This window comes from Rhinoraja longicauda, chromosome 7, assembly GCF_053455715.1.
Source record: "Rhinoraja longicauda isolate Sanriku21f chromosome 7, sRhiLon1.1, whole genome shotgun sequence".
Classification (NCBI taxonomy): Eukaryota; Metazoa; Chordata; class Chondrichthyes; order Rajiformes; family Arhynchobatidae; genus Rhinoraja; species Rhinoraja longicauda.
The window spans coordinates 71,798,956-71,943,134 of record NC_135959.1 but is presented as its reverse complement, the minus strand read 5'-3'; the positions used below and the strand labels follow the sequence as shown (position 1 = coordinate 71,943,134).

At 46.0% G+C, this 144,179-nt stretch overlaps 1 protein-coding gene across 7 annotated transcripts; it reads left to right on the top strand.

Annotated features, from left to right (window-relative positions):
• The first annotated feature begins 23,294 nt into the window (after nt 1-23,294).
• On the top strand, nt 23,295-106,990 carry LOC144595601 (periostin-like). Of its 7 annotated transcripts, XM_078403175.1 has the most exons (22): nt 23,295-23,438; nt 23,981-24,079; nt 45,894-45,958; nt 47,622-47,779; nt 50,103-50,267; nt 51,892-52,038; nt 57,754-57,895; nt 59,325-59,537; nt 63,529-63,660; nt 66,709-66,857; nt 72,117-72,253; nt 74,614-74,744; nt 78,288-78,418; nt 79,582-79,684; nt 81,737-81,804; nt 83,229-83,274; nt 90,035-90,112; nt 94,850-94,930; nt 97,060-97,113; nt 100,292-100,378; nt 102,074-102,115; nt 106,024-106,990. In XM_078403175.1, exons 1-22 carry the CDS (start codon nt 23,317-23,319, stop codon nt 106,089-106,091), a joined length of 2,418 nt encoding a protein of 805 aa, XP_078259301.1. In that variant the 5' UTR covers nt 23,295-23,316; the 3' UTR covers nt 106,092-106,990. The 7 variants fall into 7 exon arrangements, with proteins under 7 accessions (XP_078259301.1, XP_078259294.1, XP_078259295.1 ...); XM_078403168.1 differs by lacking the exon at nt 90,035-90,112; XM_078403169.1 differs by lacking the exons at nt 90,035-90,112; nt 97,060-97,113.
• Nucleotides 106,991-144,179: the final 37,189 nt, after the last annotated feature.

The window sequence follows — 144,179 nt, the reverse complement described above, 5'->3', positions numbered from 1 at the left end:
GCTTTTGGCCCATATCTCTTTCTTATTCATGTACCGAATACAGTACATGGATATAGTTGATCTATATCTTGTTGTAAAGTTAGACAACCTTCTTCACTGTCTAGTATACCACCAATTAGTTATAGAGTCATACGATGTGGAAGCAGGCCCTTCGGCCCAACGCCCATGCTGACCAACCTGCCCCATCTACGCCAGTCCCATATTCCTCTAAACCTATCCTATCCATGCACCTCTCCAAATGTCTCTTAAACATTGCAATAGTACCTGCCTCAACTGCTTCCTCCAGCCACTTGTTCCATACCCACCAACCTTTGTGTAAAAAAAGTACTATTGCAACGTTTAAGAATCATTTAGATTTAGACAGGTACATGGGTAGGATGCATTTAGAGGGATATGGGCCCAACACAGGCAGGTGGGACTAGTGTAGATGGGACATTGGTTGGCGTGGGAAAGTTGGACCGAAGGGCCTGTTTCCATGCTGTATGAGAGGGGTGAAGAGGATACGACTGAGGTAGGAATGGTGCTTGATTATGTTGGCTGCTTTCATGAGGCAGTGTGAAGTGTAACTGGTGTTGGTGAAAATGAAAAGTGAAAAGCTCAATGAAAATTTCACTTTTTTTTAGATGGGACTAGTGTTGATGGGACATCTTGGACAAGTTGGGCTGAAGGGCCTGTTACTGTGCGTATAACTATGACACAAGGAAGCTGAAAAAAATGTAAAAGAAACGTATTAAAACAGAATAGAAACAAACAACTACAGGTGCTAGTTAATACACAAAAGAAACACAAAGTGCTGGAGTAATTCAGCGAGTCAGTCAGCATCTCTGTAGTACACGGATGGGTGACGTTTTGGGTTGGAATCCTTTGTCAGACATTTTAAAACTTATTGGGTACGTGTTGAGACAATGAAAGGGATGTTGAGATCAGCTGCTGGCTCTCATTTCGTGTGCTCATCCCAGAACAGAAGTTCTAAGTTTTGGGAATAGTTCTATCCAAGACTGCAAGAACTTACAGAGAACTGTGGATGCCACCCAGACCATCACGCAAACCAACCTCCCTTTCATTGACTCCATCTACACTTCACGCTGCCTCGGCATAATCAATGACGGGCCTCACCCTGGTCACTCCCTCATCTCCCTTCTCCCATCAGGCAAGTGGTACAGAAGTGTGAGAAAGCATACCTTCAGATTCAGGGACTGTTTCTTCACAGCTGTTATCAGGCAACTGAACAATCCTACCACTACCTTGAGAGCAGTCCTTACCTCCCATCTATCTCATTGGAGACCTTTGGACTATCTTTAATTGGACTTTATCTTGCACTAAACGTTATTCCCTTTATCCTGTATCTGTGGACAGCTAGATTGTAATCATGTATAGTCTTTCCACTGACTGGACAGCACACAACAAAAGGCTTTGCACTGCACAATAAACTAAACTAAACCACATGTGCACAAATTAATGATGAAATCCCCTGATCGATTCATGGCAAGTGGAGTCAGCCTTGGCTTTGTTCCACTAAAAGCAGGAGTAACAGAAAAAGCTGCAGAGGGCAACTCCAGGCATTACAGCATTTTCCAAGGAATTTCTCATCCAATTCCCCAAACCATATGTTTTTGCAACATGCACTGTAATTATAGCAGAACTGGGGAACTTTTCAGCCTTCTAAGAACTCAAAAAATCTCAGCAGCCCATATGGGCCAGCACCAAAAGATGTCAAGGACTGGGAAAGTTCAATTCATAAGTTGATAAGTTACAGGAGCAGAACTAGGAGCAGAATTAAGTCATCAGAGCAGAATGACCCCATTGAGTCTACTCCGCCACTCGACCATGGTTGATCTATCTTTCCCTCTCAACCCCATTCTCCTGTCTTCTCCCCATAACATATTGACAACCTTACTAATCAAGAACCTGCCAATCTCCACCTTAAAATTCCCATTGACGACCTCCACAGCCGTCTGTGGCAATAAATTCCACCGATTCACCAACCTCTGGCTAAAGAAATTACTCCTCTTTATTTTAAAAGTATATCCTTTTATACTGAGATTGTGCGCTCTGGTCCAAGACTCTCCCACAAATGGAAATATCCTCTCCATATCCACTCTATCCAGGCCTTTCATTAATTGGTAAGATACAATCAATTTCTACTTGGCAACTGTTCAATATCTGAAGAAGAAGATGCAAATTAATAATCTAAACTTGAAAGAGGTGGTGGGTGAGTGGGGCTCGATAGGAACAATGGTTGGCATGGATATCATGAACCGTGAACTGTGCGACTCTATGGCTCTAAAACTCTGAGCGGCTCCATTTATTGATCTCTGGGAAAGAATGCAAATCATTCAAACAGTTGGAAATCTTAATCTATCGTTGCTCTTTAGTGCCCTCTCCGAGAGTCTCCAGTGAGGTAGATAGTAGCTCAGGACGCCCTCTAGTTGTTGATAGGATTGTTCAGTCCCGGGATAACAGCTGGGAGGAAACTGTTCCTGAATCTGGAAGTGTGCATTTTCACACTTCTTTACCTCTTGCCTGATGGCAGAGGGGAGAAGAGGGAGTGGCCAGGGTGTGACTCGTCTTTGATTATGCTGGGGGCCTTGCCGAGGCAGCGTGAGGTGCAAATGTAGCCAATGGAAGGGAGGTTGGTTTGTGTGATGGTCTGGGCTGCGTCCACAATTATCTGCAATTTCTTGTAGTTTTGGATGGAGTAGTTCCCAAACCATGCTGTGATGCACCTCGATAAAATGCTTTCCGTGGCACATCTGTGGAAGTTGGTGAGAGTGGTTATGGATATGCCAAACGTCATAAGCCTTCTCAGGATGTAGAGGCGTTGGTGTGCTTTCTTGACCTTTGCTATGATCTGAGTGCTGTAGGCCAAGTTGCTGCTGATATTCACTCAACGGCACTTGAAGCTTTCAACCATCTCTACTTCTATGATATTGGGGTACGTATATTGCTTTGCTTCCTGAAGTCGATCCCTATCTCTTTTGTCTTGCTGACAATGGGAGAAAGGTTGTTGTCTCAACACCAGTTCACGAGCTTCTCTTGTTCCTGTACTCCGTGTCGTCATTATAGAAACACAGAAAGATAGGTGCAGGAGTAGGCCATTCGGCCCTTCGAATCAGCACCGCTGTTCAACATGATCATGGGTGATCATCTAAAATCAGTACCCCATTCCTGCTTTATCCCCATATCCCTTGATTCTTTTATCGTGAAGAGCTAAATCTAACTCCCTCTTGAAAACATCCAGTGAATTGGCCTTCACTGCCTCTGTGGCAGAGAATTCCACAGATTCGTAACTCTGGGTCAAAAAACCTTTCCTCATCTCAGTCCTAAATGGCCTACCACTTATCCTTAAACTGTGATCCCTGGTTCTGGACATTTTCCATACATCTAGCCTGTCCAATCCTTTAAGAATGTTTCTGTAAGATTTCCTCTCATCCTTCTAAATTCCAGTGAATACAGGCCCAGTCGACCTATTCTTTCATCATATGTCAGTCCCGCCATCCCGATAATCAACCTGGTGAATCTGCGCTACACTCCCTCAATAGCAATAATGTTCTTCCTCAAATTAGGAGACCAAAATTGCCCACAATACTTCAAGTGTGGTCTCACCAGGGCCTTGTACAACTGCAGTAGGACCTCCATGCTCCTAAACTCAAATCCTCTCGCAATGAAGGCCAACATGCCATTGGCTTTCTTCACTGCTAGCTGTAACTGCATGCTTAAGGGCCTGTCCCACTTAGGCGATTTTTTAGGCGATTACAGGCACTCCCTGTACACCCACGACCGTGCGGACCAACATGACACTAACACCATTGTCAAGTTTGCGGACGACATTACACTCGTGGGTCTGATCACCAACGGGGACGAGTCGGCCTACAGAGAGGGGGTAGTGGCCCTGACACGGTGGTGCCAGGCCAACAACCTTTCTCTCAATGTCGACAAGACCAAGGAGGTGATCGTTGACCACAGTAGGAGGGGGGGGAGGGGCGCACCCCCATCAACATCAACAGTGTGGCGGTGGAGAGGGTGGAGAGCTTCAAGTTCCTCGGTGTCCACGTCACAGAGGACCTGACCTGGACCACCCACATTTCCACCATCACAAAAAAGGCGCAACAGCGCCTCCACAACCTCAGGCGACTGAAGAAATTCGGCCTGAACCCCCGGGTCCTCAGGTATTTCTACAGAGGCACCGTGGTGAACATCCTGCAGGCTGTGTCTCTAACTGGCACGGCAGCTGCACCAGCCACGGCCGAAGGGCCCTGCAGAGAGTGGTGCGGTCGGCCCAGCACATCACCGGGTGCGAGCTGCCCTCCCCCCAGGACATCTACTCCAGGCGGTGTGTTGGAAAACCCCTGAGGATCATCAAAGACCCCAGCCACCTGGTGCAGAAGGTATCGGAGCATCAGCTCCCTTACCACTAGACATTTGAACAGCTTTCCCCCCAGGCAATCAGGCTGTTGAACCAACCAGCCCTGAAGCTCACCTGAACTGAACTCTGTCTATAATTTAATGTTCACTTTATAATTTAATGCATGCTCTTTATAATTTAACGTTAAAAATTTACTGTACGGAATCCTCCAGCACAAGATTTTCACACAGGATTGTATCATGTATGGAACTGGCGTGACGATAAACATCTTGAATCTTGAATCTTGACCCTCTGAGAGAAATAAAATACTTCTCATCTCCCTCAGTGAGTGAGCCTTTATTCTGATAGTGGCTCCCCCAGTTATAGTTAACTCCATTGAGGGAAGCAATTACTCAACATCAGTCCTGTCAATCCCCTCTCAGTATTATAAAGGCCCTTCAACCTACCAATTCCACGCCGACCATTGATCACCTGTTCACACTAGTTCAGCGTTATCCCACTTTCTCGTGTCTCATTAAAAGTCCTTCTCGCTAACATGTCTTACTCCAAGGGCGAAGACATTATCTGAGATTACCATCTAAAGTCTTTTTTTCAGTTTATGAATCAGTACTCCATGTTGAATGTCATTTGGAAGACATAGAGAAGGAAACACGAACATACTCTGGTGGCCTTTGATGTCCATCACCAAATGTGCTTCAGTAAGGCTAAAGTGAACCGAGCTGACGAAGTCATGAAATGCATCGGATAGTGAAACAAACCTGGCTGATCTTGCCTTGACCAAGCTATCTAAAACAGCAGTGTGCTTGCAATGCAATTATTATGAAAAAGTAATTGATAAAAATCATAGATTAGACTTCAGAGATCCAGAACAGAAATAGGCCCTTTGGCCCACCGAGTCCACGCCAACCAGCAAAAGGTATAGAAGTGTGAAAACGCACACCTCCAGATTCAGGGACAGTTTCTTCCCAGCAGTTATCAGTCAACTGAATCATCCTACCACACCAGAGAGCAGTGCTGAACTACTGTCAACCTCTTTGGTGTGCCTTGGACGATCCTTGATTGGACTTTGAAGGCTTTACCTTTCACTAAACGTTATTCCCTTATCATGTATCTTTACACTGTAAATGGTTCAATTGTAATCACGTATTGCCTTTCCGCTCACTGGATAGTAGGCAACAAAAGCTTTTCATTGTACCTCAGTATATGTGACAATAGAGTAAACTAAAACTTAAACTAAGCACCAGCACTATCCTACATACTAGGAACAATTTACAATTCTACTGAAGACAATTAACCTGCAAACCTGTTTGCCTTTGGAAAGTAGGAAACCTGAGCACCCAGAGAAAGTCTACGTGATCACAGGGAGAACGTACAAACTCCTTACAGACAGCACCTGTAGCCAGGACCGAACCTGAGTCTCTGGCGCTGTAAGGCAACAACTCTACCGCTGTGCTACTCATCAAAATAATTAGGAAACCCAATGCCAATCTAAAATACTTTCATAGGTAAATTTTAGGCTGATCCAATCCACCCAATTCTTCTTCTTCAGTCTGCTCTCAAATATCAGCAATTACAAAACATTTTAAAGTCATTTGGATGCATACATGCGTAGGAAAGATTTGGATGGATATGGACCAAATGCAGGCAGGTGGGACCTGCATCTTGGTCGGCACTGGCAAGTTGGGCCAAAGGGCCTGTTTCTGTTCTGTATGATTCTATTGGAAATGCAGTCAGAGTGGTGGGTATCTTGAATGAGCTGCCAGGGGAAGTTGCAGGTACGAGGACAACATTTAAAAGACACTTGGACATGCACATGGATAGGAAAGATTTAAAGGGATAAGGGCCAAATGTGGGCAACTGGGGCTAGCTTATGTGAAAGTGCAATGGATACAAACATACACAGGATGGCAGTAGTGAAACATTACTATGTAAACTCCATGAAAAATGCAAATTTAGTAAGGATATATGCTGTCTTTAGTGACCCAGTTTGTGCAGCCTCTGGAAGTTGCACAGGGAAATAAAATCCTGCCTTGAAATCTTAGATCTTTGCCTTATTTAATGAATGAGAAACACCAAGGTAGTCTGCAACTGGTTACTCTTTTAGTTTAGTATTATTATTGTCATGTGTACCAATATGCTTGTTCATCATGCCATCCAGTCGCATGAGTACAATAGACCTTCTTCACAGCGTGCCTGGATCAGAGGGTTTTATGGCGAGTCGTAGGCGAGGTACGTTTAAGTAGCCGGTTTATTATAACATTAACAACCATGACAATCAACGCACCAAACGACAGACAACCATAAATCTTACTGTCTCCGCTGGAGGACTAAACGAGACTGCCTCGTTCCCTCTACCTGCGTACCACCTCACCCGGTCTACCAATCAGAGGGTTCGATGGCCTGGACCAATCCCTGTGTCCCTACATGACCCCCCCCCGACCCCTCGGTGCGGTACCGGGCAGGTGTCCGGACCACCCGACCGGAGCGGGTGTGGAGAGGAGAGGGGGGGCCTGCCGGGGGTGGGGACGGGGAAACCGGCACGGCGGGAGAAGGGGAAACTGCCGGAGCCGGAGGGGGCAGTGGCAAGGAGACCGGGGAAAGCGGGGTCCCGAACGGGGGCAGCGAGGGGGAAAACTGCTGTACAGGAGCCGCGGCCGGAGGGCGGCCTCTGCGAGGAGGTTGAGCCGCTGCGACGGGCTGGTCTGGGTCTAAATAGGCAGGCTTGAGGCGGGACACCGAGACGACCTCTTGTCTTGTACCCACTTCTAACGTGAAGGTGACTGTGCCTCTCTTCACCACCCTGAACGGACCCTGGTAAACTGGTCGGTGGGCATCGATGCGCCGGGAAACGAACTCGCAGTCGCCCAAAGCCGGCGGGACGTGTGAAGGGGGATCCCCGTGACGAGAAGCAGGGACCGGGGCTAGGGACCCCACCCGCGCTCGGAGTGCAGCTAAGAGTGCTGGCATGGAGGGAGGGGGGGGTGGAACATTGGGGAAGAACGTCGCCTGGTACCCGCAGGGGCGAGCCATAGACCAGGTCTGCCGAGGAAGCTCCGAGATCGTGCTTCGGAGCCGTGCGGATACCCAGGAGAACACATGGGAGCTGGTCGGCCCAGTCGGGGCCGGACAGGCGGGCCGTGAGTGAGGCTTTAAGCTGCCTGTGGAACCGTTACACCATCCCGTTGGCCTGGGGGTGATAGGCGGTGGTTTGTTGTAACCGGGACCCGCACAGCTGAGTCAGAGCCACCCACAGGGATGAGGTGAATTGGGCGCCCCGGTCGGTAGTGATGACGTCCGGAACGCCGAAACGGGCAATCCAATGTAGCGCCAGAGCCCGCGCGCAGGAGGCTGCTGAGATGTCGGACAACGGGAGCGCCTCTGGCCACCGGGTGAATCGCTCGACTACCGTGAGGAGGTGGGTGTAGCCCCTGGAGTGGGGTAACGGGCCGACGAGATCCACATGGATGTGGAGGAATCGGACTGCGGGGACCGTGAACTGCTGGACGGGAGGCCGAGTGTGTCGGTGGACCTTGGAGGTTTGGCACGGAATGCAGGAGCGGGCCCAGGAGGCCACCTGCTTCCGCTGCCCGTGCCAGACAAATCGAGCCGCAATGAGAGCCGAAGTGGCCCGGATGGACGGATGTGCCAGGCCGTGAATAGTGTCGAAAACCTGGCGCCGCATGGAAGTGGGTACTACCGGGCGGGTGCGCGGCAGGGAAACGTCGCACCAGAGTTTAGTATACGTGGGACCACAGGCTACCTGTGCTAACTGCAACCCCGAGGTGGTGTGGGGGTACAGGGAGGGGGTGTCTTCCAGGCGCTGAGCCTCCGCGAGCTCCTGGAAATCCACCCCGGAACTTACCTCGGCAACCGGGGAAACCGCCGGTCTGGACAGGGCATCTGCGACGGCGTTTAGTTTTCCCGCAATGTGCCGAACGTCGGTGGTAAATTCCGAAACGTAAGTGAGGTGTCGCTGCTGGAGGAGCCAGCGCTGCCGTTGCAGCTGCGGCTTGCCTGCAGTCCGTCTGTCTTTTGTGTTTTTTGTTGTTTTTGTCTGAATTGTAGTTTTAATATGATGTAGTGTTGTATGATATGTTTGGGGGGGGGGGGGGGGGGTGGGAGGGAACGGGAACTGTAACATTCTCTCTCCCGAACGGAGACGCGGCCTTTGTTCTGTGTCGTGTCTCCGTTCCCGTTGCGGCCTACCACCGGCCATGCACCTGGGACCACCTGGGGCTCTGGTTCGCAGAGCCCGCGGCCCGGACTCACCACCTGCGGCGATGGCTGCCTGCGGATGCTGCGAGAACGGCTGCGATTCGTCTCCGGAGGCTCCGGCGCAGGTGGACGTCGGAAGCCCGCAGGCCCCTGGATGGGGGCCAACATCGGGAGCTCCGGCAGCGGCAGAGGCAGCGTGTTCGCCCGCCCCGAATCGCGGGGCTTGAGTCGGCCGGCCGCGGAAATAGGCCGCGCGATTTTTCACCGCCCAGCGGGGGCTTCAATATCGGGAGCCCCGACCGCCCCGACGTGGCAACTCCAACAGCCTGACCGCGGGACAAGACGGCAGGGAAGAGAAAAAGACATTCTGGCCTTCCATCACAGTGAGGAGGGACTGAAGGAAACTCACTGTGATGGATGTTTCTTTTTGTTTGGTGTTAGTTGTGATTGTGTGTGTTATTGCATTTTTATTGATTAATCTTATTGGTCTTATTGTTCAACTGCGGGTAATGTTTCATTTCACTACACATTTATGTGTATGTAACAAATAAACGACTATTGACTATTGACTATTGACCACGGATCGGAAACCTTCGAAAAAGCAAACGTCAGTGGCTTGTGGTCAGTGAAAGCCATGAAAAAGCGACCCTCTAAAAAATAGCGAAAATGACGGATCGCCAGGTAGAGGGCCAGGAGCTCCCGATCAAAGGCACTGTAAGCTATCTCGGGGCGAGTAAGCTGGCGGCTGAAAAAGGCCAAAGGGTGCCAGAGGCCGCTAACCTGCTGTTCTAAGACGCCCCCCCACCGCCACGCCGGAGGCATCGACGGTGAGGGCGGTGGGGGCAGAGGAGCGCGGGTGGACGAGCATGGTGGCGTTCGCGAGGGCCAGCTTGGCTGCTGTGAAAGCCGCGTCGGCAGCAGGGGACCACACGAGCTCGGTGGGGCTACCCGCGAGGCATTGGAAAAGGGGGCGCATGATCCGGGCTGCCGCTGGGACGAAGCGGTGGTAAAAGTTTACCATCCCTACAAACTCTTGTAACCCTTTGATAGTGTCAGGGCGGGGGAAGGAGCGGATTGCAGCCACCTTCTCGGGCAAGGGAACAGCACCTGCCTGTGTGATCCGATGGCCCAGGAAATCTACTGAGGATAGTCCGAATTGGCATTTGGACGGGTGTAGGATCAGACCGTGGTCCTGCAACCTTTGGAATATGGAGCGCAGGTGGGACCGGTGTTCGTGAGCCGACCGACTTGCCGCAAGAATATCGTCCAGATATATGAATACAAAAGGCATACCCCGACCCACATGGTCCATGAGACGTTGGAACAAGCGCCTGGGCGGCATTTTTGAGGCCGAAAGGCATCCGCAGCCACTCAAAAAGCCCGAACGGGGTGATCGTGGCGGTCTTAGGGATGTCTGCAGGGCGAACCGGGATCTGGTGATACCCTTGGATTAAGTCCAGTTTTGAGAAAACCGTGGCACCCTCTAGGTTGGCAGAAAAATCCTGAATATGCGGGATCGGGTATCGGTCAGCCGTGGTGATGGCGTTCAGACGTCGGTAATCGCCACATGGTCTCCACCCCCCAGATGCTTTTGGGACCATGTGTAACGGTGAGGCCCACGGGCTGTCTGACGGGCGTATGATCCCCAGTCGTTCCAAAGTGAGGAACTCTTCGCGAGCGACTGCCAGCTTATCGGGGGGTAGGCGTCGGGCTCAGGCGAAAACAGGCGGTCCCTCCGTGGGGATGAAGTGTACGACTCCGTGCTTGGCGGCAGGTGTGTCGAATCGCTGGACTATGAGCTCCGGGAATTCAGCGAGTATCGCAGCAAACGGGTTGGAGGTCGTGGTGACAGCCTGGACGGTCGGGCTGGATGACACGGAAACCGAAGGAGCGGGGGGGTCAACGCTACTGGACGATGGCTGCAGGGTCTTCCAGCGGACGTCAGGGATTAATGAGAAAGCCCAAAGGAAATCCGCGCCCAGGATTGCCTGGCCTACATCTGCGATGATGTGGCAGCACGGGCGGCACGGTGGCGCAGCGGTAGAGTTGCTGCTTTACAGCGAATGCAGCGCCGGAGACTCAGGTTCGATCCTGACTACGGGTGCTGCACTGTAAGGAGTTTGTACGTTCTCCCCGTGACCTGCGTGGGTTTACTCCGAGATCTTTGGTTTCCTCCCACACTCCAAAGACGTACAGGTATGTAGGTTAATTGGCTGGGTAAATGTAAAAAATTGTCCCTAGTGGGTGTAGGATAGTGTTAATGTGCGGGGATCACTGGGCGGCACGGACTTGGAGGGCCGAAAAGGCCTGTTTCCGGCTGTATGTATATGATATGATATGATATGATGAAAGTCCAGTTGTAGGTCCTGGAACCAAAGGACAGGGACATGTCCCGTGTTCTGTAGGTACGGACAGGGCTGCCGTTGACCGCAATGAGTGGGGTGCCGGTCTTACCTGATCGCGCTTCTTGGCAGGATGGGGGCACAATGCTGACGATCGCCCCGGTGTCCACGAGGAAAACGGTACCCGTATGTTGCTACGCCAGGTAGAGGCGATGGTTCTGGCCGATCGAGATTGCCTCTACATTTGATCGGCCGAGGCATTTCCCGAGAATGTGCAGGGGCTTCTACAGTTGCGTGCCGCTGCTCCCCATCTTCTATGAAAGAAACACCAGCCGCGCTGGTGTGTTTCTGTGTCGCGGGCCTGTTTCAAAATGGCTGCCGTCGACGTAGCAGCTTGGCGGGCTTTTTGAAAAGTGGCGGGCGAATGGGCGCCATCTTGGCCGCGCGTCCGGTCGCTCACCTGTGTTGAAACCCGATTCACTGACCCGGGGCGCCTCGCCTTTGCCGCGACCAGTGCGTCCGCCTTTTCTGCGAAATCAATCGGGTCCCCGAAAGTAACGTCTGCAAGGACTACGCGGACATCCTCTGGCATCTTTTCGCGGAATGCCACCTCGAACATGAGGCATTTGGTGTGTTCCCCGAGTCCCCGAGCTCAGGTAAGTGCAGGAGTGTGCTGGCCCGCTGTTGTTGGCTGCGGCCGAAGGTTTTCAGCAGCAGCGACTTGAGGCCCGCATACTTATCGGTTTCTGGCGGGTCGGTGACGTACTGTGCGACCCGTGCGGACGTTTCCGACGGCAGGACGCTCAGTAGGTGGTAGAACCGGGTCGCGTCCTCCTGTATTCCCCGGAGGTGGAACTGTGCCTCCGCTTGTGCGAACCACAGGCGTGGTTGGTGGGCCCAGAACGGGGGCAGATGAACGCCGACTGCGTTTGGCGTCGATGCCTCCTGATGGGACATCTTGGTGATCTGTGATCACGTCGGGGTCACCACTATGGCGAGTCGCAGGCGAAGTACGTTGAGGTAGACGTTTATTATAACATTAACAACCGTGACAATCAACGCACCAAATGACAGACAACCATAAATCTTACTGTCTCCGCTGGAGGACTAAACGAGACTGCCCCGTTCCCTTTACCTGCGTACCACCTCACCCGATCTACCAATCAGAGGGTTCGATGGCCTGGACCAATCCCTGTGTCCCTACAGTTTCATCTATAGGAAAAGGTTGGATAGACTTGGATTGTTTTCTCTGGAATGTCAGACATTGAGGGGAGACTTGATAGAAATATTTTAAATTATAGGAGGCATAGATGGAGTACACAGTCTGAACCTTTTGTCTAATTGGGAGAGGAAAGAAGAGTGGAATTGTCCAACACTAGGTGAGGTGAGAGGTGGGACAAGGTGAAGGGGATATTTTAATGGAGATGTACGGGTTTTTATAAAAATAGAGTTTTTTTACACAGAGTGGTGGGGGCCTGGAACGCATTGCCAGGGGTGGTGGTGGACGCAGATAAGATTGTGGCGTTTAAGAGGCTTTAAGATAGACAATTGTAATTACAGCAATTATAGACATAGAGCAAAGAAACAGGCCAATTTGGCCCAATTTGACCATGCTGAGCAAAATGCCCCATCTATGCTAGTTCCATTTGTCTGCTTTTGGCCCATATCTCTTTCTTATTCATGTACCGAATACAGTACATGGATATAGTCGATCTATATCTTGTTGTAAAGTTAGACAACCTTCTTCACTGTCTAGTATACCACCAATTAGTTATAGAGTCATACGATGTGGAAGCAGGCCCTTCGGCCCAACGCCCATGCTGACCAACCTGCCCCATCTACGCCAGTCCCATATTCCTCTAAACCTATCCTATCCATGCACCTCTCCAAATGTCTCTTAAACATTGCAATAGTACCTGCCTCAACTGCTTCCTCCAGCCACTTGTTCCATACCCACCAACCTTTGTGTAAAAAAAGTACTATTGCAACGTTTAAGAATCATTTAGATTTAGACAGGTACATGGGTAGGATGCATTTAGAGGGATATGGGCCCAACACAGGCAGGTGGGACTAGTGTAGATGGGACATTGGTTGGCGTGGGAAAGTTGGGCCGAAGGGCCTGTTTCCATGCTGTATGAGAGGGGTGAAGAGGATACGACTGAGGTAGGAATGGTGCTTGATTATGTTGGCTGCTTTCTTGAGGCAGCGTGAAGTGTAACTGGTGTTGGTGAAAATGAAAAGTGAAAAGCTCAATGAAAATGTCACTTTTTTTTAGATGGGACTAGTGTTGATGGGACATCTTGGACAAGTTGGGCTGAAGGGCCTGTTACTGTGCGTATAACTATGACACAAGGAAGCTGAAAAAAATGTAAAAGAAACGTATTAAAACAGAATAGAAACAAACAACTACAGGTGCTAGTTAATACACAAAAGAAACACAAAGTGCTGGAGTAATTCAGCGAGTCAGTCAGCATCTCTGTAGTACACGGATGGGTGACGTTTTGGGTTGGAATCCTTTGTCAGACATTTTAAAACTTATTGGGTACGTGTTGAGACAATGAAAGGGATGTTGAGATCAGCTGCTGGCTCTCATTTCGTGTGCTCATCCCAGAACAGAAGTTCTAAGTTTTGGGAATAGTTCTATCCAAGACTGCAAGAACTTACAGAGAACTGTGGATGCCACCCAGACCATCACGCAAACCAACCTCCCTTTCATTGACTCCATCTACACTTCACGCTGCCTCGGCATAATCAATGACGGGCCTCACCCTGGTCACTCCCTCATCTCCCTTCTCCCATCAGGCAAGTGGTACAGAAGTGTGAGAAAGCATACCTTCAGATTCAGGGACTGTTTCTTCACAGCTGTTATCAGGCAACTGAACAATCCTACCACTACCTTGAGAGCAGTCCTTACCTCCCATCTATCTCATTGGAGACCTTTGGACTATCTTTAATTGGACTTTATCTTGCACTAAACGTTATTCCCTTTATCCTGTATCTGTGGACAGCTAGATTGTAATCATGTATAGTCTTTCCACTGACTGGACAGCACACAACAAAAGGCTTTGCACTGCACAATAAACTAAACTAAACCACATGTGCACAAATTAATGATGAAACCCCCTGATCCATTCACGGCAAGTGGAGTCAGCCTTGGCTTTGTTCCACTAAAAGCAGGAGTAACAGAAAAAGCTGCAGAGGGCAACTCCAGGCATTACAGCATTTTCCAAGGAATTTCTCATCCAATTCCCCAAACCATATGTTCTTGCAACATGCACTGTAATTATAGCAGAACTGGGGAACTTTTCAGCCTTCTAAGAACTCAAAAAATCTCAGCAGCCCATATGGGCCAGCACCAAAAGATGTCAAGGACTGGGAAAGTTCAATTCATAAGTTGATAAGTTACAGGAGCAGAACTAGGAGCAGAATTAAGTCATCAGAGCAGAATGACCCCATTGAGTCTACTCCGCCACTCGACCATGGTTGATCTATCTTTCCCTCTCAACCCCATTCTCCTGTCTTCTCCCCATAACATATTGACAACCTTACTAATCAAGAACCTGCCAATCTCCACCTTAAAAATTCCCATTGACGACCTCCACAGCCGTCTGTGGCAATAAATTCCACCGATTCACCAACCTCTGGCTAAAGAAATTACTCCTCTTTATTTTAAAAGTATATCCTTTTATACTGAGATTGTGCGCTCTGGTCCAAGACTCTCCCACAAATGGAAATATCCTCTCCATATCCACTCTATCCAGGCCTTTCATTAATTGGTAAGATACAATCAATTTCTACTTGGCAACTGTTCAATATCTGAAGAAGAAGATGCAAATTAATAATCTAAACTTGAAAGAGGTGGTGGGTGAGTGGGGCTCGATAGGAACAATGGTTGGCATGGATATCATGAACCGTGAACTGTGCGACTCTATGGCTCTAAAACTCTGAGCGGCTCCATTTATTGATCTCTGGGAAAGAATGCAAATCATTCAAACAGTTGGAAATCTTAATCTATCGTTGCTCTTTAGTGCCCTCTCCGAGAGTCTCCAGTGAGGTAGATAGTAGCTCAGGACGCTCTCTAGTTGTTGATAGGATTGTTCAGTCCCGGGATAACAGCTGGGAGGAAACTGTTCCTGAATCTGGAAGTGTGCATTTTCACACTTCTGTACCTCTTGCCTGATGGGAGAGGGGAGAAGAGGGAGTGGCCGGGGTGTGACTCGTCTTTGACTATGCTGGGGGCCTTGCCGAGGCAGCGTGAGGTGCAAATGTAGCCAATGGAAGGGAGGCTGGTTTGTGTGATGGTCTGGGCTGCGTCCACAATTATCTGTAATTTCTTGCAGTTTTGGATGGAGTAGTTCCCAAACCATGCTGTGATGCACCTCGATAAAATGCTTTCCGTGGCACATCTGTGGAAGTTGGTGAGAGTGGTTAGGGATATGCCAAACGTCATAAGCCTTCTCAGGAAGTAGAGGCGTTGGTGTGCTTTCTTGACCTTTGCTATGATGTGAATGCTGTAGGCCAAGTTGCTGCTGATATTCACTCAACGGCACTTGAAGCTTTCAACCATCTCTACTTCTATGATATTGGGGTACGTATAATGCTTTGCTTCCTGAAGTCGATCCCTATCTCTTTTGTCTTGCTGACAATGGGAGAAAGGTTGTTGTCTCAACACCAGTTCACGAGCTTCTCTTGTTCCTGTACTCCGTGTCGTCATTATAGAAACACAGAAAGATAGGTGCAGGAGTAGGCCATTCGGCCCTTCGAATCAGCACCGCTGTTCAACATGATCATGGGTGATCATCTAAAATCAGTACCCCATTCCTGCTTTATCCCCATATCCCTTGATTCTTTTATCGTGAAGAGCTAAATCTAACTCCCTCTTGAAAACATCCAGTGAATTGGCCTTCACTGCCTCTGTGGCAGAGAATTCCACAGATTCGTAACTCTGGGTCAAAAAACCTTTCCTCATCTCAGTCCTAAATGGCCTACCCCTTATTCTTAAACTGTGACCCCTGGTTCTGGACATTTTCCATACATCTAGCCTGTCCAATCCTTTAAGAATGTTTCTGTAAGATTTCCTCTCATCCTTCTAAATTCCAGTGAATACAGGCCCAGTCGACCTATTCTTTCATCATATGTCAGTCCCGCCATCCCGATAATCAACCTGGTGAATCTACGCTACACTCCCTCAATAGCAATAATGTTCTTCCTCAAATTAGGAGACCAAAATTGCACACAATACTTCAAGTGCGGTCTCACCAGGACCTTTGACAACTGCAGTAGGACCTCCTTGCTCCTAAACTCAAATCCTCTTGCAATAAAGACCAACGTGTCATTGGCTTTCTTCACTGCTTGCTGTAACTGCATGCTTAAGGGCCTGTCCCACTTAGGCAATTTTGTAGGCGACCTCAGGCGACTAGGCTGTCGCCAAACGGTCGCCGGGGTGTCGCTTGTGTGGTCGTGAGTGGTCTCCAAAGAGTCGTGGTGTTTTTCTGGTCACCGCTTGAATTTCAGAATGTTGAAAAATTTTCGGCGACTGTTGGTGTGACGCCAATGATCGTAGCTTGACGATTCCTGACGTAGGTGCTGTCGTAGGTTGTCGCCGGGTTGTAGCCAAGTGACGTAGGTTGTCACCGTTGCTGTCTTCAGTGAATTCCATTGGCGGCTACATACGTCAACCTATGTCAACCGGCGTCAAAGCCGGAGGCAAAAATGACGTGAATTATCTTCAATTGTCGCCGACAGGGTCGTAGCTTGTCGCCTGTGTGGTCGCAGGTGGACGTCCTACTCATGACGATTGGGTCGCCGGTTGTCAGTAGCTTGCCCTCGCTTGACGTCGATTAGGTGGTAGGTTGTTGTAGCTTGTCGTAGGGGGGGTCCAGTCGCCGGTTTTTCGGCGACCTGCTACGACTATGACAGTCATCGGCAGTCACCTAAAAAATTGCCTAAGTGGGACAGGCCCTTTAGTACAAGAACACCCTGGTCTCGTTGCATCTCCCCTTTTCCTAATCTGACACCATTCAGATAATAATCTGCCTTCCTGTTCTTGCCACCAAAGTGGATGACCTCATATTCATTCACATTATACTGCATCTGCCATGCATCTGCCCACTCACCCAAGTCACACATTGCATCCTCCTCGTAGCTTACACTGGCACCCAGCTTTGTGAGCTTCGAGTCATCCACAAACTTGGAGATGTCACTTTTAATTCCCTCGTCTAAATCGTTAATATATAACTGGGGTCCCAGCACCAAGCCTTGCGGCACCCCACAAGTCACTGCCTGCCATTCTGAAAAGGACCCGCTAATTCCTACTCTTTGTTTCCTGTCTGCCAACCAGTTCTCTATCCATGTCAATACCCTACCCCCAATACCATGTGCTCTAATTTTGCACACTAATCTCTTGTGTGGGACCTTGTCAAAGGCATTTTGAAAGTCCAGATGCTCCACATGCTCCACTGCTTTCCAAATGCGCTGCTATAACATTGTTAATAATCGACTCAAGCATCTTCCCCACTACCGATGGAAGGCCTAACTGGTCTATATTTCCTCATTTTCTATCTCCCACCTTTCTTAAAAAGTGGAATTACATTGGCTACCCTCCAAGCCAACTGGAACCGATCCAGAGTCGAGAGAACATTGGAAAATGATCACCAATGCATCCACGATTTCTAGGGCCACCTCCTTGAGTACTGCGATGCAGACCATCAGGCCCTGGGGATTTATCTGCCTTCAGTTCCAACAGTTTACCTAACACCATTTCCTGACAAATGCGGATTCCCTTCAGTTCCTCCCTCCCACTGGATCCTCGGTCCCCTAGTATTTCCGGGAAATTGTTTGTGTCTTCCTTAGTGAAGACAGAACCAAAGTACTTGTTTAACTGTTCTTCCATTTCCTTGTTTCCCATTATAAATTCACCTGTCTCTGATTGTAAGGCACCTGCATTTGTCTTCACTATTCTTTTCCTTTTTACATATCCAAAGAAGCTTTTAGAATCAGTTTTTATATTTCCCGCAAGCTTTCTTTCATGCTCTTTTCCCCCCCTCTTAATTAACCCCTTTGTCTTCTTCTGTAGAGTTCTAAATTTCTCCCAGTCCTCTGGTTTGCCCGCTTCTTCTTGCCAATTTATATGCCTCTTCCTTGGCTTTAACACTATCCTTGACTTCCCTCGTCAGCCACGGTTGAACCTCCTTCCCCATTTTATTTTTTCGCCAGACAGGGATGAACAATTTCTGGAGTTAGAAACATAGAAACATAGAAAATAGGTGCAGGAGTAGGCCATTCGGCCCTTCGAGCCTGCACTGCAATTCAATATGATCATCCAGCTCAGTAACCTGTACCTGCCTTCTCTCCATACCCCCTGATCCCTTTAGCCACAAGGGCCACATCTAACTCCCTCTTAAATATAGCCAATGAACTGGCCTCAACTACCTTCTGTGGCAGAGAATTCCACAGACTCACCACTCTCTGTGTGAAGAAATGTTTTCTCATCTCGGTCCTAAAAGACTTCCCCCTTATCCTTAAGCTGTGACCCCTGGTTCTGGACTTCCCCAACATCGGGAACAATCTTCCCGCATCTAGCCTCTCCAACCCCTTAAGAATTTTATATGTTTCTATAAGATCCCCCCTCAGTCTTCTAAATTCCAGCGAGTATAAACCTAGTCTATCCAGGCTTTCTTCATATGAAAGTCCTGCCATCCCAGGGATTAATCTGGTGAACCTTCTCTGTACTCCCTCAAAGGCTAGAATGTCTTTCCTCAGATTAGGAGACCAAAACTGTACACAATACTCCAGGTGCGGTCTCACCAAGGCCCTGTACAACTGCAGCAGAACCTCCCTGCTCCTATACTCAAATCCTCTTGCTATGAATGCTAACATACCATTCACTTTCTTCACTGCCTGCTGCACCTGCACGCTTGCTTTCAATGACTGGTGCACCATGACACCCAGGTCACGTTGCATCTCCCCTTTTCCTAATTGGCCACCATTCAGGTAATACTCTGCTTTCCTGTTCTTGCCGCCAAAGTGGATAACCTCACATCCATGCGGTCTTAAAATCTTCGCCATTGCATCTCCACCGTCAACCCTTTAAGTATAATTTGTCAGTCTACCGTAGCCCATTCCCGTCTCATACCTTCAAAGTCTCCTTTCATTACGTTCAGGACCCTAGTCTCTGAATTAGCCGTGTCACTCTCCATCCTCATGCAGAATTCCACCATATTACGGTCACTGTTGCCCAAGGGTCTTTGCACAACAAGATCGCTAACTAATCCTTCCTCATTACACAATACCGAGTTGAGGATGGCCTGCCCTCCAGTCGATTTGGTTTATTTGATATCTGGCCCACAACAGTGGTGCTGTCCGTAAATTTGTAGATTAAGCTGGATTAATACTTGGCTGGACAGTCGTGGGTGTTCAAGGAGCAAAGAAGGGGGCTGAGAATGCATCCTTATGGAGCCCCAGAATTGAGGATTATCATAGAGGATGATTTGTCCCCTCTCCTCACAGATTGTGCTTTGTTGGTCAGGAAGTTGAGGATCCAGTTGCAGAGATGTGTGCTAACACCAAGTTCCATGAGCTTGGATAGGATAATGGTGTTAAAACCGGAGCTGTAGTCTATGTATACAAGGCCTTCTACGCCCGCACCTCCAGACTCAGGAACAGCTTCATCCCCAGGGCCATAGTTGCTATGAACCGGTCCTGCTGAGCCGGATGGTCACAACGCATAGATCAACTTGCACTTTACCCTGTCTAAAACTGTTACATTTGTTTCGTTGGGTTGCTGTTGTCTAAATTACTTAAATTATTGCATCGTATGGGAGGCGCATTCCCAATCTCGTTGTACCCCTGGGTACAATGACAATAAAGATATATTGTATTGTATTGTATTGTATTGTATTGTATTGTCTGATGTAGATGTCTCGCTTATCCAGATGTTCCAGGGATGAGTTTAGGGCCAGGAGATGGCATCGCCCATGGACCTGTTGTGGTGGAAGGTGAACTGCAGTGGGTCAAGGCTGCTTGGTAGACTATAGTTACTACGTTCCCCAATTAGCCCCGCAAAGCATTTCATGATGTTGGATATCAAGGCCACAGGACAGTAGTCGTTAAGGCATAGGATCTTGCTATAGCAACATTTAATATACTTATAATAACTTTATACTTACCATAATAACATTTAAAAGACACAACAGGTACATGTATAGGAAAGGTTTAGAGGGGTATAGGCCAAATGTGGGCAGATGGGACTAGTGTAGATGGGGTATCTTGCTTGGCATGGGCAAGTTGGGCCGAAGGGCCTGTTGCCATGCTGTACGACTCTATGATTCTAAATGGAATTAATGTTTAAGAATGACAACCTTCCATCGGAATTTAAATATACATAAACTTTTAAGTGATGTTTGCTGGAAGCATTACTGACCATAAAATCCTTTCCCTAGAAAACTCCACCCAGTAAAAATAATGCTGAACCAAGAAAGAAAGTTCAGACAACAAAAGAACATCCTCTTCTCGACCTCCTCACCTGCATACACCTATCACTTTCCATTTATTCACAAAATGCTGGAGTAACTCAGCAGGTCAGGCAGCATCTCAGGAGAGAAGGAATGGGTGACGTTTCGGGTCGAGACCTATCTTCAGACTACCTATCACTTTCCAAGTCATTTGTCTCCCCCCCTTCCCCTCCCCCCCCCCCCTCTTTCCCCTTCCCCCTTCCCCTTCCACCTATATCCATCCCTCCAGCTTTGCAATTCTCTTCTCTCCTTATCTGACACCCTTTTGTCTCCATTTCACCTCCAGCCAGTTATGTATTGCCCAGGCCAATAACAACAACTAAGGAGGTGATTAAACAGTAATTAACTTTGAACATGGTACATCAACCTAACGTACCTAAAATGGCTGCCGCCTGACAAACGTAGCGCCGGCCGAGTCCCGCGTCACCGTCCTCTGATAGGACGGCGTTCCCAATCTACCGCGCACGCACACACCCGTGACGTTCCTGCGCATGTGGGTAAGTTAACCGTTCAGGACAGTCCCACAGCCACTCACTTACTCCACCCATCTGACAATCACTCCCCTGTATCCACCTATCATTTCCCATCCCCACCTCTCATTTCCAGCTTTCTCCCCCCATACTCCATCTCTCTGAAGAATAGTCCCAACCCAAAATGTCGTCTGTTCATTCCCTCCACAGATGCTGCCTGACCTGCTGAGCTCCTCCAGCACTTTGTGTTTTACTCGATGTTCAGCACCTGCAGTTTCTTGCGCCTCCTTCTTAATGATATCTATAACCTTTTTCTCAGACTTTACTTTCTTTTAACAAATACCAATGCAGTCAAGAAATTCCTAAGTTTACAAACCGACCCCATCCCTGGCCTGCTATATTAGAAGTATGTCGTCTGGGACATAATCATATAATTGAACATTAAAGGAAACAGTAATAGCCGCCTTGGTTACATAAAAGAGCTTTATGAAAAGTTTATTAATTTTTGCACTAAAAATAAAAAGCATGTTCCCACATTCTTTGGAAAATATTTCTTGTGGTGACTACATGTGTTTTTAATAGTAGATTGGGAGTTTGTACTCCTTGAGATATCCTCCTGTGTTGAGTAGACCAGGTATTGTCCATTCCCTGTCCACATACATCCGGGGCTCCTCACACGCTCTCTGACATTTCAAGGACTTCCCCTTCCTCGACTCCCATCTTCACCATGGACGTCCAGTCCTTCGACATCTCCATCCTGCACCAAGAAATTCTCAAGGCCCTCAGTTACTTCATAGAACAGAGACCCAACCATTTTACGTCTACTAACACTCTCCTCCACCTGGTGGAACTCGTCCTCACCCTCAACAACTTCTCTTGACTCCTCTCACTTTCTCCAAGTCAAAGGTGTGGCCATGGGCATTCGCATGACCCCAGCTATGCCCGCCTTTGTGTCAGTCTGAAGAAGGGTCTCGACCCGAAACGTCACCCATTCCTTCTCTCCTGAGATGCTGCCTGACCTGCTGAGTTATTCCAGCATTTGATGAATAAATACCTTCGATTTGTACCAGCGTCTGCAGTTATTTTCTTACACTATCTATTCTGAGAAATCCCTTTTTGTTATTATGATTGAGAGCAGACATCAATTTTACCTTAAATTTTAATTGGAGACAGAAATGAAAATTTGGCAAACTCTTTTTAAGAGGAAGGCTTGAAATGTAACTTTTGCCCTATGTGCCTTTAGCCAGCAGAGGGAGGTAGTTTCAAGTTGTTGAAAGATCCCACAGCGAAAGAGTTTCGACCGAAAAAAGGAAACAAACTGCAAATGTAACCCACAATCGTTGCAAATGTTTTACAGTGTGTATTTTTAACAGTTGCAAGCTCCCGTGTTGTTTCGCAGATGCGAAACTTTGAACAATGCAAAATAAAAATCCAAGACTTACTGTAAATAGTTTTACAATCAACAAAGAGTCACAATCCAAACATTCTTCCCGCGCTATGTTACACTTATACTTTTGCAACAATGCTGGCTGAGTAAAAAGAAATTAGAGTCAGTTTAAAAGACACAAAGTGCTGGAGGCAGCATCTGTAGAGGGAATTGGCAGACAATGTTTCGGGTCGGGACCCTTTTGTGGATATTTTGCATAATATTCTTTGCAGAATAATGTTTAACCATTTATTTTCACCATTTGTTTTAGACTGTTTTATTTTGGTTTTAGACATGAATCCCATAATAAAGGTAGAGATAAGGAAGTGCAGGTGCTGGTTTACACAAAAGGACACAAAGTGCTGGAGTAACTCAGCGGGTCAGGCAGCATCTCTGAAGCACGTTTGGAGTTGGGACCCTTCTTCAATCTCCATAATAAAGTATGGAGTACCTGAAATGAAGCAACTTCACAAGGGACTGTTCACACAGCTCGGATACAAGTCTGGGGAAATGCACCTGGTTCAAATCTAATCCTTGTCAGAGTTAAGTCTGATGCAGGATCTTAATCAGCAGCTAACCCTTCGGCGAAATGAATCCGGTGAGTTCACAACTAGCGCATTTTCCAAGCAGATTCTGGTTTGTAAGTGAATCGGTGCCCGTGCTCCTGAACTATTAGTTACCTTGGTCGTGTCACCTTGAGCACAGCACACAAGGCGAGGTGTTGGGGGAGTTCCCAGCACCTCGCCTTGTCTTTCAACAGTGGGAGGGAATGGGGAAGCTGCTGGTACATTAGACGGCGGAGGTTCAGTGGTAACTAACTGTGTCTGGTCTCCGTCATCTCCCCGCTCGTTGACTGGGCGCTGTGTTGCGTCGGTCAAAGGCGATCCCCCTCCCAGATCAACCCTCCCCATAAAAGCCTCTGCTTCATCTGGGACAGCCCCACTTTCAGAGCAGCGAGGCTCACTCACTCACACAGCGGTCAGAGATGAAGAAGCTCCTCTTTGTAGCCATCTGCAGCCTCTTTGTTTTCGCATCCTTGGACCAAGCAGAATCATCTCACTATGACAAAATAGTCATCCACAGCCGCATCAGAGGGAAAGACAAGGGGTAAGGAAGAACCTGGAAAGTAGAGGACGCACTGAGAGCTCTCCGCCGCTTGCATTAAACAACTTACAAACATTGACATTAACTTTGGGGAAACACCAAGTGCTGGAGGAACTCGGCGGGTCAGGCAGCATCTGTGATGGGAATGGGAATGGGAATGGGAATGGGAATGAGATGATGTTTAGCGTCGGGACCCTTCTTCGGGTTGATCTTGAAGTGTCCCAGTCTGAAGAAAGGGTCCCGACCCCTAAACATCGTCTGTCCGTTCCCTCCACAGATGCTGCCTGACCCGCTGAGTTCCTCCAGCACTTTGTCTTATGCTCAAGATTCCAGCATCTGCAGTTCCTGTGTTCAAATATCAAAGGTACTGTAAGGACAGGCGCTGGTTTACAACATCATTCTGTCTTCAAATTAACTTTCGGGGCTGTTTGTTTAAAGTTTTTTGAGATCGATCCTGGTTGTGGTTTGTCCGGTCCGTTCATCTCTCGTTACCAGTTACTCCCTGATTCATATTTTCGTTTTTTCTTTGTCCTTTCTATTTGCAGACCTAACGTGTGCGCCCTTCAACAAGTGATGGGAACCAAAAAGAAATATTTCAGCACATGTAGAAACTGGCATCAGAAGTCCATCTGCAGGAAAAAAGCGTGAGTTTGTTGCTAACATTACAGCAAATACATTCTCAACAGGAAGGGTAACGAACGGCTTCCATTGCCCAGAGCACAACTTTCTCACCCACAGACTGGGTGGTTGGTGGGTGGAACGAGCTGCCGGTGGAGGTGTAAGAAAATAACTGCAGATGCTGGTACAAATCGAAGGTATTTATTCACAAAATGCTGGAGTAACTCAGCAGGTCAGGCAGCATTTCAGGAGAGAAAGAATGGGTGACATTTCGGGTCGAGACCCTTCTTTAGACCTTTTCCGGAGGTGGTAGTCGATGCAGGTACGATAAGGCATTGAGTAAGGGAGTCGAGAACCAGAGAATATACGTCTAAGGTGAGGGGGGTAAGATTTAATAAGAACCCGAAGGGTAACTTTGTTACACAAAGGATGGTGGGTGTATGGAATGGGGTGCCAGAGGAGGTAGTTGAGGCAGGGACTATCGCAACGTGTAAGCAGCGTTTAGACAGGTACCTGGTGTAGGACAGGTTTGGAGGGATATGGGGCAAACGCAGACAGGTGGAACTAGTGCAGATGGGGCATTTTTGTTGGTGTGGGCAAGTTGGTTGGTGTGGGCAATGGTCCGTTTCCACCCTGTGTGACTCTTTTTAAAAAACCTGCTGGAGATACAGAATTGATCGCTCCGGTTCTAAAACAAGCAGGGGGCACTGAAGTGTGAAAACGCACACCTCCAGATTCAGGGACAGGTTCTTCCCAGCTGTTATCCGGCAATCGAGCCAGACTCGCACCAACTAGAGAGCGGTCCTGACCTCCCATCTCAGTGGAAACCCTCGAATTATCGGACTTTACCAGACTTTGTCTTGCACAAAACCTTAAACCCTTTACACTGTGATTGTAATCACTGGAATTTAGAAGGATGAGAGGAGATCTTATCGAAACATATAAGATTATTAAGGGGTTGGACACGTTAGAGGCAGGAAACATGTTCCCAATGTTGGGGGAGTCCAGAACAAGGGGCCACAGTTTAAGAATAAGGGGTAGGCCATTTAGAACTGAGATGAGGAAAAACCTTTTCAGTCAGAGAGTTGTGAATCTGTGGAACTCTCTGCCTCAGAAGGCAGTGGAGGCCAATTCTCTGAATGCATTCAAGAGAGAACTGGATAGAGCTCTTAAGGATAGCGGAGTCAGGGGGTATGGGGAGAAGGCAGGAACGGGGAACTGATTGAGAATGATCAGCCATGATCACATTGAATGGCGGTGCTGGCTCGAAGGGCCGAATGGCCTCCTTCTGCACCTACAGAATACAGATTGTCTATTGTCTATAATGATGTATAATCTTTCCGCTGACTGGATAGCAGGACACACCAAAAGCGTTTCACTCAACCTCGGTACAGGTGACAATAAACTAAACTAAAGCAAGACAGGTTCTTCATATATATTAACCCATTCAGTCCATTTAAAATAAAAATCAAAAATAAACTCTGGCAGTGGAGGAGGCCCAAGACAGAAAGGTCAGATTGGGAATGGGAAGAGGGGTTAAAATGGTTAGGACCGGGAAATCCAGCAGGGGTCTTGGCAAACACATATATTACATAATGTTATTTGAACAGCAATCAACCCATGATTTTATCGTCTATCTTAGACTCACTTTGTCACACATCGAGATAAGCAATCAAATTCAAAGGAAAAGAAACAAGTGTAGACAGAGTAATAGTCAATTGCTGGTCCCTTGGTAGAGGCACAGATCCTAAGTCAGTACCACTGCACAGGGCCAAACCATAAAGAGATTGTAGTTGTGACAGTAACCTTGTGGAATCCAGGGTCAATATCAATCACCTGTTGTGCAAACAAGGAACTGCAGATGCTGGTTTACACAGAAGGATACAAAGTGCTGGAGTAACAACGGGTCAGAAAGCATCTCTGGAGAACATGGATAGGTGGTGTTTTGGGTCAACATTTCCTCAGACTCACAGGTGACGTTACGGGTCGAGACCCATCTTCGGACCTGAAACACCACCTGTCCATGTTCACCAGGGGTGCTGCCTGACCTGCTGAGTTACCCCAGCAATTTGTGTCCTTTTGTTAATCAAAATGGAACATGTTGGTTGGTGTGGGCAACTTAGGCAGAAGGGCCTCTTTCCACGCTGTGACTATGATTATGACTGTTGATGGGCGTGATATGCAAAAATAAATAAAAATGATGGACACACAGGATTTCTTCTGTGGCTTTTTAAATGAATTCATATGTTTTGTAATCATGTGATCAAAACTCAAGGATGGAAAAGGTTTAGAGGGATATGTGCCGAACATGGGCAGTGGGACCAGTATAGATGGGGCATAGAAACATAGAAATAGTGCAGGAGGAGGCCATTTGGCCCTTCAAGCCAGCATCGCCAATCGTTGTGATCATGGCTGATCATCCACAATCAGTAACCTGTGCCTGCCTTCTCCCCATATCCCTTGATTCCACTACCCCCCCCCCCCCCCCCCCCCCCCGAGCTCTATCTAACTCTCTTTTAAATTCATCCAGTAAATTGGCATCCACTGTCTTCTGTGGCAGAGAATTCCACAAATTCACAACTCCCCTGGGTGAAAAAGTTTCTTCTCACCTCAGTTTTAAATGGCCTCCCCTTTATCCTTAGACTGTGGCCCTTGGTTCTGGACTCCCCCAACATTGGGAACATTTTTCCTGCATCTAGCTTTTCCAGTCCTTTTATAATTCTATACGTCTCTATAAGATCCCCTCTCATCCTTCTAAACTCCAGTGAATACAAGCCCAGCCTTTCCAATCTTTCCTCATTTGCCAGTCCTTCCATCCCAGGGATTAACCTCGTGAGCCTCTGCTGCACTGGCTCAATAGCAAGGATGTCCTTCCTCAAATTAGGAGACCAAAGCTGCACACAATACTCCAGATGTGGTTTCACCAGGGCCCTATACAACTGCAGAAGGACCTCTGTACTCAAATCCTCTCGTTATGAAACCCAACATGCCATTAGCTTTCTTCATTGCCTGCTGTACCTGCAAGCTTACTTTCAGTGACTGGTGTACAAGGACATCTTAGTCAGTATGGCTGAGTTGGGCTCAAAAGCTTGTTTCCACGCTATATGACTATTATCCCAAGGAAAGACTTTATTTTAGAGATACAGCGCGGAAACTGGCCCTTCAGCCCAATGAGTCCGCGCCGACCAGCCTACACACTAGGGACAAGTTACAATTTTAACAAAGCTAATTAAACTGCAAACCTGTATGTCTTTGGAGTGTGGGAGGAAACTGGAGGGGCTGGAGAAATCCCACACGGTCACAGGGAGAACATACAAACTCCGTACAAACATACAGACAGCACCTGTAGTCAGGATTGAACCCTTGTCTCTGGCGCTGTGAGGCAGCAACTCTACCGCTGCGCCACTGTGCCGTTCTGAACCGTTGGGGTTCATCCAAGGGTTGCATCTGGTAGGATTGGTAGCCAAAAAATAATAGTCAACTACAGTCAACTATAATTATCTTTAGCGCAGCCTTGCTGTGAATGGGCTGAAAAGTGTTGAAGGTGGAAAATGGGAACTCAGCTGGAAGCACTTCAAACTAAGCTGGTGGGTACATGGAACAAGCTGCCAGAGGAGGTAGCTGAGGCAGGTACTATAACAACATTTAAAAGGCACTTGGACAGGTACATGAATAGGAAACATTTAGACAGATATGGGCCAAATGAGGGCAGGTGGAACTAGTGTAGATGAAGTGGCTTGACCAGCAATAGACAATAGGTGCAGGAGGAGGCCATTTGGCCCTTCGAGCCAGCACCGCCATTTAATGTGATCATGGGCAAGTTGGGCTGAATGGCCGGTATCTGTGCTGTATGACTCTATTACTATTGGAGGCATAGAGTCCTAGGGTAGGGGTATGTGGAATGAGATGCCAGAGAAGGTAGTTGAGGTAGGTACTCTTAGTCTAGTTTAGTTTATTGCCACATGCACTAACGTACAGTGAGTGAAAAGCTTTTGTTGCGTGCGAACCAGTCAGTGGAAAGACAATATATGATTACAATCGAGCCATTCACAGTGTACAGATACATGATAAGGGAATAAGGTTTAGTGCAAGATAAAGCCAGTAAAGTCTGATCAAAGATGGTCTGAGAGTCTCCAATAAGGTGGATAGTAATTCAGGACTGCTCTCTGGTTATGGTAGGATAGTTCAGTTGCCTGATAACAGCTGTGAAGAAACTGTCCCTGAATCTGGAGGTGTGCGTTTTCACACTTCTGTACCTTTTGCCCGAAGGGAGAGGAGAGAAGAGGGAGTGGCCAGGGTGCGACTGGTCCTTGATGATGCTGCTGGCCTTGCCGAGGCAATGTGAGGTATAAATGGAGTCAATGGAAGGGAGGTTGGCTTGCGTGATGGTCTGGACTGGGTCCACAATTCGCTGCAATTTCGTGTGGTCTTGAATGGTGCTGTTCCCGAACCAAGCTATGATTCATCCTGATAAAATGCTTTCTACGGTGCATCAGTAGAAGTTGGTGAGAGTTGTTGGGGACTTCCAAAGCCTTCTGAGGAAGTAGAGGCGTTGGTGTGTGCTTTCTTGGCTGTGGCTTCAATATAGGTGGTCCAGGAGAAGTTGTTGGTGATATTTACTCTTAGGAATTTCTACTTTGGCACTGTTAATGCACACTGGGGGTATAAACAAAATGCTGGAGTAACTCAGCGGGTCAGGCAGCATCTCTGGAGAGAAGGAATGGGTGACGTTTCGGGTCGAGACCCTTCTTCAGAACAGGGTCTGAAGAAGGGTATCGACCCAAAACGTCACCCATTCCTTCTCTCCAGAGATGCTGCCTGACCCGCTGAGTTACTCCAGCATTTTGTGTCTACCTTCGATTTAAACCAGCATCTGCAGTTATGTTTCCTACGATGCAAACTGGGGTATGCGTTTTCTTCCTGAAGTCGATCACTATCTCCTTTGTCTTGCTGACATTGAGAGAAAAGTTGCTGTCTTGACAAGAGGATCTCAATCTTCTTCCTGTACTCCATCTCGTCATTATTTGATATCCGGTCCACAACGGTGGTGTCGTATTTAAAAAGCACTTGGACAGGTACATGGCTCTTTAGTCAGAGGGTGGTGAATCTGTGGAATTCTTTGCCACAGAAGACTGTAGAGGCTGTCAGTGGATATTTCTAAGACAGAGATAGATAGACGTATGATTAGTACAGGTGCCCGAGATTATGGGGAAAAGGCAGGAGAATGAGATTGGGAGGAATATATAGATCAGCCATGATTGAATGGCGGTGTAGACTTGATGGGCCGAATGGCTTAATTCTACTCCTATCACTTATGGCCGAGCAGCTTGTGTACGTGGTATATTACTTTATGGCTCTAGTCAGTGTGGAAGAGACTGGCGTGGAGGAGTTTTCTATTACTGATGTTCCCAGTGAATGGGAGAAGTGTGTGTGCGCAATGGAAAGCAGAGCTCTTGGTTCGATCCTGATCTCTGGTGCTGCCTGCGTGGAGTTTGCACGACTGCATGGGTTTCCCACTGCTGCTCTGGTCTCTTCCCACGTTCCAAAGACGGAGGTGGCGATAGGTTAATTGGCCTCCGTAAATTGCCCAGTGTGGGTGTGGAATAGGTCAGGGAGTTGATGAGATGACTCACGCAAACCTCCACAGATGCTCTGGGGATAGCATACTGTCAAGATGCATCACTGCTTAGTTTGGCAACAGCTCTGCCCAAGAAATTGCCCAAGAAATTGCAGAGAGTTGTGGATGTAGCCCAGTCCATCAGATAGACCAGACGCCTCACCAGTGAGTCCATATATATATTTTTAACAGCCTCTGGCGTTCCAGAGAAAAGAATCCAAGTCTGTCCAACCTCTCCCTGCAGCTAATACTCCCTAATCTAGGCATCATTCTGCTAAAGTAAATAGGAAGGAACGGTAAATGCTAGTTTAAACCGAAGATAGACACACAAAGCTGGAGTACCTCAGCAGGTCAGACAGCATATCTGGAGAAAAGGAATAGGTGACCTTCAGACTGAAGAAGGGTCTCGTCTGAAACATCACCTATGCTTTTCTCCAGATATGCTGTCTGACCCGCGGAGTCACTACAGCTTTTTGTGTCTATCGCCCTGGTAAATCTCCGCAGGACCTCTCCAGTTTAAACTATACGAAATAAAGTATTTTCAAAGTGTTAAAATGGTTGGACATCTCAGTAACAGCAATCGTAATATAATCGGCTTTAAAATAACTTTGGAAAGGATCAAAGAAAATTCGATCGTGAAAATATCTGGAAGTGAACCAAGTGATTGGTTTAATGGGTCCAACGCAGGTGCCCTGGAAACTCAGAGTGGCCAAAAGAACAGCAGGTGAGCAATGGCAAGCCTTCAAGGTGTACGCGGTGTGGTTTAAGCCAGGCGCGCCTTCCATCCAGTGGGAAAAAATGAGTGCTCAAAGTTGCAGCTCTGTAGGTGACAAAGGTAATAGATAATAGGTAATAAAACAGATAAACGAGAGGGGGAGAGAGGACAGAGATAGAGGGGTGAGGAGGAGAAAGAGAGTGGGAGAGAGAAAGGACAGAGAAGAAGGGGGGAGAGGGGGGAGAGAACAAGATAGGGTGAGAGAGGGAGGAGGAGTGGAGAGGGGGAGAGTGGATAAGATAGCGTGAGAGGGAGAGGGAGGGAGAGAGACAGAGAGAGAGAGAGAGAGAGAGAGAGAAAGAGACCTGTTAACTCCAGGTGAGTATGTTTTGCATGAATAGTATTGGTGAACCTTGGGAAGGACCACGTTAGTTTTTGTATTGAGAACCATGGGTTAAATAAGTTATTGAAAGGAAAGATTATTGGACGGAGTTCTTTAATGAAGGGTGTTGGAGCAGCAATTGTGAATGTGAATCATCATATGATGTAGTGGGGCAAGGCATTTAGTACGCGGTGACACATGGAAGCACTGATGAAAAGGTCAGGGACCTGAAGCATCGACTGTCTCTCTCAGCTTGAGCTGAATATTCCCAGCATTTTTTCACCGAATGCTCATAGGTCTTTGAAGATAACAGCTTAAGATGAGACCATAGAGCAGTGCAGCACAGGAACAGGCCTTTTGCCAGTGCCAAACATGATGCCAAGACCATTGAGTCAAAGAGTCATTCAGCAAGGAAACAGGCCCTTCAGCCCAACTTGCCCAGGCTGACCAAAATTTGACGAAGGATATTCTTGCTATTGAGGGCGTGCAGCGTAGGTTCACTAGGTTGATTCCCGGAATGGCAGGACTGTCGTATGTTGAAAGGCTGGAGCAATTAGGCTTGTATACACTGGAATTTAGAAGGATGAGGGGGGATCTTATTGAAACATATAAGATAATTAGGGGATTGGACACATTAGAGGCAGGAAACATGTTCCCAATGTTGGGGGAGTCCAGAACAAGGGGCCACAGTTTAAGAATAAGGGGTAGGCCATTTAGAACGGAGATGAGGAAGAACTTTTTCAGTCAGAGAGTGGTGAAGGTGTGGAATTCTCTGCCTCAGAAGGCAGTGGAGGCCAGTTCGTTGGATGCTTTCAAGAGAGAGCTGGATAGAGCTCTTAAGGATAGCGGAGTGAGAGGGTATAGGGAGAAGGCAGGAACGGGGTACTGATTGAGAGTGATCAGCCATGATCGCATTGAATGGCGGTGCTGGCTCGAAGGGCTGAATGGCCTACTCCTGCACCTATTGCCTATTGTCTATTGATTCCAGCATCTTATGAAGCAGTTAGACAGGTACATGGATTGGACGGGTTTGGAGGGATATGGACCAAATGCAGGCAGGTGAGACTCGTGTAGCTGGGACATGTTCGTTGGTGTGGGCAAGTTGGGTCGAGGGGCCTGTTTCCACACTGTATCACTCTATGATTCTATGACTCTCTCTGCACTTTCTTGTGTCTCCACACAACTACAATGCAGCCTTCTGCCCAACTTGTCCCATCTACACTAGTCCCACCTGCCCGCATTTGGCCCTTATCCCACCAAACCTCTCCTAAGCACGTACCTGTCCAAATATCTTTTACAAGTTGTTAATGTGCCAGTCACAACTACTTCCTTTTGCAGTAGAAACGAGGGACTGCTGATGCTGTTTTACAAACTTAGACATGTCACATTTAATCCCCTCGTCTAAATCGTTAATATATCCCAGCACCAAGCCTTGCGGCACCCCACTAGTCACTGCCTGCCATTCTGAAAAAGACCCGTTAATTCCTGCTCTTTGCTTCCTGTCTGCCAACCAGTTCGCTATCCATGTCAATAATCTACCCCCAATACCCTGTGCTCTAATTTTGCACACTAATCTCTTGTGCGGGACCTTGTCAAAGGCTTTTTGAAAGTCTAGATACACCACATCCACTGGCTCTCCCTTATCCATTCTACTTGTTACAACCTCAAAAAATTCCAGAAGATTAGTCAAGCATGATTTTCCCTTCATAAATCCATGCTGACTTTGACCGATCCTGCTTTCCAAATGCGCTGCTATAACATCTTTAATAATCGACAAGCATCTTCCCCAATACCGACGTAAGGATAACTGGTCTATAATTCCCCATTTTCTCTCTGCCTCCTTTCTTAAAAAGTGGTTACCCTCCAGTCCGCAGGAACTGATCCAGAGTCGAGAGAACATTGGAAAATGACCACCAATGCATCCACGATTTCTAGGGCCACCTCCTTGAGTACTGGGATGCAGACCACCAGGCCCTGGGGATTTATCTGCCTTCTGTCCCAACAGTTTACCTAACACCATTTCCTGACAAATGTGGATTCCCTTCAGTTCCTCCCTCCCACTAGATCCTCGGTCCCCTAGTATTTCCGGGAGACTGTTTGTGTCTTCTTTCCTGAAGACAGAACCAAAGTACTCGTTTAACTGTTCTGCCATTTTCTTGTATCCCATTATGAATTCACCTGTCTCTGACTGTAAGGGACCTACATTCGTCTTCACTAATCTTTTCCTCTTTACATATCTAAAGAAGCTTTTGCAGTCTGGAAAACATGGATAGGTGACGTTTTGGATCGGGACTATGCCCACCACTCTCTGAGTGAAAAAGTTACTTAGTGGGATCCTACAAAATCTTTTTCCTCTCACCTTAAACCTCTATCCCCTTGATTCCCCTACCCTGGATAAAATACTCCGTGCATTCACCCTATCTATTCCCCTCATGATTTTATACACCACAGTAAGATCACCCCTTAGCCTCCTGCGCTCCAAGGAATAAAGTCCTAGCCTGCCCAACCTCTCCCTGTAGTTCAGGCCTAAACTGCCCACAGTCAAATGTGATTTGTAGGAAGAACGGTTGCAGCACAACCTTTATCAAGTTATCTATGTTGTTTGGGATTTGTGGAACAACTTTTCCTGCAAGCTAATCAGGAAAATGAGCTACCCAGAAAGTAATCTTCACAAAATGTATTTTTTTAAATCATCTATTTCCAGCCTACTGGTTAGTTTGTATTGTAGCAGTTAAGCAATATCTTGTCCCAAGAGTGAGAAGATGCCTACATGGCCATGATCAGATAATTCAGTCCGAAGTTGTATCATGTACTTACAGTTATGTTTCTTGATTCTCCAACCAATGACTTTGGTTAAAACAAAGTGGGCAGTGGTAGAGGTGCTGCCTTACAGCGCCAGAGACCCGGGTTTGATCCTGACTACGGGTGCTGTCAGTGTGGAATTTATAAATTGACTCTGTGATCGCGTGGGTTTCCACTGGGTGCTCCGATTTCCAAGTTTTTTTGTAGGAAGTGGGATAACATAGAACTTGTGTGAATGGGTGACCGATGGTCGGCATGGACTTGGTGGGCCGAAGGACCTGTTTCCATGCTGTATCTTTAAACTAAACTAAAACAAAGTGCAGGACGAACTCAGGCGGGTCAGGCAGCATCTGCAGAGGGAATGAACAGACGATGTTTGGGGTCGAGTGGAAAGCCTAATCTTGGGAGCAGGTTCGGCAGAGATTGAGAAATTGTGAGAAAGGAATGGTTTCCTTGTGAGAGGCAGGATGGGAGTAAGAGTAGTCCAAATAACTGTGGGGGTTAATGGGCTTGTTGTAGACGTTAGTCAATACTCTGTCCCTTGTGATGCCGACCGGGAGATCAAGAAAGGAGAGAGAGGTATCAGAGATAGTCCAGGTGAATTTGAGGGCAGGGTGGGTGATTGGCAGATGAGAGGAGATAGTGACAAAGGCTCGATTCACTTGTCTCCATTGACTTTGGTTGCTGTCCAAAGTCTCATTGAGAATTGGGTCTTGGCACAAAGCCCACATTGACCTCTGATGAGATGGTTATTTGGACACGCTTGGATTGTTTTCTTTGGAGTACTGGAGGCCAGTCTGAGGTTGTATCACGTACTTACAGTTATGTTTCTCCAACCAATGACTTCTGTTAAAACAAAGTGGGCAGTGGTAGAGTTGCTGCCTTACAGCGCCAGAGACCCGGGTTTGAACCTGACTACGGGTGCTGTCAGTGTGGAATTTATAGATTGATTGCGTGACCGCGTGGTTTTCCACTGGGTACTCCGGTTTCCTCCCACATTCCAAAGATGTGCAGGTTTGTAGGTTAATTGGCTTCTGTAAATTGTCCTTAGTATGTAGGATAGTGCTAGTGTACGGATGATTGTCGGTCAGTGCAGACGATGTGGCCAAAGAGCCTGTTTCTGTGGTGTAGCTTTAAACTAAACTAAACTAAACAGTGCTGGAAGAATTCAGCGTGTCAGTCGGCATCTGTGATGGGAATGAACAGACAACGTTTGCTATGAAGTTGCTATGAGGTTGCAGAGTGACTTGGGCAGGTTGTGTGAGTGGGCGGATGCATGGCAGATGCAGTTTAATGTGGATAAGTGTGAGGTTATCCACTTTGGTGGTAAGAATAGGAAGGCAGATTATTATCTGAATGGTGTCAAGTTAGGAAAAGGGGACGTACAATGAGATCTGGGTGTCCTAGTGCATCAGTCACTGAAAGGAAGCATGCAGGTACAGCAGGCAGTGAAGAAACCCAATGGAATGTTGGCCTTCATAACAAGAGGAGTTGAGTATAGGAGCAAAGAGGTCCTTCTGCAGTTGTACAGGCCCCTAGTGAGACCGCACCTGGAGTACTGTGTGCAGTTTTGGTCTCCAAATTTGAGGAAGGATATTCTTGCTATTGAGGGGGTGCAGCGTAGGTTTACTAGGTTAATTCCTGGAATGGCGGGACTGTCATATGTTGAAAGACTGGAGCGACTAGGCTTGTATACACTGGAATTTAGAAGGATGAGAGGGGATCTTATCGAAACGTATAAGATTATTAAGGGGTTGGACACGTTAGAGGCAGGAAACATGTTCCCAATGTTGGGGGAGTTCAGAACCAGGGGCCACAGTTTAAGAATAAGGGGTAAGCCATTTAGAACAGAGATGAGGAAAAACCTTTTCAGTCAGAGAGTTGTGAATCTGTGGAATTCTCTGCCTCAGAAGGCAGTGGAGGCCAATTCTCTCAATGCATTCAACAGAGAGCTAGATCGAACTCTTAAGGATAGCGGAGTCAGGGGGTATGGGGAGAAGGCAGGAACGGGGTACTGAGTGAGAATGATCAGCCATGATCACATTGAATGGCGGTGCTGGCTCGAAGGGCCGAATGGCCTCCTCCTGCACCTATTGTCTATTGTTTCGGGTCCGGTCCCTTCTTCAGACTAATGGAGTTGGGGAGAAAGATGGATGATAGAGGTGGGGGTGGGACAAAGCCTGGCAAACGGCATCACAAGTAAACAGAACAGCAAAGAAGGTATATGGTGTGCTTGCCTTGATAGGTCGGAGCATTGAGTATAAGAGTCAAGAAGTCATGATGCCGCTTTCTAGGAATTGCGTTCTGCTCCATTTTGAGTATTGCATGCAGTTCTGGTCGCCCCATTACAGGAAGGACGTGGAGGGCTTGTAAAGGATGCAGAGGAGGTTTACCAGAATGTTGTGTGGATTAGGGGGTATTAGCGAGAGGGAGAGGTTGGACAGACCTGGATTATTTTCTCAGGCACATCAGAGCTTTAGGGCAGGAGGCGAAAAATGTGTGAGATACGTTTTTTTGTACACAGAGGGTGTTGGGTGCCTGGAAGCTTTTAGTGCGGGGAATAGAGGGATATGGATCAAGCAGATGGGATTAGTTGAACTTGGCATCATGTTCGGCACAGACATTGTGGGCTGAAGGGCCTGTTCCTGTGCTGTTTTACGTCCTATATAAATTATTGGTGATTGTAAGGGGGGGGGATGATTGGCAGATGAGAGGAGACAGCTCTTAAGGATAGCAGAGTCAGGGGGTATGGGGAGAAGGCAGGAATGGGGTACTGATTGAGAATGATCAGCCATGAATTGTGATCAGCCATTGAATGGTGGTGCTGGCTCGAAGGGCTGAATGGCCTACTCCTGCGTCTATTGTCTATTGACAAAGGTTCGATTCTCTTGTCTCCATTGACTTTGGTTGCTGTCCAAAGTCTCATTCAGAATCAGGTCTTGGCACAAAGCCCACATTGACCTCTGCTGAGAAGGTTATTTGGATTGTTTTCTCTGGAGTACTGTAGGCCGAGGGGAGACCTGATAGACGTGTATGTTTGCAGCTACTCAGACGAACATATGGATCTTGGTCTTACAGACCACAGTCTTGCGATTCCATCTCTGCCTAAGAAGTCTTTACGAAACGGAACTCTGCAGCTCGTTGAATATAATATCACATCCCAAGTGTCCAGCTGTCTTGTAAAACTGCTTGGAAAAGAGTCTTGCTTTTCCAGATGGCTTCCTTCTAAAAGTGCAGAGGCGGGTTCCAAAAGTCTCTGTGTTGCAAAAGACTGCCTGTGCTGAGCACAGATGGCTTACCAAGTAATTAAACAGATCGTTTCTATGCAACCACATAACCTTTATTACATTCAATGCAAAGGCCTATTAATCAACAGAGTGTGACTGTGTCAGTCCAAATGCAAACTAAGAGAAAGAATGGTCCCCTTTTTTCTCAGAAGAGTCACGACCCCAAACTATCCATGTTCTCCAGAGATGCTGCACGACCTACAAAGCAGCCACAGCCAGACATAAAAACTGTTTTTTTCCACGAGTGATAATTCTGCTCAATAACTAAAGTCTGTAGTCTCTTTTTTGCTCTGGTTTATTTTCACCCACATGTTTAGACCATAATGGTGTATCCTTATTGTTTTGATGTGGTTATGCTTTATTCTTAATTGTTATCTCTATGTTTGTGTTGTCATTTGTGAGCGGAGCACCTAGGCATTTTCCTTGTATATGCACATACTTGGCCAATAAACTTATTCATTCATTCATTCAAGTTACTCCAGCACTTTGTGACTTTTTTTTAGTCAGAATATTGGGACCTACCTTTAGAAAGGAGATGAGGAGGAATTTCTTCGGCCAGAGAGGGTTGGCATGGATAGGATTGAATAGTTTGCAAAACAAAGCTTTTCACTGTATCTTGGTACATGTGTGACTTGATTGTATTTATGTGCAGTATTGTAGGTCTAGTGAGGAGGAGGATGGTGAATCTGTAGAATCCATTGCCCCACAGATCGGCTGTGGAGGCCAAGTCATTGGGTACTTTTAAGTCAAGGGTCATACAACGTCAAGGGTTATGGGGAGATGGCATAAGAATGGGGTTGAGAGCGAAAGATAGATCAGCCGTGATTGAATGGCGGAGTAGACTTGATGGGCCGAATGGCCTAATTGCACTCCTATTATTAATGAACGTGAAGTTTGTAAACCAGCATCTGCAATTCCTTGTTTCCAAATATCGATTACTTTTTTTAAAAATTAATTTTATTTTTTAAATTTTACACAAATTTACACAGGACACCAACAAACAGTACACAACATATATATCCCCCTCGTCATCCCCAAGGCTAAAAAAAAAAAGTCTTTGTGTTCAAATGTTACATGTTAGCAACAGCAGCATACAAATATAAATAAATGATTATGACTGTGTAGACAATATTTTCAGTTAAAGGAAAAATCTTTGGTAAAATCTATAAAATGGTTCCAGGTCAGAACAAAGTTTCTGCGGGCCTTGCACCGTTTATACCTAATCTTTTCCAGGGATAAAAATGAGAGCACCTCCTTTAACCACTGCAAAAAGGATGGAGCTTTTTTTGACTTCCAGTTAAAAAGAATAAGCCTGCGAGCAAGCAATGATGCAAATACTAAAGCATTTGCTTGTAAATTTGTACGCTTACAGTTTGGGGGTGGTATTCCAAAGGCAGCTGTGTGCAAATCAAGATTTATAGTCTGTCTGCAGATATGGGAGAATACCTCAAATATATTTCCCCAGTAGCTGTTGAGAGAGGGACATGTCCAGAACATGTGTCCTACAGAGGCTGGGCTATGGCCACATCTAGGGCAGCCAGGATCTGTGATAGAAAAGATTCTGGCAAGTTTGTCCCTTGAATAATAAAGATGGTGAAGCACTTTAAATTGGATCAACCCATGGCGTATACACAGCGACGAGGTGTGTATACGAACCAAGCTCTCTCGCCACGCCTCATCAGAAAGCTCTACACCCAAATATCGATTACTGCTCTTTTATGATTGCTGGGGTTAAATCAAAGACCGCTTTACAAAAACACCAGGGTGAGGATACTTCGAACATGAAGACTGCAGTGGTTCAAAAGGGCATATTGCCACCACCTTCTCAAATATAATGTACCGCTTGCCTCTGACTTCGAAGCACCACTGCTGAATTTGCAGTGTTTGTATGGACTGTCATCCTTAATTTTTAAGATCCTGTAAAAGACATTCCAGCCAAAGGCGGCACAGGGGTGCAGCAGGTAGACACGCTGCCTCACGATCCAGAGACCCGGGTTCAATTCCAACTTCTGGTGTTGTCTGTGTGGAGTTTGCACGTTTTCCCAGTGATCACGTGAGTTTCCTCCAAGTGCTTTGGTATCCTCATAGATGTGCAGGATTGTAGGCTAAATTAGCTTCTGTAAATTAGCTTTGTCCTGTAAAAAAATACACAGTGGGTTTGCAATTTAGTGAATAGCTTCATACACTACTGTACAATTAAGTATCTTCACATTAAACTGAGTGCTAAGTAAATAAGTGGTGGGATGTGGGAGGAAAAGGAGAGATGAGAGATATTACAGAGGTGTATAAAATCATGAGGGGAATAGATAGGGTGAATGTAGTCTTTTACCCAGAGTAGGGGAATCAAGAAACATAGGTTTAAGGTGAGAGGGGAAAGATTTAAAAGGAACCTGAGGGGCATTTATTCACAAAATGCTGGAGTAACTCAGCAGGTCAGGCAGCATCTCAGGAGAGAAGGAATGTGTGACGTTTCGGGTCAAGACCATTCTTCAGGTCTGAAGAAGGGTCTCGACCCGAAACGTCACCCATTCTTTCTCTCCCGAGATGCTGCCTGACCTGCTGAGTTGAACCTGAGGGGCAACTTGTCACACAGAGGGAAGTGGGTGCATGGAACAAGTTGCCAGAGAAGGTAGTTGAGGTAGGTACTACAACATCATTTAAAAGACAGGTACAGGGATAGGAAAGGCTTAGAGGGAAAAAAAAGACATTGAGTGTGAAAGTAACTCAGTCGGTCAGGCAGCATCTCTGGAGAACGTGGATAGGTGATGTTAGGGGTCGGAACCTTTCTTCAGACTGATGGTGGTGGGGTAAAGCCTGGTGAGTGATAGGTGGATACAAGTGGGGGGGGCGGGGGGATTATTGGCAGGTGGGTGGATAAAAGCCAGAGATGAAAAGACAAAGTGTGAGATAGGAGAGAAGAGGTACCAATTGTGAAGCCAGAGGAAGGAATATAGTTGGAAGGGGAAAGGGGAGAGATGGGTACGAGTCCTGGTAAGGCACAGGGTAAAGGGGAGGGGGGGGGGGGAGTTTGTATGTCGATCATTACCTAAAATTAAAGGATGCAATGTTCCTACCATTGGTAAGCTTTCCAAGCAAAATATGAGGTGCTGTTCCTCCAGCTTGTGTGTGGTCTCACTCCGGCAATGGAGCAAATGTGGGCCAATGAGACTAACCAAGTGGAGGAATCTTGGTTGGCATGGGCAGGTTGGGCCGAAGGGCCTGTTTCCATCTTCTAAGTTTCTGTGTATGATTATGAGCTATTTTTATGTCCTCTGCACATAATATGTGTGATAGGAAAAAAAACTGCAGATGCTGGTTTAAATCGAAGGTAGACACAAAATGCTGGAGTAACTCAGCGGGTCAGGCAGCATCTCGGGAGAGAAGGGATGGGTGACGTTTCGGGTCGAGTCCCTTCTTCAGGCTGAAGAAGGGTCTTGACCCGAAACGTCACCCATTCCTTCTCTCCTGAGATTCTGCCTGACCCGCTGAGTTACTCCAGCATTTTGTGTTGAACATGTGTGATATTTAGTTTTGTTTATTATTTTCGCGCATACCAAGATACAGTGAAAAGCTTTTTTATTGCCTGCTATCCAGTCAGCAAAAAGACCATTTATGATTACAATCAAGCCATCCACAATGTACAGACAGGATCAAATATATAATGTTTAGTGCAAGATAAAGTGCAGTAAAGTCCGATTAAAGATAGTGTTTGGGCTCCAATGAGGTAGTTGGTAGGTCAGGACTGCGCTCAATTTGGTGATAGGATGGTTCAGTTGCCTGATAATAATAGTGTTTACGGTGGCGCAGCGGTAGAGTTGCTGCCTTACAGCGAATGCAGCGCCGGAGACTCAGGTTCGATCCTGACTATGGGCGCCGTCTGTACGGAGTTTGTACGTTCTCCCCGTGACCTGTGTGGGTTTTCTCCGAGATCTTCGGTTTCCTCCCACACTCCAAAGACATACAGGTATGTAGGTTAATTGACTGGGTGAATGTTAAAAAAAATTGTCCCTAGTGGGTGTAGGATAGTGTTAATGTGTGGGGATCGCTGGGCGGCGCGGACCCAGTGGGCCGAAGGGCCTGTTTCCGCGCTGTATCTCTAAAATGTTTTTTTTTTTAAATCTAGTTTAGTTTAATTTAGAGATACAGTATGAAAACAGGGCCTTCAGCCCACTGACCAGCGATCGAACACTAACACTAACACTGACACTGGGGTCAATTTACAATTTCTACTGAAGCCAATTAACCGACAAACCTGCACGTCTTTGGAGTGTGGGAGGAAACCAAAGCACCCGGAGGAAACCCACACGGTCACATAGAGAGCATACAAACTCCATACAGACAGTACCCGTAGTCAGGATCGAACCTGGGTCTCTGACGATGTAAGGCAGCAACTTGCATAATTTTCCAAAGGAAGTCCCAATTGAGAAGTAAATGTGGCCGGTGTCTCACAACGCCCAATTCCTCACAATAACTTTGAATTGTCTGGAATGTGTTCGATCAGTGAACCTAATCACCAGAGGTTACACAAACAGCTCAAAGGAGAATCATTTGTTTGCACTTCTGAGCACTGACGTTTTTTGTGCGTGATACTTAACAATTACTTATTTGTCTCGCAGCTGAGTTATCTTGCAGCTGTCTTTTCTTCTGATCAGGTTAGAGGTTGTTCTGTTTTCGGCGTATGCTCGTGTGTGTAACTAAAGGGTCTGATTGGGCTTTGTTGTGTTCAACCAGCTCCCACCTGCAGGCCATGAGTTGAAGTTGCTTTGTAGCAATGTAACCCGATTCACGAACACTCCTTGTGCAATCAAAATGGTCATGTGAATTCTACTTAACTTACATTTCCCATTGTCGTATCCAGACAATTCGAATCTATAGATGTGTTATCTGATGAAATTCCGACTGCCTCCACCATAGACATCACACTCAATAGTTCCTCTATGACTTAAGTGGTTCAGTGGAATGACTCATTCACTTTGAACTTTAGAATAACTTGTGCAGGGTCTGTTTTAGTTCAAGTATAAAAGATGTCTGGAATAATCAACAGTGCTGGATATTATCTCTTTGTGTTAGGGGGCCACTTCAAGTGAAATTCTCAACTTGCTTTGAGGATATTTTTGCTTGGTCGCATAAACATTGGAAATCTCGACTGCCTTTGTGACATGGATAACATTTACCAACTGGGGGAAATCATCCTGCATCACGGAGACACAGAGTCAGAGAGTCACAGAGACATAGTCACAGTCAGAGACACAGAATCATAGTCACGGAGACACAGAGTCACGGAAACACAGAGTCAGAGAGACATAGTCACATAGTCACAGAGACATAGTCATAGAGACAGAGTCACGGAGTCACAGAGACACAGTCACAGAGACACAGTCACAGAGACACAGTCACAGAGACACAGTCTCAGAAAGACAGAGTCACAGAAACACGGAGTCACAGAGACATAGTCATAGTCAAGTCAAATCAAGTCAATTTTATTTGTATAGCACATTTAAAAACAACCCACGTTGACCAAAGTGCTGTACATCTGATTAGGTACTAAGGAAAAAAATGAAACATACAGTAGCACGCAAACAGTTCACAGCGCCTCCTCAATGAGCCTCAAACGCTAGGGAGTAGAAATAGGTTTTGAGCCTGGACTTAAAGGAGTCGATGGAGGGGGCAGTTCTGATGGGGAGAGGGATGCTGTTCCACAGTCTAGGAGCTGCAACCGCAAAAGCACGGTCACCCCTGAGATTAAGCCTAGACCGCGGGATAGTGAGTAGCCCCAAGTCGGCCGACCTGAGGGACCTGGAGTTAGAGAGGGGGGTTAGAAGATTTTTGATGTAGGGGGGGGGAATGTCCATTTAGGGGTTTATACGTGAATAGGAGGAGCTTGAAGTTGATTCTGTACCGTACAGGGAGCCAGTGGAGAGAGGCCAGAATCGGGGTGATGTGATCCCTTTTACGGGTACCCGTCAGGAGTCTCGCTGCGGCATTTTGGACCAGTTGCAGGCGGGACAGGGATGATTGGCTGATCCCAGTGTATAGGGAGTTGCAGTAGTCTAGGCGGGAGGAAATGAAAGCGTGACACAGAGTCACGGAAACAGAGAATCAGAGAGTCAAGGAGACATAGTCACAGTCAGAGACACAGAGTCATAGTCACGGAGTCACAGAGACACAGAGACACAGTCAGAGTCACAGAGACATAGTCACGGAGTCATACAGCGTGGAAACAGTCCCTTTGACCTAACTTGCCCATGCCGACAAACATGCCCCATCTACACTAGATCCCACCTGCCCACGTTTGCCCATATCCCTCTAAACCCATCCTATCCATGCACCTGTCCAAATGTTTTTTAAACATTGTGATCGTACCTAACTTAACTACCTCCTCTGGTGGCTCGTTCCATAGACCTTCCACCCTCTGTGTAAAAATGTTGCCCCTCAGGTTCCTATTAAATCTTTCCCGTTTCACCTTAAACCTATTCCCTCTTGTTCTGGATCCCCCAACTCTGGGTAAAAACTCTACATTTACCCTATCTATTCCCTATCTGTGGCTGTAATATTTATTAAAGTTAAGTACGATAATTTCGGGCAACATCTTTTCTGAGGGTTCTTAGTTCTTGATTCTCCAAAATATTCCAAATGGAATTTAAACTGGAGGTGGCGGAGTGTGGACTTAAGCAAGAATGGATTCTTGGAGCAGAAGAGCTACTTTAAATGTAGTTGCATCTGGTTAAAGGGCCTGTCCCACTTAGGCGATTTTTTAGGCGACTGCTGGCGACTGTCAAAGTCGTAGCAGATCGCCGAAATTTTCTTTTACCCGACGACAATGACCACGACAATGCCGAGTCAGGTCGAGATTACAGTGTCTTCTGAAACATCGCAAAATTCCCACACTGTCAATGCTTCTCCGGCGTCCTAATTTTCGCTGAAATCACTGACAAGTCAGCAAGTACTTGAGAGTTTTGAAATATAACATCTTGCCCGGGTTACTTGAAAACCAAGCTTCACGGTAACAAGACATAAAACTGGATTGACTTCCAGTTTACTAATCGCAGTATTAAGAAATTTAATTTTAAAAGTGGTTAAATGGATTTTTGTGAAAAGTGTGTGGGCATTCTTTGAAAATGTACGGGAGATGCATATCTGGTTTCTGGGTTGCATATCTGGGTTTGGAGCCCACTTTAAATGTAATCGCTGATGGCCATAAACATCGTGAAAATTCCCACGCTTACCTGACCGTCAAACTGTCGCCTCCAATCTACCTGTCAAATGTCCTGACGGTAAATAAATTGGTTAAACACAAGTATTTTATAGTATCTTGAAATGACTTTACTTATTTTAATATTATGTGCTTCTAAATGCATCTGCGACAACCTAGCAAACCTGGGGACAGCAGGCGACAGCGCCCGCAATAAGCAACGATACCTGGCGACAAGCCAGCTGTCGCCGAGAAATTTCACTCCGGTTGATTTCTCAGCGATGCGCTGAGATCCACTACGATTCTTGGAAGACTCCTCACGATCGTGCCCGCGAAACCCCGGCGAACTGACGGCGACAGCCTAATCGCCGGCAGTCGCCTTAAAATCACCTAAGCGGGACAGGCCCTTAAGTAACTATAGTAGGGTGAAAACTATTCCATGCTTTAGTTGTGCGAGGGTAGAATGAATTGCTATATATTATCTGTCTTGGTAGCTGGGATCTCGAATTGAATCGAATGCCCTTATCTGCTCCTGATTGGTTTGGGTTTGGTGTAGATTTGGTCATCTATGTCGAGCTGATTCTGATTTCGACCATTTAACATTTTGTAAAAGCAGGTCAAACGCTGGGCTGTACGTCTGTCTTGGAGCAGGTTCCACCCCAATGAATTTAGAAGTTTGGAAACACTCGCTTCTCGCTCATCGGTATTTGTAACTAATCAAGCTGCCTGTCTTTGGACACGTTTGTTGGAAGAAATGTTTCTATTTGTGTATGGGTCCCATACTGCAACTGCCTAGTGTACATGAGGTCTAACTAAGAAGGGTGAAGTATAACTTCTCCTTGATAGAAGTTGAACAATGATAAAAGTTGCGTCTCAGAAAATTTAGGACACCTGTTGCTTTCACCTTTGCATGATGAGTCTGACCAGGGTATATTTAACAGTGCTACAAAGTGATAACAGGGTAGGGGAATACTAAACCCGAGGACATACAGTCGGTTTAAGGTGAGAGGGGAAAAGATTTAATAGGAACCTGCTTAGATACTCCTGCACTTTGTGTCTTTTTTTGTAAACCAGCATCTCCAGTTCCTTGTTTGTCTTTTTTGAAGCTTCGTGCAATGTCTTTACTCTCGGAAATAAACACAAAGTGCCACAAATCAGTGGGTCAGGCAGCATCTCTGGAGAAAAGGATGGGTAACTTTGTGGGCCAGAACCCTTCTGAAGGTCTGTTAAATAGTTCTGACCCAAAATGTCGCCCATTATTTTCTCCACAGATGCTGTCTGCCCTGCTGAGTTACTCCAGCACTTTGTGTCTGTCTTTGGTACATACCAGCATCTGCAGTTCCTTCCTGCACACTTTCTATGCTCTTGGATATTTTTGGGTTATTTACCCCTGTATTTAATGTTTATAAGTGATAGGAGAAGAATTAGGCCATTTGGCCCATCAAGCCTACTCCATCATTCAATCATGGCTGATCTATCTCTCCCTCCTAATCCCATTCACCTGCCTTCTCCCCTCTGACACCTGTACTAATCAAAAATCTATCTATCTCCGCCTTAAAAATATCTCCATTGACTAGTCTCCTGAGCCTTCTGTGGCAAAAAAATCTGCAGATTTGCCATCCTCTGACTAACTAAATTTCTCCTCATCTTCTTCCTAAAAGAACGTCCTGTAATTCTGAGGCTTTGTACTCTAGTTCTAGCCTCTCCCACTGGTGGAAACATCCTCTCCATATCCACTCTATCCAGGCTTTTCACAATTCAGTAGGTTTCAACGAGGTCCCGCGTCACCCTGCTAAACTCCAGTGCCGTAGTGCTCACCCTATGTTAATTTGCTTTTGCCTGCAGACTCGTCCTGTATGAATGTTGCCCGGGATACATGAAGCTCGATGGTGGGCGAGGATGTCCAGCAGGTAATTAAATGCTACCATGTTAGATATTTAGCTTGGTCCATTCGGAGTGAGACTGGTCGAGCAATCTCTGCAATGTTGTCATCTTGCACAAGGATGTTCTATTCTGAGAAATCCTTCTTGACTATTAGAAAAGCTCGGCTCTTGGTTGATTGAACGATACAGCATCGTTCCGACCCGAAACGTCACCTATCCGTGTTCTCCAGAGATGCTGCCTGACCCACCGCCTTACTCCTGCACTTTGTGTCCTTCAGCACAGAAGCAGGCCCTTCAGCCCACCGTGTCCATTGATTACCCATTCACATTAGCTCTATGTTATCCCACTTTCTCATCCAACACACTGGAGGCAATTTTACATAGGACCAAAGACGTACAGGTATGTAGGTTAATTGGCTGGGTAAATGTAAAAATTGTCCCTAGTGGGTGTAGGATGGTGTTAATGTACGGGGATCACTGGGCGGCACGGACTTGGAGGGCCGAAAAGGCCTGTTTCCGGCTGTATATATATGATATGATATGATATGATATGATAATTGTGATCTGTGGCAGTTGTTATTTCCCTCTTGTAACACGGGACATTGCTATTTAACACAAGAGGAACTTTTGCTTTAACCGTATTATTTTCCCACTCAATCAAAACACTCCTCAATCTCATTCACCTGTTTTTTTTAGAGATACACCGTGGAAACAGGCCCATTGAGTCTACGCCAACCTGTTCACACTAGTTCTATCCTACATACCAGAGACAATTTACAGAAGCCAATTAACCTACAATCCTGCATGTCTTTGGAATGTGGGGGGGAAACCGGAGCACCCGGGGAAAACCCACATGCTCCCAAGGAAAACATGCAAACTCCACACACAAGGTTGTCATCGGACCTGGGTTTCTGGGGCTGTAAGGCAGCATTCTATACATTGTCACATAACCTCTACAGTTCCAAACTCCAGGCCCTTTGCTATGAAGGCCAGTAAGCCACTTGCTCCCTTAAATGTTAAGTCAGTCTGAAGAAGCAACCTGACCTGAAACGTCACCTTTCCATATCCAGATGCTGCCTGACCCACTGAGTCACTCTAGCGCTCTTGGTCATCCCACGGAATAGGAAGTTGTATTGGGACTGGAGAAGAGGTGACCGAGTCCTTTATAAACAGAGTTTGCTAGAGTCACACAGCACACAAACCGGCCCATCGGCCCAACTTGCCCATGCCGACCAAGATGTCCAATCTACTCCATTCCGATTTGCTTGAGTTTGGCCCATATCCCTCTGAACCATTCCTATCCATGTACCCGTGAAAGTGTCCTTTAAATGTTGTTATTATACCAGCCTCAACTATCTCCTCTGGCAGCTTGTTGTACAATTGAAACTGCTAAAATTATGTGCAGGAAGGGACTGCAGATGCTGGTTTACACCAAAGATAGACAAAAAATGCTGGAGTAACTTAGCGGGACAGGCAGCATCTCTGGAGAAAAGGAATTGGTGACGTTTTGGGTCGAGACCCTTCTCCAGACTCACGACTTCTTCAGAGACTTTCTCCCTTCAGTCTGAACAAGGGTCTCAACCCAAAATCACATCTGTTAAAATTATGCTCTTGATCCTAATGTTTCTCCGTTTTGTGTCGTCCTAAAATGATTGTCTTGACTGAAATGTTTCCTCCTTTATGTTTGCAGTCTCTCCGATCGACCATGTCTACGGTACATTGGCCATTGTAGGTGCCACAAACACGCAGAATTATGCCGACAGATCAAACCTCAGACGAGATATCGAAGGCCAGGGGACCTTCACGATCTTTGCCCCCAGTGACGAAGCTTGGATGTTGCTCAATGCTGTAAGTCACTTCAAAATTACCTCCGCCCTGGGGTGGCTCAGTGGCTCAGCGGCTAGAGTTGCTGTCTTACAGTGCCAGAGACCCGAGTTCGATCCTGACTAGGGGTGCTGTCTGTATGGAGTTTGCACGTTCACCTTGTGACTGTGTGGGTTTTCACCGGGGGTTCAAGTGTGTTGGCTACTTGGCTTCTGTAAATTGTCCCATAGAACAGGTGTAAACGGGTGATCGGTGGTCTGCACAGACTCGTGGGCCAAAGGGCCTGTTACCAAGTGTATCTCTAAACTAAACTAAACCAAAGGAAACCTTGCTACAACAGAGCAATTGTATTAGTGCAAAGGGGAGGTTGGTAGCTGAATAAGGACAGTCAATTTGAACAGCTGTGGCTGTGAATTCCACCGCCGGGTGATAGAACTAATCAATAGGTTCACTAAGTGCCATTCCCTCCCATTCCCACACCGACCTTTCTGTCCTGGGCCTCCTCCATTGTCAGACTAAGGCCACGCGCAAACTGTAGGAACAGCACCTCATATTCTGCTTGGCTTGGAGGATGATGCCAGGACATAGGGTGGTACAGCGGGTAGAGATGCTGCATTGCAACCCCAGAGACCTGGGTTCAATGCTGACTACAGGTGCTGTCTGTACGGAGTTTGTACGTTCTCCCTGTGACCGCGTGGGTTTTCTCCGGATGTTCCGGTTTCCTCCCACACTCCAAAGACGTACAGGTTTGTAAGTTAATTGGCTTTGATAAAAGTGTAAATTGCCCTTTGTATGTAGGATAGTGTAGTGTATAGCGTGATCACCGGTCGGAGCGGATTTGGTAGGCCGAAGGGCCAGTTTCTGTGCTGTTTATCACAAGTCTCTAAAGACCAGAGGGCTTGGGAGAGGTTGGGCAGGCAGGCTAGGTGCAGCGGTAGAGTTGCTGCCTCACAGCGAATGCAGCGCCGGAGACTCAGGTTCGATCCTGACTACGGGCGCCGTCTGTACGGAGTTTGTACGTTCTCCCCGTGACCTGCGTGGGTTTTCTCCGAGATCTTCGGTTTCCTCCCACACTCCAAAGACGTACAGGTATGTAGGTTAATTGGCTGGGCAAATGTTTTTAAAAAATTGTCCCTAGTGTGTGTAGGATAGTGTTAGTGTGCGGGGATCGCTGGGCGGCGCGGACCCGGTGGGCGAAGGGCCTGTTTCTCAAATCTATACTATCAATGTATCTGTCTAAATGTTTCTTAAAAGTTGTGATAAGGCCTGCCTCAACCACCTCCTCCAGCAGTACATTCCACATACCCACCACCTTTGTGTAAAAACATTGCTCCTCAGGTTCCTTTTAAATCTTTCCCCTCTCACCGTGAACCGATGTCCTCTGCTTATTGATTCCCCTACCTTGGGTAAAAAACTCTGCATTCACCCTATCTATTCCCCTCATGATTTTATACACCTCTATAAAATCACCCTCAGCCTCCTGGGCTGCAATGAATAAAGTCCTCGCCTACCCAACCTCTCCCTGTAGCTCAGGCCCTTGAGCACTGAAGGACACAAATCCATAGTTGGGAAGTGAGATTATAAATTCGAGGTGCAAGGGTATACTTTGGTATTGCGCATGGTGGCGCAGCGGTAGAGTTGCATCCTCACAGCGGGTTCGATCCAGACCACAGCTGCTGTCTTTGTGGAGTTTGTACGTTCGCCCTGTGACTGCGTGGGTTTTCTCCGGGTGCTCTGGTTTCCTCCTGCATTCCAAAAACGTACAGGTTTGGCTTCGGTAATTGTTGGTCGGTGCAGACCTGATGGGCCGAAAAGCCTGCTTCACAGCTTACTATCTGCAAAGATTCAAGGGCCTGAGCTCCAGGGAGAGGTTGGGTAGCCTAGGATTTTTTTCCTTGGTGTGCAGGAGGCTGAGGTGTCATCCTACGGAGGTATGCAAGATCATGAGGGAAACAGATAGGGTGAATGTGAGTCTTTTACCCAAAGTAGGGGGATCAAGAAGGTTTAAGGTGAAAGGGACAAGATTCAATATGAAACTGAGGGACAAATTTCTTACACAAAGGGTGGTGGGTATATGGAACGTGCAGCTGGAGGAGATGGCTGAGGTATGTACTATCACAATGTTTAAGAAACATTTAGACAGGTACATGGATAGGAAAGGTTTAGAGGGATATGGGCCAAACACAGCCAGGTGGGACTAGTGTAGAGAGAGCATGGGCAAGTTGGACAACAGTTAGCTCAGGCCCTCGTGTCCTGAAGGATTTACATCCATAGTTGGAAGTGAAAGTATAAATTCGAGGTGGAAGGGAATATTTGAGTAACGGGTATTGTGTTTGTTGACTAACAGGAGGTGCGCAGTGCACTGCTGAGCAACGTGAACATCGAGCTCCTCAACGCTTTGCATTACCACATGGTGGATCACCGCTTGCTAACCAAGGACATGAAGAACGGAATGACTGTGCCCTCCATGTATAGTGACCTCAACTTGCTCATCAATCATTATACAAATGGGGTAAGTCTGTGCCCATTACTGTCTTAGGTCTAGGTTTATCATTGTCACATGTACCGAGGTACAGCAAAAAGCTTTGTTTTGCATGCTATCCACTCGGACCCCCGGAACTATTCGTGTAGGGAAGAACTGCAGATGCTGGGTGAAATCGAAGATAGACACAAAATGCTGCAGTAACTCAGTGGGACAGGCAGCATCTCTGGAGAGAAGGAATGGATGACGTTTCAGGTTAAGACTGAAGTTTCGGGTCGTGAATGAGTCTGAAGAAGGGGCTTAACCCAAAACGTCATCCATTTCTCTCCAGAGATGCTGCCTGTCCCGCTGCGTTACTCCAGCATTTTGTGTCTATCCTCGGAACTATACATTGGAGACCCTCGGACTGTGTTTAATCGGACTTTACTGGACTTTATCTTGCACTAATCCCCTTCATCATGTATCTGTACTCTGTGGATGGTTTGTTTGTGATCATGTATTGTCTTTCTGCTGACTGGTTTGCACGCAACAAAATGTTTTCACTATACCTCGGTACAAGTGACAATAAACTAAACTAAAGTAGATCGGACAATACTATACATGAATACAATCAAGTGAAACTCAAATACAATAGGTTGAGCAAATTGGAATATGCAGACAGCAGAATATGGTTCTCAGCATTGTAGCGCACCAGTTCCAGAGACAACGTCCAATGTCCGCAATGGGGTGGAGGTGAATCGGACAGTATCCTAGCTTATGGAAGGACCGTTCAGAAGCCTGATAACAGAGGGGAAGAAGCTGTTCCTGAGTCTGGTGGTGCGCGCTTTCAAGCTTCTGCTGCGGCTTAAAAGGCCCGTTAATGCAATAAAATGCAGTCAAATATATAAATAACAGGACCAGGTGGACCCGTTGGAGCCCAAACCTCTCCTGCATTGGTACAGCACCCTCTCCTAACCCCCCCTCCCCTCCCTCCTCCCCTCCCCCCCCACCAACCCCCCCCCCCTCCCCTCCTCCTCACTCCGTCCCCCTCAACACCCCTTATCCCCCCCTCTCCCTCCCTAGGAGATAGAATTAAACTTCAAAATGTGAATAACTTTAAAAATATAACAAAGATTTCAAAGAAAAATTCTTCCAGTAGCACCAAGACATGACGGTGTAGTTCAGGAACAAACAAACAAACAAACGAGAGTTTTAGTATATGGATAATCATAATACTAGGTAACCACAGTAGTACAAAACCAAAGTTGATAGTGCAACCAAAGACACAGTCCATAGAAGATCATAGTTGGTGATGCAATGATTGATTAGGGATGTATAAAGGGTCTCAGATCTGAAACATTATTATTTCTTTCTTTCTAAAGAAGCAACCTACTTGTTGAGTGTCCAAAGCTGTATTTTTTAGCATGATCTTTCAGAATTCCCAGGAAATGTTTATATATATATATATATATATATATGAATGAAAAGTACAAATAATGTTCAATGTATATATGTGTGTGTGAGCTCTGAACTTTTTGTTGTTCATTATGGGTTTTACAGAGTACTTTGTTTACATATCTGTTGTGCTGCTGCAAGTAAAATTTTTATTGTTCCGTTTTGGAACATATGACAATAAAACACTTGACTAATCTGACTTTATATTTTTCCTTTGCAGATAGTTACAGTGAACTGTGCAAGAATAATCTATGCAAACCAAATTGCCACAAATGGCATTGTGCACGTCATCGACCGGGTTATTACGGCCATTGGCAGTAACTTGGAAGAGACAATTGAGGCGACTGATGAACTTTCATCTTTCAGGGTAAGTTAACGTGTGGTAGATGGTCCATGTTCAATGTGTAGGAAGGAACTGCAGAACTTGGTTTACACTGAAGATAGACACCAAATACTGGAGTAACTCAGCGGGACAGGCAGCACCTCTGGACAGAAGGAATGGGTGACGTTTCGGTTCGAGACCCTTCTTCAGACTTCAGACTTAACATTCAGATACCTGTTAAGTATCTCTATAGTGCAGGTTCCGCCAGCAATTCTCCAGCAACTGGTTGTCCAACACCTCCTTTGATCCGGACAAAATTACGAGAGTTCTCTTGAAATCCCCCTGGAAGTCCCCCTGAAAATGTGGCACCTAGGCCGGGTGAGATGGCCGATCTCGATCTCATCGGGACTTCTGCGGCCAGACTTGTCCCCTGTGGCGGGGGGCTCTGGAACTCCGGACCGGCTGGAGCCAGTAGATCCGTTCCCATAGCCGACTTCTGTGGCCATCTTAGCGCCTCAGCCACCTTGGCGGAACACTCCGCTACCGTTGGACTTCTCTCGAATTACCAATGACCTTTGAAAGGCAGCATTGAAAAAACATTAGGTTTAGGTAAAGGTTTATTATTGTCTCGTGTAGCAAAGTACAATGAAAAACTTTGGGGAAGCGCATTGGTGCAGCGGTAGAGTTGCTGCCTCAGTGTGCCAGGAACCCAGGTTTGATCCTGATATGGTGCTTTAGATTTCTTTTAGATTTAGATACACAGCGCAGAAACAGGCCCTTCGGCCCACCGGGTCCGCGCCGCCCAGCGATCCCCGCACACTAACACTATCCTACACCCACTAGGGACAATTTTTACATTTGCCAAGCCAATTGACCTACATACCTGGACATCTTTGGAGTGTGGGAGGAAACCGAAGATCTCGGAGAAAACCCACGCAGGTCACGGGGAGAACGTACAAACTCCGTACAGACGGCGCCCGTAGTCAGGATCGAACCTGAGTCTCCGGCGCTGCATTCGCTGTAAGGCAGCAACTCTACCGCTGCGCCACCGTGCCGCACTTTCTGTGTAGCGTATGTACATTCTCCCTGTGCTCCAGTTTCCTCCCGCATCACAAAGACGTGCGGGTTTGTAGGTTTAAGAGCTTCTATAAATTGTCCTCAGTGTGTAGGATAGAACAAGTGTATGGGGGATTGCTGGTCGGCATGGACTCAGTGGGCCGAAGGGCCTGTTCCCATGCTGTGCCTCTAAACTAAACTAAACTAAAACATAGTTTTGCATGCTATCCCATCAGATTAGACAATATTATACATAAACACAATCAAATCAAACTCAAGTAGAATAGGTAGAGCAAAGGGGAAGATACAGAGTGCAGAATATAGTTCTCAGCATTGTAGTGCATCAGTTCCACAGACAAAGTCCAATGTCCACAATGGGGTAGAGGTGAATCTGACAGTATCCTAGCATATGGAAGGGCCATTCATAAGCCTGACGCTATACAGAGGGAATTGTATTAATTATAAATGTTGATATTAAGGAGTTAAGCTCAGGAGTTCACATTTATTTTATCGCAAATGTGTTTGAATGTTTGTACAAAAATGGGTAATTTAGTTTAGATTAGAGACACAACATGGAAACAGGCCCTTTTGCCCACCAAGTCCACACCGACCATAGATCACCTGTTCACACTAGTTCTATGTTATGAACGGATTAAAAGTACCATTAGCAAATTTGCGGATGACACAAAGCTGGGTGGCAGTGTGAACTGTGAGGAGGATGCTATGAGGAAACAGGGTAACTTGGACAGGTTGTGTGAGTGGGCAGATGCATGGCAGATGCAGTTTAATGTGGATAAATGTGAGGTTATCCACTTTGGTGGTAAGAACAGGAAGGCAGATTATTATCTGAATGGTGTCAAGTTAGGAAATGGGGAAGTACAAAGAGATCTGGGTGTCCTTGTTCATCAGTCACTTAAAGTTAGCATGCAGGAACAGCAGGCAGTGAAGAAAGCTAATGGCATGTTGGCCTTTATAATAATAATAATAATATTCATTTATTGTCATTGCAACGAGTACAACGAAATTAAAAAATAGCCAATCCTGACAATCCAGACAAGAGGAGTTGAGTACAGGAGCAAAGAGGTCCTTCTGAAGTTGTACAGGGCCCTAGTGAGACCGCACCTGGAGTACTGTGTGCAGTTTTGGTCTCCTAATTTGAGGAAGGGCATTCTTGCTATTGAGGGCGTGCAGCTTAGGTTCACTAGATTAATTCCCGGAATGGCTGGACTGTTGTATGTTGAAATACTGGGGCGACTAGGCTTGTATACACTGGAATTTAGAAGGATGAGAGGGGATCTTATTGCAACATATAAGATTATTAAGAGTTTGGACACGTTAGAGGCAGGAAACATGTTCCCAATGTTGGGGGAGTCCAGAACAAGGGGCCACAGTTTAAGAATAAGGGGTAGGCCATTTAGAACGGAGATGAGGAAAAACTTTTTCAGTCAGAGAGTTGTAAATCTGTGGAATTCTCTGCCTCAGAAGGCGGTGGAGGCCAATTCTCTGGATGCTTTCAAGAGAGAGCTAGATAGAGTTCTTAAAGATAGCGGAGTCATGGGGTATGGGGAGAAGGCAGGAACAGGATACTGATTGAGAATGATCAGCCATGATCACATTGAATGGCGGTGCCAAATGGCCTACTCCTGCACCTATTGTCTATTGTCTATCCCACTTTTTCATCCACTCCCAACACAATAGAGGCAATTTACAGAGGCCGATTAACCAAGAAAGCCGCACGTCTTTGGGACATGGGAGGGAACCAGCACACCCGGAGGAAACCCACGCAGTTACAGGGAGAACCTATAAACCCCACACAGACAGCACCCAAAGGTCAGGATTGAACCTGGGTCTCTGGCGCTGTGGGGCAACAGCTAAAACTCCAATGGATACAACTCAATGGTTAAAATAAGAGAAATGCGACAATGTAAATGAATACAGATAAACTAGAAACTGCAGATGCTGGAATTTTCAACAAAAAAATAAAGCTGGAGGAACTCAGCGGGTCAGGCGGCATCTGTGGAGGGAATGGACAGACGACGTTTCGGGTCGGGACCCTTCTTCAGACTGATGGAGTAGGGGGGAGAAACCTGAGAAAGGTGGGGGCGGGGCAAAGCCTGGCGAGTGATAGGTGGATACAGGTGAGGGGGGGATTGGCAGATGGGTGGAGTGAGTGACAAAGGCTGGAGATGAAAAGGAGACAAAAGGCTGTTGGATAAGGAGAGAAGAGGAGGGGTGGAATGTAGAACTGGAGGGAGGGATGTGGGTGGGAGGGGAGGGGGGGGGGGTTAAAAGGGAAATGGGGGCCTTGGGGATGGGAGATGAGTATACGGAGCTAGGGAGAGGGGCAGAATTTATTGGAGGAATTTTTTTTTCAAACTATCCCATTTCTCGTAAGATGAACAAAGGTAATACATTGGAATGACACAAAGTGCAGGAGTAACTTAGCAGGCCAGGCAGCATCTCTGAAGGACATGGATAAGCGACCTTTCGGATCGAGATCCTTGTTTGGACCGTTTGCAGGAGTGGGGGGAAGGAAAGCTGGAAGAGTTGTATCTGCATTCTAAATTTCATACATTAATAAGCTTCCTACTGGGGCAAGGCTGCACTCGGTCTTGGCATCTGCTAGGTGCTAAACTAACGTAGTTAAAGTGCATATAAGAAAATAACTGCGGATGCTGGTACAAATCGATTTATTCACAAAATGCTGGAGTAACTCAGCAGGTCAGGCAGCATCTCGGGAGAGAAGGAATGGGTGACGTTTCGGGTCGAGACCCTTCTTCAGACTGTGCGGGCAGAGCTAGGACATATAGGTCACCTTGTCTTCAATTAACCTGTTGGGCCAGTTTGTACAGTCACAAGACCAGTTAAAAATCTCTTTTACTTTCTACAGGCCTTTAAAATATAACTAACACTTCGCGTTCGTAGTCTTCTTTCATAGTTCCAGCTATTAATTTGTTCTGCTCTTTATGGGCATAAAGTGTTTTTTAACTGACTTGTTCAGAAGCAACTGGGAAAAATGCTACACAAAGTGCTGGAGTAACTCAGCGGGTCACACAGAATCTGTGGATAACATGGATAGGTGGCTTAATGTGTAGGAAGGAACTGCAGATGCTGGTTTAAAACGAAGAGAGACACAAAAAGCTGGAGTAACTCAGCAGGACAGGCAGCATCTCGGGAGAGAAGGAATGGGTGACGTTTTGGGTCGAGACCCTTCTTCAGACTGGTTAGGGATAAGGGAAATGAGAGATATAGGCGAAATGAGAGATATAGGCGAAGATGTAGAGAAATAAAGAATAATGAATGAGAGATATGCAAAAAAGTAACGATGATAAAGGAAACAGGCCAATGTTAGCTGTTTGTTGGGTGAAAATAAGAAGCTAGTGTGACTTGTGTGGAGGAGGGATAGAGAGGGAATGCCAGGGCTACCTGAAGTCAGAGAAATCAATATCCATACCACTGGGCTGTATGTAAGCTGCCCAAGCTAAATATGAGATGCTGTTTCTCCAATTTGCGTTTACATAGAAACATAGAAACATAGAAAATAGGTGCAGGAGTAGGCCATTTGGCCTCACTCTGTCAATGGAGGAGACCTAGGCCAGAAAAGTCAGTTTGGGAATGGGAAGGAGAATCAAAGTATTTGGCAACCGGGAGATCAGGTAGGTTCAGGTGGGCTGAGCGAAGGTGTTCAGCGAAACGATCGCCCAGTCTACGTTTGGTCTCGCTGATGTATTAGAGTCCACATCTTGAACAACGGATACAGTGGATGAGGTTGGAGGAGGTGCAAGTGAACCTCTGCCTCATCTGAAAGGGCTGTCAGGGTCCCTGGACAGAGTCGGGGGAGAAAGTAAAGGGACAGGTGTTGCATCTCCTGTAGTTGCAGGGGAAGGTACCTGGGGAGGGGGTGGTTTGGGTGGGTGATGTTTCAGGTCAAGACCCTTCTTCAGACTGAAGAAAGAGAAATGAGATGTTAGACAGTCTGAAGGATAGCCCCAATCCAAAACATCGCCTATCCATATTCTCCGGCGATGCTGCCTGACCCGTTGAGTTACTCCAGCACTTTACGCCTTTTTTTTGTTGTAAACCCGCATCTGCAGTTCCTTGTTTCATTAGAAACATCTAAGGTTAGGTTTATTATTGTCACTTGTACGAGGTGCAGTGACAAGCTTTGTTTAGCCTGCCATCCAATCAAATACTATACATCAATACAATCAAATCAATCGTAAGTAATCTTTTACCCAGGATAGTGGAATCAAGTACCAGAGACATAGGTTTAAGGTGAGAAGGGAAAGGTTTATCAGGAACCTGAGAGGCAAATTTGAGGGGCAACTTGTTCCATTTATCCACCACCCTCTGTGCGAAAAAAATTACCCTCAGGGTCCTATTCAATTTCTCCTCCCTCACTATAAACCTATGTTCTCTAGTTCTTGATTGCCTTACTCCCTGAGTAAAAGACTGTGCATTCACCCCATCTATTCCCCTCATGATTTTACACACCCTTTATAAGATCACCCCCCAGCCTCTTGTTCCATGTGTACACCACGCTCTGTGTGGAAAAGGTTGCTCTTCAGGTTCCTATTAAATCTTTCCCCTCTCACCTCAAACCTATGTCCCTTGGTTCTAGATTCCCCTGCCCTGGGCAAAAGCCTACTAATGTCAAGGACTGTAAATAGTAATGCGCTCTGTCCAAATCGCCTCTCTCTTTAGGCTGCTGCAGCTGCTTCCGGACTCTTTGGAATCCTTGGCAAAGGTGGACACTACACAATCTTTGCTCCAACCAATGAAGCTTTTGATAATGTGCCACGGGAGGTTCTGGAACGCATCCTGAGTGACGACGTGGCGATGAAAGGTAAGTTGATTATTGCATGGCAGAGGTTAACAGAGTTAGCCAGGATGTCAAAGGTAACGGGATGAAGGCAGGAGAATGGGGTTGAGAGGGAAAGGTAGATGAGCCATGACTGAATGGTAGAGCAGACTTGATGGGCTGAATGGCCTGATTCTGCTCCTATCACTTGTGGTCTTGTATAATTTTTTAGGATCAAAGGATTAATTTATAACTTGACCAAGTGGACCCGTTGGGCCCAAACCTCTCCTGCATTGGTGCAGCACCCTGTCCTCCCCCACTCCCCACTCTCCTCAACCCCCCCTCCCCTCTCCCTTCTCCCCCACTCCCCCCTCCCTCCTCCCCTCCTCTCCTTTTAAACTTTAAAATGTGAATAACTTAAAAAAGATAAGACTGATTTCAATAAAACTACTTGCATTATCACTAAAGTGACAATGGTGAGGAAGGCGGGCCTAAAATTGTCGCGCTATCGTGTACCGTTTTGGCTGAAGTTCAGTCACAAACAAGATAACAAACGAGAGTTTTAGTATATAGATTGTGACCATTGGATTTAATTGTGAGAAACATCATCATCATATAAATTGTCTGATGGCCTTATGGTGGTGGAATAATGAATGTGTGAGTATGCTGAACTGAACACAAAGTGCTGGAGGAACTCAGCGGGCCAGGCAGCATCTGTGGAGGGAATGGGCAGACAACGTTTCGGGTCAGGAATCTGAAAACTGCTCGAGTCCTGATCCAAAACACCGCCTCGTCGTTCCAACCAGGGGTGCAGCCTGGCCCGCTGAGTTCCCACAGCACTTTGTGTTAACGAAAGTTAATTTGGACTATTCTTGTTCTTTGCTACAAATACCTTGAGAATGACGAGCGACAGCACTCAGATAAATGTACAACAATCGACAGTACAATAAATTAATATGATTAATTATATGATACGATAGGACTTTATTAATCCCAGGAGGGAAATTGATCTGCCAACAGTCATAAAACAGAAGATACATGAAACATGAAACTAAAGTGACGAGTGGAAAAGATTGGGGATGTGCAAAGATTGGGGGGAGTGGGGGGGTGTCAGTCTACCCCACGACAGAAGAGGTAGACTATCCCACCACACATTCATTATTCCACCACCATAAGGCCACCAGACAATTTATATGATGATGATGTTTCTCACAATTAAATCCAATGGTTACAATTATAAATTAACAGGCGTTGTACAGTTTGATAGCCACAGGGAAGAAGGATCTCCTGTGGCATTCTTGGTGGAACCAGTCTGTTGCTGAAGGTGCTCCTCAGGTTGACCAGTGTGTCTACAATGGAGCAATGACCGAAGTCCGTGGTGCAGCTTAACATTTAGCGGAGTTGAAGGTGAGAGTGGGGGTGTGAGTGTTGGTGACGTTCCGTTCTCGTCTGACCCTCGGCCCCTTTATTCCAGCCATGCTGAATTACCACATCCTGAACACCGTCCACTGCTCGGAAGCGATCATGTCCGGTGCGGCCTACGCCACCTTGGAAGGAACAAACATCGAGATCGGCTGCGAAGGTGACAGCCTGACTGTGAACGGAGAGAAAATGGTCAACCGCAAAGATATCGTAGCGACCAATGGTGTGATCCACCTAATCAACAAGGTGCTGATTCCTGACGCAGGTAAATGATGATCGATCACAGCCTGCTTAAGCAACCGGTTATAGAGTGGATGTGGAGAGGATGGTTCCACTAGTGGGAGAGTAGGAATACAGGCCAGAGCCTCAGAATAAAAGGATGAATCTTTAGAAAGGAGATGAGGAGGAATTTCTTTAGTCAGAGGGTGGTGAATCACTGTCACAAACGGCTGTGGGGGCCAAGTCAGTGGATATTTTTAAGGTGGAGATAGATTCCAGATTAGTACGGGTGTCAGGGGTTATGGGGAGAAGGCAGGAGAACGGGGTTGAGAGGGAAGGATAGATCAGCCATGATTGAATTACGGAGTAGACTTGATGGGCCGAATGGTCTAATTCTGCTCCTAGATCTTATGAACATGAATGAATGTCTGTGCCTTCCTTTCCCTTTTACATTTTGCAAAGGAACTGTTACTTTTCTAGTTTCACAAATAAATCCGCGAGCACAATAAATTTCTCCCATTAGGTTCAAAACGAGTTGAAGTTTAATTTAAAAAAGACACAAAATGCTGGTGTATCTCAGTGGGCCAGGCAGCATCTCTGGAGAACATGGATAGGAGATGTTTTGGGTCAGGACCCTTCTTCAGACATTGTAGGAGGACTGGGAGAAAGCTGGAAGAGAGGAGGGGCAGGACAAAGCATGGCAGGTGAACGCAGGTGAAGGGGAGAAATGGTTGGACACAGGCCGGAGATGAAAAGACAGAAGGTGTGAGATAAAGGGATTGAATAGCTGCAAATTGTGAAGCCAGAGGAAGGAATGTTGGTGGAGTGGGAGGCGAAAGGGGAGAAATAGATGCGAGTGATAGGGTTTTTTTTGGATGTCAACTAGGTCAATACAAGTAAAACACTAAGTCCTGGAGTAACTCAGCAGGTCAGTCAGCATCTGTGAAGGACCTGGATAAGCGATGTTTTGGCTCTTCAGACTGAAGGGATGATGTGGAGGAGAAACCTCAAAGAGAGGCAGGGGTGCAAGAAACTGAAGATGCTAGAATCATGAGCAGAACACAAAGTGGTGGAGTAACTCACCGGGTCAGGCAGTTCCATTTGGAATATTTTGGAGGACCAAGAACCAAGAAGCAGGCAGCATCTCTGGAGGAGCTGAGTTACTCTAGCACTGTGTTTTTTGTTGTAAACCAGCATCTGCAGTTCCTTGCATCCCGATGCTTTTGTTAGTGTTGTGCAGTGTTCAAGAGACTGATGGTTGTTGGGAAGAAGCTGTTCTTAAACCTGTTGGTCACATAAGCATATGAGTAGTTTAATTTAGAGATACAGCTCGGAAACAGGCCCTTCGGCCTATCAGGTCCACACCGACCAGCGATCCCCGCACATTAACACCACCCTCCAACCACTAGGGACAATTTACACTTATACCAAGCCAATTAACCTACAAACTTGTACGTCTTTGGAGTGTGGGAGGAAACCGAAGATCTCGAAGAAAACCCACGCAGGTTGCAGGGATTTCTGTACAGACGGCGCCCGTAGTCAGGATCGAACTTGGGTTTCTAGCGCTGCTAGCGCTACAAGGCAGCAACTCTACCGCTGCGCCACCGTGCCGCAATGCCGATTATACGAAAGGCAATTTGTTAAATATTTTGCAGTGACAAGGTGCAGAATTACAATTCTTTACTACGATATATAGGTATAAAATTATGAGGGGAATAGAAAAGGTGAATGTAGTCTTTTACCCAGGATCGGAGAATCATGAACCATAGGTTTAAGAAGAGGGGAGGAAAGATTTAATAGGAACTTGAGGGGGTAACGTTTTCACACAGAGGGTGGTGGGTGCATGGAACGAGCTGCCAGAGGAGGTAGTTGAGGCAGGGACTATCCCAACATTTAAAAACATTTAGACAGGTACATGGATAGGAAAGACTTAATTGTTGTTAAGATGGAAAAGATTTACAAGGACTCGAGCCTGGACTCGAGCCCCTGAGCTACAGGGAGAGTTTTGGCATACTAGGACTTTGTTCCATGTACCACAAGAGGATGAAAGTTGATCTTATAGAGGTGTATAAGATCATGAGGGGAATAGATAGGGTGAATGTACAGAGTCTTTTACCCAGAGTAGGGGAATCAAGAACCAGTAGGTTTAAGGGGAAGGGGGAAAGATTTTATGGGAACCCAACTTTATTATACAAAGTGTGGTAGGTTTGGCTGAAGGCCCTGTATTCACGCTGTATGACTTTAGTTAGGCTGCATTTAGTGTTGCATGCATTTTTGGTCACCCCCATTACACGAAGGATGTGGAGGCTTTGGACAGGGTGCAGAGGAGGTTAATGAGAATAATGTCTCCATCAGGGGTATCAGCTACAGGGAGTGGGTGGACAGGCGGATTGTTTTCTCTGGAACATCAGAGGTTGGAGGGAGACTTGATGGAAGTATCCAAAATTATGAGAGGCATGGATAGGATAGATTGTCGGAACCTTGATCCCAGGGTGTGAAAAACAAATGCTTTAAATGTGAGAGGGGCAACGTTTAAAGGAGTTGTGCATGCCAGGTTTATTTACATAAAGGGCGGTGCGTGCCTGGAACACGCTACTGGGGATGGTGGAGAAGTTTGAAGCTTTCAGGTAGGCACATGGATATGCAGGGAATGGAGGGATATGGACTATGTGCAGGCAGATGTAATTAGTTTATCTTGGCATTATATTCAGCACAGATTTTGTGTTCCTGGGTTCTACTGTTTATGTTCTGTATTCTATGATTCTATGTTTAGTTTAGTTTAGAGATACAGCGCGGAAACAGGCCCTTTCGGCCCACCGGGTCCGCGCCGACCAGCGATCCCCGCACACTAGCACGACCCTACACCCACTAGGGACAATTTTTACATTTACCAAGCCAATTAACCTACAAGCCTGTACGTCTTTGGAGTGTGGGAGGAAACCGAAGATCTTGGAGAAAACCCACGCAGGTCACGGGGAGAACGTACAAGCTCGGTACAGACAGTACCCGTGGTCGGGATCGAACCCGGGTCTCCGGCGCTCCATTCGCTGTAAGGCAGCGACTCTACCGCTGCGCCACCGTGCCCTTGCACTGAGGTTTTATGAAAGTCGGACTATCTTTAATCTGACTTTACTGGACTTTATCTTGCATTAAACATTATTCCCTTTATCCTGTATCTGTCCACTGTGGACAGCTTGATTGTAATCATGTATAGTCTTCCTGCTGACTGGTTAGCATGCAACAAAATAATAATTGTTGTTTGATATATTTTATTTTTATAATGAAATAATTTAATTTAATTAAAGAAAAAAATATTAAATACAAATTATTTGACTAAACTAAGCTAAACTAAACTGGAGAACCATAGAGTTTAAGGTGAGACAGGGGAAAGATTTAATGGGAACCCGAGGAGCAACATTTTTATACAAAGTGTGGTGGGTGTATGGAACAAGCTGCCGGAGGAGATAGTTGAGGCAGGTACTATCACAACGTTCAAGATACATTTAGACAGATACATGGGTAGCATGGGTTTAGAGGGATGTGGGCCAAATGCAGGCATGTGGGACTAGTGGAGATGGGACATGTTTGCCGGTGAGGGCAAGTTGGGCCGAAGGGCCTGTTTCCACACTGTAGGTCCCTATGACACTATGACATAGATATGCAGGGAATGGAGGGAAGTGGATGGCATGCAGGCAGAGGAGATTAGTTTACCTTGGCATCATGTTCGGCACAGACAATGCCCTGACCTATAAAAGCAAGCATACCTTATGCCTTCTTAGAGATATGAATTGTGTGGAGGTAGATAAGACCTGGTCTTGGCATTATGTTTGACACGGGCATTGTGGGGTAAAGGCCCTGTTACTGTGCTGTACTGATCAATGGTCCATGGTCTGTGTTCCATGGTCTATGGTCTATTTTCTATGTTCCATGACTATGTGCTGATGTTTTGTGGACGTCTGGGCCATTAGAGATATTAAAGTCTTGAAACACTGCTGATCAATCCTCTCTGATAAGATTTTCCTTTTTGCGTTTAAAAGCGATGCAGATCCTGGATTTGGTGAGCAGCAAGCAGTCGACGTTCTCCGACTTGGTGAAGGACACTGGACTATCTGCTGTCTTCACTGATGCCGACTACACGCTCCTCGTTCCTCTCAATGAAGCCTTCAACGGTAAACGGTCACGTCAAACTTTTCCTACACCGAGCTGCGTCACTTTCTCCATTAACGCTGGGAAAATTGCCTGATTTATTGTACTCATCTATTCCCAGCATGAAATATCTGAAAATAGGTTTGGTCCCGAAACGTCATCTGTTCCTTTTCTCCAGAGATGCTGCCTGACCCGTTGAGTTGCTCCAGCACTTTGCATTTGCCTTCGGTCTAAACCAGCATCTGTTGTTCCTTCCTATACATGACATTTCTCTGGTTGGCCTTTCGAAGTCATAAGGGACAGCCAGAAACAAGGAACTGCATATGAATCAGAATCAGAATCAGAATTACCTTTATTGTCATCCAAAAGAAACAAGTCTTTTGGACGAGATTTCATCACTCACAGTCCAACAATAAGAGCAATAAAATATGCAAATTACACACACAATCACAAACCAACACAAAACAAAAAAAGAAACATCCATCACAGTGAGTCTCCTCCAGTCCCCTTCCCACTGTGATGGAGGGCCAGAATGTCTTTTAAAAGACATGTTTAAAAAAAAGATACAAAGTGCTGGAGTAACTCAGCGGATCAGGCAGCATCTCTGGAGAACATAGACAGGTGATGTTTCAGTTCAGGACACTTCTTCAAACTGATTGTGGGGGCAGGGGGTGGAAGCTGGAAGAGACGAGGGACAGGGCAAAGCCGAGCAGGTAATAGGTGATCACAGGTGAGGCGCTGGGGGTTGATAGGCAGGTGGTTGGACAAAGGCCAGAGATTAAAACAGGTGTGAGACAAAAGGATTGAAGTGTTGTGAATTGTGAAGCTAGAGTTTAGTTTAGTTTAGAAATACAGTGTGGAAACAGGCCCTTTGTCCCACCGAGTCCGTACCAGCCAGTGATCTCCACACACTAACACTATCCTGCACGCACTGGGGACAATTTAGAATTATACCAAGCCATTTAGCCTACAAACCTGTATATCTTTGGAGTGTGGGAGGAAATCGGAGATCCCGGAGAAAACCCACGCAGGTCACGGGGAGAAAGTACAAACTCCGTACAGACAGCACCCGTAGCCGGGATCGAACCCGGGTCTCTGGTGCTGGAAGGCAGCAACTCTACCGCTGCGCCACCATGTTGGGTTGTAAGCGGAACATGAGGAGCTGCTCCTCCAGTAAGTGTGTGGCCTACGGTTGCCAACTTTCCAACTCCCAAATAAGGGACAAAAGGTGATGTCACCGCCTGTGCCCCATGTGACCTCACCCAGCCAGCGGCTACATGCTCCCGCTCCACCAATGACGGCCGCTCGGGCCGGGAGGCGGCTTGCTACTAAACCTCCATTAGGCGAACACACTCAGCCCCGCTCCCCGAACACACTCCGTTAGCCTACACTGTCCGGGCCTACAGCGGCTCGTGGGCCTACAGTGTCCAGGCCAACAGTGCCCCCGTGCCGAATACGGGACAAGGGTGGTCCTGTAGTGGACAAACAAATTTAGCCCAAAATATGGGATGTCCCGGCTAATACGGGACAGTTGGCAACCCTAGTGTGGCCTCACTCAGGCAATGGAGTAGGCCCAGGACAGCAAGATCAGTGTGTGAATGGGAAGGGGAGTTAAAATGGTTAGGTATTCCAAACGAAGCTAGTTACTCCAAACTATCTACTGCCTTATTTAAAGTAGCAGACATGGGAGAATTTGATAGGAGCACATTAATGGCTGTGAATTAGTGCTATAAATGGTTACTTTCTGCTGAGAGTAGTGTCAATGCTTGGTTAGAATGGGTTACCGACAAAGTGTATAGGATTAAAAAAAACACAAAGTGCTGGAGCACCTCAGTCGAAGGGTCCCGACCCAAAATGTCACCCATCCATATTCTCCAAAGATGCTGCCTGACCAGCTAAGTTACTCCAGCACTTTGCGTATTTTTTTGGTAAACCAGCATCTGCAGTTTCTTGCATCTAAATTTTCAGGACAGCTCTTTTAAGCACATTTGTGTATAGATTATTCACTGTAACGTGTACAGAGATACAGTGAAAGCTTGTTCTGCGTGCTATCCAGTCACTTCACACTGTTCGTGAAGGCAAGAGACCCTCTTCTGAAGCATCACCCAGAGAGTCATAGAAGCATAGACAATCGGTGCAGGAGTAGGCCATTCGGCCCTTCGAGCCAGCACCGTTCAATATGATCATGGCTGATCACCCAGAATCAGTACCCCATTCCTGCCTTCTCCCCATACCCCTTGATTCCGTTAGCAGTCACCGGGTTGCAACTTCCAAGTCTCTGAAAAGTCCGATCTTGGCTCAAGGCGATGTGCAGTTTCTTATTTCCTCACATTAAGGCCTGGCGGCACTGGATGGATGAAGTAAGGGGTAGGCCTGGCCCAGCGCCATGCCATCAGCTCCTACCACCGCCGCTCCGCGCAGGATAGTGATTCTTCTACCATTGTCACACGTGGACAATGTGTTTCTGCCTGGATTTAGGGGGCATTCGTTGCACGGACTTGGATTGTTTTCTCTGGAAAGGCGGAGGTTGAGGGGAGACCTGTTAGTAGTATATAAAATGATGAGAGGCATAGATAGGGTAGACAGTCCCTTTATCCCAGGGTGGAAATGTCAAAGACTCGAGGGTTTACAGGGAATGAAGGGATATGGATCACATGGAAGCAGAGGAGATTAGTTTCACTTAACACCATGTTCGGCACAGACATTGTGGGCCGAAGGGCCTGTTCCTCTGCTGTACTGTGCTGTGTTCTATGTTAGTGATATCACAGTCAATACAGGTCTCTTCTTTGCTTTTCTGACTTTCCCGTTTTAATGTAACACCTTAAAGTGCTGAAGTAACTCAACGGATCGAGCAGCATCTGTAGAGAACAGGAAAGGTGATGTTTCGGGCCAGAGTAGTCCTAAGAAGTAGTCTTAAGTCCCGACCTGAAACGTCACCTCTCCATGTTCTAAGGAGATGCTGCCTGACCCACTGAGTAACTCCAGCACGTTGTGTCTTTTTTTTTTATAAACCAGCATCTGCAGTCCCTTGTTTTACTTCTTAATGTAACATCTTCCCTGTCTTTCCACAGAGGAGATTATGGCTTTCGATCAGAGAATTCTGAAAGTAATGCTACGCAACCATATTCTGAAAGTGAAGGTGGTCCTCAATCAACTGTACAACGGCCAAATGCTGGAAACTCTCGGAGGGAAATTCCTCAGAGTCTTTGTCTACCGCACTGTAAGTATGGGAGGCCAACATTTCCACATGCGATCCCCAGAGCGTGCACAGCAAGGATTAAAAACAGGACAGGCACGGTGGAGCAGCGGTAGAGTAGATGCCTTACAGCGCCAGAGACCCAGGTTCGACCCTGACTACGGCTGCTGTCTGTACACAGTTTGCATGTTCTCTATGTGATCATGTGGGTTTCCTCCAAGTGCTTTGGCTTATTCCCACATCTCAAAGACGTGTAGGTTTGGAGGAACAGCACCTCATATTTCGCTTGGGCAGCTTGCAGCCCAGCGGTATGAACATTGACTTCTCCAACTTTAGATAGTTCCTCTGTCCCTCTGTTCCCCACCCCCTTCCCAGTTCTCCCTCTATCTTCCTGTCTCCACCTATATCCTCCCTTTGTCCCGCCCCCCTGACATCAGTCTGAAGAAGGGTCTCGACCCGAAACGTCACCCATTCCTTCTCTCCTGAGATGCTGCCTGACCGACCTGCTGAGTTACTCCAGCATTTTGTGAAATAAATACCTTCTATTTGTACCAGCATCTGCAGTTATTTTCTTACACTAGGTTTGTAGGTTAATTGGTTTCGGTAAATTGTCCCTAGTCTGTAGGGTGGAACTAGTGTGAACAGCTGATCGCCGCGGACTGGTGCGGACCCAGTGGGTCGAATGGACCGTTCCCAAGCTGCGTCTCTAAACTAAACAAACTAGTTTCTGAGGAAGAAATAGATCATAGTCACGTGTTAATGGACGAGGGATTTCTGAAGCTACTGAAGGATGGAGGGTGGAAAATTGGATTTGAAATGAAGAAATTGAGAACAAGGCTTGGTGGTTACAGGCCAGACAGTATGTTTCGAGAAACAGCATGGAAACATGCCCAAGTACATACCACCCATCGACCATGCACTCACTAGTTCTACGTTCTTGCACTAGTGGTAATTTACAGAGGCCAGGTAACCGATAAACCCACATGTCCTCGGGATGTGGAAGGAAACCAGAGCACCCGGAGGAAAGCCACACAGTCCCAGGGAGAAAGTGCAAACTCCACAAAGACAGCACCCGTAGTCAGGATCGAACCCGGGTCTCTGACACTGTGAGGCAATGGCTCTATCGCTGCACCACTGTGCCGCTGGGTGCTCTATGTGCACCATCCTGTGACAGGTTCAGTTCGCTTGGCTGCTCTTCCTCTTCACAGATCTGCAGGGTCGATCACACTGTGGGGAAGAACTGCAGATGCTGCTTTAAATCGAAGGTAGACACAAAACGCTGGAGTAACTCAGCGGGGCAGGCAGCATCTCTGGAGAGGAGGAATGGGTGACGTTTTGGGTCGAGACCCTTCTGCACACTGATTTTTTCGGAGGGAAGGAGGAATCACAGAAGGGGAGCAGTGAGAAAGGAGGGGAACTTCTTCAAAGTAGACCTACCTTGAGGAGATTTCACAGTGGAGCGGACAAAATGTACTGTAGTGATACCCGTCCATCACACTGGGTTTGCTTTGGACACTGGGGCAGAGCCTTCCTGTAATGGAACTCTTAGTCCTTGACTCTTGACATTACGTCCCATCTCCTCCTCACCGCAGACTGCATGTGTTGTGTTCAAAAGATCAGGAACACTGACATATGTGACTTCCAGCTAGCTCCTCATTTCTGCTCTGCTGATGTTGGCAACGAGTTGGTCCAGAACCATAAGCTACCAAAGATTGACACAATGTGTTGGAGTAACCCAGCGCTGGAGAAAAAGGATGCGGGGCAGGCAGCATCTCTGGAGAGAAGGAATGGGTGAATTTTTGGGTCGAGACCCTTCTGCAGACTGATTTTTTCGGAGGGAAGGAGGAATCACAGAAGGGGAGCAGTGAGAGAGGACGCTGCTGAACTCTTGGAGAGAGGAGGGGAACGTCCTGTGGAGAAAAAGGATGGATGACGTTTTGGGTCGGGATTCTTCTTCAGACTGGAACTCATCATTTTTCCTCCAGAGATGCTGCCTGACCCACCGAGTTACTCCAGAACTTTGTGTCTATCTTTGGTATAACATTTAACTCGAGCACCTACAGTTCCTTGTTTCTACCATGAGCGAACAATTGGCCCAGGTTTGGATATGGGTTAACCAGTGATTTACTTTAGACTTTAGAGATACAGCGCAGAAACAGGCCCTTCAGCCCACTGAGTCCACGCTGTCCAGCGATCACCCCGTACACTGGTACTATCCTACACACCAGGGACAGTTTGCAATTTTACCAAAGGCAATTAACCTGCAAACCTGTATATCTTTGGAGTGTGAGAAGAAAACGGAGCACCCGGATAAATCCCATGCAGTCACAGACTTGGGCATGTTTCCATGCTGTACAAACTCCGTACAGACAGCATCCATAGTCAGGATTGAACCCTGGTCTCTGGTGCTGTTAGGCTTCAACTCTACCGCTGCACCACCGTGCTTTAGTTAAACCTATAAATATCTAGTTATCTCATGACATTTACTTGCCAAGTTTATTTAAAAAAAACACAGACATGTGGAAGGGTACATGGATTGGAAAGGTTTAAAGAGTTACTAGACCAAGTGCACCTGTTGGGCCCAAACCTCTCCTGCATTGGTGCAGTACCCTCTCCTCCCCAACTCCCCCTCCTCTCTCCCCCCCACTCTCCCCCCCCCCACTCCCCCTCCCCTCTTCCCCCTCCCTTCTCCCCACTCCCCCATCCCCCCCTCCCCTCTCCCCCCACTCCCTCTCCCCCTCCCTTCTCCCCATCCCCCTCCCCTCTCCCCCACTCCCTCCACCCCCCTCCCCTCTCCCCCCCTCCCTCCACCCCCCTCCCCTCTCCCCCCCTCCCTCCACCCCCCTCCCTTCCTCCATCCCTCCCTCCCGTTAATGCAATAAAATGCAGTCAAATATGTAAATAATAATCATAATACTAGGTAACCATAGCAGTACAAAACCATAGTTGATAGTGCAACCATAGACACGGTCCATAGAAGATCATAGTTATTGATGATTGATTAGGAGTGTATAAATGGTGTCAGATCTGAAACATTATTATATATTTCTTTCTAAAGATTGAGTGTCCAAAGCTGTATTTTTTAGTATAATCTTTCAGAATTCGCAGGAAATGTTTTATATTTATATATAGACCAAGTGGACCAGTTGGGCCCGAACCTCTTCTGTATTGGTGTAGGACCCTCTCCTCCCCCCCTCTCCCTCCTCCCCCCATTCCGCCATCTTCCCCTCCCCCCCCCCCACTCCACCCCCTCAACCCCCCTTATCCTCCCCCCCCCCTCGCACCCCCCCCTCAACCCCCCTTATCCTCCCTCCCTCGATCCCCCCTCACTCCCCCCCTCCCTCCCTCGCTCCCCCCTCCCAGGAGATAGATTTAAACTTTAAAATGTGAATAACTTTTAAAATATAACACCGATTTCAATGAAACTTCTTCCATTAGCACCAAATGTGAGTAAGGTGGGCCTAAAATTGTCGCGTACCGTTTTGGCTGTAGTTCAGGAACAAACGAACAAAGAAACAAGAGTCTTAGTATATAGATGAACCAAACATGGGCAAAGGAGACGAGCATAGATGGGGTATCTCGGTCCAGGTGGGCAAGAATCAAGAGTGTTTAATTGCCATATGTACCAAAAATGAAACAATGACATTCTTGATCGCAGCAGCACAACAGGTCTCTAAGCACATTACTCATAAATAACATAATTATACAAAATAAAACCATTCAATAAATTAGAAATAACCCCAATATTAGTGCAAAACAAAAGCCTAAAGTCCCTAATGCAACCAAGAGAGTTTGTAGTATAGTTGGGCTGAAGGGCCTGTTTCCATGCTGTACCAGTCTATGACCTGATTGCTCTATGAATGATAATATTATGTGATTAAGAAAACTGGTGAAATAAAAGCTTTTCAAGTACAACTTTTAAAATGTTATGACATTAGGGGGCAGAAGGGCTCTTAATTTACCAAAAGTCTGCAATAAAAACTGTGCAGAAAACACATTGCCAATTGGAATTTTTAATTCAAAATAGTTTCTTCAGTCTTGTATTTTAGTTTAGTTTAGAGATACAGCACAGAATCAGTCCCCTAGGCCCACTATCTCCGCACACTAACACTATCCCACACATACCAAACCCATTAACCTACAAACCTTTGGAGTGTGGGAGGAAACCAATGATCTCGGAGAAAACCCACGCAGGTCTCGGGGAGAACGTACAAACTCCTAACAGACAGCACCCGTAGTCAGGATTGAACCCGGGTTTCTGGCCATGAAAGGTAGTAGCTCTACCCACTGCACCACAAATTATTTCTGCAACAGACATTTTTCTTCGTTAAGTAAATTTGGTAGGAGTTTATTGAATTGTATGCATCTGAACAATTTTGGACTGGTTGATTACTGCAGTTATTCAAAGATTTAATTCAATTCCTTGGTCAATTGCTTTGCAAATCCAGACCAGATTTCATTACATAAAGGGGCCCACTCCAAATGCTATTGCATTCAAGACTCTTATCACGCAGTGCTGGAGGAACTCAGTGGGTCAGGCAACATCTGTGGAGGGAATGTACAGGTGACGTTTCGGGTCGGGACCCTTCTTCTTACTGGTGGAGTTAAGGAGGGGGGGGGGGGAGTGGAACAGAGAGGTGGGGGCGGGACAAAGCCTGGGGAGTGATAGGTGGATGCAGGCGAGGGGGGTGATTGGCAGATGGGTGGAGTAAGTGGCAAAGGCTGGAGGTGAAAAGGAGACAAAAGGGTGTCGGATAAGGTGAGAAAATGTGAAGCCAGAGAGAGGGATGTGGGTGGACGGGAATGGGGTGAAGGGAAAGAGGAGGGATGCAAGGGACTTGTTTTTGTAAGATTGAAAGATACAGCATGGAAACGGGATTTTCAACCCAGCGGGTCCACGCTGACTATCGATCACCTTGGATCCTGCACATCTCCTTTAAACTTTGTCCCTCTCAATTTAAAGCTATGCCTACTAGTGTTTGACTTTTCCATCCTGGGTAAAAGGTTCTGACTGTCTACCCTAAGTGTGCCTCTCATAAATTTATATACTATCAGTCTCCCCTCAACCTCCGGCATTCTAGCGAAAACAATTCAAGTCTGTCCTTTGCAGCTAATACCCCCTAATCCAGGCAGCATTCTGGTAAACCCCTCTGCACCCACTCTCTCCAAAGCCTCCGCATCCTTCCTGTAATGGGGCGACCAGAACAGCACACAATGCTCCAAATGCGGCCAGACCAAAGTCCTCTAAAGCTGTAACATGAGTTTATATTTGTTTTGCGGCAGGCAGTTTGCATTGAGAATTCGTGCATGGTGAGAGGCAGTCGGGAAGGACGGAACGGAGTGCTCCATACCATACGAAAGGTCATAATGCCCTCCGAAAAATCAATGATGCAAATACTGCAAGAAGACTCTCGCTTCACGTAAATATCCAACTGTTCCATGTGGAGTAAACCCTTCAGCCTGCTCGTGAGATGCTTCCGGCTCAATTGCTTCATACGAGGGCACAAAGTGCTGGAGTAACTCCGCGGGTCAGCCAGCTTCTGTGGAGAATACAGCCAGCTGACGTTTTGGGTCGGAATCCTTCAGGCTGATTAGTCTGAAACGATAAGTCTACAATTGGACCGCGAAAGGTTTCTGACCTGAAATGTCACTCATCCATGTTCTCCAGAGATGCTGCCTGACCCACTGAGTTAATCCAGCACTCTGTGTCCTTTTGTAAACCAGCATCTGCAGCTCCTTGTGTCTACATTTGCTTCAGGTGTTGGACACAGATTTGTGTGGTAACGCGGACTCGGACAATAGACAATAGATGCAGGAGTAGGCCATTCGGCCCTTCGAGCCAGCACCGCCATTCAATGTGATCATGGCTGATCATTCTCAATCAGTACCCCGTTCCTGCCTTCTCCCCATACCCCTGACTCTGCTATCCTTGAGAGCTCTATCTATCTCACTCTTGAATGCACTCAGACAATTGGCCTCCACTGCCTTCTGAGGCAGAGAATTCCACAGATTTACAACTCTCCGACTGAAAAAGTTTTTCCTCATCCCAGTTCTAAATGGCCTACCCCTTATTCTTAAACTGTGGCCCCTTGTTCTGGACTCCCCCAACATAGGGAACATGTTTCCTGCCTCTAACGTGTCCAACCCCTCGGGTAAACATGCCCACCCTCCCACTCAGTGTAGACATCAATGTTTCATTGGAGTCAAAAGGGACAGCATAGAACACAGAACAGCACAGGAACAGGCCCTTCTACCCACAATGTCCAAGCTAAACATGATGACAAGATAAAATAATCTCTGCCGGCACATGATACCTATCTCCCCATTCCCTGCATATCCAAGTGCCTATCTAAAAGTCTTTTAAATTCCACTATTGCATCTGCTTCAACCATCACCCCAGGCAACATATTCCAGGCATCTCTTTAAAAAACTTGCCCCGCACACCACCACCTTTATACCTTGCCCCTCTCACCTTAAAGCTATGCCCTTTAGTATTTGATTCTTCCATCCTAGGTAAAAGGTTCTGACTGTCTACCCTATCTCTGCCTCTCATTATTCTATGAACTTCTATCAAGTCTCCCCTCAATCTTTGGTGTTCCAGAAATAACAATTTCCAAGTCTGTCCAACCTCCTCCACCTGTAGCAAATACCCTCTAATCCAGGCAGCATTCTGTTAACATTAGCTAACTCTACCAATTAGTTAAACTGTGAGCCATAGTTAGTAGGTTGTTGTTGGATTGTCTTAATGGGAAACTGGCTTGAGTTTTCGGGAGAAGGTGGATGGGTAGTGATTAATTTTCTTTGGCGTGTCGGAGGCGGAAGAGTCGGGAATCAGAAGTGTTTCATTGTTATATGCACTGAAAATGGTACAATGAAACTCTTACTTGCAACAGCACCACTGCCCTTTAAACCAAACTCTCATTGATAACATAATAGACTTTAATGAGGTGTATATGTCATGAGGGGCATAGATAAAGTGAGTTCTCACAATCTTAGGTTCAGTTTTAGGTTTATTATTGTCACGTGTACCAAAGTACAGTGAAAGGCTTTGTAGTGCATGCTATCCAGTCAGGTCAGGTAATACTATATATAAATACAATCAAGATAAACTCAAGTACAATAGGTAGAGCAAAGGGGAAGACACAGAGTGCAGAATATAGTTCTCAGCATTGTAGAACATCAGTTCCAGAGACAAAGTCCAATGTCCGCAATGGGGTAGAGGTGAATCGGGCAGTGCCCTAGCTTATGGAAAGACTGTTCAGAAGCCTGATAACAGAGGGGAAGAAACTGTTCCTGAGTCTGGTAGTCTTCTTCCCCAGAGTAGAGGATTTAAAATGCACAGAGTCATTTAGAGGCCACAGGCTTAAGGTGAGAGGAGAGCGATTTAAGAGGAACGTCAGAGGAAAATGTTTCTGGAATGAGCTGCCAGTGGAAGGTATAGAAGTGGATATAATTATGAGTTTTAAAAAACATTCGGACAGATATATGGATAGGAAGAGTTTAGAGGGATATGGGCCAAATGCAGGCAAATGGACTAGCCCAGCAGGTGAACTTGGACGGCCTGGATAAGATGGGCCGAAGGGGCTGTTTACGTAATGTACAGCTCTGTGACTCTAAGTGAATAGATACAACATTCTTGGTAACACAAAGGCAACGGAAACTGAGCTGATTTCGGCCCTCAATAACGATACTCATATCAGAATGTTTCTACTTTGTGTCTCCGGTATATTTGTTGCTGTCTTTGAATCTAACCAAATGCTCTGTTTACTTTCCCTGTCAGCATTTTCCTGACTCTCATAGAATCCGTTGGGTTGACTGAGCTGCTTACCGAGAGAGGGGACTGGACATTGTTCGTGCCCACCAACGACGTATTTGAAAGCCTTACAACAAATGAGTTGGAGGAGTTGACAAGTATGTGATCGTCTTTAACCATCTCATTGAGCCATGCCAGTTTTTTTTAAATTCAAGCACTGGATTTAAGACTTTGCAAACAAGGTTTTTGAGAGAAATGATGTTGGTTCTTCATGGAACTGGAGTAGACCCGCTGAGCTTTCGGGAGAGGTTGGGGCAGGCTGGGACTTCATTCCTTGGAGCGCAGAAGGCTGCACCTGGAGTATTATGTTCAGTTTTGCCCGCCCTGCTATAGGAATGATGCAATTAAGCTGGAAAGGGTGCGGAGAAGATTTACGAGGATGTTGCCAGGACTCGAGGGCCTGAGCTACAGGGAGAGGTTGGGCCGGATGGGCAAGGATCTTATTCCTTGGAGCGCAGGATGAGGGGTGATCTTACAGGGTAAAACCATGTGCGGAATAGATAGGGTGAATGCGCAGTCATTTACCCAGGGTAGGAGAATCAAGAATTAGATGGTGTAGCGTGGCAAGATATACCAAGGGCCACATTTATTTCCAGTGTTGGCCGTGTCTTTTAAATGCTGTTATAGTACCTGCCACAACTATCTCCTCCAGCACCTTGTCCCGTATACCCACTGCTCTCTGAAAAAGTTAACCCTCAGGTTCCTATTAAATCTTTCCTCCCCTCCTCATCTTAAAGTCTGGTTCTTGAATCACCCATCCTGGGTAAAAGACAGGGTTATTTGCCCTATCTATTCCCATCATGATCTTATACACCTTTAGTTCTTGATTCCTCTACCCTGGGGAAAAGACACCTCCATGAGTGCACCCCTCAACCTGCTGTGCTCCAAGGAATTGAGTCCTAGCCTGCCCAACCTCTCCCTGTAGCTCAGGCCCGTGAATCCTGGCAACACCTTCGTTCATGGGGTGACACGGTGGCGCAGCGGTAGAGTTGCTGCCTTACAGCGCCAGGAATCCGGGTTCGATCCTGACTACGGGTGCTTGTCTTTGTGGTGTTTGTACATTCTCCCCATGACCTGTGTGGGGTTTCTCAGAGATCTTCGGTTTCCTGCCATGCTCCAAAGGCGTTCAGGTTTGTAGGTTAATTGGCTTGGTATAAATGAAAATTATCCCTAGTGTGTGTGGGATCGAGTTACTGTGTGGGGATCGCTGGTCGGTGCGGACTTGGTGGGCCGGAGGGCCTGTTTCCGTGCTGTATCTTTAAACTTAAACTAAACTAAATCTTTTCTGCACTCTTTCCATCTTAACAATATATTTCCTATACCAGAGACAGCGTTCCCATATTTCTTTCCAAAATGAAAGCATAAACAGATTACGGACAACTTTAGATAGTTCCTCTGTCCCTCTCTTCCCCTCCCCCTTCCCAGATCTCCCACTGTCTTCCTGTCTCCACCTATATCCTTCCTTTGTCCCGCCCCCTGACATCAGTCTGGAGATGGGTCTTGACCCGAAACGTCACCCATTCCTTCTCTCCCGAGATGCTGCCTGAGTTACTCCAGCATTTTGTGAATAAATACGCTGTTCAGTACGATCTTTCCAGCGTTCCAGTCCACACCAAGATCAGATTAGGCGCTGATTCATTTGTATGATGTGCGGATTACGGGCTTGTTTGCACGAGGGACCATTCCAAACAACCATTGATGAGGTGTATTGGAACATTCTGACAATGGGGTGATCTGCAGCTGAGCATCAGCTCTTGTAGTTTGGAGACCATCAAGGCATTGAAATGGGTGCAAACATATCTTAAAGCCATACAGCATGTACACAGGCCCTTAGGCCCACTCAACCATGCTGACCATGACTCCCCCCCCCCACATCAAAAATCTTCTAACCCCCCTCTCTAACTCCAGGTCCCTCAGGTCGGCCGACTTGAGGCTACTCACTATCCCGCGGTCTAGGCTTAAGCTCAGGGGTGACCGTGCTTTTGCGGTTGCAGCTCCTAGACTGTGGAACAGCATCCCTCTCCCCATCAGAACTGCCCCCTCCATCGACTCCTTTAAGTCCAGGCTCAAAACCTATTTCTACTCCCTCGCGTTTGAGGCTCATTGAGGAGGCGCTGTGAACTGTTTGCGTGCTACTGTATGTTTCATTTTTTTCCATTGGAACCTAATCAGATGTACAGCACTTTGGTCAACGTGGGTTGTTTTTAAATGTGCTATACAAATAAAATTGACTTGACTTGACTTGACTTGACCAAGATGCCCCATCCAAGCTATTCCCATCACAGCACAGTGGTGCACCTGGTAGAGTTGCTGCCTCAAAGTAACAGAGAACCGGGTTCGATCCTGACTACTGTCGGTGTGGAGTTTGGACGTTCTCCCGTGGCTGTGAGGATGTTCTCCAGGTGCTTCAATTTCTTCCCACATTCCAAAGACATAAAGGTCTGTAGTTTAATTGGCTTCTGTAAATTGTCCCTAGCGTGTTGGATAACACTTGTGTACGATCATTGGTCAGTGCAGACTTGGTGGGCTGTTTCCACGCTCCTTCTCTAAAAGTAAAACTACATTTGCCCTTGTTTGTTTGTTCCATATCCCTCTCAACCTTTGCTATCCAGGTAACTGTTCAATTATGTTTTAAATTTGTTATAGCCCCTACCTCAACTACCTCCTCTGGCAGCTCGTTCCATACATCCACCACCCTTTGTATGAAAAAGTTACCCCTCAGGTTCCTCCTAAATATTTTCCTCTTCACAAACCTATGTCCTCTGGTCCTCGATTTCCCTCAGCTGGGCAAGAGACTCTGTGTGCCTATTCCTTTCATGACTTTGTACACCTCTATAAGATCACCCCTCATCCTCCTGCGCTGCGAGGAATAGAGTCTCATCTGTTGCCAGTCCTGATTTGTCTTGGTTGTTTCTCAACTCCAGTTCTTCCCCCCCCCCTACTTTCATAACCATGCAATCATAAGCCTTATGAGCAGAATTAAGCCATTCGACCCATCAAGTACAGTCCACCAATCATGGCTGATCTATCTTTCCCTCACAACCCCATTCTCCTGCCTTCTCCCCATAATCTTTGACATCCGTACTAATCAAACATTTGTCATTCTCCGCCTTAAAAATACCCACTGACGGCCTCCACAGTTGCCTGCAGCAATGAATTCCACAGATTCACCACCCTCTGACTAAAGAAATTCCTCCTCATCTCCTTTCTAAAGGGACATCCTTTAATTCAGCGTAAAAAGTCCTTCAGACTTTTGGTCTGAAGAAGGATCCTGACCCGAAATGTTGCCTATCCATGTTATTCAGAGATGCTGCCTGACCCGCTGAGTTACTCCAGCACTTTGTGTCTGTCTTTGGTATAAACCAGTATCTGCAGTTCCTTCTTATAGCATTCTGGTAAACACTGTACTCAAGCTGGTAACATTTGCATTGCCCGGCCGTCTGCACTGCCCGGCCGTCTGCACTGCCCGGCCGTCTGCACTGCCCGGCCGTCTGCACTGCACTGCCCGGCCGTCTGCACTGCCCGGCCGTCTGCACTGCCCTGCCCGGCCGTCTGCACTGCCCGGCCGTCTGCACTGCCCGGCCGTCTGCCCCTTCACTCTGGGAGATCATTAGATTGAAACTTGTGTTTATTTTTCACAGGCGACAAAAACGCTCTCCGGCATATCCTGTTGTATCACCTCCTCAAGGGAGTTTACATTGAGGACGGCATTGAATATGGAGTCACTAACGTGTTGAAGTCATACCAAAGCAGCAGAGTCATGATAAAACTGGTAAGCTTCATGTGTGAACCTTCAGTGGATGCATGTTCCACCCCTGACATGTGTGTTCCTTTCCCAGTTATATATCTAGGTTTAGGTTTGGGTTGATTATTGTCACCTGCACTGAGGTACAGTGAAAAGCTTTGTTTTGCATGCTATCCAGTCAGATCAGCTACGCTAGTTCAGTTTAGTTTAGTTTATTATTGCCAATTGTACCGAGGTACAGGGAAAAGCTTTTTTGTTGTGCATGCTATCCAGTCAGTGGAAAGATGATACATGATCACAATCAAGCCGTCCACAGTGTATGAATACAGGATAAAGGGAATAACATCCAGTAAAGTCCGATTAAAGATAGTCTGAGGGTCTCCAATTAGGTAGATGATATATTTTGTCCTGGATTTAAGTTTAATATATTGTCACGTGTACTGAGGTACAGTGAAAAGCTTTGTTGTGCATGCTATCCAATCAGATCAGATAATACTGTACCTAAATACAATCAGTTCAAACTCAAGGAAGAGCAAAGGGGAAGATACAGAGTGCAGAATATAGTTCTCAGCATTGTAGCGCATCAGTTCCACAGACAAAGTCCAATGTCCGCAATGGGGTAGAGGTGAATCGGACAGTACTCTAGCTTATGGAAGGACCGTTCAGAAGCCTGATAACAGAGTGGAAGAAGCTGTTCCTGAGTCTGGTGGTGCACGCTTTTAAGCTTCTGTACCTTCTGCCGGGTGGGGGCGGGACGAAGAAAGAATGACCTGGGTGCGACAAATCTTTGATTTTGTTCGCTGCTTTTCCGAGGCAGCGTAAAGTGTAGTTGAAGTCGATGGTCTGTAACTGTGTGTCGGAATGGAAAGTTCAGAAGTTTTGGCCAACGAATGCCCCATTTAGTGTAATTTAGTTTATTATCGTCATGTGTACAGAGGTACAGTGAAAAGCTTTTGGCGCGTGATAACCAGTCAGCGGAAAGACAATACATGATTTACAGTGCACAGATGATAAGGGAATAACATTTAGTGCAAGGTAAACCCAGTAAAGTCCAATCAAAGATAGCCCGATGGTCAACAATGAGATAGATAACAGTTCAGGACTGCTCTCTAGTTGCGGTGGGATGGTTCAGTTGCCTGATAACAGCTGGGCAGTCCCTCATGCGTTGATTAAATCCCCTTTAATTCCAGGTGAACAACACCATGTTGGTGAATAACGTGAAGACCAAGGAGACTGATCTGTTGGCCAATAATGGTGTCGTCCATGTTGTCAACTCTCTACTCTTTCCAAAAGGTAAATTCGCTGCTCTCTGTTTGATGGTTGCTAGAAATTGGGGGATAGTTCTGAGTGGTAAACTCGGGAAGGGATGTGTTGTGAAATAAATCCTTTCAACCTCCCTGCCGCCACTCGACCTCTATCTGTCTTACTGCCCATTTCAGAGTGACGCTGAGCATTATCTGAGATTCCTTCAACTGGCAGCTATTTGGCAGGTGGTCACCAACTTTCTTTATCTGAAGTTAACTCAGATTTCCTGCCAAGGTCATAATATATGATCAAAAGATTTCCGGAGGAGGTTTAACCTTGGTTGGTTGTGATAGATGCCAGGGAGGGGACCAGCCACCATTGGCTCGTACTGTATGTGCGGAGGGATCTTGCGGTCCAAGGTCATAACTCCCTAAAGCATACAACACAATAGATAAAGTTGTAAACAAGTCATATGTGATGCTTGCCATTATTGGTCAGAGGGACATTGAGTGTCAGAGCTGGGAAGTCATAATGCAATAGACAATAGACAATAGGTGCAGGAGTAGGCCATTTGGCCCTTCGAGCCAGCACCACCATTCAACGTGATCATGGCTGATCATTCTTAATCAGTACCCCGTTCCTGCCTTCTCCCCATACCCCCCGACTCCGCCATCCTTAAGAGCTCTATCTAGCTCTCTCTTGAATGCATTCAGAGAATTGGCCTCCACTGCCTTCTGAGGCAGAGAATTCCACATATTCACAACGCTCTGACTGAAAAAGTTTTTCTTCATCTCTGTTCTAAATGGCCTACCCCTTATTCTAAAACTGTGGCCCCTGGTTCTGGACTCCCCCAACATTGGGAACATGTTTCCTGCCTCTACTCACTATCCCGCGGTCTAGGCTTAAGCTCAGGGGTGACCGTGCTTTTGCGGTTGCAGCTCCTAGAATGTGGAACAGCATCCCTCTCCCCATCAGAACTGCCCCCTCCATCGACTCCTTTAAGTCCAGGCTCAAAACCTATTTCTACTCCCTAGCGTTTGAGGCTCATTGAGGAGGCGCTGTGAACTGTTTGCGTGCTACTGTATGTTTCTTTTTATTTTCCTTAGTACCTAATCAGATGTACAGCACTTTGGTCAATGTGGGTTGTTTTTAAATGTGCTGTACAAATAAAATTGACTTGACTTGACTTGACTTAATAATCTTATACGTTTCGATAAGATCCCCTCTCATTCTTCTAAATTCCAGTGTATACAAGCCTGGTCGCTCCAGTCTTTCAACTTATGACAGTCCCGCCTTTCCGGGAATTAACCTAGTAAACCTACGCTGCACGCCCTCAATAGCAAGAATATCCTTCCTCAAATTTGAAGACCAAAACTGCACACAGTACTCCAGGTGTGGTCTCACTCGGGCCCTGTACAACTGCAGAAGGACCTCTTTGCTCCTATACTCAACTCCTCTTGTTATGAAAGCCAACATTCCATTGGGTTTCTTCACTGCCTGCTGTACCTGCATGCTTCCTTTCAGTGACTGATGCACTAGGACACCCAGATCTCGTTGTGCATCCCCTTTTCCTAACTTTTCCTAACTTCCTATAAATGCAGCTTTATAGGACGTTGGTCAGGCTGCATTTGGAGTTCTGGTCACCACGTTACAGGAAGGATGTGGAAACTCTGGAGAGGGCAGGGGGGTGGGGGCTTACCAGAATGATGCTAGCAATAGATGCTATTAGTTATAAGGAGAGGTTGAATAGACTTGGATTGTTTTCCCTCGAACATTGGAGGCTAAGGTGAGATCTGATAGAAGTTTATAAAATCATGAGTGGCATAGATAGGGAAGAAATGTCAATGACTGAAGGGCACAGCTTTGAGGTGAGAGGGGCAAAGTTTGGAGGAGATGTTAGGGGGCAGGTTTTTTAACTCAGAAGGTGGTGGGTGCCCGGAACCTGCCCACAGTAATGATTCATGCCAAAGAGTGCTTTAACAACTTTAAAATTGTGCTGCCTGTCTCAATGATAAAGATATTAATGATGAAACAATCTTAATAATGATCTACATTAATGAATGAAAGTCATTACTGTGTATGTATAATCTACATCCTCAGATCTGCCCGTTGGAAGTGACTATTTGCAGAGAATTCTCACAAAAATCATCAAATATTTTGAGATAAAGGTAAGATTCTTAAATTTAACTTGAACATCGAATGATTGAAACCCCCAAATGCATTCCACAATATTTTAATTAGTGGTACTTTTTTTGTGTTGGTACAGCTTGGCACCTTTTCTAAAAAAGATAAATGGCATTATCATTTGCTGGCAAAGCATTTATTACTAGTGCTTACAGCACATTTTAGTCCTCAAAAAGAGGGCTGTCGATTATAGACAATAGACAATAGACAATAGGTGCAGGAGTAGGCCATTCGGCCCATCGAGCCAGCACCACCATTCAATGTGATCATGGCTGATCATTCTCAATCAGTACCCCGTTCCTGCCTTCTCCCCATACCCCCTGACTCCGCTATCCTTAAGAGCTCTATCTAGCTCTCTCTTGAATGCATTCAGAGAATTGGCCTCCACTGCCTTCTGAGGCAGAGAGTTCCACAGATTTACAACTCTCTGACTGAAAAAGTTTTTTCTCATCTCTGTTCTAAATGGCCTACCCCTTATTCGTAAACTGTGGCCTCTTGTTCTGGACTCCCCCAACATTGGGAACATGGTTCCTGCCTCTAACGTGTCCAACCCCTTAATAATCTTATATGTTTCGATAAGATTACTAATAATTTAAGCTGCTTATAGATATAATGGAAAGATGTGCCTTTAAATATAGTCAATATTTATTACAAGGAGAGTGTCCTCTGGTTTGCAAAAGAGACCAATGGTCCGTTGAGTAGATGCTTACCGTAACATCAACAAAGGAACATACTCTGTGCATGAGATAAAGTTATAGAGTCACACAACACGAAAAATGGGGCCCATTGGCCCAACTCATCCATGCCGACCAAGATGCCCCATTAACACTAGTCTCACCTGTCCCAGTTTGGCCCATATCCCTCTAAAACTTTCCTATACATGTACCTATCCAAATGTCTTTTAAATGCTGTTAGAGTCCCTGCCTCAACTACCTCCTCTGGTAGCTTGCTCCATACACCCACCGCCCTCTGTGTGGAAAAGGTTGTCCTTCAGGCTCCTGTTAAAATTTTCCCCTCGCACCTTAAGCCTATGTCCTCTGGTTCTTGATTCCCCTACCGTGGGTAAAAGACTGTACATTCACGCTATCTATTCACCTCGCGATTTTATACACCTCCATAGGATCATCCCCTCAGCCTCCTGCGCTCCAAGGAATAAAGTCCCAGGCTGCCCAACCTCTCCCTGTAGCTCAGGCCCCTCGAGTCCCGGCAACGTTCTTGTAAATCTTCACGGCACTCTTTCCAGCTTTACTCTTCACTCTGTCATCAATTAGCGTCTATTTACAAATTGTTAAAATGAATAAAACCAACTTCAGACAGATGTAAGTGCTATAGGTTTTCATTGAGCAGTAATTAATGTGTACCATAGTTACATAAAATCTCTTTTGTCTCCTTGTTTCCCATGAAATAGTTCATCCCAGGTTATACCTACACTGAGATGAAAATACCCATCTTCAGTAAGTCCTTTAATCCTTATCTGCTGTCATGAATGTTAAAAATTATTTTTAATGTCATTAATGTTTTTTCTTTTCAAATATGTATGCTTTTGTTGAAATTAATGGCTTAAGTACAAAGAGTAAAAATACAGCAGAACAATAAAACAATGTATGAGTGGATGAAGTTGTCAACTGAGTGTTCTGCTGTTGAAGTCGTTGTTTTACCGAGATGTCAAGCCTGCAATGTCTCGTGAGTTAAAGCAGGAATATTTTAAACTGCATTGATTCTGAGAAAATCTGTCACATTAGGGTCCTGTTGCAAACAGATTCCTGGGCCCATGTCAGCCATAATTAGGTAGGACCTAGTCAACAAATCAAGTCACCACCTAGTCTGGTCTCCACCTGGAGGCGTGGGTTCGGATCCCACTTCTGACACCAAGTTCTTGTCCCATTCAATCACCATGAGTCAAGCTGAAACATAAATTCTTTATTGCGTGCATGCTCAGAGGATACAATACATCGTTCTGTCGTCTCCGCGCCGAGTTCCCTCTGACCTCCTGGTGGCTGAATCCCACCCTACCAACAGCTGGTTAGCATATAGAAAAACCCGGACTGGATCAGGAGCTGGATATACATCATAGAACACAGACACGATCAGGTCAGTTAATATGACTGATCCACAAAATGGGTGGCGCAGCGGCAGAGTTGCAGCCTTAGAGCGCTTGCTGCGCCGGAGACCCGAGTTCGATCCCCACCACGGGTGCTGTCTGTGCGGAGGTTGTGCGTTCTCCCCGTGACCTGTGTGGGTTTTCTCTGGGATCTTTGGTTTCCTCCCACACTACAAAGACTTACAGGTTAATTGGCTTGATGTATGTGCAAATTGTCCCTAGTGTGTAGGATAGTGCTAGTGTATGGGGATAGCTGGCTGGCGTGAACTCGGTGGGCCGAAGGGCCTGTTTTCGTGCTGTTTCTCTAAAGTCTAAATTCCAAATACTTCCATCAGTGCAGTGCCCTGAGATGGTCGCAACACGTTCTACGAAACATTGGCTCGCTATGGAGGGAGTGGATGTTGCAACGATTCCTGCTCCCTCTGATTCACCCCAGTTGCCTCTGTGGCCCACATCTGGGTGTTTGCCACAATCCACCGAGATACCAGATCTTTGATCTTCAGAGCAGTGGTGTCCTTATAAATCACTGGGCATTTTGTCTTCTGGCGTAGCCTTGCTGGGAGTACCATGTGAAGGCTTTGATTCCATGAGCAGCTTCTAATTTCTGTTTGCTTTCCTGACACGTGCAAGGCTGGTGATTACTGTGTGTGCACAGCCAAGCATGTGAGTACAGTCTGGGCCACAGGTGTGGTCTGAATGCTTTTACACTTGTCTTTGTCATTGGGATGGAGTAAAAGGTTTGCTAATAACAGTTCACAGTGAATGGCAGGGCCCTGGGGAATGTTGTAGAGCTGAGGGATCTAAGAATGCAGGTACATAGTTCCCTGAAAGTGGCGCCACAGGTAGATAGAAGATAGGCACAAAATGCTGGAGTCACTCAGCAATCGGGCAGCATCTCTGGAGAACATGGATAGGTGATGTTTTGGACCGGAACTCTTTTCGTCACCTATTCTTTTTCTCCAGAGATGCTGCCTGACCCGCTGAGTTACTCCAGCATTTTGTATCTATTTTCGATATAAACAATATAATAATAATATATTCCTTTATTCGTCCCACACCGGGGAAATTTACAGCAAAGTGGATAGCAAGAGAGCAAGAGATCATTCATTATAAATAAAAGATATATAAATTGTCATCAGTTTTCTGTGTGTTCTTAGCTGTTATTGTTGACTCGTCTGCTGGGAGCAGTGCTGGTTGTGCAGTCTCACAGCAGCGGGAAGGAAGGACCTCCTATATCTCTCCTTCACGCAATCATATAAACAAGCATCTGCAGTTCCTTCCTCCATGGGTAGATGGGGTGGTCAAGAAGGCTTTCAGCACATTAGGGTTCATCAGTCAGGGTACTGAGTATAGAAGTTGGGACATTATGTTGCAGTTGTACTAGACATTGGTGAGACTGTATTTGGAGTATGGTGTTCAGTTTTGGTCACCATGCTACAGGAAGGGTGTCATTAAGCTGATGGGAGTGCAGAGCAGATTTACGAGGATGTTGCCTGGACTCGAGGGACCTGAGCTCTAGGGAGAGGTTGGGCAGGCTAGGACTTTATGCCTGAGGGGTGATCTTGTAGAGGTGTATAAAATCATGAAGGGAGCTGTTAGGGTGAATGCACAGAGTCTTTTACCCAGTGTAGTGGAATCAAGAACCGGACGACATAGGTTTAAGGAGAGAGAGGAAAGCTTTAATACGAACCTGAGGGACAGCTTTCTACACAAAGGGTGGTGGGTATATGGAACGTGCTGCCGGAGGAGGTAGTTGAGGCAGGTAGGTGACAGGGGAAAGATTGAATACGAACTTGAGGGGCAATTATGTCACTCATAGGGGAGTGGGTATATGGAATAAGCTGCCAGAGTGGCGGCACAGTGGCGCAGCGGTAAGGCTCCTGCCTTAAGTACCAGAAACTCAGGACAATCCCGACCTTGGACGCTGTCTGGCTTTCCTCCAGGTGCTCTGGTTTCGTCCCACGTTCCAAAGACGTGTGAGTTTGGCAGGTTAATTGGCCTTTGTAAATGGTCTCTAGCGTGTAGGATAAAGCTAGTGTATGGACGGGCGGTGTGGGCTCGGGGTGCCAAAGGACCTGTTTCCACGCTGCATCTCTAAGCTAAACTAAAAGGAGGTAGTTAAGGTGGGTGCAATAACAGCATTTAATGAACACCTGGACAGGTACATGGATAGGAAGGGTTTAGAGGGATATGGGCCAAACACAGGCAAATAATAATAATAATAATAATGCATTACATTTATATAACGCTTTTCAAACACTCAAAGACGCTTTACAGGGATTACTAGAACATAGAGAAGTGAATAAATAGATAAATAAGTAAACGAACAGAAAAAGGAGACAGAAGGTGAGGTGACGGTCAGTGGTTGAAGGCAGTGCTGAACAGGTGAGACTTCAGTGATGTTTTGAATGTGGTGAGTGAGGAGGAGTCTCTGACGGTTTGGGGTAGTGAGTTCCATAGGGTGGGAGCAGCGATGGAGAAAGCCCTGTCCCCCCAGGATCTGAGTTTGGTCCGGATGGGGGGGGACAGGAGATTGGCAGCAGCAGAGCGGAGGGTGCAGGGTGCAAATGGGACTATTTGCGGAGGGTGCAAATGGGACTATTTTGGACAGAGCATCTTGATTGGCATGGACAGGTTGGGGCAATGAGGCTGATTCTGTGCCGTATGACTCTATAATTCGTACATTTATCCTGGGGATAAACAAAGGACAAAGGGATTACTTTTGAAAAAGACCCACCCAATTGCCCTTGAGAGACCTATAAACTGTTGAGTAACGCGTTTATCCGTTGGCCTTTTCCATCAAATTAAAATCTCATGATTTGAAGAGTAATTTAAAGTCGATGATTAACATTACTGTGAGCCAAGTACAATGACAAATTCTACAAACTAACCAAACTGAAATGATAAGGAGCTGTTTAAAAAAAAAAAAAAGAAAGACAATAGACAATAGACAATAGGTGCAGGAGGAGGCCATTCGTCCCTTCGAGCCAGCACCGCCATTCAATGTGATCATGGCTGATCATTCTCAATCAGTACCCCATTCCTGCCTTCTCCCCATACCCCCTGACTCCGTTATCCTTAAGAGCTCTATCTAGCTCTCTCTTGAATGCATTCAGAGACGAGTGAAAGCCAAGTTCCCAGGCATTAATTTTTGCTTTTGCTCCAGCCAATTGGCATAGAAGATTATAACGGAAGATGCCAGTTAATCTCTGAAGCCAGATTCAGTTAGGACTTTATATAATAGCCATTTATATTTGTTCATAAGTCATAGGAGCAGAATTAGGCCATTCGGCCCATCGAGTCCACTCTGCCATTCGATCATTCCCACTCAACCCCACTATCTTTCCCACTCAACCCCATTCTCCTGCCTTCTCCCCATTAAGTTAGGGCAATCTTAACTTGGAACACCTAAAATAGTACAGCCAAACAATAATCATTCAGAGATGAGAAAAGGAAGCAATGGAAGAAAAGGAAGAAAAGGAAGACAAGTTTTCTTGACAAGATATTTCTAGATCTAATTGAATAACAGCACGGTGGTGCAGCTGGTAGAGCTTTTAGACTTTAGACGAGATGCAGTGTGGAAGTAGGCCCTTCAGCCCATCCTATATACTAGGGATATATATTTTTTACATCATACTGAAGCCGATTAACCTACAAACCTGTGCGTCTTTGGTATGTGGGTGGAAACCGGAGCACCCAGAGAAAACGCACGCAGTCACAGGGAAAACGTACAAAATCCTTACATACAGCACCCATAGTCAGGATCAATCCCGGGTCTCTGGAGCTGTGAGGCAGCAACTCTACTGCTGCTGACCTTTTACTTTGAAAAATCAAAAGCTGGTGCCTCACAGTGTCAGAGCTCCTGACTGCCAGTGCTGTCTGTGTGGAGTTGGCACGTTCCCCCTGTGACTGCGTGGGCTTTCTCCCGGTGCTTTTCAGTTTCCTACCACCTCTCAAAGCCATGTGGGTTTGTGGGTTAATTGACCCTCTGTAAATTGGCCCAACTGTGCAGTGAGTGGACGTGGGATAACATAGAACTCATGTGGACAGGCGAGCGATGGTCAGCTTGGTCTCGGTGGGCCAGATGACCCGTTCCCATCTTTGACTCAATCAGGAAACAAGGAATGACAAGAATGGGAACAATGCAGAACTAAAACACGTACAGAATCGAGAGGCTTGTCACACAGTGGCATGAGGGAAACAAAATATCCTAGATGTTACTCTTACCAGGGAAAGCAATTTAATCCATGAAAGGAGTGTTGGAGTAACTCAGCAGATAAGGCAGCATCTCTGGAGAACATGGAGAGGTGACGTTTAATCCATGAAGTAGTGTATGGCATGGACAGCATGGAAGCTTCTTTTGGCAAAGGGAAAGGTGGTGCAAGACCAATTGTTTTTCCATTTGACGTTAAGTCACCAAGAGAAGAAAGTGCCTGAAAATGTAGATGAAATTAAACTGCAAAGTAGTTTAATTCAGAGAGCAAGTTGTTGGAAGTACAATGAAAGAAAGTTCACCTCAGATTATATGCAGAGAAATGTGCGAAAGAGTGGTTTAATAATCTGGTACTTTTCTTCCAAAGTTTAGTTCTGATTAGACCCAAATTCTGAAGTGCAGCACGATCAGGCCACAGTGTTTCTTTAGTGCGGGGGTGAAATTCTGCCGCTTGCTACAAGCAACCACCATGTGGCTTTGGGTGGCACGGTGGTGCAGCTGTACAGTTGCTGCCTCACAGCGTCAGAGACCCGGGTTCGATCCTGACTACGGGTACCATTTGTACTGAGTTTGTACGTTCTCGCTGTGACCTCGTGGGTTTTCCCCGGGTGCTCCGGTTTCCTCCCACATTCCAAAGACGTGCAGGATTGTAGGTTAATTGGCTTCTGTAAATTATCCCTAGTGTGTAGGACAGAACTAGTGTGAACAGGCGATCGATGGTCGGCATAGACTCGATGGGCCGAGGGGCCTGTTTCCACGCTGCATCTCTAAAAAACAGATGAATGAGATTGAGAAGTGCTTTGATTGAGAGGGAAAATAATACGGTCAAAGCAAAAGTTCCTCTTGTGTTAAAATTGCAATGTCCCGTGTTACAAGAAGAGAATAACAACTGCCACAGATCAGAAAATGTGAGGGCACTGGGCCAGAAGTAGCTGTGTTTCAGTCCCAAACTGAATGGATTAGCAAGAGATGTCAAAAGAAGATAAATCGACTGCAGTTACACAAGGCTCAGTAGAAGCGATGCACAAAGTCCAGAAATGTCTGTTCCCAGAACAGGAAAACTAGTGTTCAGAACTATCTGAACTGAACTTACTCTTCAGACTGATAAGCAGACTGATGAGAGATAAACAGAAAGAACTGCAGATGCTGGTCTACACAAAAGGTCACAGTGCTGCAGTAACTCAGCAGGTCCAGCAGCATCTCTGGAGAACATGTATAATGATATGTACATGTCATCTGACATCTGAAGAAGGGTCTCGACCCGAAACGTCACCCATTCCTTCTTTCCAGAGATGCTTCCTGTCCCATTGAGTTACTCCAGCTTTTTGTGTCTATCTTCGGTCTAAACCAGCATCTGCAGTTCCTTCTTACACATGTGCAATGACATTTCAGGTTGAGACCCCTTCTTCAGAATGATTGCAATGCGGGGGGTAGTGAAAGAAAGCTGGAGGAGGGGAGGGAGCAGGACAAAGCCGGGCGAGTGATAGGAGGATACTAGCATAGAACTAGTGCATGGTAGTATAAGAAAATAACTGCAGATGCTGGTACAAATCGAAGGTATTTATTCACAAAATGCTGGAGTAATTCAGCAGGTCAGGCAGCATCTCGGGAGAGAAGGAATGGGCAATGTTTCGGGTCAAGTCCCTTCTTCAGACTCCTTCTTTCCCGAGATGCTGCCTGACCTGCTGAACTAGTGCATGGTGATCATTGATCAGCGTGGACTTGGTGGGCTGAAGGGCTTGTTTCCACGCTGTATCTCTAAACTAAACTAAACTAAATCTCCATACTTCCAACGAGACAAATTACAGATTGCTGGTAAACTGGTGTAAGTGGTGAATGATTGATGTGTTCTTGTTTCAGGGTGCTTGCCTTTAAAATCATATTGTCCTTGCATTTACAGCTCATATTTTCAAGTTCAATACTCAACCAAATATTACAAGAGAGATTGGAACAACCATTACTCGAGTGAATCCGTATGGTAGATACACACGCACTCTGTTTGCAACAACCCCTTCTTTCGTTCCCAACTAATCTTCTCCTTATTGTACCCATCTCTTGAAGCCAATGAGGCACAGGCCCTGTGGAGGTGCAAGAAACAGAATTATTTTTCTTTTTTTCAACTTAACGTTAAAATTATTACGGTCAATAGACAATAGACGATAGGCAATAGGTGCAGGAGTAGGCCAATCAGCCCTTCGAGCCAGCACCACCATTCAATGTGATCATGGATGATTTGGTCGCATCCAAATGGCAGATAATGGACAGACCTGATCACTTAATCTGTTCTCTGTCTCATGTCTTGGCAGGGATTTGACTTTTATTAACCATACCATAAACAGTGGTGCAGCAGAGAGCTGCTGCCTCCCAACGTCAGAGACCCGGGTCCAATCCTGACCTCGGGTGCTGTCTGTGTGGAGTTTGCACGTTCTTCCCATGACCACATGGGTTTCCTCCGGGTGCTCCTGTTTCCACCTACATCCCAAAGATGTGCGGGTTTGTAGGTTATTATCATATCATATCATATATATACAGCCGGAAACAGGCCTTTTCGGCCCTCCAAGTCCGTGCCGCCCAGCGATCCCCGTACATTAACACTATCCTACACCCACTAGGGACAATTTTTACATTTACCCAGCCAATTAACCTACATACCTGTACGTCTTTGGAGTGTGGGAGGAAACCGAAGATCTCGGAGATTGGCCTCTGTAAATTGCCCCTAGAGTGCAGGGAGTGGATGGGAAAGTGGGGTTACATAGAACAAGTATGAACGGGTGATCGGGTGGTTGATGGTCAGCCTGGACTCGATGGGCCAAAGGGCCTGTTTCCATGCTGTATCTTTCAATCACTCATTCAAAAAGGCATGATTTATCATCTTATTTCCCTTGCCTATCGGGAAAGGAGCTAAAGATATTTAAGGAACAGAAGAAGATTGTGTAAACACAAGAAACTGTAAATGCTGGAATCTTGTGTAAAGCACAAAGTGCTGGGATAACTCAGCGGGTCAGGCAGCATCTGTGGAGGGAATGGGCAGATGATGTTTTGGGTCGGGTCTCTCCTTCACAATGTTTCAGAAACATTTGGACAGGTGCATGGATAGGACAGGGTTAGAGGGATAAGGGCCAAATGTAGGCAGTTGGGATTAGTGTAGTTGGGACATGTTGGTAGGCGTGGGCAAGTTGGTCCGTGGGGCTGGTTTCCACGCTGGATGACTCTATGACGATGACACTGAATGGGTTGGGAAGGTCACAGAAGGGGAGAGGGTCTGGGGAGTGGTGTTGCTTAAAGGTGTCCTATTCGTTGAGTTCTTGCTGGGCGTGCCCCTTAGTTGAGCAATCCAAGGCTGATTTCTCCACACTTTTCCACAGTCCTGTACCTTCCTTAACTTCAAATCCTTGACTCTGAGAGATGCCATTCGATCCATGCAATGGCATCTCATTCCATAATCCCCCTCCCTGTGGAACGATCTCCGCTAACCTTTTCATCCTTACTCACAATACTCGGTTGACCATAACATTCCCAACCCATCCCTACCTGCAAGTACATAGCGACCTGAGTCGGCGACTTCGTAAGCGGTTGGAATGACGTTGAGCATGTCTGTGGATTGCTAATATTTGCACGTAGCATTAGCAATTGGCGACGGTGAGACATACTTGTAATAGTGTGTATGCTGTACTAGCAATGGCGATGCAACGCGTACTAGTAATAGTGTGTATGTTATATTAGCAATGGTAACGCATCTTTGCAATAGGGTGTATGTTATATTAGCAATTGGTGACAGTAAGGTACCCTTGCAATATAATGTATGTTATATTAGCAATTGGTGATTATTTGAAATAGTGTATTTGCTAAAGAGTAAACCCTCGCTGTAATGGTCTACAGGTGGATGGGAGGGGATGGTGTCCGTTATTGCCGATTGTCCACTATAACCAAGTAAGGGGGGGTAAAGTTTAACCCAAGGCCAGGGGGGAAAGAAACATGGCGTTGAGAGGGAGGGGGCAATTAAACAAGCGGGTATTCGCAGGCCGGGGAGCGGCAGAGCCCGCGGCCCCACACGCTATGTGCCAGGTACTCACGGCATCTTCATGCTGCCCGCTCTCTCCACTCTCCACTCCTGTTACCGGAAGCTCCCATAAAATTGGGTAACTGATGGTAGTGCGATGGGGGTGAGGGGGGGGGGGGAGGGGGGGAGGGAGCTTCTATAACCAATATATAGAGGTCCGCTATTGCAAGAGTTTACTGGATTAGCAATTGGCGATGGAAACGGTACTTGTAATAGTACGTTTACCATATCAGCAATTGGCGACTGAAACACATACTTATAAAAGTAAGTTTGATATATCAGCAATTGGCAACTGGAATGTGTACCTATAAACGTGTGCACGCTTTATTAACACAAATGTAGGGGTGCTTTTTAAGGAAATGGTCCCTCGGTATACCAACACTAAACACATCGATTTATGAAATGTGGTCTTCTGTGCAACGGAGTGAAGTCCCAAACTGAAAGTGACTTTTAATTGCCAGTTGGCAAAACAATTCTCACCCAACAATGTGATCAGTAATGCTCCCAGCATGTTTCTCGTTGATCGCGCCACCATCATAATTCCTACCACATTCCAGCGGGGTTTTCCTTGCATCCGCAGTTCAGGGAGACCGCAGCAGGGAGATGACACCCATGGGTGGCATTGAGGGACAGGGTGGACTGTAGAACAACGAGTATCAGTCTCTGCCGTAGTACTGTCCAGATACATGGGGAGGCGATGGTGGGAAGTGTAGCTGGTGGAACCATTATTGGGTTGGCACTGACGTGGAGAATCGGCACAACATCATTACCCCACGTCTTAGATGTGAAGCAGAAGAATCGATGAAAACTGAGGAGGAATTTCTTTAGCCAGAAAGTGGTGAATCTGTGGAATCCATTGCCACAGACAGCTGTGGAGGCCAAGTCATTGGGTTATCTTTAAAGCGGTGATTGATAGGTTCTTAATTCATAGGGGTGTCAAACGTTGCGGGGAGATGGCAGGAGAATGGGGTTGAGAGGGAAAGATAGATCAGCCACGATCGAGTGGCAGAGTGGGCTTGATGGGCCGAATGGTCTAAATCTGCCTCTATGTCTTATGGTCTAATGAACCTTGTTGTATCTGTCCACGAAGCTCACCCAGGTCTTCAGTTTTGGATCATGGTAGTCCTCGGGTACATGTCCACATCAGAACTGAAAAAGTTACCTGCAAACCTTGTGGCGTGTCTCGCTGCTAAACTGTTGTGATTCCTGCCCCTCAGTACAGCCCAATATAGATTTTTATTGAACATCATCATTTGCACTTTGGGTGCCTAGAAATAGGCAAGGAACTAGGTTTATTGGCTTGGCACAGTGACAAGTGTTGTCCTGTCTCCATGATGTGGAATTCATTGGAGTGTAAAGTCTTGCATCTTTTCCTGCCCCTTCAAATGCTTAACTACATCCCCGTCAGCTTTCTGGAGAATTCAACAACTGGGAGTATTAAGAAGGCCACGGCAAGTCATGGAGATGTACAGCACCGGAACAGGCCCTTTGGCCTACCTTGTCCATCCCGACCAAGTTGGCATACTGGTCCCATTTGCCTGCATTTGGCAGAAATCCCATTAAACCCTTCGGATCCATATATCTGTCCAAATGTCTTTTAAGTCATTATTGTATTGGCTTCTACAGCCTCCTCTGGCAGCTCGTTCCAGATACGGACTACCCTCTGAGTGAAAAGGTTGCCCCTGAGGTCCTTCTTAAAGTTCTCCCTTCTCACCTTAAGCCTGCGCCCTCTAGTTTTAGTTTACTCTATCTGCCCTGCGGAAAAGACTGTGAGCGTTCACTTTATCCACGCACCTCAATAAGGTCACCCCTCAGCCTCCCATGCTCCAAAGCAAAAAGTCCCAGCCTATCCAACCTCTCCCTGTAACTCAAGCTCGCAAGCCCAGGTAACATCCTGGTGAATCTCTTCTGCACCCTTTCCAACTTAAAAATTAATTACCTTGAACTTAGATCGTTGTGTTTGAGACCTGTTGTTATTTGAACTTATGTAGAATCTGCCCCTGTTAAGCATAAGATTGCAGCTGATCTTTAAACTGAAACCAGTTCCATTTATGTAATTTGGCCTCGGAATAAAGAAATCCAGTCCTGTTTTACATATTTACATAGAACATAGAACAGTACAGCACAGGAACAGGCCTGTCAGCCCACAATGTCTGTGCTGCACCAGATGCCAAGTTAAACTAATCTCCTCAGCCTGCATTGTGATCCATATCCCTCTATTCCCAACATATCCACGTGCCTATCTAAAAGCCTCTAAAACACCACTATCGTATCTGCCTCCATCACCACCCCCGGCAGCGCACGTTCCCATCACCCACCAACCTCTGTGTCGTAAAACCTGTCCCGCACATCTCCTTTAAACTTTGCCTCTCTTACCTTAAACATTTTAGCTTCAATGTACCCCAGGATTACTACTGACTGAAGACAGGAACTACCTACAGAAGCAAACATTCCATTTGAAATGGGGTAGTGTCTGTTTATAAAACGGTGGGACGTGAAATATACAAAAGCCATGTCATTCAAGTGCCTTCCAATTTCAGTCAAACAAACTCCTTTGCTTGTTGTTTTGAAGATGTGTTTTTTTAATTTTTGCATGACTTGAACGCGAAGAGGTGGATTTGGTTAAATAACGCCTCGAATATCTTTGCTTCCCAGAAACTGAGGTCAGAGAATTTACGAGAATTGTGACAACTAAACCGGAAATAAATGTAATCAGAGGAAGGATCACACATAGCGGTGAGTCGGTGATTATTTATCTTTAAAAAATAATTATTTAATGGTTGCTCTGGGAAGGCTGATGTTTAATACTAATGAGTAAATTGTTTGAGCCCTTTTTTTGTATCGCTGCAGTATATATGATACGATACGAACGTTATTTATCCCAGCAGCGAAATTGATCTGCCAACAGTCATAAAAACACAAAATACATGAAACGTGATGAGTGGAAAGTATTGGGGATGTGCAAAGATTGAGGGAGGGGGGGGGGGATTCAGTCTACATCTAGCCCACGGCAGAAGGGACAGGAGTTGTACAGTTTGATAGCCACAGGGAAGAAGGATCTCCTATGGCGTTCAGTCCTGCATCTTGGTGGGACCAGTCTGTTGCTGAAGGTGCTCCTCAGGTTGACCAGTGTGTCATGGAGGGGGTGAGCTGTATTGTCCAAGATGCTCCACAGTTTGAGGAGCATCCTCCCCTCCAAGACCACCTCCCATAAATCCAACTCCGCCCCCATGACAGAGCCAGCCTTCGTGCAGCCCAGGTACCATTGAGGTCCCTGTATGTTCATTCCATCACAATGAAAGGCAGGATGGTGTGCTTCTTGGGAGAATACTTACAGTAATGGTATTCTGCTGCTGGCTAGGGTGATAGAGGCCACAGATTAATCGGCGCAGTTGAAACATCAAGATTCAACTGTCTTCTCAATGTTGTTATTGCACCTGCCTCAACTACCTCCTCTGCCAGCTCATTCCATATACCCACCAGCCTGTTGCCATGCTGTATCTCTAAATTAAACATCCAGGTGATGCCAGTGTAAAGAGACAGTCCCACAACTATTTGTCAAGAGTGTTTAATTGTCATATGTACCGGCAATTGAACAACAAACGTCTTACTTGCTGGGCGGTACAGTAACGCAGCGGTAGTTGCAGCCTTCCAGCTCCAGAGACCCAGGATCGATCCTGACTACAGGCGCTGTCTGTACTGAGTTTGTATGTTCTCCCTGTGACCCCGTGGGTTTTCTCCGGGTGCTCCGGTTTCCTCCTACATTCCAAAGAGACAGGTTTGTAGGTTAATTGGCTGCGGTAAGAATTGTAAATTCTAAATTGTCCCTAGTGTGTAGGATAGTGCTCGTGTATTGGGATTGGTGATCAGTGTGGACTCGGTGGGCCGAAGTGACTGTTTCTGCCCTGTACCTCTACAAAACAAAGCTAAACTAAACAAAACTACTTACAGTGTCTCAACAGGCCTGTAAATACAGTGCACATAGATAAATATATAATAAATGCAAATTCAATACATTTATTACGACTGCAATACTAGTTATTACTGGTACTAAAAAAACCCCACAAAATCCTTAGTTTAACAAAAGATCAACATTAGATGCCCCACAGTAGATCATAGTTGCTGAGGTTAGTGTTGTGCAGTGTTCAAGAGCCTGAAGGTTGCTGGGATGAAGCTGTTCTTGACCCTGGGGGTCACGGTTTTCAAGCTCATGTACCTTCATCCCGATGGTAGCAGCGAGATGAGAGCGTGGCCAGGGTGGTGTGGGTCTTTGATGATTTTTTATTAGATTTAGAGATACAGCGCAGAAACAGGCCCTTCGGCGCACCTGGTCCGCGCCGCCCAACGATCCCCGCACATTAACGCTATCCTACACCCACAAGGGACAATTTTTACATTTGCCCAGCCAATTAACCTACATACCTGTACGTCTTTGGAGTGTGGGAGGAAACCGAAGAACTCGGAGAAAACCCACGCAGGTCACGGGGAGAACGTACAAACTCCGTACAGACGGCGCCCGTAGTCAGGATCGAACCTGAGTCTCTGGCGCTGCATTCGCTGTAAGGCAGCAACACTACCGCTGCGCCACCGTGTCGTGATGATGGCTGTCTTCTTCAGGCAGCATCTATTGTAGGTCCTTTCGAGGAGGTCAGTGCCGGGCAGTGTCTAATGAGGTTTAACAAACTATTGACATCTGTTGCATGTTGTGAGGTGACTCGCTGATAGAGTCGGCAGAGCTGAGACTTTCCAGCTGATCTTGGGTAGGGGGCCATGCAAACATCTTCAGGCCCCCTGACCAGCAATATTGCCTGATGTAATACGATTGTTTCTTTCTGTCTCTGCCCTGTCACTCGGCGGTACCTCAGGAAGGATTGAGGCCGATGTTGAGGCTGACGACCTTGCTAAACTGATCGAAGGAGGTCTGTAATTTACTGAAAGAATACCTTAATAAATCTTGTGATTTTATGTTTAACGGTAAAGCCTAGCCTTGACTGCCTAAATAGAACACCACAAAATGCTGGAGTAACTCAGAGGGTCTGGCAGCATCTCTGGAGAACATGGATAGGTGACATTTCACAGAGTGCTGGAGTAACTCAGCGGGTCTGGCAGCATCTCTGGAGAACATGGATAGGTGACATTTCGGGTCAGGATCCTTCCTCAGATGGCGTAATGGGTTTCATTTAAGAAATTCCTTCCTCTACCTCCCCACCACCAATACACTCCACCCAAAGCAGCTTAGATATTTTGCATTGATGAAAAAGCTTTCTCATCTGTTGAAAATCAGACTGACACATGGCAGCATCTGACTGGCAATTTTTTTAAGACAAAGATTTTTAAGATTAACCTTTCTTAAGGTTACAATGAAAGGTTTATTTCTTTTGACATTTTAGATAGAGAATGGTTCCATCTTTTTAAACATTTTCTGGGCAAAGTGGTTCTATTTATATAGAACAACACAGCATAGGAACTGCCCCTTCAGCCCACAATGTCCGTGCCGAATATGATGCCAAATCTAACGAATCTCCTTTGTCTGTGCGTGATACTTACCCCTCCATTCCCTGCAATATCCACGTACCTATATAAAGCCTTTTTAACCTCACAGCTGTATCTGCCTCCATGCAGCGCATTCCAGACATTCACCATCCTCTGTGTAAAAACCTGCCCCGCACATCTACATTAACCTTTAGCCCTCTCACCATAAAGCTCTGCCCACTTGCCTTTGACATCTCCACCTTAGGAAAAAGGTTCTGACTATCTACCCTGTCTATGCCACTCACAATTTTATATACGTCTGTCAGGTCTCCCCTCAGCCCCCGATGCTCCAGGGAAAACAATTCATTGCACCTCCAGCCTTTGTCATTTCCTCCACAGATGCTGCCTGACCCGCTGAGTTCCTCCAGCACTTTGTGATACAGTCATACAGCATGGAAACAGGCCCTTTGGTGCAACTTACCCATACCATCCAAGACGGTCAATCTGAACTGTCCCATTTGCCCACTTTTGGCCCAAATCCCTCTAAATCGTTCCCATCCATGTGCCCGCCCAAGTGGCTTTTAAATGTTTTTATATTACCTGCCTCAATAACCTCCTCTGGCAGCTCGTTCCATATGCCCACCACTCTCTGAGTAAAAAAATTGCCCCTATTAAATCTTCGCCCCCCTCAACTTAAACCCATGTCCTCTGATTCATGATTCCCCTACCCCGGTAAAAGACTGCGTTTATCCAATCTATTCCCCTCATGATCTTATACAACTCTATAAGACTACCCCTCAGCCTCTTGTTCCATGTATACACCACCCTCTGTGTGGAAAAAGTTGCCCTAAGATCACCCCTCAGCCTCCTGCACTCAAAAGACTAAAGTCCTAGCCTGTGATCCAAAAAAAAGTGACCTTTGTGTTTTGCACACTTTATTTTCAACTAGCAAAGATGAAAATCCACTAACTCTAGCTAAATAAGTGGGGAAGTGGTTATGTCCTTGTGAATATTCTGTGCTGTGGACAGTAGAAGACACCTTGGAGATCTGCTAACATACATCACTCACTTTGTGCTTGGATGCAGTGTTATTAAAATTGCAGGGATATGGCACATTATACTGAAGAACAGTATTGTCTCATGCCCCTATGAACAAAATAGAGTGCGCCTCTCGTAAAGTAGAATTTGAAATTAGCTGAAGAGGTTTCAATGTTGAATTTAGACAATAGACAATAGACAATAGGTGCAGGAGGAGGCCATTCAGCCCTTCGAGCCAGCACCGCCATTTAATGCGATCATGGCTGATCACTCTCAATCAGTACCCCGTTCCTGCCTTCTCCCCATACCCCCTCACTCCGCTATCCTTAAGAGCTCTATCCAGCTTGAAAGCATCCAACGAACTGGCCTCCACTGCCTTCTGAGGCAGAGAATTCCACACCTTCACCACTCTCTGACTAAAAAAGTTCTTCCTCATCTCCGTTCTAAATGGACTACCCCTTATTCTTAAACTGTGGCCCCTTGTTCTGGACTCCCCCAACATTGGGAACATGTTTCCTGCCTCTAATGTGTCCAATCCCCTAATTATCTTATATGTTTCAATAAGATCCCCCCTCATCCTTCTAAATTCCAGTGTATACAAGCCTAATTGTTCCAGCCTTTCAACATACGACAGTCCCGCCATTCCGAGAATTAACCTGGTGAACCTACGCTGCACGCCCTCAATAGCAAGAATATCCTTCCTCAAATTTGGAGACCAAAACTGCACACAGTACTCCAGGTGCGGTCTCACCAGGGCCCGGTACAACTGTAGAAGGACCTCTTTGCTCCTATACTCAACTCCTCTTGTTATGAAGGCCAACATTCCATTGGCTTTCTTCACTGCCTGCTGTACCTGCATGCTTCCTTTCAGTGACTGATGCACTAGGACACCCAGATCTCGTTGAACATCCCCTCTTCCTAACTTGACACCATTCAGATAATAATCGGCCTTTCTATTCTTACTTAATTTGATCCAGAATGATGGATAAATCCCTTTCTGTTCCAAGAGTAATTATGATTCCAAGTCATTTTGATCGAGCCTGAAATGAATTGAGGAAACACATTTAAACCAGCTTCTTTAGTAGAAACATAGAAAGATAGAAAATAGGTGCAGGAGTAGGCCATTCGGCCCTTCAAGCCAGCCATTCAATATGATCATGGCTGATCATCTAAAGTCAGTACCCCGTTCCTGCTTTCTCCCCATATCCCTTGATTCCGTTATCCATAAGATCTACATCTCACTCTCTCTTCATATAACCATAGCATTTTAAGAACTTGGTCTGCTTCCCTCAGTTCCTAGATTGATGTTTAAATAAGCACTGCAAGAAGATCTTGGCATGTTAAAATTATTCTCTTTGCTCCACCTAACCCATTACTGAGAAATTATCCTGAGATACCATCATGTAAACATTGCATGCAATGTTCTCAAACCCTTCTGCCTGGTGCTTAAGTCAAGACATTGATCTGAAACTGAACGTGTTGATGTAACAGTGAAAGTAATGCTGTTTGAGTGTAATATGTGTGTGGTTCCCGGTGGTACAAGCAGTGAGAATGTTGGAGGTTCATCATTGACATGTATCTTGTCAGGAACCCAGTACTCCAAGTTCTCCAGGACCATAGAGGGTGATCCCAATATGCTTGATGAAGTGGAGATTCAAAAACTCCTTCAAGGAGGTTAGTGAGTTGGTGGCCCTATCCTTGCAACCCAACGCATGGAAATGTAGGATCTCCAACCTCAGCCCACTAATCGCCTGTGTCCCTCCCTGTTTGCCTTCCTACCTGTAGAGTTAACATAGCCTTTTATGTTTGCTGCCTGGACATTCAAAACCAAGAAACAGCATTTGAAGGAAAAAATCCTCAAAGACTATTGCGATTGCTTGCCAAGTTCTTGGATGTCGAATGTCAAAATCTAGCCTGGAAATTGTTCAACTTTCACTAACCGTTCCGAGGACGGGGTTCGTTATATGTTCCACTGTTCTTTCTGTATCAATCCTTTGATCTTTGGGAAGAATATCTTCTTTCCTTCATTTAATTTATAGTGCATGGGAATGTTTTTTGGTTGACTGCCAAGCGTGTTTTCTAATGGTGACTGACAATCAAACATACCTGGCTGAGGCCAGGAGATATGCTGCTTGACACGTTGCAGGGGATCTACAACTCAAGCAATGTTACAACTGGTACTGGAGATGCACTCCAAGTTTGATATCGGACTAACAGCATGGAAGATTGTGAAAACCATTAGTGTTAACAGTGTTGGCTATTTAGAGTGAATGTAGAGATACTCGTACATATCTGATGAAAACCTACATCTTACATCCTACTTATTAACATTTTCTACAATCTAATATATCTGACAAAACTCATGGTTCAATGGTTCTTCATTATCTCTTTATTATGTATTACGTTACAGTGAAATTCTTTTTGTATGCGTACAGTTCAGTGAATTATTGTTATGCGTAAACACAATCCCAGATTAAGTGCTTAATGCATGGAAACAGCCCACTGAGTCCGCGGGCAAGAGTCGCCAGGTTTTGCTGCCATTTCCACAAGTCTCTGCTACCGCTGGTCATAAATGCCCATTGCAGCTGTCTGGATTATCCCCTGAACCGTCGTCCCTCTCCTCGCCCAACCCCCTTCAGCCTTCTTGAACCAGGGCCGACCTCGGGAGCGTGGAAGGCCAGACCCTGGATCCACGTGTCGGCCCTTTGTTCTTGCGTTGCCGACACCCTCCACCCTCGGAATCAGTGCCTTCCTTCTTATCAGTTCCACTGCCCGATCGAGGGTCGTTCTGCCAGCCAGTGACCATCACATTCTGGTTAACAAATAAGTATCCCCACCACGCCCCCATTCCAATGTTGCAGTTTGCGAAAACCTTCAGGCAAACTGCTAATAACACTGACCTAATTTAGAAATGACACTTAAAGCTTCCACACAGTTTGGTCGGTCTAATGTGTGTGAAGGAACTGCAGATGCTGGTTCAAATCGAAGATAGGCACAAAATGTTGGAGTAACTCAGCAGTGCAGGCAGCATCTCTGGAGAGAAGGAATGGGTGACCTTTCAGTTTGAGACCCTTCTTCAGACGGAAGAAGGGTCTCGAACCAAAACATCACCCATTTCTTCTCTCCAGAGATGCTGCCTGCCCCGCTGAGTTGCTCCAGCTTTTTGTGTCTATGGTCAGTCTAATGAATGCATAAAGAGAATAAATATATAAAGTAATGCATTTGCAGCCTTAACCTTTTTAGACTTACCCAAATCAAAGAAAATTCAGATCAGACACAGAAAACTTGCCCATCCACTAATCATCAATGAGTAGTCCATATATTTTCATTTCCATCCACTTACTTGGAATTAAATGTATTTTCTTAAAGAAACTCCGAGAAGGATTGCTCATTTTAACAGCAGAATATCAGGTGGGTTAAACTTGATTATTTATTATAAGGATGGTGGGAATGCTGTTACCTGCCACCAGTCATGTTTAACAATGTCTAACACAGTGCCTAATGCTTCACTGACAACACTTTGGCTGGAGTCGTTACGTCAAAGAATTGCAGCAGTTTTTACATTTTTGCAGAAAATGAATTAATACGAATGGCATCCTGAAGGGTCACGGAGTCAGAGTTTAGAGAATCGTGAAAGGCCTGGATGGAGTGGATTTGGGGAGGATGTTTTCACTAGTGGGAGTGTCTCGGACCAGAGTCAGTGCCTCAGAATAAAAGGAGGTACCTTTAGAATGGAGATGAGGAGGAATTTCTTTAGTCAGAGGGTGGTGAAACTGTGGAATTCATTGCTACAGACGGTTGTGGAGGCCAAGTCAATGAATATTTTTAAGGCACAGATTGGCAGATTCTTGATTAGTACAGGTGTCAGGTGTTATGGGGGAAGGCAGGAGAATGGAGTTGAGTGGGAAAGATAGATCAGCCATGATTGAATGGCCGAATACACTCGATGGGCCAAATGGCCTAATTCTGCTCCTATAACTTATGAACTTATGAACTAGCAATGAAGTGTGAAAACAGTCCCTTTGGCCCACCGAATCCACGCCGACAATCCCCCCATGCACTAGTTCTATCCTACACTCTAGGGACAATTTACAGAAGCCAATTAACCTACAAACCTGATGTATTTGGGATGTGGAAGGAAACTGAAGCACCCGGTGGAAACCCACATGGTCACAGGGGGGACGTGCAAACTACATACACACAGTACCCATAGTCCGGATGGAACCCACGTCTCTGGTGCTGTGAGGCAGTAACTCTACTGCTATGCCAAGTCATTGACCAATGTAGCACAGAAATAGGCCCTTCGGACCACCTTACCATGCTGACCAAGTTGGCACACTGGGCTAGTCCCTTTTGCCTGTGTTTGGCCCAGATTAAACAAAACCCTTCCTTTCCATTTATCTGTTCAAATTTCTTTTAAAAGTCACAGTTGTATCCATTTCTTTCACTTCCTCTGGCAGCTCATTCCAAATATGGAGTACCCACTGAGTGAAAAAGTTACCCCCTGAGATCCCACTTAAATGTCTCCCCTTTCATCTTAAGCCTGTGCCCTCTAGGTTTAGAACCCTCTACCCTGGAGAAAAGACTGTGAGCGTTCACTTTATCCATGCCCCACTTGATCTTGTACGTGTCAACGAGAGAGGGAGAGAAAGAGAGAGAGAGCGAGATAGAGAACAGATGGTGGTTTACCAAAAAAGTCACAAAGTGCTGGGGTAACTCAGCGGGCCAGGCAGCATCTCTGGAAAACATGGATCGGTGATGTTTCGGGTGGGGACCCTTTCTCAGACTTCTTCAGAACAGGGATCCTGACCTGAAACGTCACCGAAACATGATCCCCAGAGATGCTGCCTGACCCGCTGAGTTACTCCAGCACTTTGTGTCTTTCCAATGAATAGCTTTGTTTTGCATGCTATCCAATCAGATCAGGTAATACTATTCGTAAATATAATCAAGCCAAATGCGTCGACAATGGGTCGAGCAAAGGGGAAGATACAGAGTGTAGAATATAGTTCTCAGCATTGTAGCGCATCAGTTTCAGAGACAAAGTCCAATGTGTGCAATGGGGTGGAGGTGAATCGGACACCACCCTAGATGATGGAAGAACGATTCAGAAGCCTGATAACAGAGGGGATGAAGCTGTTCCTGAGTCTGGTGGTGCGCGCTTTCAAGCTTCTGTAATTTCTGCCCAACAGGAATGGGGAGAAGGAATGGCCGGGGTGGGATTTTTCACTGTACCTCGGCACGCGTGACAATAATAAACCTAAAGCTGAAGCAGTCTAAAGTCACAGACCCTTTAAGGATCGGCACTGACTGTGCTTGTACCCTATTTTCCGTCGCATGTTTGATTACGGCGTCTAGCCTAACACTGCTTCACGCAATGACTCCACATGTCTCCTTCTCTGCTGCCTTCAATGTTGTTAACGGCCCTCTTCATGAGGGCCTTGTGTGCATGTGCTTCACACCAGATGCCCATTCCAGCACTAATGTGCCTGTAACACGAGAGCGGTGTTTCCCAATTACTATATCCCAGGTACCTGCACAAGTATCAGTTGTTGGGTCAGAATTTACATGTGTTTCTACCTGTAAATCATTTCTCCTTTGCATCTGTCGATAGGTAATCTGTGACAACTCAAGCTGCCGCTATTATTTACTGGAGTGCAGTCACTTTAATTCAGTCTCCACCACTCCCTGAATACCCCAGGCATTTACTTACTCCTACATTAAGGAATGTTCATTTCCTTCCCCAGCATCCCTGGGGAGGAAAGAATTACAGTTATATATCCATAGAAATAAGGATAAATTACTTCCTTAGTTCCTGATCTCAATGGAGTCATCCAGCACGGAAACCGGCCCTTCAGCCCAACACGTCCAGGCCGACCAAGATGCTAAGCTAGTTCCATTTGCCCACGTTTGGCCCATATCCCTCTGAAACTTTCCAATCCAAATGTCTTTCAAATTTAGTTTAGTTTAGTTTAGAGTTACAGGGTGGAAATGGGCCCCTCAGCCCACCGAGTCCGCACCGACCAGGGATCCCTACACATTAACACTACCCTGCACTCACTGAGGACAATATTACATTTATGCATTTAAACCAAGCCAATTAACCAAACGTGTATGACTTTGGAGTGTGAGACAAAACCGAAGATCGCGGAGAAAACTTACGGGGAGAATGTATTAACTGCATACACACAAGCACCCTATAAATTTTGCTATATAAATGTTGTTATAGTGCTCAACTACCTTCTCTGGCAGCTCATTCCATATAACCAACACCCTCTGTATGAAACATGTATACCTCGTTCTTAATAAACCTTTCCCCTTTCATCTTAAGCCTATGCCCTCTGGTTCTTGATTCCTCTCCCCTGGATAAAATACTCTGTGCATTCACCCTTTCTATTCCCCTCATGATTTCATACACCGCTACAATATCACCTCTCATCCTCCTGCACTCAAGGAATAAAGTCCTAGACTGTTCAACCTCTCCATCTTTTAGATTCGTAGAGATGTACAGTACAGACAGGCCCTTGGGCCCACTTTGGCCATGCCGATCAAGTTGGCATACTGGGCTAGTTCCATTTGCCTGCATTGAGCCGATATCCATGCAAACCCTATCATCCATCCGTTCAAATGTCTTTTGAAAGTTGTAATTGTGCCCATTCTTTTAACCTAGAAGCTTGAAAGCGCACACAACCAGACTCAGTAACAGCATCTTCCCCTCTGTTGTCAGACTTCTGAATGGTCCTTCCATAAGTTAGGGTACTGTCCGATTCACCTCTACCCCTTTGTGGACATTGAACTTTAGTCTCTGGAATTGATGCGCTACAATGCTGAGAACTATATTCTGCACTCTGTATCTTCCCCTTTGCTCTACCTATCGTACTTGAGGTTGACTTGATTACATTTATGTGTGGCTTAATCTGATCTGTTTGGATAGCATGTAAAACAAAGCTTTTCACTGTACCTCGGTACTCATGACAATAATAAACCTAAACTTAAACCTGATGGGATTTCGGGATTCTGCTGTCCCAGCTATTATCAGGCAACTGAAGGATCTCATCAACACCAAGAGAGCGGTCCAGACTTCCCACCCACCTCATTGGAGACCCTTGGACTATCTTTAATTGGACTTTACTAGACTTTATCTTGCACTAAACTCTATTACGTTTATCATGTCTCTGTACACTGCGGACTGCTTGATTGTAATCACGTAACATTTTCCGTTGACTGATCGCATGCAACAAACAAAAGACTTTCACAGTACCTTGGCACATGTGACAAAACTAAACTAAACTAAACATTTGTGTGATTTCCACATCCAGCTGGGCTGAGGAGGTCACGGCACGCAAGAAAACGGATACAACGTAAAAGGAAACCTGTTCGTGCTTGAAGACGAGGCGTTTTGGTCACCTGAACATCCAACAAAAGACTTTAAGTTAAGGTCAAGGCTGGCCTAAAACTATTTCAGATGATTAACATGTCATTTTGCACATGTCTCGACATTCCTATCAGTTCCCATGAATGTCGTGTAACCAAAAAATATAATAACACAAAACTCCCAATCCCTACTTGTTTTTGCAGTGATTTACCCGTCTGTTTTAGATTGATATAATTTGTAAATTAAATCAGGGATATTATAAAATGTAAAATGAGTATTCTACTAAACAGTGATTGATTTAGACCACTTACTCCAAATAATAGCAGTTTCTTTTCTTCTGTAGTTAAAAACATGACCTAACTGGGGGAAAAAATATATCTTCCATTTTGATCAGTGGTAGAAAAGGCATAAACACAGCAGGAATCTGCACGAGAACATATCAATTTGCTTAAAAGGTTGAAAGTTAGTTTATCTTTTTTATTTGTTTTCATTTTTGAAGTTGGGCTTAATTGTGGGGGAAGCTGGTTAATGGATTGTAGCTGATACCCTGATAAAGTTAAGGTTAAAGGTTAGTGTCACTGCTTCTTCTAATGAATCTTTGGGTTATTTTTAACATGCATTTTGTATTAAGGCAAAGCTTTGCAGCTCACATGCACAGATTCAGGCTGCTTTAACTTTTACAAGTTGAGTTGTACTAATATTTTTTCCAGACTTTTACTCTAAAGGTTTTTGTATCAATGAAAGACTTGTTCTTTATTCCTGCACTTTGCAGCTTGAATACTGCCTTGATACGTTTTTTAGGAAACCTTTCATGGTGCCTACATTTTATGGAAAAGGTGCTGACCTCGGTACTTTCTTTTGTATTTTATGGAAAAGATGTTGACCTTGGTGCTTTCTTTTGTATTTTTCTTCCAGAAACAATTATTCATTAAAAGAATGTTTCCTCACGTCTGGTTTTTAACGTTTGCTTTCTTGCAGTTGTCTATTTAATCGTAGTCATGAGCCAGAATGTCCAATCTGATAATCAGTGGGTTCTTAAGTTCATAAGTGATGGGAGCAGAATTAGGCCATGCGGCCTATCAAGTCTACTCTGTCATTCGGTCATGGCTGATCTATCTTTCCCTCTCAACCCCATTAAGGTCATGTCATGTGATAGGAGCAGAATTAGGCCATTCGACGCATCAAGTCTACTTCATCAAATCAATCATGGCTGATCCATCTCTCCCTCCTAACGCCATTTTCCTGCCTTCTCCCCATAACCCCAGGCACCCATACTATTCAAGAATCTACCTCCGTCTTAAAAATACACAATGACTTGGCTCCCATAGCTGCCCTGTGGCAATGAATTCCACAGATTCACCACCCTCTGACTGAAGAAATTCCCCATCTCCTTTCGAAAGGCACGTCCTTTTATTCTGATGCTGTGCCCTCTGGTCCTAGACTCTCCCACCAGTGGAAACATCCTCTCCACATCCACTCCATCCAGGCCTTTCACTATTCGGTAAGTTTCAATTCTGTCCCCCCTCATCCTTCTAAACTCCAGCGAGTACAGGCCCAGTGCCAACAAACGCTCATCATCCATTAACTAAATCATCCTCGGGATCATTCTCCCAAACCTCCTCTTGACCGTCTCCAACGCCAGCACATCATTCCTCAGAGACGGGTTTTGCCCTTAAAATCTGACCCAGAATGTTTGTTGCCTGGCATAGCATTGTTGATCTGATAGAATCTCACCATGGATCAACCATGCTTCTCTCTGACTAAATCCGGCCTGATGTAATCCCACAGTGTGTTTTAGAGTCACAGAGTGACACAGCATGGAAACAGGCCCATCAGCCAAACTTGTCCATGCCAACCAACATGCTCCACCTACACTCGTTCCACCCGCCTGCATATGGGCCCATATCCCTCTAAACCTTTCCTACCCATGTACCTGTCCAACTGTCTTCTCAATGTTGTTTTTGTACCTGCCTCAACTACCTCCTCTGGCAGCTCATTCCATATACCCTCCAGCCTGTTGCCACGCTGTATCTTTAAACTAAACATGCAGGTGATGCCAGTGTAACAATCCCACAACTATTTGTCAAGAAGGTTTCATTGTCATATGTACCAGCAACAGAACAAAACTGTAGCTTAACAGGTCTGTTTAGTGCAACCAAAGACACAGTCTATGGAAGATCATAGTTGCTGAGGTTAGTGTTGTGCAGTGTTCAAGAGCCTGATGGTTGCTGGGAAGAAGCTGTTCTTGAACCTGGAGGTCACGGTTTTCAGGCTCCTGTACCTTCTTCCCGATGGTAGCAGCGAGATGAGAGCGTGGCCAGGGTGGTGTGGGTCTTTGATGATGCTGGCTGCCTTTTTGAGGCAGCGCCTCCTGTAGATCCCTTCGACGGTGGGGAGGTCAGTCCTGTGATGGACCTTTGATGGTGCGGAAGTCAGTATCCATGATGGACTGGGCAGTGTCCACCACTTAAGCACGGTGGGGATAAAATTGTTCTATCACATGCGCATATTATTGAAAATCCTCTTATCAAGAACAGAAAATGATGGCAACACAGTAAGTCAGACAACATCGGTAGGAGGACTAACAGTACCTTTCAGGTCAAAGACCCTTTATCAGAAGGGTGAGAGGAATCTGGACACCAGGAAGTTAACGTGTAAAACCTGATGACCTATTTTGATCATATCCTGGTGCCTCAGAACGAATGAAAACCTATATAATGAGGTTTAAATACAGCTTTGCTTCAACATCACTATCAACATTGACAACACAAGTTTCTAGAGTGGTAACGTAGGCCTACTGTATACTTGCTTTCATAGGTCAGGGCATTGAGTAGAAGAGTCAGGAAACCAACTTGCAGATTTACAGGACTTTGGTTCGGCCACATACAGAATATTGCATGCTGTACCAGCCATGCAATTACAGGAAGGAATGGGGGGCTTTTGAAAGGGAGCAGAGGAAGTCTATCAGAACGCTGCCTGGATTAGAGGGTATCAATACAGGAAGAGGTTGCACAGACTTGGGTTGTTTTCTCTGGAAGGCTGGAGGTTGTGGGGAGACTTGACAGCATGATATAAAATTATGAGAAGCATAGATAGGGTAGACAGCCAGAACCTTTTTCCCAGAGTGGAAATGTCAAAGATGAGAGGACTTAGCTTTAAGGTGAGAGGGGGATAGTTCAGAGGAGATGTGCTGGGAAGCTTTATTTTACAGAGTGGTGGGGGCCTTGAACACGCTGCCAGGGGTGATGGTGGAGGCAGATATGATAGTGGCATTTACCAGACTTTTAAGTGGGCTGATGGATATGCAAGGAGTGGAGGGATATGGATCACATGCAGGCAGATAAGATTAGTTTAACGTGGTATCATGTTTTGCACAGACACTGGGCCGAAGGGCCTGTTTCTGTGCTGTACTGTTCTATGTTCTATGTTTTAAGTGACTGACGCCACAGTCAAACTGCATCCTGTTCTCGTGTGACAATCAGTTATCATACAATCTGTGGGAATGTTGATTCGGAAAGGCAGGATCATAGCTCATTTCTAATCCTTTAACTTAAATAGATTTATGAAGGCTTGAGGGGTGACCTTATTGACGTGTCCAAGATCATGAGGGGCATGGATGAAGTGAACGCTCACAGTCTTTTTCCCAGGTAGAGGATTCTAAAACTAGAGGAGACAGGCTTAAGGTGAGAGGGGAGAGATTTAAGATGAACCTCAGGGGCAACTTGTTCACTCAGAGGGTATTCCGCATCTGGAATAAGCTGCCAGAGGATGCTATCGAAAAGGATTCAGAACAGAACAGAAGGGAACAGTAGGGGATAAGAAAAGATCCTTTGGCCCACGTTACCAGTGTTGAACATGATGCGACTTGGGTGGGGGAGGGATGGAGAGAGAGGGAATGCTGGGGTTACCTGAAGTTAGAGAAACCAATATTCATACTGCTGGGTCTCTTAAATGCCACCTGGTATCTGCCTCAAACACCATCCCTGGATTCAATTATAACATTTAATAGACATTTGGACTGATATATGGATAGGAAAGGTTTCGAGGGCTGGGGGCCAAATGCAGGCAAATGTTAGCCCAATACTCTAATTTGGTCAGCCTGGACAAGGTGGGCCGAATGGCCTGTCTCGGAGTTGTACAGCTCCGTGAGTCTGTTGACAGAAAATCGGTTTTAGGCACAGTTTTCTAAGCTTCTGAATCTGAGCTTGTTATTCAGGAGAAATGGGGAAAAGGAATAAGGAACTGCAGATGCCGGTTAATACACAAAAGGACACATTGTGCTGGAGTAACTCAACAGGTCAGGAAGCATCTCTGGAGAACATGGATAAGTGATTATAGGATTATAATATTACGGGGATCACTGGGCGGCACGGACTTGGAGGGCCGAAAAGGCCTGTTTCCGGCTGTAGATATATGATATGATGATATGATATGATATGATATATAGGATTATAGGATTATAGGATAATGTTAATGTACTGGGATCACTGGGCGGCACGGACTTGGAGGGCCGAAAAGGCCTGTTTCCGGCTGTATATATATGATGATGATGATGATGATGATGAAGTTTTGGGTCGAGATTCTTCTTTAGACCCCTGGCATTGTTCAACTAACTATCTGAAGTACAGTGAAAAGCTTTTTGTTGCGTGCTAACCAGTCAGCGAAAAGACTATATGAAGAGTTTTCTTAAGAGCTAGTTCACATGTAGGTAGCTGTTTTTTATATACGGAGTTATTTATTGTCCTTAGCATAAGCTGGTATATTCAGTTAGATAGTTAGATAATACTTCGGCTTTGTGCTTGGTTTTCTTAGTTGAGCGCATATGCTGGAGTTACAGCACAAGTACTTTGTGTTTTAATTGTAATTTACATGATTACAAATCGAGCCATCCCACAGTGTACAGATACTGGATAAAGAGAATAACATATAGTGTAACATGAAGTCCAATAAAGTCAGATTAAAGATAGTCCGAAGTTATATTCCATGTGTTGGGAAAATGTTTATTGTATTTACAAAGGCTTTGACCCTAATATAAATGACTACTTGTTAAGACAGACATCTGTTATTAATGGAGATATAGAGTATCAAGGACAATGAAGTTATGTTGAGCCTTTCTAAAGCACTGGTCCTGGCACAGTTGGGCATACTTTGCACAGGTGACTACCTCACTGGAGGGAGGATTTGGAAGCGTTTGAGAGGATCCAGAATAGATTAATGAAGGTCGTTCCTGTGATGAGGGATAAGGACTTGCAGCAGGTTCGTGAATGGTAGGGCTTTGGGAAGTGTTGTAGAGCAGAGGGATCGAGGAATGCAGGTTCATGGTTCCTTGAAGATGGCATCGCAAGATGGCATAGGGTGGTCAAAAAGGCTTTTGGCACATCGGCCTTTATCAGCCAGTGTATAGAGTGCAGAAGATGGGAAGTCATGTTGCAGCGAGAGAAGATGTTGGTGAGGCTGCATTTAGAGTATTGTGTTCAGGTCTGGAGTATTGTTAAGTTGGAAAGGGTACAGCGAAGATTTACGAGGATGTTGCCAGGACTCTAGGGTTTGAGCTATAGGGAGAGGTTGAGCAGTCTGGGTCTCTATTCCATGGAGGGCCAGAGGATGAGGGTTGATCTAATAAACGTGTATAAAATCATGAGAGGAATAGATCTGCACAGAGTCTCTTGCCCAGTGTAGGGGAATCGAGGAGTCAGGGGACATTGGTTTAAGGTGAAGGGGGATAGATTTAATCGGAAACTGAGGGGTAACTTTTTCAAGCAATGGGTGGTAGCTGTCTGGAACGAGCTGCCAGAGAAGGTAGTTGAGGCAGGGACTATTGCACCATATAAGAAGCAATTAGACAGATAGGACAGGTTTGGAGGGATATGTGCCAAATGCAGGCAAGTAGGACGAGTGTGGATGCGACATGTTGGCCGGTGTGGGAAAGTTGGGCCGAAGGGCCTGTTTCCACACTGTATGACTATAACGGATTAGACAGGCTAAAAACATGTTCTTTAACGAGAAGGAGGAGAGGAGAATGTAATTAAAAGTAACTGCAGATGCTGGTTTATACCAAAGATAGACACAAAGAGCTAGAGCTTAAGGATAGCGGAGTCAGGGGGTATGGGGAGAAGGCAAGAACGGGGTACTGATTGAGAATGATCAGCCATGATTACATTGAATGGTGGTGCTGGCTCGAAGGGCCGAATGGCCTACTCCTGCACCTATTGTCTATTGTAACTAAGGGGGTCAGACAGCATCTCTGGAGAACATGGATAGGTGACATTTTGGGTCAAAACCTAGCTCTTGAACTGGCCTTGGAATCCAGGTGAGTTCATGGTCGGGGGATAGGCGAGGGCTGGTGGAGTCAATGGCTTGTGGACGGAGAGCGGGCAAGGGTGGCGGTGGCAGCGGCAGCGGCAGACACAACCTGGCGGTGAAGATCAGCAGGTCAGTCCGCTGTAACCGAAATCCGTTATAAAGAGGCTTAACTGTATAACGAGGGTTTACTGTATTTGGCCAATATCACTCTAAATCTTTCCGATCCAAATATCTGTCCAAAATGTGTAGGAAGGAACTCCAGATGCTGGTTTATACCAAAGATAGACACAAAATGCTGGAGTAACCAGGGGTGCAGTGCTGCCAGAGCTCACCGGATCGCCGCTCCGGCACCTCTGTAAAATAAAAGCCAAAGTAAACAGCGGGGAATTTTAACCAGCGGGGAATTTAACACCGGCCGCTCTGGCACCAGTGACAGCTCCGGCTAAAAAATTAACACTGCAACACTGGGAGTAACTCAGCGGGACAGGCAGCATCTCTGGAGAAAAGAGACAGGTGACATTTTGGGTCAAGACCCTTCTTCAAAAACATCACCCATTCCTTTTCTCCAGAGATGCTGCCCGACTCGCTGAGTTACTCCAGCATTTTGTTTCTATCTTCCATATATCTGTCCAAATTCCGTCTTAAAAGTCATAATTGTATCCACTTCCACAGCTTCCTCTGGCAGCTCGTTCCAGATACGGACCACCCTCTGAGTGAAAACGCTGCGCCCTGAGGTCCCTCTTCAATCTCTCCCCTCTCACCTTAAGCCTGTGCCCTCTAGTTTTAGAATCCTCTACTCTGAGAAAAAGACTGTGCGCGTTCACTTTATCCGTGACCTTCATGATCTTGTACACCTCAATAAGGTCACCCCTCAGCCTCCTACGCTCCAAAGATAAAAGTCCCAGCCTATCCAACCTCTCCCTGTAGCTCAAGCCCACAAGCCCAAGTAACATCCTGGTGAATCTCTTCTGCACCCTTTCCAACTTAACGACATCCTTCCTGTATTCGAAAAAGGCCAATGAGTTTAATATCCTCCTCTTCTGGAAATAGTTTTTGACTTAATGTCATGATATGACTCAGACTGCCCATTCTCCCATGCAGAAATTTCAGAATCTATTTGATTGAACTCCTTCTGCAAACGACTGCCTGTCCCGTCCTCGAGCTGTGGGATTAATTAGTTCTCTCTTCTCATGCTCCCTCCAGGTCACTGTGAAAGGATTCCTCCTCTAAGGAATATAAATATCCTCTCGCCAAGACATTTGCAACCGTAAGAAATGATTTAAGCTCCACGCTTCGATGAAGTTTCATCCGTGAGAAAACAAAAGCTTTGTCTTCTCGACAGTGTTATAACTTTTTAGTATGGTGTTTGGTAGAAACATAGAAACATAGAAAATAGGTGCAGGAGGAGTCCATTTGGCCCTTCCAGCCAGCACCGCCATTCATTGTGATCATGGCTGATCATCCACAATCAGTAACCTGTGCCCGCCTTCTCCCCTCATCCCTTGATTCCACTAGCCCCCAGAGCTCTATCTAACTCTCAAGTCCATCCAGTGATTTGGCCTCCACTTCCCTCTGCGGCAGAGAATTCCACAAATTCACAACACTCTGGGTGAAAAAATTCCTTCTCACCTCAGTTTTAAATGGCCTCCCCTTTATTCTAAGACTGTGGCCCCTGGTTCTGGACTCCCCCAATATTGGGAACATTTTTCCTGCATCTGGCTTGTCCAGTCCTTTTATAATTTTATATGTCTCTATAAGATCCCCTCTCATCCTTCTAAACTCCAGCGAATACAAGCCTAGTCTTTTCAATCTTTCCTCATATGACAGTCCCGCCATCCCAGGGATCAATCTCGTGAACCTACGCTGCACTGCCTCAATTAGAAGGATGTCGTTCCTTAAATTAGGAGACCAAAACTGTACACAATACTAGATGTGGTTTTACCAGGGCCCTATATAACTGCAGAAGAACCTCTTTACTCTTATACTGAAAACCTCTCGTTATGAAGGCCTACATGCCATTAGCTTTCTTCACTGCCTGCACGCCAACTTTCAGTGACTGGTGTACAAGGACACCCAGGTCTTGCTGCACTTCCCTGTTACCTAACCTGACACCAGTGAGATAATAATCTGCCTCCTTGATTTTGCCGCCAAAGTGCATAACCTCACATTTATCTACATTATACTGCATCTGCCATGCATGTGCCCACTCACTCAACCTTGCCAGGTCACCCTGCAACCTCCTATCATCCTCTTCGTAGTTCACACTGCCACCCAGCTTTGTGTCATCTGCAAACTTGCTAGTGTTATGTCTAATTCCTTCATCCAAATCATTAATATATAGGTATTTATAGGTAAATTGTTGCGGCCCCAACTCCGAGCCTTGCGGCACTCCACTCGCCACTGCCTGCCATTTATTCCTACACTTTGCTTCCTGTCTGCCAACCAATTCTCTATCCATGTCAACACTCTACCCCCAATACCATGTGCTCTAATTTTGCTCACCAATCTCCCGTGTGGGACCTTATCAAAAGCTTTCTGAAAGTCTAGATACACTACATCCACTGACTCCCCTTCATCCATTTTACTTGTCACATCCTCAAAAAATTCCAGAAGATTAGTCAAACATGATTTCCCTCTCATAAATCCATGCTGACTTGGACCAATCCTTTTACTGCTATCCAATTGCACCGTTATTACCTCTTTAATAATTGACTCCAGCATCTTCCCCACCACCGATGTCAGGCTACTGGTCTGGAATTCTCCATTTTCTCTCTCGCTCCTTTCTTGAAAAGTGGGATAACATTAGCTATCCTCCAATCCACAGGAACTGATCCTGAATCTATTGAACATTGGAAAATGATCACCAATGCATCCACGATTTCTAGAGCCACCACCTGGGATACAGACCATCAGGCCCTGGGGATTTATCAACCTTCAGTCCCATTAGTCTACCCAATACTATTTCTCGCCTAATGCAAATTTCTTTCAGTTCCTCTATCCCCCTAGATCCTCTGTCCTCTAGTACATCTGGTAAAGCCTCTCCAAGTCCTAGAAGATTAAGATTGACGGGATCTTAGTAGTATGGATTGATAACTGTCAGAGGGTTGTGGTGGAAGGATGTTATTCAGGCTGGAGCACTGTGACCAGCAGAGTGCTGTATGACATTGTGGCTCCAAATCAGCGACTGTGAGCCATGTTTGTAAATGATGGATCCTTCATTCATTTGTTCTGTATCTACACTATATCACCATCTATTTCTCTCATTTCCCTTTCCCCTGACTCACAGTCAGAAGAAGAGTCTCGACCCGAAAAATCACCTATTCCTTTTCTCCAGAGATGCTGCCTGTCCCGCTGAGCATTTTGTGTCTATCTTCAGTTTAAACCAGAATCTGCAGTTGCTTACTATACATTTTATAAATGACAGGTTCCATAACATTAGAAACTACTTTCTATCATCTCGTATAAGAAAATAACTGCAGATGCTGGTACAAATCGAAGGTATTTATTCACAAAATGCTGGAGTAACTCAGCAGGTCAGGCAGCATCTCGGGAGAGAAGGAATGGGTGACGTTTCGGGTCGAGACCCTTCTTCAGACTGATGTTCAGACTATCATCGGTCCAAAAACGCTCACCAAATCCACCCAAAACTTCATCCTCAATATTGATGGTCTCCCAGTATCCACCTCCCCTCACATCCAGAATCTTTGATCAAACCCTCTCCTTCGACAAACATATCAAACACATCACAAAGACAGCCTTCTTCCACCTCAAAAACATTGCCCGTCTCCGTCCATGCCTCTCCTCCACAGCTGCAGAAACCCTCATCCACGCCTTCATCACCTCCCGTCTGGACTACTGCAACAGCCTCCTCTATGGCGCACCCTCAAAAATCATCAGTAAACTTCAATACATTCAAAACTCCGCTGCCCGTCTACTCACCCACACCCCGATCCGTGACCATATCACCCCCGTCCTTTACAAACTCCACTGGCTCCCCATCCTCCAGAGAATCCAGTACAAAATCCTCCTCATGACCTACAAAGCCCTCCATAACCTGGCCCCATCCTACCTGACCGACCTCCTCCACAGGCACACTCCCACCTGCACCCTCCGCTCTGCTGCTGCCAATCTCCTATCCCCCCCACATCCGGACCAAACTCAGATCCTGGGGGGACAGGGCTTTCTCCATCGCTGCTCCCACCCTATGGAACTCACTACCCCAAACCGTCAGAGACTCCTCCTCACTCACCACATTCAAAACATCACTGAAGTCTCACCTGTTCAGTACTGCCTTCAACCACTGAAGGTCACCTCACCTTCTGTCTCCTTTCTCTGTTCGTTTACTTATTTATCTATTTATTCACTTCCCTATGTTCTCTAAATCCCTGTAAAGCGTCTTTGAGTATATGAAAAGCGCTATATAAATGTAATGCATTATTATTATTATTATCATCTCTCTGAGTAATGATTCTGGTGTGTTTTTTCTCCTCTGAGAGTCCGGGGCAGCACAGTGGTGCAGCAGTTGAGTTGCCGCCTTACAGTGCCAGAGTACTAGGTTCGATCCTGACTTCGGGTGCTGTCTGTACGGAGTTTGGATGTTCTCCCTGTGACCGTGAGGGTTTTCTCCCACACTCCAAAGACGTGCGGGTTTGTAGGTTAATTGGCTTCTGTAAAATTGTAAATGACCCCTTATGTGTGGGATTGTGCTCGTGTACGGGGTGATCACTGGTTAGTGGGCCGAAGGGCCTGTCTCCACGCTGTAACTCGTCAACTCAGTCGGGCGAACGACGACAAACAGAGGCAGCAGAAGCAGAAGCAGCTTCATAACTTCTGCTGCCTCAAACGCAAGAAGAAGAAGAACTCTAAAGTCTAAAGTAAAGTTATTTATAATACGTTTATGTCAGAGATCTGACACATAATCTCAGAACAAATGTTTCTGTCGAAATGCGTAAATTGACATAGTTTAGGAAAAACTTTGACCGCTACTGGAGACATGTGGAGACATCCAAGTGGTTTATGTTTAATTACTGATTTCCCCGAAGTTGCTTCTGTAAAACACATTTTTGAATAATTTTGTTTCTCAGGATACAATTTAATCATTGAAAATGAAGTTTTAGGACGTTTCCCACAGGGAGTAGAAAATAAAATAAATTCTGAATAAAATTCCTTCCATCAACACTTGCTTTGTTCCCAATGATTGGGGGAGCGGCACGGTGGCGCAGCAGTAGAGATGGTGCCTCACAGTGCCTGAGACCCGGGTTCCATCCTGACTACGGTTGCTGTCCCTGCAGAGTTTGCACGTTCTCCCTGTGTGTGAGTTTCCTCCGGGTGCTCCGGTTTCCTCCCACATCCCAAAGACATGCACGTTTTGTAGGTTAATTGGCTCTCTGTAAATTGCCCCTTAGTGCTTAGGATAGAACTAGTATACGTGTGATCGCTGGGCGGCACGGACTCGGTGGGCTGTATCTTTAAAATTAAAACTATTTGGCCGGATACCACTTAATTTTTAGACAGTGGTTCGGAAAATAACTACCCATTGTCACCCCGATCATTCCTTCTTCTCCCCTGTTCCGTCAGATTCTAAAACCAGAGGGCACAGGCTTGTGGTGAGATGGGAGGGACTTAAGTGGGACCTCAAGGGAAAGTTTTTCACTCAGATGGGTAGACCGTACCTGGAACAAGCTGCCAGTGGAAGCTAGAGAACCGGATACAATTAAAACTTTTAAAAATCCATTTGGACAGATATATGGACAGGAAGGGTTTAGAGGGACATGGGGCAAATGCAGGCAAATGGAACTAGCCCAGTATGCCAACTTGGTCAGCATGGATGAGGTGGGCCGAAGGGCCTGTTTCTGTGACTCCATAAGCAAACTAAGGGTTATTATCTTTCTTTATTTCACTTTACAATTAAGTATGAATTAATTCACACGTTTAACATATTTCTAAGTGAATTCGTTTTTATTTGCAGTTATCTTAAAAAATATTTATTTGAAACTAACAAAATAGAAATACGGTCTATTGAAATAACTTTAACGGCATTGAGGGATGGTGAAAAGGGCTTCTCAGAGAGAATGAGATGTCAGAAGCCTTCAAGGGAAAGAATGTAAGTGTGTAAGTAGGGTGTACAGTAGAGAGCACACTGACTGGTTGCATCACGGCCTAGTTCGGTAAAGGCCCTGTCCCACTTAGGCGACTTTTTAGGCGACTGCCGGCGACTGTCAAAGTCGTAGCAGATCGCCAAAATGTTCTTTTACCCGACGACAATGACCACGACAATGCCGAGTCAGGTCGAGATTACACCGTCTTCGGAAACATCGCGAAATTCCCACGCTGTCAATGCTTCTCCGGCGTCCTCATTTTCGCTGAAATCACTGACAAGTCGGTAATTACTTGAGAGTTTTGAAATATAACATCTTGCCTGGGTTACTTGAAAACCAAGCTTCATGGTAACAAGGCATAAACTGGATTGACTTCCAGTTTACTAATGGCAGTATTAAGAAATTTAATTTTAAAAGTGGTTAAATGGATTTTTGTGAGAAGTGTGTGGGCATTCTTTGAAAATGTACGGGAGATGCATATCTGGTTTCTGGGTTGCATATCTGGGTTGGGAGCCTACTTTAAATGTAGTCGCTGATGGCCATAAACATCGCGAAAATTCCCAGTCTTACCTGACCGTCAAACTGTCGCCTCCAATCTACCTGTCAAATGTCCTGACGATAAATAAATTGGTTAAACACAAGTATTTTATGGTATCGTGAAATGACTTTACTTATTTTAATATTATGTGCTTCTAAATGCATCTGCGACAACCTAGTAAACCTGGGGACAGCAGGCGACAGCGCCCGCAATAAGCAACGATACCTGGCGACAAGCCAGCTGTCGCCGAGAAATTTCACTGCGGATGATTTCTCAGCGACGCGCCGAGATCCACTACGATTCTTGGAAGACTCCTCACAACAGCCTAGTCGCCAGCAATCGCCTTAAAATCGCCTAAGTGGGCCAGGCCCTTAACTCAAACGCCCAGGAACGAAGAAGACTACAGAGAGTGGTCGACACTGCCCGGTCCATCACAGGTACTGACCTCCCCACCATCGAAGGGATCTACAGGAGGTGCTGCCTCAAAAAGGCAGCCAGCATCATCGAAGACCCACACCACCCTGGCCACACTCTCATCTCGCTGCTACCATCGGGAAGAAGGTACAGGAGCCTGAAAACTGTGATGTCCAGGTTCAAAAACAGCTTCTTCCCAACAACCATCAGGCTCTTGAACACTGCACAACACTAACCTCAGCAACTGTGATCTTCTCTGGACTGTCTTTGTTTGCACTACGGAGTTTGCCATTTTTTCACAAGTACTGACGTTATTCATTCATTGCATTTTTGTTTGTTATATTTTATCTGTGTGCATTGCGTTTACAAACCTGTTATGCAGTTAAAAGCTTTAGTTGCGTGCTATCCAGCCAGAGGGAAGACTATACATGATTACAATCAAGCCTTCCACTGTGTACAGATACAGGATAAAGGGAATAACGTTTAGTGCAAGATAAAGTCCAGTAAAGTCCGGTTAAACAGTCCGAAGTGCTCCTTTGAGGTATATGAGGAGGTCATGGCCGTTCTCTAGTTGGTGATGGGATGGTTCAGTTGCCTGAACAACTTAACAACTGGAACTGCAGCAAGTAAGAATTTCACTGTTCCGTTGTCAGTAGATAAGGGACTAAAAATTAAAAAATAGCGGCGCTTAAAGGCTGACCTATTGAGGGAGTATTGGAATGAAGGGGAAGTATAATCAAGTACTCCAGAATGATATGGGTCACTGCCAATTTACACCCACACATCCTCTGTTAGCTAACTTCCTGGAACCAGCACAAACTTTCTTTAAAATACCACAGAGGTGAACAGTGCAGTAAAAAGTCACATTTTATTTTAATAAATCCCAAACGTCTTTAAGTTCATTTCATTTGCCAGCACAAAAGCAGACTCCAGAAACAGAAATAATATTCTATCTTAGTGCGGCACAACAGCGGTAGAGTTGCTACCTTACAGCACCGGTGACCCGGGTTCGATCCTGACTATGGGTGTTGTTTGTATGGAGTTTGCACGTTATCCCTGTGGGCTGCGTGGGTTTCCTCTGGGTGCTCCGGTTTCCTCCCACATTCCAAAGGCTTGCAAGTTTGTAGGTTAATTCACTTCTACAAATTACCCTGAGTGTGTAGTATAGTGCTAGTGTACGGGATGATTGCTGGTTGACATGGACTGGGTGGGCCAAAGGACCTATTTCCATGCAGCATCTCTAAATTAAACTAAACCTTTTTTGTAAACTAGCATCTGCAGTTCCTTGTGTCAACATAATCAAAGACTCATCCCAGCCCGATCGTTCCCTCTTCTTCCCAATCCCATCGGGCAGAAGGTACAGAACACAACACCACACTCAGGAACATTTCTTCCCCTCTGCTATCGGGCTTCTGAATGGTCCTTCCATTAGCTGCAGTATAAGAAAATAACTGCAGATGCTGGTACAAATCGATTTATTCACAAAATGCTGGAGTAACTCAGCAGGTCAGGCAGCATCTCGGGAGAGAAGGAATGGGTGACGTTTCGGGTCGAGACCCTTCTTCAGACTCCATCTTACAGCTCCTTTGAGATTTAGTTTAGTTTAGTTTGGTTTCAAGATACGGTGTGGAAACAGGTCCATTGGCCCTCTGAGTCCGCACTGACCAGCGATCACCGTACACTAGCACTTTCCTGCACACCAGGGAAAGTTTATAACATTTTTACCGAAGCCAATTAACCTACAGGCCTGTATGTTGTTACAGTGTGGGAGAAAATTGGAAAAGGAGATGAAAACCCTTGCAGGTCACAGGAAGAACGTGTAAACTCCTTACAGATAGCACCCTAGTCGGGATCAAACCGGGTCTCTGGCGCTGCAAGGTAGTAACTTTACCCTTGCGCCAGGGCATCTCAGATCCACTGCTTTAATTTAAAGGAAAGAAAATAAGTTCTGTTCAACTGCACCTTGATCCCCAAAAACCATCTGCCAGAACATTTAACCACTGTTTCATTATGCCTGTTGAACTATTGCCCTCCCCAACAACTTATATTACAACTCGAAAGACATCCCAAGGAGCTTCACAAAAGGAACCGTAATGACACAAGAGAAATAATGTAACGGGAAACAAGCTGTAGCTTGAGAAGAGGAGGTTGAAAGAGGAGGCGGTGAGACATTTGTGAAATATACAGAGCGAAATGCAGGGAGGAAGGTTTTATGGAGAATTGCAGGATTGTGGAGAAATGCAGAAATGTGTCACCATAGCGGCGTGGAGGTAAAGCTACTGCTGACAGTGCCAAAGACCCGGGCTTGATCCTGACCATGGGTGCTTGCCTGTACAGAGTTTCTCCCCATGACCTGCGTGGCTTTTCTCCGAGATCTTCGGTTTCCTCCCACATTCCAAAGATGTACAGGTTTGTATGTTAATTGGCTTGCTATAAACGTAAAAATCTAAAATTGTCCCTAGTGTGTGTAGGGTAGTGTTAATGTGTGGGGATCCCTGGTCGGCGCGGACCCGGTGGAAGAAGAGCAACAAAAAGAGATCCGTGAGTGACAGGTAGACACAAAATGCTGGAGTAACTCAGCGGGTCAGGCAGCATCTCGGGAGAGAAGAAATGGGTGACGTTTCGGGTCGAGACCCTTCTTTAGACCTTGAGTGACAGGAATCACTATCGATCACAGTTGATAAATAGATAAAATTATGCATGGAAGAAAAGACAGACAGAAAAGCCATGAAGCAAATGCAGGTTTATGAAAAGTTCAATGGAATTAGAGAAAGCTTTCAGTTTGTAGTACGTTGTGTTTGTAAAACATCAATAAAAACCCACAATTATGACAAGAAAGGATTCTGTTAACATGATCATTTAAAATCAGTTACAATAAGACGTAATTAACATGTCATAGTTTGTTCTCCCCAGTTCTCTTTCCCCGCTGTATCTCTAAACTAAACTAAACTAAACTACACATTTGTCCCTGTACCTCCTCCCTTGCCTCCATCTGGGGACCCCAGCCGTCCTTCCAGCTGAGGCAAAGGTTCACATGCACCTCCCCTAACCTCATCTACTGTATCCAGAGTTCCCGATGTGGCCTCCCATATGTCGGCGAGACCAAGCCTGGACTCGGCGACCGTTCCACTGAACACCAAGGCCTGTCGGATCTCCTGTTTGCCAACCATTTTAACCTCCCTTCCCATTCCCACACTGACCTTTCTGTCCTGCACCTTCTCCATTGCCAGAATGAGGCCAAATGCAAACTGAAGGAACAGCACCTTATATTCCACTTGGGTAGCATACAACCTTATGGTATGAACGTTGAGTTCTCCAGTTTTAGGTCATTAACCTACAAACAACCCATTCTTCCATGTGCCCCACCTGGACTCGCACCTATTTCTCCCCTCCCCCTCCCCCTCCCTTTCCGCCTACATTCCTTTCTGGCTTCACAATTTGCAACCCTTTTATCCTTATCTCACAATGTTTGTCTTTTCATCTCTGGCCTTTGTCCAATCAGCGGCCTATCAACCGCCCCTCCCCACCTGTGTCCACCTACCTTTGTTCTGTCCCTCCTCTCTCCATTTTCTCCCCCCCTCCCACCGTAATCTGTCTGAAGAAGGTTCCCAAACTTAAATGTCACCGATCCATGTTCTCCGAGATGCTGCCTGACCTGCTGAGTTACTCCAGCACTTTGCGTTTTGTTTTGTATATCAGCATCTGCACTTCCCTGTGACTTCTTACACATTTGAACACAGAACACAGAACAGTACAGCACAGGAATGGGCCCTTCGGCCCACGATGTCTGTGCTGAACATGATGCCGTTAAACTGATCTCATTTGCCTGCACATGATCCACATCCCTCCACTCAATGCCGATCCATGCATCTCTCCAAAAGCTTCTTAGACCCCACTATCGTATCTGCCTCCACCACCACTCGTGGCAGCGTGTTCCGGGCACCCACCACCCTCTGTGTGAAAAACATGTCCTGCACATCTCCTTTAAACTTTGCCCTCTCACCTTTGCCCTCTCACCTTTGCCCTCTCGCCTATGCCCTCTCACCTTTGCCCTCTCGCCTTTGACATTTCCAACCTGGCAAAAAGGTTCTGACCATCTATTTGATAGTTGTACGTATTATACCTATCAAGTCTCCCCTCATTTTAGTTTATTATTGTCACGTTTACTGAGGTACAGAGGAAAGCTTTTTTAGAGTAAAGACTGTACATGATTACAAAGATACACACAAAATGCTGGAGTAACACAGTGGGACAGGCAGCATCTCTGGAGAGAAGGAATGGGTGATGTTTCGGGTTGAGACCCTTCTTCAGATACCTGTGAGGACAATTAATCTGTCCATTGCGTACAGATACACGATAAAGGGAATAATGTCCTGTGCAAGATAACATCCAGTAAAGTCCGATTAAAGATAGTCTTAGGGTCTCCATTGAGTTAGATGGGATGTCAGGACTGCTCTCGAGTTGCTGGTAGGATTGTTCAGTTGCCTGATAAAGCTGGGAAGAAACTGTTGCTGAATCAGGAGGTGTGCATTTTCTCACTTCTGCACCTCTCGCCTAACGGAAGAAGGGGGAAGAGGGAGTGACCGGGGTGAGGCTCAAACTTGATTATGCTGGTGGCCTTGTCGCGGCAACGTGAGGCGTAGATGGAGTCAATGGAAGAGAGGTTGGTCTGTGTGATTTCACTGCAATTACTTGCGGTCTCGAATAGAGCTCTGACGTTCCAGAGAAAGGTTTGCTGCTTAGTTACAGTCCATTCTTTGTATTTCTGACTTCACATTTGCTTGGAACAGCTCAGCTGGCAGCCTCTCGCAAGGTAGCACATTATCAGATTAGCTCTGCAGTGCCAATATGCTCGGTTACTGCATGGACCATTTAGTAGACTCTGGAGTACCAAAATCTTCTACTGGAGAGAGAACCTTGCAGTAGTTTCCATCCAAAACTATTTTCTGCAGCCATAAAATTCAAACCCTTTAAAAGTTGACAGATTATTTCCTATTTTTTACTTTTTAGCCCATCTGCTTTGTAAACCCATCCATCCATATGTCCACATATAATTGTTCTCTCGTTCAGGGCTAGAAGGCACAGCTCTAAAGCAAGATGATCAAAGTTTAAAGGGGATGTGTGGGGCAGTTTTTTTTAACAGAGGGTGGTGGGTACATCGAACGCATTGCCAGGGGTGGTGGTGGAGGCAGATACAATACTGACCTTTGAGAGGCTTTTGGATAGAGATGGTTTTAGATCACATGTGATCCATATCCCTCCAATCCCTGCATTTCCACATGGATATTAGGTCATGAGTAGAATTGGGCCATTTGGCCCATCAAGTCTACTCCACCATTCAATCGTGGCTGATCTATCTCTCCCTCCTAACCCAATTCTCCTGCCTTCTCCCCATGACCTCTGACACCTGTACTAATCAAGAATCTATCTATCTCTGCCTTAAAAATATCCACTGACTTGGCCTCTACAGCCTTCTGTGGCAAAGAATTCCACAGGTTCACCACCCTCTGACTAAAGACATTTCTCCTCAACTCCTTCCTAAAAGAAACGACCTCTCGTCCTAGACTCCCCCACTAGTGGAAGCATCCTCTCCGCATCCACTCTATCCAAGCCTTTCACTATTCTGTATGTTTCAATGATGTCCCCTCTCATTCTTCTAAACTCCAGCGAGTGCTGACAAATGTCCATCATAGGTTAACCTACTCATACCAGGGATCATTCTTGTGGACACCATGCGTGGAATGGAGAGATATGGACCACGTGCAGGCAGAGGAGATTAGTTTAACTTGGCATCTTGTCCGGCACAGACATTGTGGGCTGAAGGGCCTGTTCCTGTGCTGCTCTGTTCCATGTTCTTTGTAACTTTGTAGAACAGGACCGGATATTTTTAAATTCTGAGGCCAAATGGCATAAGTGGAACTGGTTTCAGTTTAAAGGTCATCTGCAATCTTATGCTTAACAGGAGCAGATTCTAAATAAACTTCACAAAGCAAACCTCTTTGCAATACATCATGATAAATTGTGCTTCTTTTGGATGGAATTCACTAAATAATATTATAGTACCTGCAGAGGGCAGGAAGCTGTATTTAAAAACATGCAAACACAATGCTGGATGCTGAGTGGAAATAAATCATATAAAACCAAATGGAATCTCTTTGCTCATCTGTGTGCTTAAGTTGTTCCATATGTACAGCGTTTTGGAATGTTTCAGTGCTTGATATTTTGTCTATGGATTTCAGAGAAAGGAACACGTTCATATTGTAAATGCAACTGCCGACAAAGCTAAGTCTTGGGTTTGACATCAGCACTTTGAACTTAATGGCGGTAAACAAGGAAAGTGACATTCAGTCGACGGTATATACACATTTAAGAAATAACTAGACCAAGTGGACCCGTTGGGCCCAAACCTCTCCTGCATTGGCGCAGCACTCTCTCCTCCCCCCCTCCCCCCTCCCCCCCACTCTCCCCATCCCCCTTCCCTCCTGCTCTCCCACTCCCCCTCTCCACCCCCTCCCTCCACCCTCCCTCCCCCCCACTCCATCCCCCTCAATCCCCCTTATCCTCCCTCCTCCTCCCCTCCCTTCCTCCCCCATCCCTCCCCCCTCCCTCCCCCTCCCTCCCCCTCCCTCCCTAGGAGATAGATTTAACCTTTAAAATGTGAATAACTTTAAAAATATAACACCGATTTCAATTAAACTTCTTCCATTAGCACCAAAGGGACGACGGTGAGTAAGTTGGGCCTAAAATTGTTGTGCTATTGTGTACCATTTTGTCTGCAGTTCAGGAACAAACAAACAAACAAACAAGACTTTTAGTATATAGATGCATGTGGATTTATTGTCAAGTCAATAGGACTTGTCAAGTCAATCAGCATCCTGACTGATCAAAAGAGTCAAGAGTCAAGAGTAGATACAAAGAACTGGAGATGCCAATTTACAACAAAAACAAACAAACAAACAAAGTACTGGAGTAACTCAGCAGGTCAGGCAGCATCTCTGGAGAACATGGACAGGTGACGTTTGGGAAAAGAACAAGGGTCCTGACCCAAAACGTTACCTATCCATGTTCTTCAGAGATGCTGCCTGACCCGCAGAGTTACTCCAGCACTTTGTATCCTTTTTTCAAGAGAGTTATAAATTTATAACTGTTATCTGTATTGGCAACTTGCTGCACTTTTATCGGCCCATTAATGCGATAACATAAATAAACAAACAATAATCAAAAATACAATAAATTTACAAAAGTATTAATAACAAGCAACCAGACCATGACACTGCAAAACTACAGTCCACAGTGCAACCAAAGACACAGTCCATAGAAGATCACAGTTGCTGAGGTTAATGTTGTGCAGTGCCTGATGGTTGCTGGGAAGAAGCTGTAGGTCACCTGGAGGTTTTCGGGTTGTTTAGATCATGAGGGAGAGGTACAGAGTCTTTTTTACATGGATAGGGGAATCAAGACCCTTCTTCAGACTCAAGAAGGGCCTTCAGTCTGAAGAAGGATCCCATCCCGAAGCTTCACCTAACCATGTTCTCCAGGGATGTTGTCTGAGCCGTTATGTCACTCCACCACTTTGTGCCTATTTTTGTAAAGCACCATCTGCAGTTGCTTGTCTCTGCTTGTCCATTTAGATGGGTTAGCTGTGATTAGTTTATTGTATTTTTTTTAAACAATTATTATGTATTTATCCACGTATTCCGTTGGTGGGCCTGTTAAGCTGCAGCAAGAATTTCATTGTTTTGTTGTTGGTACATTTGACAATTAAACACTTTTAACTTGATTTCAACTGCTCCTACCTTGTGGGTCGGGGTAGAATCTGGACCGAGGTGAGGGGATCTGGGGAGAACTTTACAAAGAGTATTAATATGGGGCAGCACAGTAGTGCAGCGGGTAGAGCTGCTGCCTCACAGCGCCAGAGACCCGGGTTCGATCCTGACCTCGGATGCTGTGTGGAGTTTGCACGATCTCCCTGTGACTGCGTGGGTTTCCTTCGGGTGCTCCGGTTTCCTCCCACATCCCAAAGAAGTGCGGGTTTGTAGGTTAATTGGCTTCTGTAAATTGCTCCGAGAGTGTGGGATAGAATCAGTGTACGGAGTGAATGTTGGTCGGTGCAGACTCGGTGGGCCAAAGGGCCTCTTTCCATGCTGTATCTCTAAACTAAACTAAACAAACCTAAACTAAACTAAACTATAAATGAAACTAAACTATTAGTGTAGATTGAGGATAGACACAAAGTGCTGGAGTAACTCAGTGGGACAGGCATCTCTGGAGAGAAGGAATAGGTGACATTTTGGGTCGAGACCCTTCTTCAGACTAAGAGTCAGGGGGGAGGAGGGCACAGATAAGGGGTAAGTGTAGATAGATGTGCAGTGAGGACTGGGGCCTGTTTCAATGCTGTACACCTCTATAACTCTAGGAACCTTGATCATAATAATCATTTCCACCTGTGATGGACATACAGTATGGGTTAGCATTACAACACTGTATGGAAATAGACATTTCCTCTTCTTCAGTCTGTAGAAGGGTCTCGACCCGAAGCGTCACCCAGTCCTTCTCTCCCGAGATGCTGCCTGACCCGCTGAGTTACTCCAGCATTTTGTGTCTACCTTAGACATTTATTTCTATGTTTAAAATGTAGAAAGATCATAGATTTACGATATTCCAGCTGATTCTGAAATCACTGAATTCTACCACACCTTTTGCCACTTTTGATACATTTAACCACAAATGTTACGCCAATCTTGGGGGAAATAATTCGGAAAGTCTTCCTAATTGTATTCAAAACAGTGCTGTAAATTTGATGAAGAAAAGGAAGAAGTTCATTTCATTTCATTTTTTCTCTGCTTATGTTGTTAATTGCCGGTAGGGAGATCATTGTTTCCTTGGAGAAAAATATTATTTATTATCTATTGGGGTTAAGAGGGAAAGAAAAATTGTCCCTAGTGGGTGTAGGATAGTGTTAATGTTACGGGGATCGCTGGGCGGCACGGACTTGGAGGGCCGAAAAGGCCTGTTTCCGGCTGTATGTATATGATATGATATGATATGATATGATAGAACAGCCATGATCGAATGGCGGAGTAGACCTGACGGGCTGAATGGCTTATATCACTGCTCCTAAAACTTATGAACATGACTCTAATAAACAGGTGTAGAGCAAATCCATAGAGATAATTAGACATCTATTTTCCTGATTCATTGAAAAGACTGTCAATTTTGTGTAATAATTTATGTGCAGAGGGAGATTATTTCATAGTTAAATATGCTATAATTCCATAATTACAAACAGATTTGGAGCAGATTCTTTTTTCACTGCCAATAATGGAATTATGAGCTGCAAAGCACAAAGAAACCATTATACTTTTAATCCATTATTATGAACCCTTCACTTTAAATCAACTGTGTCCATAATATTTCAATTTGTTTTTGCAATGACAGCGAATAAAATAATATTATTTTTTCCATTCCCTCCACAGATGCTGCCTGACCCACAGTTCCTCCAGTACTTGGTGTTTTGCTCAAGATTCCAGCGTCTGCAGTTCCTTTTGCCTCCATCTGACCACCGAGGTTGGTCAGCAGTAGAGTTGGCTCAGCGGTAGAGTTGCTGCCTTACAGCACCAGAGACCCAGGTTCGATCCTGACTACGGGTGCTGTCTGTGTGGAGTTTGCACGTTCTCCCCGTGACCTGCATAGGTTTTCTCCGGGATCTCCGGTTTCCTCCCACACTCCAAAGACATACAGGTTTGTAGGTTAATTGGCTTGGTGAAATTGTAAATTGTCCCTAATGCGTGCAGGCTAGTCAATAGTCAATAATAGTCAATAGTCGTTTATTTGTCACATACACATAAATGTGTAGTGAAATGAAACATTACCCGCAGTTGAAACACTAAGACCAATAAGAATAATCAATAAAAATGCAATAACACATACAATCATACACTAACACCAAACAAAAGAAACATCCATCACAGTGAGTCTCCTCCAGTCCCTTCTCACTGTGATGGAAGGCCAAAATGTATTTTCTCTTCCCTGCCGTCTTCTCCCGAGGTCAGGCTGTTGAACTTGCCACGTCGGGGCGGTCGGGGCTCCCGACATTGGAGCCCCCGCTGGGCGGTGAAAGGTCCACGGCCTATTCCAGGCCGCACCGGACGGTGAAAGGTCCGCGGCGGGCCGACCCAAGCCCCGCGATTCGGGGCCGGCGAACACGCTGCCTCTGCCGGAGCTCCCGATGTCGGCCCCCACCCAGGGGCCTGCGGGCTTCCGACGTCCACGCGGCCCGCGCCGGAGCCTCCGGAGACGAGTCGCAGCCGCTCCCGCAGCATCCGAAGGCAGCCAGCGCCGCAGGTGGTGAGTCCGGGCCGTGGGCTCTGCGAACCAGAGCCCCAGGTGGTCCCAGGTGCATGGCCGGTGGTAGGCCGCAACGGGAACGGAGACACGACACAGAAACAAAGGTCGCGTCTCCGTTCGGGAGAGAGAATTTTACAGTTCCCGTTCCCTCCCACCCCCCCCCCCCCCCACATAACATACAAACACTACACCATATTAAACTACAATTCATACAAAAACAACAAACAACACATAAGACAGACGGACTGCAGGCAAGCCGCAGCTGCGACGGCAGCGCTGGCTCCTCGTGTTGCGGGGATCACTGGTCGGTGCAGACTTGGGGGGCCGAAGGGCCTGTTTCCGCACTGTATCACTAAACTAAACTAAAACTAATTCCTGGTCTGTACACCTGTATCCCCCACACCTGTGTTCATCTATCACTCTCCAGGCTTTGTCCCGCCCCCACCTCTCTTTTCCAGCTTTCTCCGCCTTATTCCATTAGTCTGAGGAAGGGTCCCAACCTGAAACATCGACTGCCCATTCCCTCCACAGATGCTGCCTGACCCGCTGAGTTCCTCCAGCACTTTGTGTTTTGCTCAAGGTCCCAGCATCTGCGGTTCCTTGTGTCTCTGTCCTCTGCGGTGTTGTGTGCCTCTACAATGCAGGTAAGTTAGAAATCTCAGGTGTGACAGTGCTCCCTGCATGTTCCTGTCTGCTGTGTGTCACTAGAATCTGTCACCTCATATAGCTCGCACATCCCACACATCCATTGTTCATGGTTCAGTGGGAGAAAGGCAGAGGCAGGAGTGGGAGAAAACACAAAGTGCTGGAGGAACTCAGTGGGTCAGGCAGCCTCTGTGGAGGGAACGGACAGGCGATATTTCGGGTCTGAACCATAGTTTGACGTCAGCGAAAATCTTTTTTTCACAGCGGAACAGTGGTGCAGTGGTAGAGTTGCTACCTTAGAGCACCAGAGACCGGGCTCGATTCTGACCTTGGGCGCTATCTGTACGGAGATTGTACGTTCTCCCCGTGACCTGCATGGGTTTTCTCTGGGTGATTTAGATTTTAGATTTAGATTTAGAGATACAGCGCGGAAATAGGCCCTTCGGCCCATCGGGTCCGCGCCGCCCAGCGATCCCTGCACATTAACACTATCCTACACCCACTAGGGACAATATTTACATTTTGCCCAGCCAATTAACCTACATACCTGTACGTCTTTGGAGTGTGGGAGGAAACCGAAGATCTCGGAGAAAACCCACGCAGGTCACGGGGAGAACGTACAAACTCCGTACAGACGGCACCCGTAGTCAGGATCGAACCTGAGTCTCCGGCGCTGCATTCGCTGTAAGGCAGCAACTCTACCGCTGCGCCACCGGGCCGCCCTCTCCATGCTCCGGTTTCCTCTCACACTCCAAAGACGTGCGGGTTTGTAGATTCATTGTTTTTTGTAAATAGTCCCTAGTGTGTGGGATAGAACTAGTGTATGGGTGACCACTGGTCGGCACGGACTCGGTGGGACGAAAGGCCTGTTTCCACGTTGTATCGCTAAACCAAACTATAATAGAGTAGTTTGCTGAAATCAGACTGAGGAAGGGTCTCGAACGAAACATCTACCCATCCTCCCCTCAGATTCTCAAAGGGTGAACGTGCAAACTCCACACAGACCAGGATCGAACCCGAGCTCCTGGCGCTGAGAGGCAGTGGCTTTTCTAGCTGTTAAGACAAGTCTGCCAGGCTAATGTCTCCCCCATATTCCTCCATGAACAATCTGGTCCTGAACTCCTCCAAAACAAAGGAACTTATAATTGACTTTAGGAAAACCAGTGGAGATTACGACCCACTCTACATCAATGGGGTCTGTGTGGAAAGGGTACCAGCTTTCAGGTTCCTGGGTACACACATCGCAGAGGATCTCACCTGGTCTACCAACACCATCACCACAGTAAAGAAGGCACAGCAGAGACTCCACTTCCTGAGGATCCTCAGGAAAACCAACCTGCAGGAGAAGCTCATGTTGTCCTTCTATCGCTGCTCCATCGAGAGTGTGCTGGCATACTGTATAACCACATGGTATGCCAGCTGCTCAGAAAAGGACAGGAAGGCCCTTCAGAGGGTCATCACGACGGCCCAGAAAATCATCGGCTGCTCACTGCCCTCCCTGGAGCACCTGTTCAGCCTACGCTGCCTCAGTAGAGCAGGCAAAATAATAAAAGATCCATCCCACCCCGGCCACCGTCTGTTTGTTCATCTGCCCTCTGGTCGACGTTTCAGGTCGATAAAATCCCGAACAAACAGACTTAAGAACAGTTTTTACCCCAGGGCCATACGAGAACTGAACACTACCTTTGCACTAGGCAACACTAAAAAATCTTTGTACTTAACATAATTGTATTTAATTGTATTTATGTATTTATTTGTTTTTGCATTTATTGCATATATGTTTGTACGCACCGTCAGGATTGGCTATTTTTTAATTTCGTTGTACTCGTTGCAATGACAATAAATGAATATTATTATTATTATTATTCCAGAGAGAAGATCAGGCAGGCTCCAGTATGGTGTAAAAATCCAGAATATCGGCCCGGGATAGTGTGGAAAATATTTTGGTTCTGGCTGTATAATATATCACTTCCTTCTTTCAGAGAATAGGTTCAGAAGGGACCGCTGTTCTTTCATGAGTGTCCAGGGTTTGTTGCATATCACATTTTCTCTGCCAAAACGCCTGGAAATGAGATTCACAGGAAGCATACATCTGAAATGAGTTTAACGTTGTATTGAACCTGATGCGATGGTCTTGGAAGATATTTTAGGATGGCAGGCAGGGGAGCAATTATTTTATCATTGCTTTAACAGCTTCACCCAATCTTTTGAACAAATATTGAAAATCAGGAATAAATCAATGGATTAAATGTCAGCATATTCCCTTTAACACATTGGTACAGCGGGTGGAACTGCTGCCTCGCTGTGCCACGGATCCAGGTTCAATCCTGACCTTTGGTGCTGTCAGTATTGAGTTTGCACGCTCTCCGGGTGACTGCGTGGGTTTCCTCTGATTTCCGGTGCTCCGGTTTCCTCCCACATCCCAAAGATGTACAGGTTTAATTGTCGGTTAATTAGCTTCTGTAACTTGCCTCTAGTGCATACTGAGTGGATGAGAAAGTAGGATAACGTAGGACTAGTGTGAATGTGTGATCGGTGGTCAGTGTGGGTCATAGGTTCTTTTCCATGCTGTATAACTATTCTAAGCTAAACTAAACTAGACTAACCTAAACTAAACTAAACTAAGGTATTTATTCACAAAATACTGGAGTAACTCAGCAGGTCAGGCAGCATCTCGGGAGAGAAGGAATGGGCGACGTTTCGGGTCGAGACCCTTCTTCAGACTGATGTCAGGGGGGCGGGACAAAGGAAGGATATAGGTGGAGACTGGAAGATAGAGGGAGATCTGGGAAGGGGGAGGGGAAGAGAGGGACAGAGGAACTATCTAAAGTTGGAGAAGTCGATGTTCATACTGCTGGGCTGCAAGCTGCCCAAGCGAAATATGAGGTGCTGTTCCTCCAATTTCCAGGTGGGCCTCACTATGGCACTGGAGGAGGCCCATGACAGAAAGGTCAGACTTAAACTAAACTAAACTAGATTCCATCTTCCTGTTCTCTTCTAAATTTCCTCATTGTGTTTTCATCTTAAATAAGATGAGATGAATGAAGTTCTGACAGATGGATTTTTTGCTGCAGTACCCCAATCACCTCCAGTATCTGTATCCAAAAAAAGGCACATCCTGTTTCTAATTAAAACCGAAATTCGGGACTTGACAAAATGCAGCAGAATGGATGGAAAGATTTACATAAATGGCTGGCGGTTTAGGTGAATGGCTTTAGATGAATGGAGATGAGCAAAGCAGGCAGCAATTTCCAGATCGACAGATGTAAATGTGCATTTGATGATTGTCTCATAAGGCTGTATCGAACTTCGAGTGGTTTACAATAAAACTGGGTGCTTCATGATGATGGAACGAAGCAATGGCAGACTTACTTGCTGCAACATAACAGCCCCTTAAACGCAAAAACACACAGGTAAATATGTAATAATCGTAATACAATAAATGAATAATCTTAAATATAAATACCCATAATAGTGTAAAACCGAAATCCGTAGTGCAACCAAAGACACAGTCCATAGATCATAGCTGCTGAGGTTAGTGTTGTACAGTGCTCAAGAGCCTGATGGTTGCTGGGAAGAAGCTGTTCTTGAACCTGGAGGTCACGGTTTTCAGGCTCCTGTATCTTCTTCCCGATGGTAGCAGCGAGATGAGAGCGTGGCCAGGGTGGTGTGGGTCTTTGATGATGCTGGCTGCCTTTTTGAGGCAGCGCCTCCCTTCGATCCCTTCGATGGTGGGGAGGTCAGTACCTGTGATGGACCGGGCAGTGTCCACCACTCTCTGTAGTCTCCTTCGTTCCTGGACGTTTGAGTTAAAGGCCTGTGCCACTTAGGCGATTTTAAGGCGACTATCGGCGACAAGGCTAGCGTTGTGCAGTGTTCAAGAGCCTGATGGTTGCTGGGAAGAAGCTGTTCCTGAACCTGGAGGTCACGGTTTTCAGGCTCCTGTACCTTTTTCCAGATGGTAGCAGCGAGATGAGAGTGTGGCCAGTTCAATCCATTAAATTCGATCTATTTAAATAGATTCAATTAATTCACAAAACTTGAATTACCAGAAACAGATTGTATTGGGAACAGTTCTGCCCAAATTGCAGATTGTGGACGTAGCCCTGTCCATCGCACAGACCAAACTCCCTACCATCGACTCCATCTACATTTCACGCTGCCTCGGAAAAGCAGCCAACACAATCAAAGACTTGTCCCACCCCAGTCATTCCTTCTCCCCACTCCCGTCCATCAGAAGGTACAGAAGCTTGAAAGCGCTCACCACCAGACTCAGGAACAGCTTCTTCCCCTCTGTTATCAGGCTTCTGAACGGTCCTTCCACAAGCTAGAGTACCCTCTGATTCACCTCTACCCCATTGGATGTTGTCTCTGGAACTGATGCGCTACAATGCTGAGAACTCTATTCTCCACTCTGTTTCTTCCCCTTTGCTTTACCTATTTTACTTGAGTTTGACTTGATTGTGTTTGTGTATAGTATTATCTAAATTGATTTGTTAGAATGCAAAACAAAGCTAATCACTGTACCTCATTACACGTGACAATAATGAACCTAAACCTAAGGCTTACTGTCTGCTTGGATGCTCGGCTGCTCAAATAATGGCCCTGAATGTCCCCATAACTAGAGCTGTGGTATTGTGAGGCATTGTACCGATGACCAGTTGTTGTTCACCTATTACCTGCGAGGCCATGCCCTGATCTGTCATCTCTTCCAGCTTTCTTTCTCCCTCCCTCCTCTACGATCAGTCTGAAGGAGGGTCCTGACATGACACTTACCCTATCCATGTCCTCCAGAGATGCTGCCTGACCTGTTGACTTACTCCAGCACTTTGTGTCTTTTTTTGTCAGCCAGCATCTGCAGCTCCATGTGTCTACATAGGTTTATCATTGCTAGACGTCATGAGGGCTCGAAAATGATAGCAATTTTAGTTTAGAGATACAGCACGGAAACAGGCCCTTTCGGCCCACAGTGTCCACACCGACCAGCGATCCCCGCACACTAACACTATCCTACACCCACTAGGGACAATTTTTACATTTACCAAGCCAATTAACCTACAAACCTGTATGTGTTTGGAGTGTGGGAGGAAACCGAAGATCTCGGAGAAAACCCACGCAGGTCACGGGGAGAACGTACAAACTCTGAACAGACAGCACCCGTAGTCGGGATTGAACCCGTGTCTCCGGCGCTGCATTCAATAGAAAATAGACAATAGGTGCAGGAGGAGGCCATTCGGCCCTTCGAGCCAGCACCGCCATTCAATGTGATCATGGCTGATCATTCTCAATCAGTACCCCGTTCCTGCCTTCTCCCCATACCCCCTGACTCTGCTATCCTTTAGAGCTCTATCTAGCTCTCTCTTGAATGCATTCAGAGAATTGGCCTCCACTGCCTTCTGAGGCAGAGAATTCCACAGATTCACAACTCTCTGACTGAAAAAGTTTTTCCTCATCTCAGTTCTAAATGGCCTACCTCTTGTTCTTAAAATTCGCTGTAAGGCAGCAACTCTACCGCCGCGCCACCGTGCCGCCCCTCGCAATGGTTCGAAACATTTTGTTGTCACCTCTCTGGTCGTTTGACCGATGTGAGCACATGCTCACTCAGGGGCTCCCACCTTCCAGAACGTTCCATGGGGATTTGCACAAATTTCCAAGGAATGTTCGGCAAATTTCTTGACAAAGTCTGAAATAAAGCTTGTGATTCAAGAACAGTCTGATATTTAATATATGAACATAAAAAATAAAATAGTTTGCAATCTGTTTGGAAATTTTACATATTTATTGGCTGGAATGTCAATGCATAATTTTATAAGTGAATTTAAGAGTTATTTTTACAGCCAGATTCGCCCATGGCAGAAGCATCCACGTCGTAGGGCTGGAAACTGGAAGTGTCCTGAGCTAATTCTTCTACTATCATTGTACAAGTGATGGCTCCCACTGATTGTCGCTGGAAGCCTGCGCCCTTTTCATGACGGACGATGACAGTAATGTAACATTTGAAATATGGATGATGCACACGAACGAAGAAGAAGATGACCAGATAGGAGCAAAGAGGTCCTTCTGCAGTTGTACAGGGCCCTAGTGAGACCGCACCTGGAGTACTGTGTGCAGTTTTGGTCTCCAAATTTGAGGAAGGATATTCTTGCTATTGAGGGCGTGGAGCGTAGGTTTACTAGGTTAATTCCCGGAATGGCGGGACTGTCATATGTTGAAAGACTGGAGTGACTGGGCTTGTATAGACTGGAATTTAGAAGGATGAGAGGGGATCTTATCGAAACGTATAAGATTATTAAGGGGTTGGACACGTTAGAGGCAGGAAACATGATCCCAATGTTGGGGGGGTCCAGAACAAGTTTAAGTTCTGAATTCACAGTTTAAGAATAAGGGGTGGGGCATTTAGAACGGAGATGAGGAAAAACGTTTTCAGTCAGAGAGTTGTGAATCTGTGGAATTCTCTGCCTCAGAAGGCAGTGGAGGCCAATTTTCTGAATGCATTCAAGAGAGAGCTAGATAGAGCTCTTAAGGATAGCGGAGTCAGGGGGTATGGGGAGAAGGTAGGAACGGGGTACTGATTGAGAATGATCAGCCATGATCACATTGAATGGCGGTGCTGGCTCGAAGGGCCGAATGGCCTCCTCCTGCACCTATTGTCTATTGTTTATTAATTCCGAAATAGCAGAAATCCGGAGGGAGGAATCAGGGTGGACGGGGAGAGGGGGGAGGCGGGATGGTGGGAGAAATGGGTGTGAAGGTAGGGAGGGTGAAAGAGAGAGGAGTTTCAGAGGGGCTGTTGTTTAAAATTGGAGAATTCAATGTCTGAATTCTCCCCAATTCAATTTCCAAGCAGATGGATCTCCACCTGAAACGGTCACCTGTCCTTTTTCTCCAGAGATGATGCCTGACCTTCTGAGTCACTACAGTGCTTTGTGCCCATCTTCAATATTCATACCGCTGGGTTGTAAGCCACCCTAGCGGAATATCAGCTGCTGTTCCTTCAGTTTGCATGTGGACAGGACAGAAAGGTCAGTGTGGAAATGGGACGGGGAGTTAAAGTGGTGAGCAAAAATGTTGTCTTTTGTACAGACATTGATAACTCACAGGTATCACAAAATGGTGGAGTTAAGGGCCTGTCCCACTTAGGCGATTTTAAGGCGACTGCCGGTGACTAGGCTGTCGCCGAACGTTTGCCGGGGTGTCGCGGGCATGATCGTGAGGAGTCTTCCAAAGATCGTAGTGGATCGTAGTGGATCTCGGCGCGTCGCTGAGAAATCAAACGGTTTGAAATTTCTCAGGGACAGCTGGCTTGTCGCCAGGTATCGTTGCTTATTGCGGTCGCTGTCTCATGTTGTCCCCAGGTTTGATAGGTTCTCTTAAGATACATTTAGAAGCACATAATATTAAAATAAGTAAAGTCATTTCAAAATACCATAAAATGCTTGTGTTTAACCAATTTATTCACCATCAGGACATTTGACAGGTAGATTGGAGACGACAGTTTGACGGTCAGTTAAGCGTGGGAATTTTCGCGATGTTTTTGGCTTCAGCCATTACATTTAAAGTGGGCTCCCAACCCAGATATGCAACCCAGAAACCAGATATGCATCTCCCTTACATTTTCAAAGAATGCCCACACACTTTTCACAAAAATCCACTGAACCACTTAAAATTATTATTCTTTTTAATACAGCTATTAGTAAACTGGAAGTAAATCTGGTTTATTCCCTGTTACAGTGAAGCTTGGTTTTTAAGTACCCCATACAAGGTGTTATAGTTCAAAACTCTCAAGTACTTACCGACTTGTCAGTGATTTCAGTGAAAATTAGGACGCCGGAGAAGCATTGACAGCGTGGGAATTTTCGCGATGTTTCTGAAGACGGTGTATTCTCGATCTGACTCGGTATTGTCGTGGTCATTGTGGTCGGGTAAAAGAAAAGTTCGGCGATCTGCTACGACTTTGACAGTCGCCGGCAGTCACCAAAAAGATCGCCTAAGCGGGACAGGCCCTTAACTCAGCAGGTCAGGCAGCATCTAGGAGAGAGGGAATGGGTGACGTTTCGGGTCGAGACCCTTCTTCAGACTGATGATCCTGCTCTTAAATATACTTGGACTATCTCCAACATCTCCCTACCGTTTCTGGATCTCACCATCTCCATCACAGGAGAAAAAAACATGTCTACATTGATAACTCACAGGAATGCCAACATGTTTGACTCTGGAGGTAATAACTAAACACCTCAACAGTTTTCTTTGATTCTCTTGTAAAAACAACAGGTGTGGAACTGATGTGTAATTTATAAAGTCTTCTTGATTTCTCGTGATATCTGCCATAAACTAGATCTAACAAATCACTGCATCAACATGTGAAAATACCATCACTCATCCTTAAGTAAGCAGATTTAACATATTTTAGATCAGCAAATAATCATGAACAGGGAAAGACTTGTGGATGTCAATTAGGTGTAGACTTAACTATTTCAGTACACTGATGGCCATGTGCCACATTAATCTTGTAAGGCCGAAGACTTTAGACTTTACAGATACAACGGAAACAGGCCCTTCAGCCCACCGAGTCCACACTGACCAGCAAGCACCCTGTACACTAGCATTAGCTGACAAGGCTAATGGTGGGATAAGTATTTAGTCAGGAACAGCTTCTTCCCCTCTTTTATCAGAATGGCCCTTGCATAAGGCAGGGTGCAATCCTGATCTTCCAACCTACCTCACTGTGGACCTTGCACTTTTTCTCTGTGGCTGTAACATTACGATGCTGTAATGTTATATTACCTAGTCAGGTATTTCTCTCTTTGCACCACCTCTTGTATTTGTGTACATGTAATCTGACCTGATTTGACTGGATAGCACACAAACAAAGTTTTTCAATGTATTTCACAACATCAAAGGTTCAAAGGTTCAAAGGTCAGTTTATTGTCAAGTTTACCAATTAAGGTACAGTGAAACTCGGATTACCATACAGCCAAACTAAAAAAAAGCAACAAGACACACAACTCCATCAAAGTTAACATAAACATCCACCACAGCGGATTCCCCACATTCCTCATTCCTCATGTATAGTATTATCTGATCTGATTGGATAGCATGCAAAACAAAACTTTTCACTGTACCTCAATACACGTGACAATAATAAACCTAAACCAAAACTCTTGCACATCTTATTCCCTGTATCCCCACATCTAATTGGCTCCTGTACATTTTAGTATAGTCTCAGTTTAGTTTTGTTTATTATTGTCACGTGTACCGAGGTACAGTGAAAAGTTTTTTGTTGACTGCTATCCAGTCAGAGAAAAGACTACGCATGATTACAATCAAACCGTCCACAATGTACAGATACAGGATAAAGAGAATAACGTTTAGTGCAACTTAAAGTCCAGTAAAATCCAGTTAAAGGTTGTCCAAAATTCTCCAATTAGGTTTAGTGGGAGGTCAGGAACACGCTCCAGTTGGTGAGAGGATGATCAGTTGCCTAATTATAGCTGGGAAGAATCTGGAGGTGTGCATTTTCACACTTCTGTACCTGATGGGAGAGAGGAGAAGAGGGAGTGACTGGAGTGAGACCGGTCCTTGATTATGCTGCTGTTCTTGCTGAGGCAGCGTGAAGTGTTCATGGAGTCAATGGAAGGGAGGTTGGTTTGTGTGATAAATGAAACTAAACTATACTAAACTAAACTAAACTATACTAAACTAAACTAAACTAAACTAAACTATACTAAACCAAACTAAACTAAACTAAACTTAAACTATTCCTTTGGTGTTAAACCTCTCCCTGGCCTTGCCGAGTTTTTCGATAAATACCACCTGTGTTCCACACTCTGGACTTTTCTTTCCTCCACAGCTTGCTATCACTTTTCCTTTCACATTCTCCCGCAAGAATTTGCCCCAGCGTTTGATCAGCTGTGCTGGAGCCTCTCTTATTTGTCTTAGTGTCAACTTCCCCACTGACAAGGCCTCTGTGTGGCACCCAGGAATGTTTGGCTGTGTTAATCTGTATACAGATGAGAGCTGTTTCTGTTGATTAAAACTAAAACCGGAAATTGAATTTCAAAGGGAGGGGAATCGTCATTAAACAACAGCTTTAGTCTCATCTCTGTGAGAAATTCATCAAATTATTTTAATACAGTGATCTTTTTCTCAGCACCGGTTCTGTTCTCAATTCAAATAACTGCGGACTTTTGTTTAGTTTAGTTTTAGAAATACAGCGTGGAAACAGGGCCTTCGGCCCATCGAGTCCACGCCGTTCACACTGGTTCTATCCCACACACTCGGGACAATTTACAGAAGCCATTTAACCTACAAACCTGCACGTCTTTGGGATGTGGGAGGAAACTGGAGCACCCGAAGGAAACACATGCAGTCACAGGGACAATGAACAAACTCCGTACAGACAGCACCCGTAGTCAGGATCGAACCAGGGTCTCTGGTGCTGTGAGGCAGCAACTCTACCACTGTGCCACCATGCCACCTTAGATTTTAGACTGCACTTTATAATCTGATTCATGCAGCCTTCCTGTTGCCTGTTCAAGTATAAATATTTCAAATGAATAAATTCCATGCTTGGAGGCTGAAATAGACAAAAGGAACGAACAAACAAGGCTACTGATTCGAGAGGAAGTCTGTCAGTTTCTGACCTTTGCTGAAGGGATGGTTCTGTTGGGAATGGTGAGGACAGGCAGCTGGATAGATGTCTCATGAAAGGCCCCGTAGTGCACTGGGCTGATCTCGATAAATCAAGTAACATGTGGAAAGCTGAAATACTTGGAAGTATATAAAATGACACAACACAATGAGAGGCAGAGATAAGGCAGACACTCAGAACCTTTTCTCAAGGGTGGAAATTTCAAAGACTAGAGGGCATAGCTTTAAGGTGAGAGGGGCAAAGTTTAAAGGCGATGTGCTGGTCAAGTTCTTTTACACAGAGGGTGGTTGGTGCCAGGACAGTGCTGTCGTGGGTGCTGGTGGAGGCAGCTACAATAAGAGACTTTTGGATAGGCACATGGATATGGAGGGACATAAATTCATAAGTTCCAGGAGCAGAATTAGGCCATTCGGCCCAACAAGTCTACTCCGCCATTCAATCATTGCTGATCTATCTTTCCCTCTCAACCCCATACCCCAGACAACCGTACTAATCAAGAATCTGGCAATCGCCTTAAAAATAACAATTTGGCCTCCACAGCTGTCTTTGGCAATGAATTTCACAGATTCACCACTGTCTGACTAAAGAAATTCCTCCTCATCTCCTTTCCAAAGGTACGTCCTCTTATTCTGAGTCAAAGGCTTCTGGTCCCAGACTCTCCCACTAGTGGAAACATCCTCTCCACATCCACTCCATCCAGGCCTTTCACTATTCGGTAAGTTTCAATGAGGTCCCCCCTCATCCTTCTAAACTCCAGCGAGTACAGGCCCAGTGCCTTCAAACGCTCATCATGTGCAGGCAGAAGAGTTTAGTTTAACGGCATCATGTCCAATACAGACATTGTGGGCCGATAGGGCTGTTCCTGTGCTGTACTGTTCTATGCTCTGTGTTCTCTCATTGGGTCAGTTTCTAAGACAGTGCTTTTTTTTGTAGTCAAAAAGGTGTAGGTATGCAAATATCAATTAAAAATTAATCTGCATTTAGCAATCAATTTATTTTCATCAATATATCCCCTCTTCTGTTTTCATTTGTGACCAATCAACTTTTAATTTAATACGCCATTGACTAAAATATATCAAGTCAATGCATGCAGAAATTAAACATATTAAAATAATATAGAACATAGAACAGTACCATGCCAAACATGATACCAAGTTAAACTCATCTCTGCCTGCACATGATCTATATCCCTCCATACACTGGAATTTAGAAGGATGAGGGGGGATCTTATTGAAACATATAAGATAATTAGGGGATTGGACACATTAGAGGAGGAAACATGTTCCCAATGTTGGGGGAGTCCAGAACAAGGGGCCACAGTTTAAGAATAAGGGGTAGGACATTTAGAACGGAGATGAGGAAGAACTTTTTCAGTCAGAGAGTGGTGAAGGTGTGGAATTCTCTGCCTCAGAAGGCAGTGGAGGCCAGTTCGTTGGATGCTTTCAAGAGAGAGCTGGATAGAGCTCTTAAGGATAGCGGAGTGAGGGGGTATGGGGAGAAGGCAGGAACGGGGTACTGATTGAGAGTGATCAGCCATGATCGTATTGAATGGCGGTGCTGGCTCGAAGGGCTGAATGGCCTACTCCTGCACCTATTGTCTATTGTCTATTGTCTATATCCATGTGCCGATATAAAAGCTTCTCGAACACCACGATCGTATCTGCCTCTACCACCCTCCCCCAACAGCAGCATAAACAGCAGCGGGTTCCAGGCACCCACCACCCTCTGTGTTTCAGCGTTAACTCTCTAAGTAAGTGCATTTACTGACTTTCTGTTGCAGAACTAATATGGCGTCTATCTCCTACATGGGTCATCAGCTTGGTCACTGATTGTGTGGTTAAGTAACTCAATATCCATCAATAAGACTGAGTTGGCCATTGCCTGGCTCACCAATGTTCCTTTGTGTTTTGCTGGGAGTACTCTGCTCCGGCCTCTTCATTGTCTTTATCCAAACATGGACACAGAGCCTAATTCCAGAGCTCTGGTGAGAATGACTGCATTTGAAATCAAGGCAACGTGTGATTGCCTGCAGCCCAAAGGAACACTGGTAAACTGAGGTTGATGAGCATCAAAATGAAAACCGTCCAACTGCAGGTGTGTCTTACTCAAGATTCCAGCATTTGCCGTTCCTCGTGTTTCTTTGATGCCTCACTCCGTTAAATGGTGGCGGTCGAGTTGCTGCCTTACAGCGCCAGAGACTCAGGTTCGATCCTGACTACGGGTGCTGTCTGTACGGAGTTTGTACGTTGTCCCCGTGACCTGCGGGGGTTTTCTCCGAGATCTTCGTTTTCCTCCCACACTCCAAAGACGTACAGGTATGTAGGTTAATTGGCTTGGTAAAATTGTAAATTGTCCCTAGTGCGTGTAGGATAGTGCTCGAGTACAGGAATCACTGGTTGATGCAAACTCGGTGGGCCGAAGGGCCTGTTTCTGCACTGTATCTCTAAACTAAACTAAACTACTATAATCAGTTGGTAGACACAGAATGCTGGAGTAACTCAACAGGTCAGGCACATCTCGGGAGAGAAGGAATGGGTGACATTTCGGGTCGAGACCCTTCTTCAGACTCTTCAGATTCTTCCATCACCAGAGAACAGTAAAGGACACAGTTGGGCTGAAGGGCCTGTTTCCTTGCTGTATGACTGTGACACTATGACTGGGATTTTCAATGCTAGATTTCTTTAATACTGATCTCGCAGAAATATGGACTATCAGTTAACTATCAGTTAAATACAGAAATCAGTTAAGGCGACTGCCGGCGACTGTCAAAGTCGTAGCAAATTGCCCAAAAACTTAATTTTTTTTACCCTACGACAATGTCTACGACAAGCTACGACAACCTACCGACGTCAAGCTGCCGACAACCGGCGACTCAGTCTTCGCGACCCAGGATGTCCACTACGACAGGGACCACGACAAGCTGATGCGGCACGGTGGCGCAGCGGTAGAGTTGCTGCCTTACAGCGAATGCAGCGCCGGAGACTCAGGTTCGATCCTGACTACGGGCGCCGTCTGTACGGAGTTTGTACGTTCTCCCCGTGACCTGCGTGGGTTTTCTCCGAGATCTTCGGTTTCCTCCCACACTCCAAAGATGTACAGGTATG

What these genes read in the sequence shown, in the direction of transcription:
- LOC144595601 (XM_078403175.1), top strand. Translation starts at nt 23,317, where the DNA reads ATGAAGAAGCTCCTCTTTGTAGCCATCTGCAGCCTCTTTGTTTTCGCA. An exon ending in CTTGGATGTTGCTCAATGCT is followed by an intron (nt 47,780 to 50,102) that starts GTAAGTCACTTC and finishes GTTGACTAACAG; the next exon opens with GAGGTGCGCAGTGCACTGCT. An exon ending in TACTCGAGTGAATCCGTATG is followed by an intron (nt 90,113 to 94,849) that starts GTAGATACACAC and finishes TTTGCTTCCCAG; the next exon opens with AAACTGAGGTCAGAGAATTT.